General features: G+C 38.8%; 15 protein-coding genes, 4 long non-coding RNA genes and 1 pseudogene across 37 annotated transcripts; 9 read left to right on the top strand and 11 right to left on the bottom strand.

Annotated features, from left to right (window-relative positions):
* The first annotated feature begins 14,193 nt into the window (after positions 1–14,193).
* On the top strand, positions 14,194–18,728 carry LOC116201249 (protein root UVB sensitive 3). Of its 3 annotated transcripts, none has more exons than XM_031532403.1 (15): positions 14,194–14,504; positions 14,599–14,638; positions 14,810–14,869; positions 14,956–14,994; positions 15,077–15,139; positions 15,238–15,294; positions 15,522–15,585; positions 16,076–16,159; positions 16,723–16,805; positions 16,893–17,022; positions 17,279–17,371; positions 17,509–17,647; positions 17,840–17,880; positions 17,992–18,210; positions 18,343–18,728. In XM_031532403.1, the coding sequence occupies exons 1-15, from the start codon at positions 14,341–14,343 to the stop codon at positions 18,426–18,428; spliced, it is 1,362 nt and encodes a 453-aa protein (XP_031388263.1). In that variant the 5' UTR covers positions 14,194–14,340; the 3' UTR covers positions 18,429–18,728. The 3 variants fall into 3 exon arrangements, with proteins under 3 accessions (XP_031388263.1, XP_031388261.1, XP_031388262.1); XM_031532401.1 differs by having other exon boundaries at positions 14,195–14,504; positions 14,581–14,638; XM_031532402.1 differs by having other exon boundaries at positions 14,198–14,504; positions 14,581–14,638; positions 17,992–18,179.
* Positions 18,729–19,036: 308 nt separating this feature from the next.
* LOC116201250 lies at positions 19,037–21,115 on the bottom strand (annotated as a pseudogene).
* A 4,599-nt stretch (positions 21,116–25,714) lies between these two features.
* On the bottom strand, positions 25,715–27,268 carry LOC116199327. Its single transcript, XR_004155526.1, has 2 exons — positions 26,367–27,268; positions 25,715–26,241 (listed from the first exon to the last, which is right to left on the bottom strand). It is a non-coding gene; the product is annotated as an uncharacterized LOC116199327 (long non-coding RNA).
* A 1,399-nt stretch (positions 27,269–28,667) lies between these two features.
* Positions 28,668–32,021, bottom strand: LOC116199789 (ureide permease 1-like). Of its 5 annotated transcripts, none has more exons than XM_031530281.1 (7): positions 32,003–32,021; positions 30,862–31,170; positions 30,344–30,663; positions 30,135–30,172; positions 29,945–30,045; positions 29,285–29,659; positions 28,668–29,111 (listed from the first exon to the last, which is right to left on the bottom strand). In XM_031530281.1, the coding sequence occupies exons 2-7, from the start codon at positions 31,096–31,098 to the stop codon at positions 28,959–28,961; spliced, it is 1,224 nt and encodes a 407-aa protein (XP_031386141.1). In that variant the 5' UTR covers positions 31,099–31,170; positions 32,003–32,021; the 3' UTR covers positions 28,668–28,958. The 5 variants fall into 5 exon arrangements, with proteins under 5 accessions (XP_031386141.1, XP_031386137.1, XP_031386139.1 ...); XM_031530277.1 differs by lacking the exon at positions 32,003–32,021 and adding an exon at positions 31,719–31,975; XM_031530279.1 differs by lacking the exon at positions 32,003–32,021 and adding an exon at positions 31,883–31,903.
* Positions 32,022–34,001: 1,980 nt separating this feature from the next.
* Positions 34,002–37,767, bottom strand: LOC116199791 (erlin-2-B). Its single transcript, XM_031530292.1, has 9 exons — positions 37,592–37,767; positions 36,586–36,706; positions 36,420–36,487; positions 36,259–36,318; positions 36,014–36,172; positions 35,606–35,752; positions 34,697–34,911; positions 34,502–34,610; positions 34,002–34,394 (listed from the first exon to the last, which is right to left on the bottom strand). Exons 1-9 carry the CDS (start codon positions 37,715–37,717, stop codon positions 34,287–34,289), a joined length of 1,113 nt encoding a protein of 370 aa, XP_031386152.1. The 5' UTR covers positions 37,718–37,767; the 3' UTR covers positions 34,002–34,286.
* Positions 37,768–38,002: 235 nt separating this feature from the next.
* LOC116199790 (uncharacterized hydrolase YugF) lies at positions 38,003–41,457 on the top strand. 8 transcript variants are annotated; one of them, XM_031530284.1, is made up of 10 exons: positions 38,003–38,292; positions 38,719–38,813; positions 38,899–38,996; positions 39,110–39,159; positions 39,508–39,603; positions 39,736–39,825; positions 39,956–40,048; positions 40,141–40,236; positions 40,815–40,880; positions 41,012–41,457. In XM_031530284.1, exons 1-10 carry the CDS (start codon positions 38,113–38,115, stop codon positions 41,216–41,218), a joined length of 1,071 nt encoding a protein of 356 aa, XP_031386144.1. In that variant the 5' UTR covers positions 38,003–38,112; the 3' UTR covers positions 41,219–41,457. The 8 variants fall into 8 exon arrangements, with proteins under 8 accessions (XP_031386144.1, XP_031386145.1, XP_031386150.1 ...); XM_031530285.1 differs by having other exon boundaries at positions 38,732–38,778; positions 38,910–38,996; positions 39,508–39,825; XM_031530290.1 differs by having other exon boundaries at positions 38,732–38,813; positions 38,910–38,996; positions 39,508–39,825.
* A 500-nt stretch (positions 41,458–41,957) lies between these two features.
* On the bottom strand, positions 41,958–44,403 carry LOC116199792 (PLASMODESMATA CALLOSE-BINDING PROTEIN 3-like). Its single transcript, XM_031530293.1, has 5 exons — positions 44,330–44,403; positions 44,136–44,200; positions 43,395–43,634; positions 43,263–43,299; positions 41,958–42,784 (listed from the first exon to the last, which is right to left on the bottom strand). Exons 1-5 carry the CDS (start codon positions 44,401–44,403, stop codon positions 42,472–42,474), a joined length of 729 nt encoding a protein of 242 aa, XP_031386153.1. The 3' UTR covers positions 41,958–42,471.
* A 7,935-nt stretch (positions 44,404–52,338) lies between these two features.
* LOC116199788 lies at positions 52,339–54,174 on the top strand. Of its 2 annotated transcripts, none has more exons than XR_004155604.1 (2): positions 52,339–52,706; positions 52,820–54,174. It is a non-coding gene; the product is annotated as an uncharacterized LOC116199788 (long non-coding RNA). The 2 variants fall into 2 exon arrangements; XR_004155603.1 differs by having other exon boundaries at positions 52,814–54,174.
* Positions 54,175–54,300: 126 nt separating this feature from the next.
* LOC116199786 (pentatricopeptide repeat-containing protein At1g26460, mitochondrial) lies at positions 54,301–58,698 on the top strand. Of its 2 annotated transcripts, none has more exons than XM_031530275.1 (7): positions 54,301–55,041; positions 55,639–55,861; positions 55,977–56,453; positions 56,836–57,042; positions 57,419–57,556; positions 57,644–57,832; positions 58,384–58,698. In XM_031530275.1, the coding sequence occupies exons 1-6, from the start codon at positions 54,422–54,424 to the stop codon at positions 57,830–57,832; spliced, it is 1,854 nt and encodes a 617-aa protein (XP_031386135.1). In that variant the 5' UTR covers positions 54,301–54,421; the 3' UTR covers positions 58,384–58,698. The 2 variants fall into 2 exon arrangements, with proteins under 2 accessions (XP_031386135.1, XP_031386136.1); XM_031530276.1 differs by having other exon boundaries at positions 57,644–57,844.
* Positions 58,699–60,053: 1,355 nt separating this feature from the next.
* LOC116201510 lies at positions 60,054–62,132 on the top strand. The gene is made up of 6 exons (XM_031532773.1): positions 60,054–60,212; positions 60,316–60,452; positions 60,538–60,610; positions 61,340–61,391; positions 61,534–61,603; positions 61,884–62,132. The coding sequence occupies exons 2-6, from the start codon at positions 60,348–60,350 to the stop codon at positions 61,968–61,970; spliced, it is 387 nt and encodes a 128-aa protein (XP_031388633.1). The 5' UTR covers positions 60,054–60,212; positions 60,316–60,347; the 3' UTR covers positions 61,971–62,132.
* Positions 62,133–65,150: 3,018 nt separating this feature from the next.
* LOC116201509 (14-3-3-like protein GF14 iota) lies at positions 65,151–68,160 on the bottom strand. Its single transcript, XM_031532772.1, has 7 exons — positions 67,895–68,160; positions 66,851–67,157; positions 66,323–66,410; positions 66,111–66,220; positions 65,883–66,031; positions 65,601–65,647; positions 65,151–65,512 (listed from the first exon to the last, which is right to left on the bottom strand). The coding sequence occupies exons 1-7, from the start codon at positions 67,965–67,967 to the stop codon at positions 65,507–65,509; spliced, it is 780 nt and encodes a 259-aa protein (XP_031388632.1). The 5' UTR covers positions 67,968–68,160; the 3' UTR covers positions 65,151–65,506.
* A 1,531-nt stretch (positions 68,161–69,691) lies between these two features.
* On the bottom strand, positions 69,692–71,024 carry LOC116198699 (ice-structuring glycoprotein-like). Of its 2 annotated transcripts, none has more exons than XM_031528922.1 (2): positions 70,877–71,024; positions 69,692–70,464 (listed from the first exon to the last, which is right to left on the bottom strand). In XM_031528922.1, exon 2 carries the CDS (start codon positions 70,447–70,449, stop codon positions 69,847–69,849), a length of 603 nt encoding a protein of 200 aa, XP_031384782.1. In that variant the 5' UTR covers positions 70,450–70,464; positions 70,877–71,024; the 3' UTR covers positions 69,692–69,846. The 2 variants fall into 2 exon arrangements, with proteins under 2 accessions (XP_031384782.1, XP_031384783.1); XM_031528923.1 differs by lacking the exon at positions 70,877–71,024 and adding an exon at positions 70,638–70,828.
* Positions 71,025–75,511: 4,487 nt separating this feature from the next.
* Positions 75,512–76,480, top strand: LOC116200605 (putative pentatricopeptide repeat-containing protein At1g26500). The gene is made up of 2 exons (XM_031531438.1): positions 75,512–75,529; positions 75,665–76,480. Exons 1-2 carry the CDS (start codon positions 75,512–75,514, stop codon positions 76,478–76,480), a joined length of 834 nt encoding a protein of 277 aa, XP_031387298.1.
* Positions 76,481–76,856: 376 nt separating this feature from the next.
* On the bottom strand, positions 76,857–78,247 carry LOC116198655 (predicted GPI-anchored protein 23). The gene is made up of 2 exons (XM_031528853.1): positions 78,042–78,247; positions 76,857–77,639 (listed from the first exon to the last, which is right to left on the bottom strand). The coding sequence occupies exon 2, from the start codon at positions 77,622–77,624 to the stop codon at positions 77,013–77,015; it is 612 nt and encodes a 203-aa protein (XP_031384713.1). The 5' UTR covers positions 77,625–77,639; positions 78,042–78,247; the 3' UTR covers positions 76,857–77,012.
* A 2,058-nt stretch (positions 78,248–80,305) lies between these two features.
* LOC116199149 lies at positions 80,306–81,881 on the top strand. The gene is made up of 3 exons (XR_004155478.1): positions 80,306–80,584; positions 80,684–80,806; positions 81,182–81,881. It is a non-coding gene; the product is annotated as an uncharacterized LOC116199149 (long non-coding RNA).
* A 2,891-nt stretch (positions 81,882–84,772) lies between these two features.
* Positions 84,773–87,191, top strand: LOC116199147 (putative pentatricopeptide repeat-containing protein At1g26500). 2 transcript variants are annotated; one of them, XM_031529437.1, is made up of 2 exons: positions 84,773–86,525; positions 86,778–87,191. In XM_031529437.1, the coding sequence occupies exons 1-2, from the start codon at positions 84,998–85,000 to the stop codon at positions 86,876–86,878; spliced, it is 1,629 nt and encodes a 542-aa protein (XP_031385297.1). In that variant the 5' UTR covers positions 84,773–84,997; the 3' UTR covers positions 86,879–87,191. The 2 variants fall into 2 exon arrangements, 1 of the variants encoding a protein (XP_031385297.1); XR_004155477.1 differs by having other exon boundaries at positions 84,776–86,686; positions 86,778–87,177.
* Positions 87,192–87,267: 76 nt separating this feature from the next.
* On the top strand, positions 87,268–87,665 carry LOC116199150. The gene is made up of 2 exons (XR_004155479.1): positions 87,268–87,503; positions 87,599–87,665. It is a non-coding gene; the product is annotated as an uncharacterized LOC116199150 (long non-coding RNA).
* Positions 87,666–88,221: 556 nt separating this feature from the next.
* LOC116199148 (mechanosensitive ion channel protein 6-like) lies at positions 88,222–90,009 on the bottom strand. The gene has a single exon (XM_031529439.1). The coding sequence runs from the start codon at positions 89,833–89,835 to the stop codon at positions 88,222–88,224; it is 1,614 nt and encodes a 537-aa protein (XP_031385299.1). The 5' UTR covers positions 89,836–90,009.
* Positions 90,010–94,530: 4,521 nt separating this feature from the next.
* LOC116198477 (COBW domain-containing protein 1) lies at positions 94,531–97,178 on the bottom strand. Of its 2 annotated transcripts, XM_031528630.1 has the most exons (9): positions 96,906–97,178; positions 96,496–96,713; positions 96,283–96,397; positions 95,786–95,875; positions 95,534–95,704; positions 95,304–95,423; positions 95,097–95,207; positions 94,897–94,978; positions 94,531–94,790 (listed from the first exon to the last, which is right to left on the bottom strand). In XM_031528630.1, exons 1-9 carry the CDS (start codon positions 97,161–97,163, stop codon positions 94,726–94,728), a joined length of 1,230 nt encoding a protein of 409 aa, XP_031384490.1. In that variant the 5' UTR covers positions 97,164–97,178; the 3' UTR covers positions 94,531–94,725. The 2 variants fall into 2 exon arrangements, with proteins under 2 accessions (XP_031384490.1, XP_031384489.1); XM_031528629.1 differs by having other exon boundaries at positions 95,097–95,423.
* Positions 97,179–101,847: 4,669 nt separating this feature from the next.
* Positions 101,848–109,697, bottom strand: LOC116200939 (probable WRKY transcription factor 57). Its single transcript, XM_031531934.1, has 4 exons — positions 109,098–109,697; positions 107,361–107,507; positions 105,975–106,427; positions 101,848–102,105 (listed from the first exon to the last, which is right to left on the bottom strand). Exons 1-4 carry the CDS (start codon positions 109,460–109,462, stop codon positions 102,060–102,062), a joined length of 1,011 nt encoding a protein of 336 aa, XP_031387794.1. The 5' UTR covers positions 109,463–109,697; the 3' UTR covers positions 101,848–102,059.
* Between the last annotated feature and the right edge of the window lie 301 nt (positions 109,698–109,998).

Below are 109,998 nucleotides of genomic sequence, written 5' to 3'. Positions count from 1 at the left end.
GGGCAAGACTAGTATTGGGGCGATCATAAGACGCATTTTGATAAGCTGGAATGCCTTCTCCATTTCCTCCATCCACGCGAACTTTCCACCCTTCATGCAATCTATTATAGGCGCCATAATTGTACTGAAATGAAGGATGAAATGCCTATAGAAAGAAGCAAGTCCATGGAAGTTACGAACTTCAGTAATTGTCTTCGGTTGTGGCCATTACTTCACCACTTCGATCTTGGACTCATTTACTTGCAACCCTTCGCCGGAGACCACATATCCAAGGAACAAGACCTTTGATGCCATGAATACACACTTCTTAAGGGCAGTATAGAATTTCTCGCTGCGAAGCACATACAAAACCGCCCAAAGGTGCTGGAGATGCTTTGCATTGTTAGCACTATAAATCAGAATATCATCGAAATAAACAACACACTTGCCAATGAATGAACGCAAGGCCTGGTTCATCATAGGCATAAAAGTGCTTGGTGCGTTATACAATCCAAAAGGCATCACCAGCCACTCATATAGCCCTTCGCGTGTCTTGAACGCCATCTTCCACTCATCGTCAAACCTTATGCAAATTTGATGGTATCCACTCTTCAAATCCAGTCAGTGATTTGATCAAATAAATCATCCAATCGTGGAATGAGAAATTTGTACTGCACCGTAATTTTATTAATGGCTCGACTATCCACACACATGTGCCATGAGCATTTTTCTTGGGTGTAAGCAAGGCTGGAACTGCTCAAGGACTCAAGCTCTCACGGACATGTCCTTTAGCCAGTAACTCCTCAACATGCCTCCTCAACTCCTCATGCTTGCCAGGACTCATCCTGTAATGGGGTCTATTCGGCAGTGTCGCTCCTAGCTCCAAGTTAATTTGGTGCTAAATATCACGCAAAGGTGGTAAGTCGTCGGGAAGCTCATCGGAGAAGACATTAATGAACTCAGCCACTAGGGGTATGGCTGCGGTTGGGATTGTCACCTCAACGGCCACCTCTTTTCCAATTAGCACATAAACTAGCTGTGACTCTCCAACTCTTCTTCGAACCTGGCCAATGACAAGAACTTTGTTTCTCCACCCATAGATGTCGGCTTCTTCGTCTCTTTACCGGGCACTAGCACAATCTTTACATTCTTAAACACAAAACTATATGAGTTAGTTCGCCCGTCATGAATTACATGGCGGTCATATTGCCAAGGCCTCCCTAACAATAAATGACATGCATCTATCGCCACCACATCACACCAAACAACATCTTTATATTTCACGCCAATAGAGAGAGAAATCAATGCACGTTGTGATACAGTTACCTCGCCTCCCTTTTTCAACCATGCTAGTTTATAAGGCTTAGGATGCTTATCCGTTTTTAGGCCCAATTTTTGCACTGCCTCTACAAACACAATATTCTTGCAACTACCAGCATCAATAACAAAACAACAAACCTTACCGAGGACAGTGCACGTGGATTGGAAAACATTGTGTCTCAACCAATTGTCGTCAGCAACCTTAGGCGTTAAGCACGAACGCCTAACAACCAGTGCCGTTCTTGTGTCTCCAGTTACTACTTCTTCGTCGACAACCTCTACACAATCAAATATAGGATCTTCGGATTCCTCCACATCCATTTCATCGCCCTCTTCCGTATCAACGAAGAATGTCTTTTTGCTAGCGACTTTCTTGCACTCGGATTGCCCGTGACCTACATCGCCACATCCAAAGTATCTCACCCCACTACCCGTTGGTCTATTTAATTGGCCTGTGCTAGCATTATTTATGTTAGCCCCCCTTCCAGAGCGGTTCGCTCCGCTACTACTACCACCACCTCCAAAATGATTCGCACTACTACTACTCCCTACATTGGATGAATTGCCAAAATTGATGTTGCGTCGGGACTGCTTCTCAACTTATAGAGCCCTTTGATGTGGTGCCGAGACACTGATTGGATCAAACATATTAACGGTGTCTTGAATATGCATTCGCGTTCCAATTTACCTCGCCACCAATTGGTCTTCAGTCTCATGTACCTCATTATGGGCTATGAGTTGGTAAAACTCCGTAGTATACTCATTCACCGTTCGAGTTCCTTGTTATAAATTTTGCAGTCGCTGATACATCAATCTTTGAAAATTGTATGGCAAAAAATTGGCTCGTAAGTGTTTCTTCATCTTCTCTCACGTCTCAATCTTTGGCTTGCCCAATCTGCTTCTAGTTAGTTTGACATGCTGCCATCATGCCATAGCTCTGTCTCGCAATCTGGTTGCCACCAAAAGTACACGTTTATCTTCGGGTCCTTTAAATTCCAAGATCTCCTCGATTGTGGCCAACCAATTAAGAAACTCCTCGGGTTTAAAGCTGCCACGAAATTCTAGAATTTCAGTTCGCATCCCAGACTCCCAACGCCTCTTGTTATCCTCGATAGGACGCTTTTTGTTATCCTCGATAGGACTCCTTGGATGCCTATGTGGGATATCCACAAAATAATTCTCTCCCTCTAAATCCTCGCCAGATTCATCTTGATCAAGGTTAGGGTTTCCTCGATTTTGGTTCCTCATAAGTGCAGCCATCATCTGCGTTAGCTGCTCCATCATACGATCCATCATCTGATCTATGATTTGCTCCAACCTCTTTTCCAAGTGTTGTAGGTTGTCACCGTCAAGAACATCGTCCACACGCTCCCTTCTCCTAGGTGGCATGGTTGTTCAAGATCACATCGTAGGCTCTGACACCAACTGACGCAGCTTAAACGTGAACAATCTATCACGGATCCGTTGATTCCGCAGAATACTGAAACTACGACCTTCAATTTCCTATTGATTCTTCAAATTCCTAGGAAATCAGCATACAACTCAATTCGAGTCCAAGAATGGGAGAAAGAGCACGGTAGCTCCAAAACTTTATTGATGATTAAAAAAACTGTCCTTAGCCCTAGAGCTTGCAACACTTAAATAAGGTAACCGAAATTACAACGAAAGACATAAAATTCCTAAAAATTGTAAAAAAAAAGCCCAAAATAACATAAAAATTGTTCGTTTGATGCCCTAAACGATGAAATTCAGTCTAAATCTCGTCTTTTCACGGCCTAAGGCCGTGAGTTGTACCGATTACCCGCTTCTTCTACCACATCACCCATCATCTTTCTGAATAACTTCCATGGTTTAATGTCTTTTAGAACTAAACTTGAATGTTTCGCTGTGAACCTTTTTTTTTTAAGTTGTTTCGCTGTGAACCTGTTTTACTAGATAGCCCATCTTAGCTTCCAGACGTGAGCAGCAATTTGACTTCCTTTATGCAAGGAATTCCCACATCTTCCAAGTCAAGCTCTTTCCAGAGATCATCCAAGATTACGAGGACCTTTTTGTTCTAAGATTGAGATTTTTCTAACCTACTCCTCAGTTGGAATCCTCTTCCATGGACACTTTCGGCTTTGAACATTAAACCCAACATGTTCGAGATTTCTCCCTGAATTCTCTCCATGTCCGGATTACTGGATACTATCGCCATTGCTACGATATCAAATAGCTTCTCCGCCCTAACACGGTTCACAACTTGTTTCATTAGAGTGGACTTACCCACATCTCCTGGGCCATGAACTCCGACCACACTGATGTCAACATCCACAAGAGATTCCACGACAAGCTTCAAGAGAGAAGTCATCGAATCAAACACACACTACGAGAAATTTTGTATGTCGTGACAAATTCTATTGCTATGAAAGAAATTTTATTACAAGAAAAGTATATTTAGAAAGAAATTTTATTACAATTCTATTGGTTGTGCATTGTTCTACAACAAGAACATCCAGGCTCTCAAAAGTGAAGTCGACAAGCTATGTGATGCCAGAATCGGTTTTGAGCGCCGATGCAGTGTTGTTGAAAGCAATAGAGAAATTATTGAAAACGAGGTCGTGAAGTGGCTCGACAAAGTTAAGACTGTAAAGGAGAAAGCAAACAACCAGTTAAAGGACTGGGAGGTTTCAATAAAGAGATGTTTAAATGGATGGATCCCCAACCCAAAGACCCGCTACTTGATTGGTTGAAAGGCGAAGAAAATTGCACTGGCTATCCATGAACTTTGAGGAGATGGAAAGTTTGAAGTTATTTGCCATCCTGATGTGCCAGAAGGGGCTGTCGTCGACCCAACCACGAATCAGGTGTCACACCACTTCTATTTTATTGAAGCTAATTCCTCTAAATATTTACCAAAAAAATATCCATAACAATATACTATTTTGTGCTGGCTATCTAGGGACGTCGAGGAGAAAGCAGGGTTCAAGTTATTTGCCATCCTTATGTGCCAGAAGGAGCTGCCACCACAACGCCAGGCATTATAGCAGCGACAGAAGGTGAAGATGCGCCACTAATTGAATGGGATGTCATCGACCCAACCATGAAACAAGACTATGTCATAATTACAAATAAGATTTCTAGCCACGAAAATAGCAGATAACTTGTTACAAGTCTAGTCAAAATAAGCTCGTCCTAATAAGTATATCGTGACAAAATAACGTTTGGTCACAATATCTTATAACTTATGGTGAGAAACTTATTTTCGCGATGAAAACAATATATAATGTGGGGCACTAGAGCAACTAAGACGATCGAAGGATGTCTATTCAAGTCTAGAGCTGAGTTACAACAACTTAGAAGGCGACGAACTTTGAAATATGTTCCTTATCTTTTCTTTATTGGGCCAAGGACGTATATCGCTCGATATTATATTTGAACACACTATGGGTTTGGGCCTTCTTGAAGGTGTCCCCACAATGAAAAGAGAAAGAGAGAGACTAAATGTGTTGCTCCTGCTAGTTCCACGGGGCTAACAGAAGCGTAAAAGGAACAGAAATTCAAAATTTCTAACCCGTGAAACTAATTCCAAGACCTACTAGAAGAATAAGAGTAAATAAAAGCGTACCTGGAATATTTAAAATTGTCGACCGAGCGTCCCACGCGTGACGCCTCTACCGGTATCCACACCGACTTTGTCGACGAGTTTTCGAGATCGGCGGTGCTAGCGGCCAACACTCGAAAGAAACACCGATGCGACACCCGAAATTTTTAGACTAATGGACTTAATTTGAATTGAACAATTCAACTCAAATTATTTATATATATATATGCTCACAAATATAGAGCATACACATATGCACGTACACATATGTATCAGCACTTATATATATACATATATGTGTGTTTTTTTTTATATATATCTATATAAAAGTAATCTGCCCCCTTTTTATAAGCAACAGGGGAAGGAAGAAAACCAATTCTAGCCGATGTGGGACAAGGAAAATCAAGGCTCCAAGTGACATGTGTCCAAGTAAATGTCATTAAACCATTGGCCCATGTGTCACCGTATTAATCGTGCATCAATTAGGTCCATTTAATCTAATAAATCGAGTCTAATTAATCGATAAATTTAATCTCATTAAATATTCGATTAATCGGTCACACCATAAATCATCTAATCTCAATTAGACGATTTTATTATTTCAAAATATCTCGTCAATTTAGTCGTCGTGTGTGACCCTGTAGGTTCCCAATTACGTTGATAGTAATATCGAAATCTCTATTTCAATATTACAAACAGTGAGCGGCATCTAGCAATGCATCAATGTTACTCAAGTAATCGGAAAGTCATATTCTCGACGAACCTCGTGACCTACGTTACCGTGTAATATAATCCCTTTGTCCTCTATATCTCTATTGAGCCCAAGGCATGGTCGATGACATCCTTGTATGGCTCAATATCTCTTTTTCTTGGTTTACCGGGTAAGTCTATCAGAACAAATGAGCTCGATATCATTATATCGACTCATTTGGGTATGCATACACTTTTAGACTTAACCACCAAGTGGCCGTGAGATATCGCTCCCGTTTCGTAGGAGGGACAAATCCTATCTTGATCACTCACATTCCTCTCCATGCTCTGTGGTATACCCAATAACTGTCTTTATAACCATCCTGTTACAGTGGCGTTTGACAGTATCAAAGTATATGACATTACATGTAGGAATCTATGGTGACCTCAAGTCAAAGGACCATTACACTATAGTCACTTTGAGATATGCTAATGACAGTCACGTAACAACCCATGTAGCAATCTCATGGCGGATCAGTCCAATACACATTACTCTTAATGTATACATGTGATGTGATTTGATATCTCCATATCCATGACCTGTGAGACTTGGTCATCAATCAACACCCACACTAGTCTAACCGTATTATCGTTGTCCTAATTAACGATAATACTTTGACTATGGACATTTAGGAATAATGTTCGGTAATTATAGGATCTCACAATCAAGTCACACTTGATGCCTATTGAACATACTATTCCAAGGACATTATTGTATAAAATCATATTTAGCGCAATCTACACAATAACAGATATGCCTCGTTTTATAATGAAATAGATATCATATTACAAAACTGATTATAGATTGCCTCTAGGGCATACATCAATTCCCAACAGCTCCATAGACTTCAAGCTTCCTCACTTTTACAAGAAGATGACGACAATGATTATGTTCGGATTCATGACATAGTTTGTGAAGTAGCCATCACTATTGCGTCAAGAGATCGACACATATTAGTGATTAATAATGACTACAAATTGGAGGAATTGCCAAGTGAAAAAATCAAGCAGAGAGCATAATATCCATGCCTTGGGTTGATGTTCCCAAGCTTCCCACAGGAGTGCAATGTCTAGAACTGAAGATGTTTATATTTTTTGCGGAAAACAATTCTTCCAAAGTCCCATATTCAGTTTTTGAAGGTATGGTTGAACTTCGGGTTTTGGATTTCTCCAGTTTATCTTTTAGTTCGTTACCTTCATCCATGCAATTCTTAGAAAACCTTAGAATCTTGTGTCTTGATTGGTCGACCGACCTGAATGATATCACCGTCATCGGGAAACTAAAACGACTACAGGTTCTGACCTTTAGGGGTTCTGGCATTACTCGCTTACCAAAGGAAATAGTACAATTAAGTGAGCTGAGAATATTAAACTTGAGCCACTGCTCAAAGCTCGAGAAGATTGAACCCGGTGTGCTGAAAAGCTTAGCTCATTAGAAGAGTTGAAGATGGAAAATAGTTTCACCAAATGGGAGAATGAGGGAGCAACAGAACAGAGCAATGTTAGGCTTACCGAGCTAAATAATATGCCTGAACCAAGGAGTTTAGGCATTCTTATCCCCGATGCCACCTTGCTCCTGGAGGACCTGCCACTTGGAAATCGGTTCAATTACAGAATACTTGTAGGTGATGCTTGGGATTGGTCCAACAACCATAAAGAATCAAGAACTTTAAAGCTCAAGCTGGACTCACAAAAACTCTCCTAGAAAAGTGGCTTCAGGATACTCTCCCGAGGACTCATGACTTGTATTTAGATGAATTGAGAGGAATGCAGAAAAGCATTCATGAGTTGAGCCTAGAAGTGTTTCATGAGTTTAAGCATCTTCATGTGCAGAACAGTCCCTTAGACCAATATGTTATTTGCTCAACAAAATGGCTGCCATGCTCTGCTTTCCCTATATCATTAATTCTTGAGAACTTGGTTAACTTGGAAAAGATCTGTCATGGCCATCTTGCTCTCAAATCCTTCAATAAACTGAAAGTTATAAAGGTCAGAAAATGTGGAAAGCTTAAGAATTTGTTCTACCATTCCTTGATGAAGTGCTTCTCACAACTTGAAGAGATAGACATAAGCGCATGTGAAACGTCTAGGGAGATTGTTGTGGATATGAAGATGAAGCGATGGGGAATGCGAAAGTTGAGATGCCTAATTTACGCCGGTTAACACTACAGAGCCTACCAGAGATTACGAGCTTGGGCAACAATGTATATAATCCATCACTTCTATCAGCAGGGATCATTTCAGAGATTACGCCAGAGGATGATATAGGCACTTCAATGGCTCTTCCTAGTGGATGTCCCGTAAGTCGGTAAAGCTATTTATGCTTGAGCATGTTCATTTTAATTTCTATACGTTTATAATATTTTTTTTCCCAAGTCAATAAGTTGTTACATGCAAAGAAATTGTGAAGGGGATATTGGATTCTTAAGACACTTTGGGCGTAATAGATTTACATGCATCATATTTTGATGTTATGACCACACGATTTTTAAGACCAATAATTTCGAAATGATGATGATGATGATGATGATGATTATTATTATTATTATTATTAATATTATTTAATGGATTTCAGATCTCGCTCCCCTCCTTGGAGGCCTTGGAATTATCCCAACTACCCAAGTTGGATGAGATATGGTGGAGGGACACATTGCTGAAGCAAGAAAATTTACGAGCTCTGGTGCTGAAGGATTGTGGGAACCTCTCGAGCATTATCGACTCCCGTTCACTAATAAAGAGTAAGAATTTGGAAGCATTAACTATTGAAAGTTGCATGACAATGAAACAAGTTTTCGACCTGGAGGAGCTGAACCTTAATGCAAATGTCAGAATACTCCCACAGTTGCGTGAAATGGAATTAGTTGATTTGGCTGATTTGAGGTGCATGTGGAATGGCAATCCTGAGGGAGCGTTTCAACTGCAAAATTTGCATTCGCTGAAGGTCACGAAATGTAACGGCTTGAGTTATCTCTTTCCTTTGTCTGTCGGAAAAGCTCTCGAGCAGATCAAAGAAATGGAAATTGCTAAATGGGTGATGATGGAGGCCATCATTATTAAGGAGGAAATGGAAGGACAACTGATGGATACTCTCGTGTTTCAATCTTTATCCTCAGTAGTTCTTAAGAAAATGTCCTGTTTGGCAACTGTTGCACATGGAAAGTACTCAATCGGTTTTCCTCATTTGAAAAAGTTGGCGATTGAAGAATGCCCGAAAATGAGGGCATTCCCTATGCAAGAATACTCAGTGCCAAGTGAAAGGGGCGAGCATCAGAGTGAGGAGAACGTGGCAGCAGTGGCTTCTTTGTCCTTCTTTAGTCAAAAGGTGACAAAAGATGCCTGGTTGAACTGTTAATTTTGCTTAGAAAGTCTAATCCATGTTGGGGTAGAAAAGACTAGTGTATATACGGGCTGGTTGTTGATGTTGATCAGTGAGTTCTCTGCAATCTAATTTTATAATGCAGTTGAGCCCTTGCCTCTAGTGGATTTTTTCAAAATAATATGCAAAAACTTTCATTAAGTATGCTTCATAATAAATAGTGCTTACAGTACAATTTCACACTTACAGATATTAAGCATATGGAAAACATGATTTTTTTTGTGTCTCTTCTCATGTGACACAACAGGTACTGCTCCCAAGCTTGGAGGACTTGGGCTTGTTTCAATGGACAGCTTCAAAACCATATGGCACAATGAAGAATTGATTTCCGAGCCATCCTCCTTTCGCCAGCTCAGATACACGCATATCAGAGACTGCAAAAACCTGACTGTCGTTTTCCCATCAGCTTTGGTAGAGAGGTTCCAGAATAATCTGAAAACAACTGCAATACACAACTGTCCCTCAGTCGAATTAATATTTGAAACAGCTGTTGCTGCTGCTGCCAAAAAGAAGAAGTACAACCCTGCTGCGGTGATGCTCCATGAATTAGAAGACCTGCTGTTGGATGATCTGCCCAAGCTGAAACACGTGTTGGATTACGACTCCCATGCACTTGTGGGTTTTCCTAACTTGGAGAAATTTTTTTTTAAAGGATGTCACAGCCTCACTTATTTCCTACCGTTTGCCACGGCTAGAAACCTTCTGAAACTAAAGTCATTGACTTTGGGTAAGAGCAACAACATGCTGGAAGTTGTTGTCGATGGTGACAAAGGAGGTGGGCATGACACATTGGAGCCCATCTCCTTCCCACGTCTAAAAGTCTTGCAGCTGTGAAGCCTTGAAAGTCTGATTAGTTTCTCTTCAGGAAGTTGTACATTTGATTTTCCCTCCCTGGAATATCTTTATATTGATCAGTGTAATAATTTGAAGACATTTATCATGAGGCCTGCAACAACAAGCGATCATGAGTTGATGAAGTTGAATCGGAGATTTGAAGATGATTTTAGTCCAGCAGCAACTATAGGAACTCTCTCCCAACCTCTTTTTGATGAGAAGGTCTATTCTTTAATCCTTTTCCTTTCATCACAAGTTCTATTAAGAAATGATAACTTCCTTTTATCTTCCTTTTTTTTTGTGTGTGTGTAAATATCGGATTTTATAGGACTATAGGAATTAAAATTATCAATAACATGGTATTAAGACCCCATGCATCACAATTAACACGGAACCTTCTCTACTGATTGAATACTATTATGCAGTTTATGTAATTGTTAAAATAAAGATATGTTTGTTTTACTTTAATAAATTTAGATGGAATTCACACAGGTTGAATTGCCAAGATTGGAGAAAATATATCTTCAGGGTTTGGGGAATCTGCAGAAGCTGTGGGATGATAAGCTTCCTTCAGGTTCCTTTTGCAAACTGAACTCACCGAGCGTCATGGATTGTAAAGATATGCCAGCTATCTTCCAATCTAACGTCATCGGAAGCTTCCTCAGGCTGGAGACACTATAAGCGGAAGACTGTGGCCAGAGGTCTGTTGCAACTTCAGGAGATTGACATCTATGACTGCGCGGTGCTGGAGGAACTCATCACGGGAGGAGAAGTATTAGAAGAAGATGAGACTCTTCCTCTTGAGGATCAGCTCCTTTTTCCACGGCTAATCTCATTGAAATTCAGGATACTGCCAAACCTAAAGAGACTTTTCCCTATTAACTATAGTATGGAGTGGTCATTGTTGAAGAATTTATTTGCATATGAATGTTGTTGAGCGTAAAAAATCCCACACGGAAAAACTAAGAAGAATCTAATGAGTTTATAAAAGAATGGATACTATAATCTATCAGCTCAAGCTTTTGGGTTGGAGATGGACCTAATCGCTTATAGGTCCAGTAGTATTTTACATGGTATCAAAGCGGGTAATGCTTCCGCGCATGTGTGTGGGTTCACATCCGGCCATTTGAAATGTCTCTTTGTTGATGGGCAGCCGAAATGTGCCCATGTTTAGCCCGAGTGTGGAGCTCGTGGTCTCTTTGAAATCTGAGTGCGGAGAGAAACCCGCATCATCTTAGTCCAGCCCAAGCGTGGCCTTATTGTCAATTGTCATCCCCCTCCTCCCGAGCATGGAAGTCCAGTCCCGACTCTTAATTAGTTCCTGAGGGCGGGCTGTTCTAGTCCACGTGACATGTGTAGGTGAATGTCAAAGCCACACGTTGCTGCGTGAGGGTGGGTGTTGAGCGTAAAAAATCCCACACGGAAAAACTAAGAAGAATCTAATGGGTTTATAAGAGATTGGATACTATAATCTATCAGCTCGAACTTTTGGGTTGGAGATAGACTCAATCGCTTATAGGTCCAGTAGTATTTTACAAGTGTGGCCAACTGAAGATATTTGCATCTGAATTACGACCAAGAAGTGAAGAAGATGATATTGATTCTCAACAAGCCCTCTTATCCATTGAACAGGTATTGTCTGCACAGCTATGTATACTGATCTTTAATCTATAAGAAGCTGGGAAATCTAGCTAGCTAGTAAGAATGAACTAAGTCACATGATTTACCAGGGATTTGAGGCTAATGAACTCGGGTAATTCTACAACAGTGCGCAGTCGAGGCTTTTTATTTTTTTCGGTACTTATCTCATGTCACTTGGAGCTGTTCATTACTCACTCTGAATTATTGCAGGTGATCCCCAACTTGGAGTCATTAGGTTTGGGTAGTGAGGATGTTTTCACGATAATGGATAGTGATTTTCCCAATGATATCTTCCACAACCTCAATATACTTTCCTCGGCATCGATTCAGGACAGATCAGCTGGTTTTCCATCCATATTCCTTCTTGACAGGTTCCTAGATTCTACAACATGATTTACCAGGGATTTTAGGCTAATGAACTAGGGTGATTCTGCAACATTGTGCATTCGAGGCTTCTTTTTTTTTTTGGGGTACTTATCTCATGTCACTCGGAGCTGTTCATTACTCACCCTGAATTATTAAAGCTGATCCCCAACTTGGATTCCACGACAAGCTTCAAGAAAGAAGTCCTCGAATCAACCACATAGTCCTGTTTCATGGTTGGGTCGATGACATTCCCTTCAACTGGTGGCGCATCTTCACCTTCTGTCGCTGCTACAATGCCTGGTGTTGTGGTGGGAGCTGCTTCTGGCACATCAGGATGGCAAATAACTTGAACCTTGCCTTCTCCTAGACGTCCGTGGATAGCCAGCACAAAAGAGTATATCGTTCCGGATATGTTTTTAGTAAATATTTGGAGGAATCAGCTTCAATAAAATAGAAGTAATACGACACCTGATTCGTGGTTGGGTCGACGACAGCCCCTTTTGGCACATCAGGATAGCAAATAACCTCAAACTTGCCTTCTCCTAGAAGTTCCTAGATAGCCAACACAGTTTTCTTCGCCTTTCCACCAATCAAGTAGCGGGTCTTCGTGTTGGGGATCCATTAGTTGAAACATCTCTTTAGTGTGACCTCCCAATCCTTTAACTGGTTGATCGCTTTCTCCTCTTTAGCCTTAGCTTCCTCGAGCCACTTCAGGACCTCTTTGTCGACAATTTCTCCATTGCGTACAACGGCACTGCATCGGTTCTCAAAACCGATTCTGGCATCACAAAGCTTGTCGACTTCACTTTTGAGAGCCTGGATGTTCTTCTTGTAGAACAATGCATAACCAAACTGGCGTCCAACGGGCACAATCAAAGACTTTGCAATTTTGACAGCAATTGAAATAGCTGGATCCATTTTTTTCTTTTTTTGAAGGATCGAAGAAGAAACTTCAAAGAACAACAAACAATAACATCAAAAGAGCAAGAACTTGGAACACTAGTGGTGTGTTTGGTTTTAGAGTTAAGTAGAGTTGGATTTTGATTTTAATTGGGTTGTAATGATTATATTGTTAAATTATGAGAAAAAGTACGAAAAAGTAATGAATTGTTAAGAGAATTTAGTATTAAAAATTGAATTGAATGGTTAAAAAAATTGAAGAAAAAAGGTAATGATTGTGTTGTTGACTTTTATTGTGTAGTGAATAGAATTAAAATTTTACTTTAAAACCAAACAGGTTGTAAGGTTTTAGGGTATCAATGAAGCGTAAACTCTCAAGAAAGAGGAAAGGAAGGGGAAGGAAGAAGGAGCGAAGCAGGAAGCCCCACCCAACTGGTAAGACTCGACAAAAGCAAAGAGAAATAAAAAAATAAAAAATTATTCAAGGCACCGGGAAATGCATGCCTTGACTTTCAAACGAATAGACCCCACTAAAACAAACTTTGACAGCTAGCTCCCAATTAATAGGGGTGTGCACGGGCACCGGGTATATCCGGAATCGGTCAGAACCTATTCGTTAGGATAGGGTCCGGGTAGCTCGTATTGAAAATAGGGTAGGTTCCGAGTATTAAAATTAGGAACCGATGAAAATCGATTTTGGTTCTGGTTCCTGCCTACAAGGTATTCGAAACCAGTTATTTATTAAAAAAAAGATGAAAGAGTAAATTTACCATCTTCTCTAATGAATCGGAACAGAGGCACTTTGTTGTGTGAAATCGTATTATGGATGTTTAATTTTGTTGATGAATTGATGAGACATATATATATATATATATTTTTTTTTTGTGGATTAATCTAAATCTATGTTGATATTTTATTTGGCGTGATTACTGATTATATATGTGATATTTTCGATTTTATTTAGTGAAACAAAAAAATTTACAGGTTCCAACAGGATACCCGGAACCTGTAGTATAATGTAGGTTTCGGTTTCAAGATTCAACATGGTAGGGTCCGGTTCCAAAATTTTAGAACATGTCCTTTACAGGGTAGGATCTGGGTATTGTGAAAATACAGGGTATCCGGAACCAATCACCCCTACTAATTGTTAGAATAAAGTAAAGGAGCTCCTTGTTCCCAAATAAATAACTCTCCTACTGTAACGTGCTGAATTGGACATGCGCCTTACATGGGAAATGTATAAGCAGAAATTCCAGCAAATTCAAGAAATTCCAGAAATTGCAAAACCTCGGACTTCCTGAAAGTCCTTCACTTCCGAGTATTTCCTAATGCCCAAAGACGGTCAACAGACCACCAAGTGATAGTCTAACCGGTAACGGACTCCAAGAAAAGTCAACGGATCAAAATTCGATTTAAACAGGAAAAATACTTGTGTTAATAGGCCCATGTCCTGCTCTCCTCCTCCCAGCCTTATTATTCAAAAAAAAAAAAAACGATCCACAGACCCTTTTTCACTGTTGATCTCGTCCCCGTCCAGCTGAGCTGAAGGCAAGCTGCCCTGCTGAAGCTGCTCGAAGGAATCCCATCTGCCATGGCGGATTCTGCGGATAGGGAACTGATGACTGCAACCTCACCATTAGACGACAGAAATCTCGACACCGATGCCATTGTTCTCGAAGAATGGAATGGTTCCTCTCCTATGAAGCTTTCGAGAACCGCAGTCATCACGGCTTCCCCTTCTCTCTCCATTCAAAGGTCAGTTATTGGGGCACACTCGTTCACTGTGTCTTGAGATCAGTTGCTCAACTTTTCTCTGTAATCTGATTTACAGATGTGGGAATCGTTTCAGCCATGTCTGGAGTCGCGTTCTGCAAGCATTCGTTCCTGAGGTGAGGCTGTAGTTATCGATTTTTCTTGCTAAACTTTTCCAACTTTACTGAATTTCCCGTGTGGGTTTTCGTCTTGATTAATTTTCCATGGCAATCAGAGTTGAAAGTTTGATTATTTTTTTTTAGCAATTATTTGTGTTGGATTACTTCATTTTTTTTATCTCAATGTAGGGTTTTCCTAGCAGTGTAACCCCTGATTATCTCCCTTTCCAAGTGTGGGATTCATTGCAGGTAACATAAGAGTTTGTTTCTCTGTTTGGTAGAGTTAGGTAGGCATTTTCCAGTCACTCAAACTCGAATTGCTTTCTTTCTCTTAGGGCCTTTCGACATACATTAGGACCATGCTGTCTACACAGGTGACATCTCTGTTATTTGATAATTGAAGATTCAGTCAGTTGTTAAAATTCTGCAGACTGATGTTTGTTGTTGACGCTTAAGGCTCTGCTGAGTGCTATTGGGGTCGGTGAGAAATCGGCAACCGTTATTGGTGCTACATTTCAGGTAGCCACTGATTGATATCACGAGCTCTCTTAACCTTTATTATATAAACCTGTTTGCAATGTATTGGCAGTTTGACCAGAACTACATATTTTTGCCAGTGGTTTCTAAGAGATTTAACCGGCATGGTTGGAGGAATCCTCTTCACATTCTACCAGGTGCTACCCTAGTTCGTTTCTTTTCCTCCTTATAGTGAGTGATATTATGAGGTTAAAAAGAATTTTTTGCGATACTAATTGATGGGAGAGGTAAGTGAGGCAAGTAGTAAATTAGTGGCTAAGGGTGGTGAATTGAGAATATAGGTAAATTCTACATAAAAAAGTTTTGTAATTTAAGAAGCCCCAGGGGCATGTAGATTAATGCTTCATTGTGCTTCATTTCTCAGGGTTCCAGTTTAGATAGCAATGCAAAAATGTGGCGTCTAGTTGCTGACCTCATGAATGATCTTGGTATGTCTCGATAGTTTTCTTTCTTTGGAGAACTTTGGTTATGAAATATATTCTGTGAGTTGGTTCTCGAGTCTCACATGTTAGTTTGCCTTATCTTGCAATCGTGGTTAGAGAAAAGGGAAGCAGAACAGAGTTGGTGTCAAAACCACATAATTCTATATGATGATTCACGCTATTCATACTCATTCTTTTGCAGCAATCATGTCATTGAATTTGCAATCTCTAAGATTTTGGCATTGATATTTTGTGCTTAAACAACAAAGTGCTGGGTGCCGCAAGATAGTAGAAAAGCTAGACACTTATTAGCAAATATCTGCAGTAATGAGGAAAACAACTTCTCTCCGTCTTTCTGTATCAAAATAAAATCTTCACGGACCTCCAACTTGTGTTCATGTTTCATCTTTTGTTACATTTTATATCCTTAGGCATCATGACATAGTTGCATGATATAATGTTTGTGATGTGACATATTATATGTTAACGATTGCAGGGATGTTGATGGATCTTGTCTCTCCTTTGTACCCTTCAGCTTTTGTTTTCGTTGTTTGTTTAGGAAGTCTATCGAGATCCTTCAGTAAGTCTTTCACTTCCCTTATGGTCCCATGTTGTAATTGTATGTGTTTTTCCATTCTTCTCCTAGTCGTGAGCACATGCTGTCAACCTAAAAGCTTTGTATGAACATCACTTGTGTAGGTAGAACTTTGGAATGTAATGAGCTAATAGCAATATTCTTAAGGGGTCGAATATATTATGGAAAATTTTCAGAGACCCCATCTTGTTCAAATCGAGCAGGACCAATGGTGGCTAGCAGGAACATAGGTTTATTTACCAATTTTTTAGCTTAATTTGTTTACAAGAAGATATTATTTTATTTTCAAAATTGCATGATCACCTGGTGCTCAGTCTGCTGGGTGTTGACATGTGCCACTGCACTGGAAAATTCAAAGGGGATAAGTGTTATTTTTGAAATATCCAACCTACGAGAGTGCCTCTATGATATTCCCCCACTAACGAGCTTTCTTGATGTTTGCGGCCAAGTGCTTGTAGATTTGTTTGGTGAATATTCTACGCATTCGAAATGGAACCATAGTATTTTGTTAATGACTAGCATGTTTTTTTACATTGTGCCCCTATTAGCCGGTGTTGCCAGTGGAGCAACTAGAGCTGCTTTGACACAACATTTTGCCCTTCAAAATAATGCGGCTGATATATCTGCTAAGGTATAGACTTGTCCCTTTTGTGCAGCCTTCAATGATTTTATATGATTTACATATCTAGATATCCTCAGGCACATGTATATGCTGCAGGAAGGAAGTCAAGAGACAGTGGCCACTATGATTGGCATGGCCATCGGAATGCTTCTTGCTCATGTGACCATAGGCCACTCTGTATTAATCTGGCTATCATTTCTTTCTCTTACCATTTTCCATATGTATGGTAAGTGGATCTATATACACACACATAAAAATAAGATAAACAGTGTGGCAATCGCGCTCTGACATATGGAGCTTGACTACATGATATTATGAATATATGCGGTACCTCTTTGCGTACTTTATATTACATCTCAAAGGTTTGCACTTATTTGGAATTACAAAGAGTACGTGGCTGACTTGTATTTCATTTGCGATGCAATTTGATAATCTAATATTTGATTTACTGCTAATATTTTTTTTGTTTTCTTGGTTATCAGCAAACTACAAGGCTGTTCAGTGTCTTGCACTAACTTCACTAAATGCAAAGAGGAGCGCAATTCTTTTACAGCATTTTATGAAAACGGGACAAGGTGAGACTCCTAACTTTTGTTCATTTCCTTTCTGCAATATATTTAGCTATTTTTGTGGTAAAATCAATATGCCTTATTTTTAAAATTCAATTTGTCTTCTATTCAATTTTAATTTTATTAATCTGAGTTTGTTGCAGTTCTCTCCCCCACACAGGTTTCTAAAATGGAGCATATATTGCCCACTTTCATAATTTCATCAGGCCCTAAAAATCTGCAGCTTTTGCACAAATGCATAAAATTGGGCGCAAGAGTTTCTTCGCTTAACCAGCAAGAAATGTGAGTTGGATTCGTTTGGCTATTGAATTCATGTCAATGTTTTATTAGGCTACAAAATTACCTCTGCCATCTGAAAACATTTGATATCTTATCCCAACATATCTTAAGCTATCGGATTGCATCATAAGTGGCAATGTTATGCGAAGAGGTTATTTATGGTTTGCTTTTGTAACCCCAATTTCTTTTGAACAGAATGGGCCTGATGCGATCAGCCAAATCTCATCAAAAGAAAGGTGAGATTCTTCTCTGATGTTTCCTAGGATATATGTACTATATAATCTTTCAGGGAAAAAAAAATTAAAGGGTCTCTTCCTTATTCTTTTTTCTGTTTGGTCTTCTTCTAGGGAGATATCTTCTGGTAGAAAGGAACGGAAACCTAAGTATCATTGCACATAAAGATGCCACGGCTTCTGATATCTTGCAGTCATATATTCATGCGCTCGTGGAAGGGCACTTAGCAATAGATCACAGCTCCGCTCACTCAGATAGCCAATCGTGGATAGATAAGAATTACACCGAGTTTCTTCAAAAGGTACTAGGTCCACTCTTCTTCGGGAAAAAAGGTCAGCTTGATCTGTTTTCTTCGTATAGATATCAGAGCTATTGTTACTTCCGCTAACATGGTCTACGTATTTGCTGCTTAGTTTTTGGAGCATGTTCTGTCTGTTAGAAATAAAAACTAACCAACATTGCAGTTGAAGTCATCAGGTTGGAACACAGAACGCCTTCTTTCGCCTTCAGTGGTGTGGAGGGCGCATTGGAGCTTCCAGTCTCTAGATGAAAAGGTTGACTAGCTGTTCATTCACTACCAAGCTTGCTGGAGGGAAAAATCATCGATTGGGAACATCTGCTGCAAGATTTGAGACCATTGACTAACTTCTTGGAGAAAAATGTTTGAGTAGATTCAGAGCATTTACGAGGGTTCTGTTGTAACCAAGTTTGAGATAACCATGCCAGAGAGAATGGAAGTCCTGTCAGGAAACTCGAGTATGAGAGCATATCACAATATCTAGTCGAAACTCAATTGCACATTCTTGAAATAATCAAATTTGCTTCCATGTTCAACTTAAAATTAAGTTTACGTGAAGTCTAACTGAACGAGAACAAAAATCCTAATTTCGGGAAATTTGCTTCAATCTACTTGGTCCTTCTGAATTATTTACAGATTGACAATTCAAATTCCGCCTCGCAATCCATATGGAAAGAATTCTTTTGCTTCGTCTTTATCTCCAATGTTTTGAGATTTCCAGTATATCGGTTATTTATGCCAGAGAGAAGAATCCCAGTTCTAGCATACAGCTCTGAGATCATTTCCGGTGCCCTGCTGATGCGATTAGAACACCGACGGCAATAATAAACATAGAAAGCATCCCAACAAGCAATATATAGGTCCTCTTCGATGATTTCCGATACTCCCCAAAGAGTAGTATGCCCCAGAATGTGCTCACCAATGGAAATGCCTGCACAATTATCAGATTCTTAAGAGCTAAGAATCAGTGACTACTCGACTCGAAGATTGAAATACTGCTTATGGGTGTTACGCAGCTCTTGCCATATTTTCGAGGCTGCTGGCAGCCGAACAATGCTGTTCTAATGGACGACCTGAAGTACTTTTGGAACAATCTCCGAGCTATGATTTACCTGAACAGCACCAGCTGCTGCATATCCCGCAGCCCCCCAAAACATGAACTGGAGGCCATTCCCAAACCTGCAGAGAAGCCCCGCCAAGAGGGCCCACCCTCTCCCATTCCAATCGTTAAGGTAAGCCTTGAAATTCGTTTTTGGCAGGTTCTGCACTGGGCAGTAGAGGAAGCTGATGTTCAGAACGAGGGCGGCGAAGAAGCATGACACTGAGAAGTAGAAGAAAGTCGTGTAAACGGACAAGTGGGGAACCTCTTTCTTCAGAGTGTGCCACCGATCGTTTGTGGCCATGTTAAATGCATGTGAGAAGAGGGAGAAGCAGAATCCGGCAAAGAAAGTTATACCGAGCCAGATCATAGTGCTCTTCCTGAACACCTGCAAGTGAAAACTAAATGCACACTTGAATGACAACATGCTGAGGAACAATCTAAGAGTCCAGAAAGGGTCGGCTTGGTTTGAGAAAACTCAGAAATCTTCTTTTGCTTTCCATTTCCCTGATCTTCTCAAGAAATGGAGAGAAATCAACAAATACAAATTCGTCTATTGCTTCCAGGAATGAAAAAGCCGCTCTACCTGGCCATTATCATGTTGCAGGTTATGAAACAGGAATTTACGGAAGTGCTGAAAATATTTCAACATATTGCCTTCTACTCACTGACCTTGATCGCTCTCCTCTTCTCGAGTTGCACGAGAAAAAATGCAGTACCTGTTTTTGCAGTTCAATAAAATATAATGAAACACGAGAGCAATAATATATAGCATGCGTGAATCCTGATGATTTCAGACCTTCATTCACATATGCTCCGTTGAATGAAGGCACAAGCCTGTCAGAAAATCGAACGTAAAAGTCATCTTGATTAGCATCATTGGGTATAGTACAAGCAAAAGCATCTTTGCGCGTGCTTTAAGCAAATTATGCATCAGTCATTGCCATACAAAGCTCAATCTATTCTACGAAATCTCAAAAACCGAACAAGCTTTAGAGGAACCTGACATACGAGTTCCCGGCCTCAAGTTGGTTCATTTTCGAAAAGGCATTGAGCTTTGCTCGATTATCAGCTGCATTCAATACATGGACAGCAGAGCCGAGACAAAATGCTATCAAGAAGCAACCAACTCCGGGGAAGAGAGTCTCTGCTTTGTTAATTTTGTAATCAAGAAAGTAATTCAGGGTTGTTCCTATAACGACTGCAATGCTGGTCGTGATGACTTCCGTGATGGATAAACTGACAAAGGCCCGCGCGTACTGCATGGCAAGGTTCCCAAGGCTAAGGACTATCCCTCCTATCATCGTGAATCCGACTGGTGGGAAATTCTCCTGCAATAAATCAAGATATACAGATGTCCCACAATAGGCAATAAAATGGTAAGAAAATCATGGGAGTCGCAAAATGTCGTGGCGGCGACCTCACAAATGGCTTTGATCAACTAAAACCAAGCCACTCTCTCTTCTTAGGATCTCGTAATTACTATCACCCTCATATGATTGATCTACATGGACGACCTTCGAATGAGAAGGGAGGAAGCTGACCTGAGAGAGTTTCTCTAGGAAGTTGAGAGCTTCCGGGGTGCCCTTGAGGATCTGCCCGAACGTAAAAGCGATTAAAACAGCGGCCGACAGATTTGTGATTGTAAAGTCGAGGAAAGTGTGTTGAGGGGGTCTTCCCTGCCATTTGAGGAGAGTAAGAAAAGCGGGAAAAGTGCCGATTGAGGAAGAAGAGGGCCAGCAACATACATGTTATATCTCCTCCTTTGCTCTCCATTACATACATATTAAATCTCTTAGACACTAGAACAAAACAACTATCTGCTACTCCTTCGCCCAGCTCGGGAAACAGCGAAGGGACACCAAAGAGATCCTGCCTGCAAGAAACGTTTACGAGATCTGATATCGGCATTTGATGTGAACAACCGAGGCATATCCAATATAATAAACAAATTAAGAAGAATGAAGGTGATATATACATTTGAAAATGTGAATGGCGAGGGAGTACTAATTCAACGTCCCGCATTCCACATGCACTCAAAAGTTATCAACTTCCACTGAATAATAATGAACTGTGATTAATATGCCCATACTTTCCACGGGTTGGTTAAAAATTAAATTATGTTATTGCACTTTTCTAATATAAATGCATTCAGAAAATGTGATTGCGGTACAGGCCCTTTGTATATGTGTTTAGCTAGAAAACAAAGTTAAAGGAGGTCATATACATATATTTGCTTTCATTATCAACTAGTTATAGAGCCCGTGCATTACACGGGATAAAGTGTCAAATTTGTTCATTATAGATATAACAATAAATAAGAAAAATTTTTACCTCTTCGTTGTTCTGTGTTCACAACGTCTCATAAGTTGGTTACTCTAATTTTTATCTTGGATGATTTTTTTTTTCAGGTGCTAACTCTCCAGGTAATTCTATATATATATATATAAATATAAGCAAGTTATGAGGTGGGCCCGATCAAATGGCCTCAAAATGCTCTGTTTCTGAATGTAATTTTTTCGGTTTTTTGAGTTTTTAAAATTTGAAATTATTTTTTATTATAAAATTAGTAATAAAATCTTCTAAAATAATATTCCATTTAAAAAATTAAAAATACCATAAAATCTTTTGGATATTACGGTGATCTCTAATCGAAGACAATATGAATTTTCTAAATGGACTTTCTAAGTTTTTAAAAAATTTTAATTTTCTGAATTATTTTTAATAAAAATATTTTTGAAAAGATATATCATCATAAAATCTGATTTCTTTATTTCTTTATTTTTTATAATTTATCTATTATTTAATAATCTTGAATTTTTAATATGAAAGTTAATATTTCATTCTAGATGGCCTTAGAACACTCCACTTTTTAATGGAATTTTCTTGATTTTTTTATTTTTTATTTTAAATTATACTAAATTATATAATTAGAAACAAAATCTTCCAAATAATATTCCATTTGATAAAATCGAAAGTACCATAATTTTTTTTGGATAATGCGGTGATCTCCATTGAATGCAATATGAATTTTTCTAACTGGAATATTCTAGGTTTTTTTTCCAATTTTCGAAATTACAAGATATCTCATCATAAAATACGATTTCTTATTTTTTAAAATTTTTATAATCTATATGTAATTTAATAATCTTTATTTTTTAAAAAAAAATAATATTCATCACATAAATATTAACATCAAAATAAGTACATATTATTATATATTCATACTTAATATAGATATATTAAAATATGGTTATGTGGACAACTTTTAAATTTATAGATATCTATTTTTTAAGAATAGATTAGATAACATTTATAGATATATATGAAATTTTCTAGATTTTTTGAATTTTTATTTTTTGAATTATTTTTAGTAAAAAATATTTTTTTAAAGATATCTCATCATAAAATCCAATTTCTTGATTTCTTTAACTTTTATATTATAATGTATCTGAAATAAATGAGAAAATTTTATTATATGTATACATATTATTTAATAATCTTGAATTTTTTAAAATAAAAATTAATATTTCATAAATAAACATTAACATCAATATAAGTATATATATTAGTATATATTCATACATAATATAAAATATTTTAATATTTGGTTATGTGGACAACTATTAGTATATATAGTAAGAAAAAACATATATGAATTATATGTTTTTGCAGATACCTATTTTTAAAAATAGATTAGATTATATTTATAGATATATATATATATATAAATTATATTTTCTTTTTAAAAAACAAATCAGATTTGTTCACAAAAAAATAAAACAAATCAGATTACATTTTATCTATATTTTATATGATAGTTATAAATATAAATTATTACACACATAAATAAGAGTCTATTCAACTCTCAAAGAATAGCTCTACAACTAGATGCGAGCTCTCGAAACTATGCAAGTAAGCTGATTAAATTTATGCTTTATTTTTTTCTCTCATTTTTATCTAAATTTTTCATTCTTTTATTTTTCACTAATTTTTTGTTTTTTCGTATTCTTTCTCAAGATTTGTGATATAAATTTCATCTCTTGAAAAGTATTGTTACTCATATACATAAGTTCTTAGAAAGTAAGTTTTTTTACCGCCAAATGCAAAGGTTATTTGTTTATATTATTATTTTTGTTTCACTTTTAATTGTCCAAGTAATTTTTCTTTTAATTTTTAATTATAATTCTTTCTTCAAATTGGTGTAATTATCTTGTGCAACGCACGGGCTTCATGACTAGAGTCTATCAAAGCAAGATACGAGGTGGGCCAGCCCAAATGACTTCAGAACGCTCCGTTTTTTGAATAGAACTTTCTCGATTTTTTGAGTTTTTAAAATTTTAAATTATATTTGATTATAATATTACCAACAAAATCTTCTGAAATAATATTCCATTTAAAAAATCGAAAATCCTATAAAATCTTTTGGATACTGTAGTAATTTTCAATTGAATGCAATAATGGACTTTCTAGGTTTTTTTAAGATTTTTTTAGATTTCTTAATTTCTTTAATTTTTATAATTTATATATCATTTAATAGTATTGGATTTTTAATATGAAAGTTAGTATTTCATCCCAGATGGTCTTAAAACGCTCCGTTTATAGATGAAATTCTTGATTTTTTTAGTTTTTTTAAATTTTAAATTATATTCAATTTTAAAATTAGCGACAAAATCTTTTGAAATAATATTCTATTTAAAAACCAAAAATACCGTAAAATATTTTGGATAATACGGCGATCTCCATTGAATGCAATATGGATTTTCTAAATGGAACTTTCTAGGTTTTAAAATTTGTTTAATTTTCGGAATTAGTTTTAATAAAAATATTTTTTTAAAATATCTCATCATAAAATACTATTTCTTATTTTTAAATTTTTAATTTATATATGATTTAAATATCCTGAATTTTTAAAATAAAAATAATATTTCATCACATCAGTATTAACATCAAAACAAGAATATGTTCTTACATATACATACATAATATAGATATATTAACATATGGTTATATAGACAACTTTTAGTATATATAATAAGAAAAAGTATATATGAATTATATTGTTTTATAGATATCTATGTTTTTTAAAAATAGATTAGATAATATTTTATAGAGATATATGGAACTTTCTAGATTTTTGAAATATTTTTATTTTAGAAATTATTTTTAATAAAAAATATTTTTATAAATATATCTCATCATAAAATCTAATTTCTTGATTTCTTTAATTTTTATAATCTATATAACATAATGTATTTGAAATAAATGAGAAGATTTTATTATATGTATAGATATTATTTAATAATCTTGAATTTTTTTAAAAAATTAATATTAGTATATAATCATACGTAATATAAAATATGTTAATATATGGTTATGTGGACAACCTTTAGTATATATAATAAGAAAAAGTGTATATCAATTATATATTTTTGCTGATATCTATTTTTAAAAATAGATTAGATAATATTTATAGATATATATAAATTATATTTTCTTTTCAAAAAAATCATATTTGTTCATCAAAAAAATAAATCAAATTATATTTATCTATATTTTGTATGATAGTTATATGAATTATCACTCACATAATTATGAGTATATTCAGCTCTCAAAAAATACATCTACAGCTAGACGCGAACTCTCAAAATTATATATCTCTAGATGCAAGTGAGTTAATTAAATTTATACTTTGATTTTTTCTCTCATTTTTATCAAAAAATTTCATTCTTTTATTTTTCTCTAATTTTTTTTCATATTCTTTTTCAAGATTGGTGATGTCAATTTCATCTCTTGAAAGGTACTCCTATCTCTCTACACAAGCTCTCAAAAAGTAAGTTATTCTGCCACTAAATGCGAATGTTTGTTTATTTTTGTTTCATTTTTGATTCTCCAAGCAATTTTTCTTTTTTATTTTTAATTATATTTTTTCCAAATTGATGGACTATCCCATGCAACACACTAGTTATAAGAATTCCTGAAAAACAAAAATTACAAATTGATACGTAATTTTTTTATAAAAAAAGTAAGAAATATACTGAAAAATCAAATATACAAATATTGAGAATTAATTTATATCATCGCACTTTTCTATATAAATACATTAAGAAATTAAATGTGATTGCGGTACATGCCCTTCATAATATGTATTTAGCGAGAAAACAAAGTTTAAAGGAGGTCAGATACAGATATAATTGCCTCCGTTATCAATTATAAAGCAAAAGCTAACACCCGTGTTACACACGGTTTATAAGTTAATCAAAATTATATTGATAAAATCTTTTAATGAAAATGAAGCGAAATATAAAAGAAAATTAAAAAATGGAAGGTGATGGTGGAAGAATAGTGTTGTAATGCCAAAACGATATTAGAATAACGAGAAGTCGAAAAATAAACGACGTCAAATATACATGATAAAACCTTCAAGGCGAGGGAAATATTGACAAACAAAGTAGGAAATTTCACTGGATCGAAAACATGATGTTACAATAAAAATTACAATCATGTTTCTTAACCCCCGTTATAAGACTTAAACTCGAGAAGAACTTTATAATCCTCTCAATCTCACAACTCTCTTACTCTATGAACCATAAAGACTCCAAGAGAATAACTGAGAATTTCTCAAAAGGATTACACTTGATTTACATCCAACGTATCTTATTCAAGATTTCCCCTATCGTATATAGGTACAAAACTCCAAATATTCTCTAGAATATATCCAAAATATCTCTGAACCACCTAGTTGAATTCATTCTGATTTGCATCGGTCCATAAAGGAAACAGAATCACAAGAATATCTCTCACTCAACCATCCATGCCTCAACATGGAAAACTGTGCCTCAAGACTGACAATTCCGGCGCCTCAGTAAATGTGTGCCTGAGCACACTATGGACAATGCCTCTGCAGATTCCTCCTCCTCCTCTTTGATCGATCTTCGTTCTCTTTTTCGAGTTTTCGAGTTCTCACTGAATACGAGACACATCTCAACAAAGAGGAAGAGGATATGAGAGTGAAAGGGAAGTGGGTGTAAGAAGAGGAGAGAGGAGAAGATTGTAAGGAATAATGGTATGATGACTTTTACAGCTTTTACCTCTTATCTCTGGGGAACTTATGCCGTCCAGGGCCTGGACGGGTCTTGGGATGAGGGAGAATGGGTGGAGTCGATTTTATGAAAAAATTTATGAAATATTTTAGAAAAGATTATTAATATATTTAATGATAAAAAATACAAAAATAATAAAAGGTATTAATTATTTAATAAGTAAATATTATAATAATATTATCGAGTTATTACAAATTATGAATAAGTTATCACTATATATGATAACCGACATCAAATTTGTGATAACTCGTTAAAAGGGGTAACTATAATTATTGAGGTAATCACAAGGTGTAATAACCTTCGTACAAATAGTGATAATCTTTGTATATTTTGTGATAACTTATTAAGTTATCATATATTATATCTAAGTTATCATTAGGTATTATAATCTCAATATATTTTGTGATAACTGGAGAAGTTATTAGAAAATATACTGAGATTATCACTCATTATACTTAGGTTATCATACTTAATGATGACTAAGAGGTAATTTGTGATAACTTATTAGTTATAACAAAATATACTTAAGTTATCTCTAATTATACTGAGGTTATCACTTTAAGAGATAAATTATCATTGAGAATAACAATTTTTATATAACCAGTGATAACTCCAATATATTTTATGATCTTTTCTCCAAAAAAAATTTATTCGGGCCATCACATTGAATGATAGCTAAAGGATAATTCGTGATAATTAATAAGTTATCATAAAGTGTATCGCAGTTATCACAAATTACACTAAGGCTTTCACTTTTAATCTCGATATATTTTAGGGGTTTTTACTTAAAATGGTTCATGGTTTGTTTGTTTTGTCAAATCTATCATATGTTTTTTTTTGTCAAATCTATCTCACAGTTTACATTTTGCATCAAATCTATCACAGCATTATCTTTTCTGTCGACATCTAACGGCCGTGTTGACGTGGTATGTGGAGAGATAGTGGGCCACACTTGCCACGCGAGCGCCACGTCAACATGGCCGTTAGATGTCGACGGAAAAGATAACACTGGGATAGATTTGATGCAAAAAGTAAATCATGGGATAGATTTGACAAAAAAAACATATGATAGATTTGACAAAACGAACAAATCATGGGTCATTTTAGGTAAATACCCCTATATTTTATGATAACTTATCTACTTATCATAAATTATCCCTCAGGTGTCATTAGTTCTCATAATCTCGATATATTTTGTGATAACTAGTCAAGTTATCACAAAATTAACTGACAGTATCACTAACTGAACCAATGTTATCACACTAAATGATAAATTATAGCTAAAAGTAATTATGTCTTTTTAATTAATGATATCCTTAGTATATTTTATGATAACTCTCCTAATTATCAAAAAATATATTGATATTATCACAACTTATGATAACTAAAGGATAATTTATAATAATTTAACAAGCTATTACTAAGTATACTGAGATTATCACTAGTAATAATTAATCAGAAAATATATAGAGGTCATCACAAATTCTGATAACTATGTTCAATTAGTTATAGCTTGTTCAATGTAGGAGTTATCACAAAATATATTAAATTTATCACAATTTATTATAATTAATGGGTAATTTATGATAACTTGAAAAGTTATTAGTAATAATAAATTATTATATAGACTTAATAAATCATGTTGTATAATTGTTAAAATACTTTTAATGAATATATTAGATTATTTTAAATTTAATTAAAAATAAAACAATATTATCTAATTATTTTAATTGATTAAAATATTAGAATCAATTTTTATAAAATTATTTTTTAAAAATTATTTTGTAGTTTATATTATTTATATCCTATTTATTATGTGTTATTCACCCAAATATTTCAATACATAAGTTCTTTAAAGTTATAAATACTTATTTATTAAGGAGCTTGTAATTATTTTAATGAATAATTATTTGTTATGTATCAATTACATATTTTATATTTTTTTTGGCATTGTCTATTTTATATTATATTTTAAAAAAAAAGAATTATTAAAAAAAAGACAGATACTGCATAGGGCCTTCCCTTTGAAGAAGTCCTGCAGCAGCAGTTGCACCTTTGGCATTCCCGCTGATATCCTCCTTGTGCTTCCTCTTGAATTCTTGCACGAAGTGATTCACCAACCTGTTGTCGAAATCTTCACACCTCCCAAATGAGTGTCTCTGGCAGTAGTTTTGACCTCGAAGATCCCCTCCTCAATGGTTAAAAGAGAGATATCAAAGGTCCCGCCACTGACTCGAATATGAGGACGTCGGTGAGGTTAGAGAGGGAGGGAGGGAGGGAGGATCGGGGTTTGACTGAATTTGCTTCCATGTTCTACTTAAGTTTACACAATGTTTAACTGAATGAGAAAGGAAATCCGAATTCCCGGGACCCTACCGGTTGATAAAACTTCTGTCTACTTTCTTTACATTCATTTTTCCTCGGACCTTCTCCGTTATTTACAGATTGAGAATTCTAATTCAGCCATGCAATCCATACAGACATGATTCTCTCACTTTGTCTTGGTCTCCAATTTCGAGATTTTCCGGTGTTTATTTATGCCACAGAGAAGAATCCCAGTTCCAGCATACAGCTCTGAGATCATTTCCGGTGTCCTGCTGATGCCATTAGAACACCAACTGCCACAATAAACATCGAAAGCATCCCGATGAGCAATATGTAAGTTCTCTTTGATGATTTCCGATACTCCCCGAAGAGTAGTATCCCCCAGAATGTGCTCACCAATGGAAGTGCCTGCACAGTTATCAGAATTCTTAACAGATGAGAATTAAAAACAACTCAACTCAATGTTTGACGGGGTGTTATGCAGCTCTTTCTGTATTATCAAGGCTGCTCACCACCGAACAATGATGTTTAAATAGACATTTTCCAAGTACTTTTAGTGCACTTTCTGAGCATTGGTTTACCTGAACAGAATCTGCTGCTGCATATCCCGCAGCCTGCCCCCCCATGAACTGGAGCCCATTCCCAAACCCGCAGAGAAGACCCGCCAAGAGGGCCCACCCTCTCCCATTCCAATCGTTAATGTAAGCCTTGAAAGTTGTTTTCGGCAGGTTCAGCACCGGCCGGTAGAGGAAGCTGATGTTCAGAACGAGGGCAACAAAGAAGCAAGACAACGAGAAGTAGAAGAAAGCAGTGTAAACAGACAGGTGGGGGACCCCTTTCTTCAGGGTGTGCCATTGATCATTCGTGGCCAAGTTAAACGCAGGCGTGAAGAGGGAGAAGCAGAATCCGGCGAAGAAAGTTATCCCAAGCCCGATCACAGTGCTCTTCCCAAACACCTGCGAGTGAAAGCAAAACGCACATCTGAATCACGACATGCTGAAGAGCAAAATAAGAGTCTAGAATGGCTCAGTCTGGATTGAGAAAACTCAAAAATCTTCTAATCTTCAAATTTTCACTTTTTCTCTACTTGAGAGTTGGAAATATCAATGGATGTGAGCTTGCTAATCGCGCTTCCAGAAACGAAAACCACTCTATCAGTGCAAGATCATGTTGCAGGCTATGAGACAGGAACATATGAAAGTGCTGAATATATTTAAACCGATCGCCTTCTACTCACTGACCTTGATTGATCTCCTGTTCTCGAGTTGCACAAGAAAATCTGCAGTTCCTGGTTTTGCCTTCTCTTCGGGTCGACTTCCTCTCTCAACATCCTTCAATCCACCTGGACAGTTTCGGAGTTTTCCGTAATTCAATAAAACAGAATGAAGTGTGAGGGCAATAATAGCTATATAAATCGCGATATTTTCTTACCTTCGTTCACGTATGCTCCGTTGAGTGAAGGCACAAGCCTGTCAGAAAATCGACATAAAGGTCATCTTAGCATAATGCAATATAGTATGAACAAAAGCATCTATGCATCTAAGCAAATATGCGTCAGTCATTGCTACAGAAAGCTCAATGTATTTAACGATATCTCAAAAACCGAGCAAGCTCAAGAGGAAAAGGAGTGTACGGTGTACCCATTCCCAGCCTCAACTTCATTCATTTTGGAAAGGGCGTTGAGCTTTGCTCGATTATCAGCTGCATTAGATGCATGGACAGCAGAGCCTAGACAAACTGCTATCAAAAAGCAACCAACTCCAGGGAACAGAATTTCGGCTTTGTTAATTTTCCCATCAAGAAAGTAATTCACAGTTGTTCCTATAACGACTGTAATGCTGGATGTGACGACTTCTGTGACGGATAAACCAACAAAGGCCCACGCGTATTGTGTGGCTAGGTTCCCAAGGCTAAGAACTATCCCTCCTATCATTGCAAATCCAACTGATGGGAAATTATCCTGTGATAAATCAAGACATACAGATAACCTGAAATCAGCAAGTAAACGGTAAGAAAATCATGGGAGTCGCAAACTGTCTTGTGGAGAACCCTGCAACGGCTTTGATGAACTATGCCACTCACTCTTCTAAGGATCTTGAAACTACTCTCCCCGATACAATTGTTTTATATGGACCTTTGAATAAGAAGGGAAGCTCACCTGAGAGAGTTGCTCCAGAAAGTTGGGAGCTTCGTGCGTACCCTTATGGATCTGCCCGAACGTGAAAGCGATAATAACGGCTGCCAAGAGATTGGTGATCGTGTAGTCAAGGTAAGTATGTTGAGGGAGTCTTCCCCGCCGTTCGAGGCGAGTGAGAACAGCCGGCCAAGTGCCCAAGAAGAAGAGAGCCAGCAACATACATGCTATAGCTCCTCCTTTGCTCTCCACCAGATACATTTTCAAGCTCTCAAACCGCAAAAACTACTATCTGCTGCTACGCTGACCAGTTTGAGAAACAGCAAAGGGATCCTGCCGGCGAGAAGAGAAGACGTTTATGAGATCTCATATCGGCATTCAAAATCAACGGAGCCTGAGGCATATCCAATAGAATAAACAAAGAAGAAAAGTAAAGCAACCCGACTTTCAAAGATTTCAAAGTGGGGGATTCTTTTACTATGGTTGGATTAGAAAAATGAGCACGTGCTTGACTAAAACAACCAATGCCCATCATCTGGGCCACATGAAGGTTTGTGAAAAGCCAATGGATCCGCAACCGTAGATCCGTGCTCACGCAGTCACCAATATTCAATTCGTAAAAACTGAATAGACCCGATTGATTAATATAAACCGGAGACGGCAGCACGCTAAGATGTCGATGGCAGTTTGCAGGAGGAGAGGACACATCAGGCAAAGTAGCTGACATCAGACTGACACCAACACCAACCAACCAAAACAATAACAGTCCAGAAACACAGGACTCGGTAAACGACCACGAAATACGATCCAGAAACCGCATTAGAGAAACACTAAATTCGACGAAACTGGAAGTGGACAGAGTCAGAGGAGAGATCTGTTACCAATATCCCGATCAATAGCTGGATTCGAAACACTGTTCTTGGGATGACCCAACAAGAATCAAACCGGAATCTCGAACCTCAGCACCCCCCCAAACAAAGACAGAATCCCAAAGAAGATGGAATCTCTGTACCGTATTCCAATGTATGGAGATTCACTTTCCTACCTTTTCAGGTATGTACATACACAGATATGCTGAAACGAGAGTGTCTAAGTATAGAAATGGAGGGAGGGAGGGAGGGAGGGAGGGAGGGAGCGGGGACGGAATCTCTTTCAATGGCCTTGCCTTAACTGTCAGCGGCATAGAGGGGAATCTTTGAGGATTCTGTTCTTGTTCTTCAGTCTCTCCTCCCCCACGGCATTTCCCTCTGTCATTGTCGCCGCCTATCAAGGTGGGCCAAGGGCATTTCCGGCATTTCGCACGTTTAAATTATTCAGACTCGGTCAACCAATCGGGAGGAATATCATATGAGATTGTGGACAAAACGAGTCTGTAGACCGCACGGATTTGATGCAAGAGGGGCACTCTTTTCAAACGTCTGACTTTTGTCGGTTTGCAGTTCCATTTCAAACTCCTTTAATGTAGTTTCGCATTACGGGAAATTTTCAGTCAAGTGACGGATCCACTATCATTATTTTGTCTTTTTCTGATCGTATTCGCGTCATATTTCTATTTATTTGTATCGTATTTCGGCTCGTAAACCATTCAGACAGTCGATTGCATATACGTACTATCAACTACTTTGCATACTAAATTATATGATGTAACTGATAATATGCACAGGCAGTCGATTATCTAAAATTGAAACGCGACACATTTTAAAAAGACAAAATATTATTAGGGATCCACGACTTACCAAATTTAACCTCCAAATTATATGGATCATCGTATCAGCTTGAGAACGTAACTTCTAAAATCGATGCAGAGTATTAGTAAATGATATGACATATATCAGCAGAAATCTGACTCTGCCATATAGCCTATCTATGCATTACATCCTCACTCAAACTCCTAAGCTTGGATTTGGTTATCTTTCACCAGTAATGCAGCTCGGGTATTGGTTGCTGAAAATTCATGCAAACCGAAAAGATAGAGAAAACATTCAATTTGGTCCCTGAACGATGAGTTTGCCAACAATTTTGTTTCTTCAATGAATTTTACCAATAATTTGGTCATCGAATGATCAATTGGCCAACAATTTGGTAATCGAAAGATTAATTTTGTCAATAATTTGGTCCCTCAATGAATTTTGCCGACAATTTGGTCCTCAAAAATTAGTTGGCCAATAATTTGGTCCTCAAAAGGTCAGTTAGCCAATAATTTGATCTTCGAAAGATCGTTTTGCTAGACAATTTAGTCCCAACATTAACTAACCGTCATTACCATGACGATAATCTGACATGGAAGCTAATATGGCACATCCTTAACTAACGACAATTTAAAATTGATTTTTTAATCCTCAAATCAGTTATAACGTCGTTTTGGTCATCATCCCACTCTCATCTTCTACAAAAGAAAAGGGAATCTCAACTAACGTAGAATCAAGGGGTGGTCTAACCTGCACGAAACACGTGATGGAGTTGTTGATTTCGCCACTCATTCACTATGTCTTCACATTTTGCAGAGAAATTTTCGAAATTAGGGTTAAAATGAGGATAGAGAATGGCTGAATTTACAGAGCTAAGCAAGTGAAAATGTGAACGTCTTTTTGTATGGTGGGAGGATGGAACGCTATCGTTCAGTTTCAGTGGGCTTGTGGGGTTTTTTTTTTTAAGGGGGAGGAGGGACAAACGATGAAAACAATGTCATATCGAGTTTGGGGATTAAAAATACAATTTTTCACTGGCCGTTAGTTAAGGGTATGACACATCAATTTTCAGATCAGATTATCATCATGGCGTCAATGGTCTGCTAATGTCGAGACTAAATTGTCTAGCCAAGCAACCTTTTGAAGATCAAATTGTTGATCAACTGATCTTTTGAGGACCAAATTGTTGACAAAATTCATTAATGAACCAAATTATTGACAAAATTAATCTTTCATGGACCAACCAACTTATCTTTCAAGGACTAAATCGTTGGCAAAATTCATTAAGTGACCAAATTGTTTGCAAAATTAATCTTTCAAAGATCAAATTGTTAACAAAATTCATTGAGAAACTAAATTATTGGCAAATTGATCTTTCGAGAACCAAATTGAATGTTTTCTAAAAAAGATAACTGTACCTAACCGTGTTTAATGTCGGACCAACGCTTTGTGGCGGAATCCATATTGCAAAAAAGATTTGATGACATATAGTCGCATCGGATGCTTTTCCGTGTTTGTATAGATCACTGAATATCAAACATGAATATTGCAGATATGGCTTTCCCTTTCCAGCCCGAGTTGTAAAATCTCTTCATTTCATTCCTACAAGCAGCATATAGATCACTAAACAGCCAAACTCCTGCAACAACCTGAGCTTGCAAAGGATTACATGCGATCGATTCTTGTCAAGCTACAATTAAGATATGTATCAGCGTTTATATTGCGCTGATCACGTGTTTGATGGCGTACTGATCACAAAGCTCAAGAGGATTGTGACTTTCCATCTGTAGACGCCACTTCGGAGACTACCCTCGTCATATTCTGCAGGAAGCTCCCGAGCAATCTCTGATCCCAGAGCATGTTTGGCACCTGCACCAAGGAAGAAGTCATCACGAAGAAGGGGAAGAAAGCAGAGCGGGAAGAAGAGAGTTCTAAATTGGAGATTTGACCGAAGGATGCAAGAAAGTGACATGCACCTTGTTACCAAAGAAAATCTTGGTGTTTCCTGCGATGGCCTCTATGAATTTGAGCTCGAGAAACTGCGGAGTGAGCTTCAATTTGTTTGCTTCAGCCTCCTTCATCACACTGAAACCAAAACAAGCATATAACAGCAGTTACTTTAGGATTTTCACATGCCTGCACTAGGATGATCACGCATAAAGGATTCTCACCGATAGAAGTCAGCATCTGCAAGACTCTTCTCACGAGCCAAGTACATGTGATTCTCTATCTCTTGCTGCTTCCGGGAACTGTCTTTCTCCATCAACTTTTGCTCCATCAAGATCTTGCTGACATTGGCATTTTTTTCGGCTTCACTGATAGCCATCTTCTTCATTGTTTCTGCCTCTTTCTCGGCAACCTTCTGCTTCTCTATCGCAATTAAGACCTACAACGAAGCATCCACAGAATTTCATCAGTGGTTGTATATTGTTCACTTACCGGACACCCTCATCCTCTCATTTTCAATGAAAAGGACACACTGACTATAATTATTATATAAGCAGAAATCAAAGAAAAGGTAGAGGAAACAAAGAAATTGCATGGTGCATATGCATCAAATATGATCTCATCGCATGATACTCAAACTATAGAGCTGTCTTTGACATGAAAACATAACTGGTAAGCATTTTGGATTTTTTTTCCCCCGGAGGGATGGTTACATCTTATGTACTACCATGATACTTTTGGTTTTTATTCTTCTTTTCTTTTACGTTTAGAATGAATTGCATGTTTTATAATAGCTTTAGCTTGGCCCATGTTCCCATCTCTGATGAAAACATAACTTAAACTGAGAGAGAGAGAGGTATCTGGTTTTTTCAGTCAACCTAACGGGAGAAATCAAATTTAGAAATTTCAGTTTTCTTCATTTAATCCAGGTCTGTTCAATAAAAATTTAATAACAAGCTATTGATTCCATCTGCATTAAAAGCCATGAAACATCCTGAACTGTCTTGTGCCCAAGCCTTAAGATTTAACCTCATCTCACATAATAAATAAATAAATAAAAGATAAAATTGCTTATAAACATCAATACAGAAGTTGAAAAGACTATATTTCAAAAAAAGAAAAAAAGATAGTACCTTGGTCCTTTCCTCTTCCATCTGTTCAAAGTTTCTCCTAATCCTATCTGGAATATTTGGCTTCGTTACACGCACACTGAGTATCTCAATACCGGGAGCATATCGTGTGCAGTCAACTTGAAGAGCTTCCTTCATCTTCTCATCAATCTGAAACAATGACCATCACCATGATAGTATTTTCTTCAGGGGCAGCAAAACAATTGGTTGGCCAGAATTTAAATTTTGAAACCGAAGTTTCTCATTTTTAACTATAAACTTGGCCAGGAAAATCAGGTTATAGTTCACACCATTTAAGTGCCCAGAATACGTTTCTTAAGCTTTCGCTTGACGTAATCATGAGATTGAGGTATTGATATTGCAGTATCAGATTATATATGATTCAGTGTCTTAATTAATAACCTCTCTCACCTGATCAAACACATCGATGTATACTTGTTGCAGCGAGTGAGAGCTGCAGAACTGATTGATTTCATGATGAATCTTGTCATATATCCATGTGTTGTCATAGTGGACCCCATAATCAAGCAGCGTGTCATAAACATAGTCCTTGCGGAGGCGGTTCACGACCTGCACAAAACCATAAGAAAACATGAGTAGTATTGCCAATCTAACCATTACATACTTGATAGCATTCAAAGGCTTCAAAGCCCCACCTCTATCTTCTCAAAGGTAATCATAACACCTCCTTTTGTACCACAAGGAATATCCGTAACCTGCATTAAAGACAAAAATGAAATCCAAACCTAATAACATTAACATACAAAAGCATTTACAGCATCCACCAATTAAAAAGGCAAAGAGGAAGGAGCGTTACCAGATCAGTCTGAAGGGTCACTTGAACAGGCTCGTATTGAGTTATCAAAGGCAGCTTCAGATGAAAACCTAGATAACAAGAATAAATACTGTCAAGTTGCAACGGAAGTCTAGGACAAGCAAGAATAGCGCAAAAATCCATGAGAAAGAAAAGGCCGTGGACGAACCGGGATCAGTAATTGTCTTGAGGAGGGCACCACCTCTCCAATACACCCCGACATGACCTTCTGGCACTTGATGTAGAACACTTAAGCTGTTCTTGACAGTTGTTGTAGATGGAATCACGATCTGCAAACACAGGAGCCCTAAATTAATGATTCATAGTTTCAATGACATAATTATTTGTTCTATTGAGGACAAAGAGTATGTCTTCTAGAGGACAATCCGTAATTCATCACGAATCAAGCAAATGACTTAAGACTAAGCTGGAATAGTAGCTCAACAAGAACTAGAAGTTCAAGAAGTAAACCGCCAGCTTAAGAGTAGAGGCAGAAGAAGAATAAATCGGCAGTCAGCGGACCTATCAGTATCGCCAGGATCACTCAAAACGAAATTATCAGCATTTCGAATATCAAATACTTTCTCCATTTTCACTCAACTTTCCAACTACCTTTCTCTCAGAACTCATTACGATGTCAATACAAGAACGAGATCAATGCGCACCTCAGCCCCTTCATGACACTTATAGAGTGCGCTTGGTTTTAGAGTTAAAAGTAACTTTGATTTTGATTTTGGTCGTGGAAAAGAACAAATGAGATAGTATTATAAATTTAACTTGGAAAACGTGTATTTTTGTTGTGTAGTGGGTAAAGTTAGAATCAAAATAATGATTCTAAAATCAAATACTGAAATCAAACGGGCCCTAAAGTCTAATCCCAAAGCCGAACTCAAGAAAATGGAAAAGAAACGAATATCAACTATGAATTAGGAACCAATTGAGATCACCATTAACGAGCTCTGGACTGTAATGAGAGGCCAAATTTAGAAACAAGGTTATCAAAAAATTCCTCGCCATAACAGCTCATGGGGACCGTTTAGCTGATTCAGATTCATACAGCTAAGCAAATCACACCCTACGCAAACAGAGACAATCAGTTTCGAGCTCAAGTGCTAGTATGCGTAAGTCTGCTTCTGAGTTAAAGGCTGTCACAGAGAGAGAGAGAGGCTCCGTACGAACGACAGAATGGCGATGAAGAAGAGGAGGAAGGAGAGCGGTGCGGAGCTTTGAGGCGGAGGAGGCGGAGGAGGAGGCGACGGCGGACGTGGCTGTCCTCCAGCGAGTTGCTCCGATGGATCCATGGCGGTTTTTGCTTTTTCTGCGTGAGCTGAACTGAGGCGGGGAGACGAGACGATCAGGAAGTCAGGTCAGGCGTCTTCCGTGGGTTGGGCAGTCTTCGTGGGCCTACCAAGACGGAAAATGCAAAAGTACTAATAATGGGCCGAGCAGAAGCAAGCCCAACATTTCTGAGCCCGGACCTCATACCAACAGGGCCCAATGGGCCCGGGGACTGAAACCGGATAGTGGTTTGAAAACACGCGCGACATGGTCGCGTACGTTAGAGTCCTTAAAAACCCGCCAGCCATTCTGTAGGATGAGGTGCATGTCGTCCCCGCTCCTCTTCTTCTTCTCCTGGGCTCTGAACAGTGAACGGTAGAGAGAGAGCGCGAGACAGGGAGAGAGGAGAGGCTCTGAGATGGGTGCGATGGCGTTTGCCCTCTCGGTCGGCTCCATACCGGCCGCCTCCATCCGGAGAAGCTTCCGCCGTTTCAGAGTCTCAGCCGACGGCGAGTTCCCTCCCTTCCTCCCCAAGCAGGTCGAGAACATCAGGGATGGATTCGCCCGGAAGCTCGCCTCCCGGATCGAGCGACTTCCGGTGAGTTGGGAAGCAAAACCATTCTAGCAAAGTTCTCTTTTTCTCCTCTGGGTCTACCATCAGCCCAATTCCTTGGTCTACCCGGGTTTTCAGTTTTTCATCAGATAGCAGAGATGCATTGGACTTTGGATATGTAGTCTGAGCAATACCTTCTAAATATGTGAATGAAATGTGATGCTGGCACCTCTGCTGAAGTGTTCAGTGTAAAGCTAAGTCCTTTCACTTTGACGTTAAAGTCGTTGCCAATGGCCGTGTCTCGAGTATTTTTTGTTGGCAAATGTCCTTGACTAGGAAAGTAGTTGTTTCACTGTGTTATGACACCCAGCAGGGGCCAGGGCTCCAGTTTATGAGATGGATAACCCCTTTCTCTTCTTCTTTTTAAGAAACTAAGATTCGCATTTCATTTCCTTTGACTGATATCTACAGGTTGACCTATCAGGAATTCGCGTCATGGCCAGCTGTGTGAAACCACTCGTGTCGGGCAAGGCAAGTCCATTAGTACTCCTGCATGGTTTTGACAGGTACTGGCAGTATCCGAGGTGTGGTCTGCTGAAGTGCTCTCGGTTATTTCTTCATATCTTGAGTTCACTGCTTCTGATCATTCAGCTCGTGTTTAGAATGGAGATACGGTTACCCCTTGCTTGAGGAAGCTGGCCTAGAGACTTGGGCTATCGACATTCTCGGTTGGGGTTTCTCCGATCTCAGTGCGTGTGCCCCATACTCCTAAGCTATATACTGAATTATGTCTTTCAAGCAAGTTGTTCTGTTTCCGACTTTCCATTTTGACATCCTCTTTTGTTCTGTTTTCGTGCAACAGAAAGACGTCCCCCATGTAATGTGGCATCCAAACGTGAGCACCTTTATCGGGTACGTTGTTCCAAGCCTTCTACTCTCATGAGGGAACTTTAGATTCTCTCTTCGAGCTCAAGTCTTGGTAACGAAAATCTCAGAAGAAATCCTGAAGCTTTCCTACTCAAAATTTCAATGAATTCCATATGCTTATTTTAGACTGCAAATAGCGTAGAACTCATACTTTTCCCTGCAAAACTTAGTGAGATGCCTTTGGAAGCAGCGCTGTGCTGGCTAGACAATCATTTTATCCACAACTAGGGATTTAAAATAACGTCATTGTGGAAAGAGTTGGCAATATTGGGTCCCACAAAATCTTATAAATAGTTATGTTCATTAAATTGGTTTTTCTCTCGTGAACCATAGATGTGGAAAGCATACATCAAAAAGCCAATGATATTAGTTGGACCAAGCCTCGGTGCTGCAGTTGCAATTGACTTCGCAGTCGCCCATCCAGAAGCTGTAAGTGCTTCCTTTTATTTTCTCTTTGCTGGAGGGCAAGTGCTTACCAGTATTGGCACTCACATATCTGTATCCAAAAAAACCAAGATTGATACTTCAGTTGGCGTCCTAGATGGTATCTTGAATTTTCAGGTCGAAAAGCTGGTTTTAATTGATGCAAGTGTATATACAGAAGGCACAGGAAAAATGTCAAGTTTACCCAAAGCTTTGGCCTATGCCGGGGTAGGCTATCCCCTCAGACTAATCTTCTTTTAGTCTGCAGTAATTATAGTGAATCAGTCCTTTTCCTCGAATTGTTCTTCCAGTTTTTTTGCTTAAGCTACACCAACTGTAAGGATTGTTTTGTTGTCAGGTGGCCATTTTGAAGAGCTTTCCTCTCCGTTTTTATGTTAATGTTCTGGCATTCAATGGTCTACCGGTCAACACCAACATAGATTGGGCCAATGTGAGTCCTTGAACTATTTCCCATCACATGGAGCGCAAGCTATTAGATAGATGGCTCTGATCATTTCCTACTGTCCTTGAAACCCAATCTAGATTGGTCGCTTGCATTGCCGATATCCTTGGTGGGAGGATGCTACTGTTGATTTTATGCTTAGCGGTGGATATAATGTGACTGCCCAGATCGGACAGGTATGCAAAAGATCAGCTTCCTGACAACATCATCATCTCTTCGCAAGTATGGAAAAGGAAAACATCTCTATCTTGGTTACTCCTGCAAGAGATATAAAGGACTTAGTAGCCTTGTGTTTTAATTGCTATATTAAATATTGCACACCACATTGAAGATTCATCTCCCAGGTCCTCAGTATTAGGCTATTAGCAGCACGTTGATGTAGTCTTACATGTACAATGGATTGACAGTGTAGGCAAAGCATATTGAAGAAAATAATATGACACACACTAGTGCTGGCCCAACCTCATATTGCATTAAAATCAAATTGCATGCAATGGTGATGATATCAAATATGATTCTGGTACCACTGGAAAAGAATAAATTGATTATGGTAGTTTTGAGCAACCATTGGTAAACTCTTCACGTCATTAAAGTCGAGTTGTCTTTCCCCGTCTGGAAATAACACCAAATTTTCCATCTTATGTTTATTGCTTCTACATTTTTCATAATCCAGAAGTAGCATCGTTATAGCTAGCAGTCCCGTCACGCTGTTATGGTTTGTAATGAGCGGCTTATTGAGATAATATTCCACCAGGTGAAGCAGAGAACGCTCATAATATGGGGCCAGGATGATAAGATAATCGACAGCAAACTAGCTGAGGTGAGCCTTCATTGTAGTTAGTCCTGGGCTTTATTTTACTATTGCAGTTTAGAAATTCGATTGCGTCATCTGTTGGTTACGGTTCCCCACCATTAACTGCCACATAATTGTGAATTCCGGGATGAATACAGAGGCTACACTGCGAACTCCCAAGTGCGATTCTACATCAGATACCCGACTGCGGCCATATTCCTCACGTGGAGAAGCCAGGCGCTGTCGTGAAGTTGATCACTGAGTTCGTTCTTGAAGAAGATCGTAGAGAACTACTGCTTGTTTCTCAGCCCAGAGATGCATCTCAGCAAACGGACTCGCCTGACCCAGCTCCACCACTCCACTAGTACAAGTAGCCTGATTGAATGTGATCCTGGTTGAGTTCATTAGTCATGCAATTGATTGGGGTCAATCTCTACGAAACCCCTTTACACTGAGAAGCTTTCTATTGAGAAAAATTCTCGCCAAAACGGCAGAGAGAAGCATCTACTCGAGAAAAACTTTTACCAGCTCGGGAGCATATGTTCGTTGTGAAGCAATTGCCTAATTATATCAGTCGAATGAAAGTTTACATAGCTTGACATAACCCAAGCATGTTATCATCTTGTTCCGAACTCATGCATGACGCCAACATCATTCAGGGAAGGAATCATACTTTTGTCATGCGGTATAAAACCAATCAATCAGTCATGATCGATAGAATCTGAATTTAACTTTTGATATTCGACCTTGTATAAAAAAGCTGGCATGACCCGTCATGTTTCATCAGTGCAATTTGCCCATAGTTCGAGCCTCATCGTCCTGCTAGAGAGTATGTTCCCATGTGTCATGAGTCATTCCCTCCATCGTACCTCGTGTCATGTCGCTCTCCAACAGCTACCACAGCAATGCTGTTGGTTGGTGCTGATGGACAGACAGCTGAGATGTCTTGTACTCACTCTTCCCGATTGATTTACAAGTATCCAATATTTGCTATTCAGCCCTCTTACTATTGCCCTTTGCTAGAACACAAGACACAGTATCGGGCTTCTCAGGCTCCAGGATTTGAGGAGTAATAAAAAAAAAATTGCACGACGAAAACCAATATTACTAACCCGAACTCATTAGCAAACATCAATCATCCCAAACATGGGTTTGAGACGCAATGAATATAAAAGCTAGCTGGGTATCGCATGAGAAGTGCTCCATTAGAAAAAGAAAAGAAGCTGCTCTTAATATACAGAAGGGAAATGTCTTCTAACGCCTAATAAGACAGAGAGAGATGATCGATGATGATGATGATGATGATGAAGGTGCCATTACTAAGCCTCGCTGAGCCCAATCTACAACCCCATTACCAGTCATGGCGCCACTCAAAAAAGGAATCGAATTCTTCCAGCCCTTTTTCCCTCTCATGATATGATAATACTATACTGCTAAAGAAGGAGGAGAACAAAACAAAGGAAAAGAGAAGAAAAAAAAAAACATCCTAGTGGGCTCTTGTCTCTACATGATTCTTGATTCCACCACTCCCCTACATTCAATAATGATCACATACACCACGCGTGGCAGAAACATCAAGCAGCAAAGCCTCAGCCTCAGCAGGGTTAAGAGTCCTCAATCAGGCGCGGTGGAGATAGGAGAAGAGTGGGAGGAGGAGGAGGAAGGTCAAGGTGGTGGCCCAGCTGGGGGTGAAGCGGAAGGAAGAGTCCGTGAGGCCAGTCGGGCCCAGCCCGGTGCCGCTGTTGTAGATGGATGGGGTGGAGGAAGGGGTGGTTGAGGTGGTAGTGGTTGGAGTGGTGGAGGGGGTGGTGGTGCCAGTAGTCGGGGTGGTCGATGTGCCAGGAGTGCCAGGAGTGGTGGTGGGGGTGGTGGTGCCAGTGGGTGGGGTGGTGGTGCCTGTGGGTGGGGTCGTGCTGCTTCCCCCGGTCGTGCTGAAACCATAACAAAAACCACAGAGAAGAAGGAATATGAGTCATTCATTGTACATAAATGAAAGATTACTCCACAATCAGTCCTTGGATTATTATATTCGAAGCTTTTAAGGAAACATGACCAGACCCAGAAATGGGAAATGCATCTACGAAAATTAAGAAGAAAAGAGCAAATTTTGCGGTGATCTTTTAACATCACAAGACAGCGCACAAACCCATAAAAGAAATAGGACAAATTTGACATTCGTGTGCCGAAGTCCGTGCAAGAATCAGATCGAAATGTTGAATACGAGACATACTCAACAGAATCAGATCATGGAGGAAGCCCAGAAGAATTAAGAACAAGGAGGGGCAAAGTTTGAGGCGATTTTCAACATCACAGTGCTAACTTTGACACTTCGGTCACTAATCAATCTTCTGCAGAAAGTCACTTGCTCAAAGTTAAATACAAGGGGAGAAATCGAAGAGCAGAGCATACCTGGGACTTGAAGGATAGACACATGAACCTGATTGGGCTGCATCAACAGGACACATTTCATACATCAACATGAGAGGAATTTGCGAGAACTACACATGGAAGTGCCGGAACAGATTTTTTTCGAAGGCTTACAGGGAGCAGAAGCGGAGGTGGTGGCTGTTCCGGCGAAGTCACAGCTCCCGGCAGCCTCACCCTTCCGCTGGAAGTAGCTGTTCACAGCGTAGTCGCAGTGGCTCTTGACGGTGTTGGGCTGGTAGCAGGCTCCGCTCGAGAGGATGGGGCTACAGTCGGCCCCGGCCCCGCAGGCATAGTCGAGGGCTTTCTGCAGAACTTGATCACTCATCCCATCTTTGCACACACAGTACGTCGCACCTGATCAAGAAAGACAGAGCAAACGACCACAGATTGTTAGGAACAGAAGAAATGTCCCTCCTTAACTCCCATAGCTGAAGAAAGAAATTTTCTTGAAAATGGGGTTTCTTTATATTTTTCCCCCTTTCTCTGCAGAACTCGAAATATGGAGGATGACTAGTTTAGTGAAGTTCGCAAGCTGTCAAATGGTGCTATGCACAAAAAGATTAGCTGTTCTTGATGCAGAGCTCTTCAGCACCTTCGTTAACGGTGCTGTAGCAAGAAGAAGAAGAAGATGATGATGATAACAAAAACCCAAGAAGCCATGGAGGCCAGAGACCACAACAAGGAAACGAGAGAGAGAGAGAGAGAGAGAGAGAAACTATAGTAGAAAAACAGAGGAAGATCCCAAGAAAAAGAAAGAACTCAAGATCAGCTGTTTTCTTTTGATCATCAGTTCATCACTCCCAACACTCGAAGAAAGGAAGATGAAAGGGGAAGATGTGAGGAGGAGGAGCTCACTTGAAGGGCCGGTGATGGCCAAGAGGAGCAAAGACAGCAGCAGAAGAGCCATGAGAGAGAGGTTTCTGCAGGAAGGAAGGATCAGATGAGGAAAGGAAACAACCCCTTTGAGGAGGAAGGGGGAATATCAAGAATCAAGATGAAGATGATTGATAGGTTCAGAGAGAGAGAGTAGGAGAGAGTTCCAGACAGACAAGAATATGTGAATGCCGGTGTGAGTGGCTCTGTTTGGTAGTGTCGGTGTCTCATTCTTCTTTCCAAGCTCCATTTATGATTAGTTTTTCTAATTTGTTAGTTAATTAAATTAATAACTTAGTTGATAATCGATGATCTTTTTTAAGGTTTCGCAAATTTTTTTTTAAAAAAATATTTATGATCTCATTTGAGCTAAACGACATTTTTAAGGTTTCACAGAGTAAAGAATACATGCTTAAGTACATCTTAAGATTCACAATATTTGTATGTAAAGGATAATCTATCTAATGGAATAGATAAAACTTAACTCGACAGGTGCTTATTGGATACCATTTCAACCGGTCTCATGATGATTTGGGAGCCGACAGTCAAGCCTTACGAAGAACTAATTACCAATCATATCTACGTATTACGGCATGGTTTGAGTATATAACTAATTAAACTTGGTATTGGAATTTGTATTTTATCCTGATTGCAGTATACATTTATGCCTGTTTAGCATGTTCAGCGTGAAAACATGTCTTAAGAATTGTATATTCTCAATCTCTTTAATTAACTTTTTTATGGATATTTCTTTAATTAAATCGCTCCCTACTTGGGTATGATTGTCCTTTACAATATTTTGACCTTTTATGTGGATGGGAGAAAACGGATGAACAGAAAAAGGAGGAAGAAGGGGATCTGTATAAAAATTTTAAAAAAAGAAATCTCATAGAAAATCTCTTTTTTGATTCAAGGGATTCGGATCTTATTTCTCATGAATAAGATTTTAAATTCGAGTTTTATGGACATAAAAAATTTATCCTGAGTTTGAACTCGGACCTAACCCCAATTAAAAAAAAAAAGAGTTACGCCGAAAGGATTTTACCATTTAATGTGTCGATTGAATTAGACTGGATTAGGGGAATTGTTGTTTCATTTTTTATCCTCCATTTCCTTCTATACAGATAAAGGATAAACAAATCACTTTTTAATGCAACAGCTCGATAAGGATAATCCGCGAGGACGGTGACTTTAGTTGTCCTACAAATTCATTTACACATGTCCCTGACTCTATCCATAAATTTTATAAAAACTGGACCGAATTATTCACATGTACTGACTAATTAGACGTGTGATTGGAACCTTTTTTGGTTTGACAATTTGAAATAAACCAATCAGTTCTCGTTCAGAATCAACCTACATATGTTCAAACAACAGATTTAACCTGGATGGTTTGGCAATATACAGTCTTAAACACAAAATTTAAGCCCTGTCATGCAGAGAACTCATGTAATTTTTATTTTTTTTTTTGGAATCAGGGTCAGACCTATAGTGAAAGGCAATGTTATAACTTCGCAAATGACGATCATCAAAGTTATCCCACGAAAAATGGCTCGGATAGTCGCTCTTTTTAACAAGCAAACCTTTGTATGTCTCGGGTTTTAAGATATTGTGAGGCTGTATACATTTGTTTTCCAATTGTAGAGTGGTCTCTTTCGGATGATGCCATGTTGTTTTCTTCCCTTTTTCTATGTGGGTGCGTGTGTGTGTGGCACTTTATGCTCCTTCCCCATGAAAATGAGATGCTGGGAATTTTGATATGTAGTGCTGTGGTGTCCCATCTTTTATTTGCTTTTCTCGTGCATCGTTATCATTTTGGTTCCAACGGATGGAAAGGTCACCATCCTCGCCAAAATTATCATTGTCCTCGCTTTTGGTTTATGCGGTAAACAGTCGTTATTTTCCAAATAAATACCTTGAAGTCCTTTTTAAATTTAATCGAGACATCAGATCGTTGCGTTGATTTTACTAATCAAAGTACTGTGGCTAAAATATTCATTATTACGCCCTATATCCGAAAATACAAAGTGAAAAATTTTCAGTATTCTTCGCATGGATAGGCAATAGTAACAAAATTAATCACAGTGAAACCGGAGAAGATAAAATTAGAGATGCGGCTTTTCATATTGTAAGAGGTTCTTGTCCATGCAAAGTAGGCAATTATAGTGGCTTTCTTTTCACCTTTTTAAACTTTTCTTTTCTTTCTATTACAAGATTATAAAAAGTTTATAAGTTTGATATGAGAAAATAACAATTTAAATAATAATTTCATTATTGAAAATCGAATACGAAATTCTTTTTAAGATAGAAAGTATAGTTCTGCACTACATTTTTTTTGGGGGTGGGAAGTACCCCTTTTAGGTGGAGGCTATAAAGGAAGAAGAATAGGAAGTGTTCTTTGAATTTCTGGTTGCTTTTCCACGACTTTTGATCATGGTTTTGTTTGATTGGGGCTTTGAAATTCCTTCCACCTATCGCTTTGGAATATAACTTTTGAAAAAAATAAAGAAAAACCTTTTTTTTCAAAGCACGTAAAAATGAAGAAAAAGTATTGAACGGTGTGAATTGTAGCCGATATTATCAGAAGAGTCAATTACAGACAAAATTTGATAAATTTTGTATGATATTTCTGACCAGTGAAATATCTGCAGTCGATTTAATCCTTCTACTGCCAAAATTTTAGTAAAACCTGATAAAGAAAATTGTGTGTTCGCAGCTAACATGGTCCCATGCTATTGCTATCCAAGGTGAATGATTGTTTATCTTTTTTGGATCGAATCCAGTTCGAGAGTGATTGTTTAAAATAATCTCAAAGTTAAATTCCAGGAAATAATTATTTTGGTCTCGATCTCAAAGTATGGGTGAATTCTCATTCTTTTTCTTGTAATATTCACTGTAGAGCGATGAAATTTCATACAATACTACTGATTTTGTCACTTAAATTGGAATAATACCGTAGTAATATCAACTCTAGTATTGGACCACTTGGTAAGACAGGTACAAGTCAACTTTAATTGAATAACTACGATAATGCTGGTGCGATGCCGTGGTTGGAAAAAAATTTCATGAATTTGTTGATTTGTTATAGTGGTTTGGTAGTAATTAATATATTGTATAACTAAAGTTTTAAAATCTCTCATATTATGTTTGCAATATAATAGACCTGAAATGGTCCGTTAATTTTACGTGAATGAACTTTCTTGCAATAGGTGCGATATTTATTAAAAGCATATCGTGACTAAGACCAAGTTAATACCCAAACAAAAATTACTCTTAAGTTAATGTGTTAGTATAACGTTAGTTTTACAACAAGAATAAAGGACATTTCTAGCACCACATATTAAAGAGACTACTTAAATAGATGAAAAATTAAAATAATTTATCCATTTAGTGAGTTAACCTCGTTCGAATTTAGATTAATTGGACGTAGAGAACTTTTAAATATCAAGTGGTATACACCGAAAAAATCACAAATAAAAAAGACTATTTGAATTGATGACGAATTAAGATAGGATTTTATCAACATTAGTTAGTTTTAGGTGAGCTGACACTTGCTATTATTAACTAAGGTAACGGGTGCGAGTCGTTTGATTAAAGAAAATTCACGATTATGAAAGGTTTATCTTTTAGTGGATCAAGCTCACTCAAACCTAGATTAGTCGGACCACTTCTGAATATCTAGTGGTGCACAACAACAAAAATATTTATATACTTATATTTAATAAAAATCAAAAGTAAAAAAAGAAAAGAAAAGGAAAGGTTTTAATCTATTTTTAAAAAGAAAAAAAGAACGTATCCCATTCCTTTTATATATGTGAAAATTAATAATAAAGAATTTGTTGCAAATAGTAATAAAAAAGGAAAAAACATGAGAGTGACACATGGCACTACGTACAAGAGTTTTAGTTTATTAAGATATAGCCACGGTAATTCAACTAATTCAGTTGCAAAGAAAGACTTGTCTTTACAAAGGGTTAGTTGCCCAAAAATGTACAAACATTTCACTTTGTATCTTTTTAGCACAATCTTTTTTTTTGAAATTGTTAAAAAAAGCATGAATTAATGAATTTGTGTCATATCTAGCACGCGATTACTTTCCCCGTGAATTTGGACAAAAAAATCCAACGTGACAAGCTAATAGTGATTACGTGGTTAATGGTATATGAGTTGGAAATCTCACCACACTCGAGGTGAAGCTTAGTTGTGGAAAAGATATATAAATTGTAACAAAAATGGACGTTAGCATCCTAAAAAATTTCAAAAAATTGTGGTGAGATCCCACTTGGAGTGTGGTAAAGTCACCAATTTAGATGTCATTTAAATTCACGGGAGAAGCAATTGTGTGTTAAAATGCAGATACTTTGACCAATGGAAGGTTGATTGGCTATTTTGTTATAATTTCAATGAAATCACAAAATTTTCTCAGTAAAAAGATTAATCTCGTTCAGGCGCTGATATGATATTCTAATTGAACATCCTCCTTTGGCCATATATTTTAATCATTTTATTTCTTTTTGCAATTTTTCCCTTTCTTATATGCTGAATATATGTTATGTACATTATTCATTCTTGTAATGAAACACATGAATCTAGTATAATAAAATTAAAATTTTAACAATTATTAAATGAGCATGAGTAATTCTATTATCGAAATTTATAACCGTTTTATTTACAAATAAGAACGCGAATCATCACCCAGTCTTTTTCCCGGTCTTTTTATCGTTCTTTTTCATCCTTTACAGTTTCCAGAAAGCTTTCTGTTTTTGTCCGGTGGGCAAAAAGCTCTGCAGAAGAATATGTTCGCCATGTGAATTATCGCACACGTGTCCCCTTTCAGTCAAACGCCCCCAACTAAAGTAATCACAACGACAAATGGACTTTTGCCTCGTCATCTTAGAAGGGAAAAATAAAAAGATAAAGAAAAAAAAGATCACAACGATAATATATATTGAGGATAGGAACTAAAATAGTGACACAAATTACCGCTTCGAAATTAAAAAGTTCTCATGTGGAACGTTTCCTATACCACCTTGATTTATTTCGTTGATTTTATTTTATTTATTAGATTTACAGCCGTCCTTTATTCAAACCACACCCCCCCCTCACAAAAAAAAAATGTTATTATTGTGTTATATTATTATTATTACTATAGAGAAATTACACATTAGTCCACTTTTTTTATTTTTGTCCCTTTTCCAATATATTTTGTCTTTTGACCATATATTTTACATTACTTTTCTATTTTTGTCATTTTATTAACTCTTCATTTAATTTTGCCGAGTTAGATTCATATGAATGCTCCATCAATGACACATCGGCTATTCTCCGTTGGCTGCTACACGTCGACTTACACATTTTATTCAATTCATCTCTAATTTAAATCTACTTCAAATTATTAAAAAAAAAGAAAAAAAAATTGATGAAAAAAGAAAGAAGAAGATGAACAAGCGGCAGCAGGGAGGGACTTCGCTTGTTCCTCTTCTTCGCGGAGTCCAAGTAAAGCCTGAGTAAAATCATTTTTTCAAATCCAAGGGAAATCAAATTAAAACCAACTTGTAAAATTTCTAAGCTAACAAAAATCCTAAAGCAATCAAACGAATCACAAAGTTTGCTTCGATACTCTCCTTTCACTGTCATTTCTTAATTTTAAGATTTATTGTTGGCTTCGATCAATTTGGGTCTTTCTCTTTAGAGTTTCAAAGTAAATTTTCGAATTTTTTTTGTTAGATCTCAAAATCAACAATGAACTTTTTCTTTAAAACTCGACAAAGGAGAGGAATGAGAAGTATATATACTAAATTAGGAGCAGAGCATAAAATAGAAGCAACACTGAAATGAGGAATCCAACTTTACTACTTGGCTTTCCCGTTGGATTCCTATTCGTCTCCTTCTTCTTCCATTGCTTGTGTGTTCTTCGATTTTCTTTATTATTCCTTCTTTTGAGATAAATGAAATTGTAGTGAAAGATGAAATATACTTTTATAACTAGTTGAATTTTTTACCGGTTTCATTTCATCCTCTATTGCTCTTTCTTTTTTAGATAATACATAAATTTCTGACCTGTCATTTAAATTGCACCTACAAGGATCCAACTCAACATATTTAATGAAATAAATGACGGAAGGGCTAATATAAAAAAACAATGGAAGGTATAGGATGAAAATAGAAAAAAAATAAAAAGGGATGAAAATAGAAAAATTGACAAAGATGCATGACTGAAAATATAGGTTCTCTTATTACTATATCATTATTATTAATTTTAAAAGGACCATATAGCTAAAAGGGAGAAAATGAAGGAATATATATGATGCATATGTATAAAAAAGAAATGGAGGAATATATGTGTACGTAAGCTGGAAAAAAAAAGGGAATAACTCCAAGGAATTCGGTTTATGTGGTTAATGAGGAGTTCGAGTATCCGTTTAATTTTAGATTCGAAACTCCTTGTTGTCACTGGAATACTTTTGGCGTGATTATTCACTCCATGCGCCGTTGGGAATTGACGGAGTCCCGAGAATTAGTCAAATGAAGCTTCAACAGTCAACACGCAAGTTGATAGGTAATATATATATATATATATATGTGAATGCAATTTCGTTAACAAGAAACCTTTTTCTTTAATGATAAATGAAAATACTAAAAATCCATCCATAAATCCACAGATAACGAAATATGAATTTTAAAAATCGACAGACTTTTCTGCAATAATACATGATAACAGTATTTTCCGACGCTAAAGCTTAATTTTATCGATACAGAAGAACTACAGTCCACATTATATGTCTTGAGAACGCAGATTTGTATTGGGATTTTTGGTTTAATTTGTTTATCTTCATAACACACAATATATAGTAAAAAAGTTAATGATCGGATATTATTTTGCTTAATAACTAGGGGAAATTATCAACTTTGGATGAAACGATTGTCTTTATTTATTAATTAATTTATACGTGCAAGTGCATGCATGTCGGCGCCGCTTCTTTTCTTAATTTCAGCTTCAGCCTCATTAATCACTTTAAGGTTATGCTGTAAATCTACTCAACGTACACTATAATCAGTCAAAGATAGCTCCTAATTTTAGATTCATTTGTCTCGTTTTTTCGGTAGAATCAGATTCATCTCTTTATATAATATGTTTATAGTTCTTTTGAGGTAGTCTGAATTAATTCATTTTTTTTATATTACTAATCAGACAACATCGTGGATTACGAATTTACATTTGATTTTTTTTTTAAGTGGATGCTGAATGTAAGTGATTGATCTAGGGGGGTCCTCGCCATTCAACTAAATCTCTTTCTCCGATGATGATCAGTTAAATATCGAAGACAAAAAGATATTGAAGTTACCATAAAAAAATATATATATATATATATATATATATATTACTCCCCAAAAATAAAATTGAAGTTATTTTGGGCTGGACTGGGCCCAAATTGAACTCATGTTATCTATATATCGCTTGTTCAGCGACAACCTTCATTCTGCACTTACTTTTTCCATGAAAATTTTGAGAACCAGCTGGTAATCAATTTTTCCATTTAAATGTGTTGAGATACGTTATCCCACATGAAAAAATTGAGAAAGAAATCACAAGCTTATATGAGATTTGAGTCTAACAACTTATCAGCTTAGACTTTTGGATTGCAGATGGGCTCAAGTCCGTATAGGTCAAAGTGGAAATTTTTACATGATATCAAATCGGATTATACTTCCGCGTTGTCGTGTGGGCTCACACCACGCTATATTCAGTTTCGAGGCAGTCAAGAGTGCGCATCATGTTAATCGGGCCTAAGAGTGGCCTGGTCTAGTTGCAAGGTAGCTAAATGTGCACCTCTAGTTAGGCTCGAGTGTGGAGCTCAAGGCTAGTTTGATATTTGTCCCCACGAGCACGAAAGAGGATGCCTGGCTCGTGGTCAGTTGTTAAAGGCGGGTGCTTAAGGGCACGCGTTGGACCATACGTTGCCACGTGAGGGCGGATGTTGAGATACGTTATTCCACATGGAAAAATTAAGGAAAAAAACCACAAGCTTATATGAGACTTGGGTTCAGCAACCTATCAGCTTAAGTTTTTGGGTTGCAGATGAACTTAAGTCCGTATAGGTTCAAGTGAGAATTTTTATAAATTGGAAAATAGAGAAAAAAAATGTCATATATGGCATCATATTCGTGAATACATTTAGTCTGAAGCTATAGACATATATCCCATCAAGTTCATGCCCGGATAAATTATTTTCTTACGTACTTTTTTGGTCCATCCACTTCCCTTATAATCATAAAAGAGCTATGTAATGAGCACACTAATATATATGGGAAGACACTCGTATCCCACCAACCACATGCACGAAGAAATTTGCATGAGAACTCAATGGTCAGTATTAGCTTAGAGACTTCCGTTGTGGGGTCGGAGGTGGCGGGCGCGGTCTCCAGCAATAGCTAGAGTTTATTGAGGTGGCGGCGGCAGTTGCCATGGTGGTTGAGGTGGTGGGAGTGGGCCTTCTCGGCGGGGTCGAGCAGGTGCTGAGATAACAAGAACAACCATGGATAATAACAAAGGTATGAAAATATACAGATATGAAGATCACTTCCGAAATTATGAAATGGAATGTCGGTTCGAGACTGAGCATTAATGATCTTCTATTTCTCTGGAAAAATTAATCAAGGAGCAGGGAGAAGATCATACCCGGGATTTTTCGGATAGATACATCCAGGTTTCTGAGCTGAATCAATGAGTCTCATCAACATAAGTTACATAGCCCATCCAGATTGCATGCATTGCACGGCGGATGTGAAGAAGTAGACCATTATCTCGGCATTAATGAGCCAAGCTGGTATTTGCAGTGAATCCCCTGGGTATTCTTTGAGAGACTGGACGAGGAATCCTCCAGAGATCTTCTTAAGACTTACTAGGAATAGAGGTGGAGGTCGTTCTGCTTCCGGCAAAGTCGCAGCTCCCGATGGCCTGACATTTCTGCTGGAAGTAACTAACTGTTCACGGCGTAGTCGCAGTGGTTCTTGATGGTGTTTGGCTGGCAGCAGGCTCCGTTCGGGCAGATGGGGCTGCATTCTGCCCCGGCCCGACAAGCATAGCCCGGGGTTCGCATCAGAACTTGATCACTCAGCCCTTGTTTAAACATGACACAGTACGTCGCACCTAATCAAACCCAAAGCTAAGCCCAGTGATTATTAGCAAGGGAAAAAAATGGTCGTGTTTTTGCAATTTCAGGCCAGATAACAAAGACGAATTTACCCAAAGACAGCCCGGTGAGGGCCAATAGGAGCAGAGACAGCAGCAGAAGTGCCATAAGAGCTGAAAGTTTTTTCTGCAGGAAGAGAGTGTCAAGAGTTGGAAAAATCAATGCTATACCATCGAGGAATGATCTAAGGGGGAAGAAGAAAATCAATGCTATACCATCGAGGAATGATCTATTCGGGGCCACCTTGGGGTCGTAAGTGGCTCGCTCATGACGAACTGATCTTATGCTCGTAGAGGTTCCCGATTCCTAAACGCTTAACAGCTTGACTGAATAACTTTTTAGAACCGGATATATCCGGTTTAAATTTCGCTTGTTCGATAAAGATTTTTATTTTTACTGGATTGCTCTAATCTATGACTATATAAGTTTGTTTTAATATTATGTTGATCGTTAAAAGGAACAATATATATTTGAGAATGATGATATATACATAATTATATCATTATCGAACACCTCATATATACTTGTAAATTGTAATTAGTAATATTCAAGTAATCTTATTATTACCTATGCATGGCTCGAGTTTGAGGTATTATTACGAGTAATCTTAACATTAACAACCGCCCGAGTTTAATAATGGATTTATTCCAAAAAGTGGGTCAATTTTCCCATCATGAAATAAGGGTTGGGCTAGTGATTTGAAGTTATCATTAGCAATTGAAGTAGAGCGTTCTAATTATCTAAAAAATTAGGCCAAATTGACATCTGAAAAGAATTCATTTTAATTAATAAAATGATGATACTCGTGTCTGACCAAAAAAAAAAAAGAGTGTTTGGTTCTAATTAATTTTTTTTTGTATTAATTTAAGATTATTAAGATGGTAATAAATTATTATATGATTAGTAATTTGAAAATTACCAAGTTGACCTCAAGAGGATAACCCTCGTCAACCTCGCTCCTCCCACTGTCCCGACTGTGAAGCTGCAAAACCCTAAAAAATTGAGCTCTGAGCAGGCACCAGCCTCTGTGCTGAGCGGACCTTCTCACCCCCCACCACATCAAAGGCGCCTCAAATGACAATCCTCTCCAAGTCACGCCCTCTCCTCAAAGCCATAAACCCCGCCGCCGCCGCCGCCTCCTCCTCCCTTAGGACCATCACCGCCTCCCCATTTCTCTCCCAGCAGCCCCAGCTCGTCGACCCCCAGCCGGAGCCGGCGCATTCCACCCCTCTTCCCCCAAACCCGGCTTCCGGCAGCCCCCTCTACTCCTCGAACTGGCGCAACCCGATGCCCCAGAGCCTCCCGGGGGCCCAGTCCCTGATCCCCATGGGGTTCCTCAACCAGACGGCGCAGCCGAGGATCCAGTCCCTCTCCCGGACCCTAGACGTCCACTCCCTCATGAACTTGTTCGCCGACTGGATGACGTCTCAGCGATGGTTCGACATGAAGCAGCTCTTCGAGCTCTGGGTTCGGAGCTTGGACAAGAATGGAATTCCCAACAAGCCCGACGTGAACATATACAATCACTACCTCAGGGCTAACCTGATGACTGGGGCTTCCGCCGGGGAGCTGCTGGATCTGGTGTCTCAGATGCAGGACTACGCGATTGAGCCCAACACAGCGTCCTTTAACCTCGTCCTGAAAGCAATGCACCAGGGCAGAGAGACTGAAGCTGCCGAGCAGTTGCTCCAACGGTTAGAATGATCAATGTTGCTATTCATTTGCTAAAAAATGGGCTACGTTTCATCGATGGTTGCTAACTCCGGGCCTCAGTGGTTTGGGTCGGCCAGTGTTAGTTTGCCAGGGACATTGCTCTGTTTCTGCTGGTATATGGGCATGTCTTTACAGTATGCAGTTCGTGTTGGATGATGTTAGTTTGCCGTTGACATTGCTTCTGTCTCTACTGAGTAGATGGGCATGTCTTTATAATCTGCAGTTCTCACGGAGAGCGTGCCATCAGTCACCTCATTTTTGTACAGTTTGATCATAACGATACAATGTACGTTTTGTCTCTATAAAACGAGAAAAAGGATCGGTACAGAGATTTTAATCTGAATTTCAACTAAGATTCATAAAACTAATTGGGCTGATTCTAATGGCGTGTTTGTGCATGAATAGGGAAGAAATGGCATGAGAGTTTTTGTGATTCTTGCTGTTATATTGGTTCAGTTTGATCTTTTTATCTGTGTGTCAGACTCAGTTTCATTCGCTTCCTTTGTTGTCTTAAGGTGCCATAAGTAAGTTCCTTGAGAAATAGACTGCAAGGTCAAACTAATTATTGTTGTTTTCAGGATGCTGCAGACTGGAAAAGAATCTGCCCCTGATGCTGAGACATATGATTTGGTGGTCGGCATGCTCCTTTTGTCCAATAAGATTGATGCTGCCTTGAGGTATATTGACTTGATGTTGAGATCAGGTCATATGATGTCACTCAGGATTTTCACTGATTGTGTAAGAAGTTGCGTTAACAAGGGCAGATTGGATACACTGGTGTCTGTAATTGAGAGGTGTAAGGTACAGTACACCCCTCTATTTCATAGAACTCAATCATATGTCTATGTCCCGTTCTTTTCCAACTTCTCGTTTATTCTTTTCCAAGCATGAATATTTTTCGTATTGGTTGTGCTAGGCAACAGATCAGAATAAAGCCCTCTGCCCACCCTGGGGCCTTTGCAATGATATTGCTGAAATTGCAATGCAAAATGATAATAGCAAACTAGCCCTTTGTGCGTTGGAGTTCTTGGCTAAGTGGATTGCTCGAGGTGAAATTGCTAGGCCGCCTGTTCTGCTCTCTGTAGATGAAGGACTTGTTGTTGCAGCTCTTGGAACTTCTGGTAGAACATATGATTCTACTCTCCTGGATGTATCATGGGCAATCCTGAAACATTCGTTGCGCCAAACAAAGTCACCTTCTCCAGAATCTTACCTGGCAAAGATATATGCACATGCATCCTTGTCTAATCTGCAAAGGGCTTTTGGCACTCTCAACGAATTTGAGGCTACCTATGGGAATAATGAGGAAGCTGAAGATCTTTTCTCTCCATTTACCTCACTGTATCCGCTGGTTGTGGCGTGCTCAGAAAAGGGCTTCGAGTCTTTAGACCAAGTAATGCCACTCACCTTGAGTTTTTTTCTTTAGTTGTCTAGACACACTTCTTTTTCTTTCTGATAATTCTTTCCAGTTTGTTGTAGTCTACTTTGGAATCCCAGTTTATTTATTCTTTTGACTCGCTTCAGTTAACATTTATTAGATCATTCTTTGCTGCTAATTCTATCAGTACAGTACATACTGGTCTTTAATATAGCTAAATGTATTTGTTCTTTGAGCAACGTGTGGTCCCACAACTAACTTCTGCGTAATTACACCCTTTTTTCTTTCTTTTTTGGCTTGGATATATCATTCATTATGGCAGGCAAGCTTTTACAATTTTTCTTTTTGGGCTTGATAATTTAACTAATGGGCTCTAATGAACCATCCATTGTTGCAGGTTTATTACCAGCTGGAGAAGTTGAAACATGCAAATCCTCCTTACAAATCAGTTGCTGCTCTCAACTGTGTAATCCTTGGCTGTGCAAATATATGGGACCTAAACCGTGCATATGCGACATTCGAGGCAATCGATGGGGAGTTTGGGTTGACTCCTAACGTTCATTCCTTTAATTCCTTGGTACTTGCATTTGGGAAGCTAAAGAAGGTGCTAAATCGTCTTAGTTTACTGATCTGTGCATATGCTATTGCTGTGCTTAATTTTCTCCCGTGGCTTTTAGTTCGCACGTGTCATCTAACTGGCTAGGTTAAGGTTCTGTCCAAAGCGATCCCTTGTTTACACAATAGTTTGTTTCTGGAATTTATATCTGCTAACTTCTGGGAGGGGACATATGTTAAAGTATAGAAGAAATATATGGAGAGTTTATGCGAGTGGGGTCTTCAAGTCCCAAATGTATGAGCATACCATTTATAGAGTTTCGTTTGCAGCCCCGTTTTAGGTGAATCACATTATATGATCCTCTTTATATACTGATATGTTGATTTGCCACTGTTGAAGTAGTGAAAGAGCTTTTCTGTGGCAGACTTCTGAAGCTTCAAGAGTGTTCGAGCATTTACTGAGTGTGGGGGTAAAACCAAATGCAATGACATATTCGGTGCTTGTGGATGCTCATCTAATAAATAGGGATCCAAAAGCTGCACTCTCTGTGGTTGATGAGATGGTAACCATGACTAGGTTGTGTTTGGGTGAAATTTTCTATCTAAAATGTTTTTGTCTTATGTTTTTTTGGATTTTGTGCATGGGGCAGGTAACTGCTGGATTTGTTCCCACAAAAGATATGCTGAAAAAGATCAGGAGAAGGTGCACGAGACAAATGGATTATGAGAGTGATGACCGGGTGGATTCACTAGCCAGAAAATTTGACATTCGGATGGGTACCGAGACTCGAAGGGACATGCTCTTTAATCTTGACTACAGCATGGCGTACGCTGCATAGGTAAATTCTGAGGTACTGTTAGATACTTCCGATGATTCTTCTATATGTTGGCTTTATCGGAAATTGGGAAATTGTTAGATGCTCTTAGACCTTGGTTGCACTGGTGGAGCCTATGTCATTTTAGGTCAGGCATGTTCTGATAGAATAATCTCTCATGAGAGATCGATTGTAAGAGATGAACTGTGTGCTTGGAATGGTGATATGGTGAGGAAGCGTTGATCAAGTAATTTTGGGCTGTGGTCTCATTTTCCAGCATTTTATTGGTCATTCCACAATAACTTCATGTTTCAGCAAGAAACGGAAACAGTTATTCCTTGTTTTTCCTGTTTCTCGAGATCATAAGATGAAAAATGAAAAAACTGAGAATGATCTTTTGATTTCGGTTTGCTTCCAACATGGATGGCCTTGATATGCAAAAGCATCTATTCTCGTCCCATCTGCTTGCAGCAGAAATGTTGATGCGCATGATTTCGTGTTCGTCATTCATTCATTCATGGGTTTCTGTACTGGCATCGGGTTAACATGGACTTTGTCTTCCTCTGATCATGTAGGTATTATCCTAATTTCTGCTTGGGAGACCCAAGGCTGATGATGCCGCCGCGTTTGTTGGCAACAGGTCCAGCTCTGGTTTCCTGTCACGATCATCCCCTTGTACTGTATATTATTCAGTTTCTACTTGCTTTGAAACTTGATAGGATGAATTTTGAGAACGTATGGAGCAGTTTGTTTCGATTTTTTTGTAGTTTGATAGTGCCAGTTTAGTTAGATAAATAATTTTCTTTTTTCCCCTGTGATGGTTATATTTAGAATAAAAAGTGCCTAGATCACTCTTCTTTCGCGTTGCTAATTGATCTCTTTCGACTGAATCTAAGGTTTCTCAATGCTCTATGAAACTCCACTGTCTCAATTCTCGGGCAATCTTTTCTAGTCCAAGGTGATTAGTTGGGGTTTTGTTTATTTTTCGTGTCCATTGCATCGGCATTCACCTAATTACAATATACCACAGTGAACAAAAGGGAAGCACATGGACAGAATCGCGAAAATACTTATAAACCAAAATGAAGAGAGGATTGTAATCGAATAAAAGAAACACAATGAGTGATGAAGAAAGAAACATTTCACTGTCATTACCGTTCATTATTGCACCAATTATGAAATGCTTGGATTCATAAAGTTTTGGATTTGATTATACCTTTAAGCCAGGTATATGACCCCATCTTATTCTGGCTTAGTTTAACATGGGGAGGTTTGGTCGAGTGAATTCAGTTTCTATGGAGGTAATGTATGGGCTTCATGGCCAACATCAGTTTTGCAGTGTGTATTTCGGTATCCAGAATTCAATCAGCTCCGACTAATATAGTTCGAGTCGAGTCGGCCACTAAAGGATAAGAGTGTGTTTGGATTCGCAACAATTTTCAACTCAACTCAACTCCACTTTTCTTCAATTCAACATCACAATTATTACTTTTTTTTATTTTTTAAATATTTTTAACCATTCAATTCAATTTTTAATATTAAATTCTCTCAACTATTCATTACTTTTTTACAATTCAACAACACAATCATTACTTAATCATTATTTTCTCTCAATTATTTATTATTTTTTCACACTTTTTCTCATAATTCAACAATACAATCATTACAAATCAATTAAAATCAAAACTCAACTCAACTCAACTCTCAATCCAAACACACCTAAAACTCTTCCAATCAAGAATTTTCTCCATCCATAAAAACTCAAACCTTAAGACATTGTTTGAGGGAAATTATGTCGAATCGCTTGAACTAACCCTTGTTGACTAGTCAGCATTCCTTTGGCAAGCGAATTCGACTTGATTTCGGATTATTCGATATCAATTGCATTTCTGGATATTAAGTGTTACGTCAAAAAATATATGGATTTCACGAAAAATAATGATTAGGTCTCTTGATTGTAAAATTTATTCCAGTTAAAAATAGCGAGTCCTAAAATTTGAATATAGGAAATGGATTATAACGATTCATTTTGTACTAAAAATCATGTCCGATGTACTAAGAAATTTTGGATTTTATGTCAACAAATCCTCACTTTACATTCAAACACAACCAAAATTGGTGAAGAAAAAACTAAAAGTATGTTCATTTTTTGGTTGAAATTAACCATTGTATTGTTTTTTTTTCTTTTTCTAATTTTATATTTTTCAAAGATTAATTTTTAGGGGAATAAATTCTGAAAAAAGGGAAAGACTGAGGCTGATTTCCCGCGACCAGACCAGAGCCGGGTTTTGTTGGTTGTCGTTCATCGGACTATAAGAAAAGAACGAACAGAAAGTTCAGTCCTTTCCGCTACTGAAGCTTCGACTGAGTCTCTCCCTCCCTCCCTCTCTCCCGATCTCTATCGGTACTCCCTCCCTCCCTCCCTCCCTCTCGCACTGTCAGCTACGGATTTTCGGTTCTGTGATCGCTATATCCTAGCCGTTGATGCCCTAGAACCCTGCTTTCAGCTGCAAATTCGAGAAAGCAGAGCAGTATTCCCATGGAAGGCGGCAGCGGCGGCCCCAAGAAAGAGGAGGAGCAGGATGGGGTCTCGGTGCATTCTCCTTGCAAAGCTCCCCCTTCTTCTGCCTCTTCTCTCCCCAAGGTCTTAACAATCCCGTTTTCGTTCTATGGAAATAACGGGGCTGGGGTCTGTATTCTGAAATTGTGGGTTTGTGTGCATGAAACAGGAGCAATCCCAGGTTGAATTGGAGCTCAGGCTGTTACAAGCGCTTGAGATATATCCTCCCGGAAAGCTGCAAGGCAAGCATCTCGAAAGTATTTGTCGAAAAGCAGCTGTTTTTTTTTTTGTTTGGTTTATTTAGTGATTATTACATGCTCTGGAAGAGATGCGTCTGACACTCAATTGGAATTCATGAGCACCGAAACCATGCGACTTTCAATAGGATCTCGATCTCGATCTCATCATGATGTTTTATGGGACATGTCTATTGAGATGATTGGATTAATTCAATCATTCAGAATATCCCGCAATTTCATTCTATTCGGTCGACACGATGATGATGTCTTGAGCATTATTGTCCTCACCTCATCATTGTAGCTGTCACTGGAAACTCTGATGCATGCAGCACATGGCATTGCCCTTCCTCTTCGTCCTATTTTAGATTTTCATGGAGCTATCTTGATTATGAAGTTGTAGCAGTGTGTGCCTGTCTCCTTTTCGGAGAAAAGGATTAGGGCAAAGATATCATTTGCTTGATCCTGGACCGACTTGGTTGTATCTTTTATTTTATCTGTCTCTCGGTTTTATATTGAGCACGGAAGTGGCGCATGGAAGATTAGCAGTAAAAAGATGAATTGTCTTGGCCTCCCCTTTCCTGAATATGTATTTTAACTTGGGGCTGCTGTGAATTGGAAAATCTTTTCATGATTTTGCTGATAAAAGAAGGCTTCAGGAATCTTCTTTTCATGCGGTTATCCCAATTAAGACTAATGGTTCTCATTATCTGACTCGAAGCTCTTCTTACGCAGGCATCCACAGGCACTTTGTCCTGTATGGACTGATGGAATATCTGCGCAGAAGGTTCACCATGTTCCATCATTTTCATTTTTCTCCTTTTTTTTTCCCCTAAAAAAAAGTTATTTCTAGTATGTTCCTAATTCACAAAGTGAATGGTAACCATATCTCCGTTGCACACTTATAGTTTTTCGATTCATCATCTCAGCTTTGACCGGTCTTTCTCTGCGGAAGAGGTTCTCCAGTTGCTGGATCGCTTTTACAACTTAGAAATGATGGTACTATTTTCATTTCGACATGTTTCCATTCACTTCCTTCAATATAGTAGAACCATATCAAGAGTTAAGAATGATTCCAGGTCAATAACATATACGATCTGCATTAAAAATGTTAGCTGTTTATCTCTTGGAATCTTACATATATTCTTAAAATCCTAGTCCATACATTATATTGAAGAAAGGTGTAAACTCAGCGCTGTAAAACAGTTAACTGATTCGCATCAGGAATCATGTTTCCTGTCTATTGTGCCACTGACTGAATCCCCGTTCTTTCTTTCAGAAACCGGATGAGGAGGAAATGGAGATCCTGAATCAAGAAGAGGACTTCAGCTTGCCCCAAAGCTATTTCACCAAGGACGAGCAGTAGCTAAAAAAAGTCGTGTAAATAGAAAGGCTCCTTGGGAGGTCTTTGTTTCTGATTTGCTGAACATCTTCCCTATTTACTGTACATGGGCTAAATGAATAAATAGTGATTTAGTTGTCTTGAGGAGCAAAGTTTTTTTTTTTTGTGTCAGCTAGTTATGAGCTACTGTTTTCTTTCCTGTTCCGATTTTGTCAAGTGGAGCGACTGATAATCGAGAATGGTGCTTTCCTTGGTTGTGGATTCATCGAGCCGGACTTGACCTATATTTACCATGGCCTAGGCCTGACAAGACCGAATTCAACCTTCCAAAGGAATCATTTCGGCCCAACATGGCCATGGTGAGAGTAGGCAAGCTCCTTGGGAGATCTTGGCCGCATTGCAGCCGATTTTAACCTTGTTTAGGCTATGCAAAGCCCCTTAGATTTTGGCTCTGGAGGGTGCTTGGAGGAGCCACAACACAGTTACATAGGCCATGTGATTTCCCGATCGCAACCCCCAGCCTTGAACTGAAGTTGGCCAGGCCTGTCAAAGTGCTGAGCAAAGCTTTGTGTTAGCTCAAACTCCGAGGTCGGTTTGGCTTCAAAATTTTTTTAAACTCCACTATACTTAATTCCACTTATCTTCAATTTAACAACATAATTATTACTTTTTCCTTTTTCTTTAATTTTTTAATCATTCAATTCAATTTTTAATACTAAATTCTCTCAACTATTTATTATTTTTTCCACAATTCAACAACACAATCATTACTTTCTCTTAACTATTCATTACTTTTTCTCAATTTTTCTCATAATTTAATAACACAATCATTATAAATTAATTAAAATCAAAACTCAACTCTACTCGATTTTAAAATCAAACACAATTGTTTGTATCCAAAGTGGTTGAGTAATGCTTAACTAATAATTTTTCTCAAAGTAGAATGAGATAGTTTACTCATCCGAAACTCGTAGGTTCTGTTCTTTTAAATTTGTGGTTTTGTTTATGAAACTAAATCGTTATAGATTGGCATTGAGGAATATTTTACAGAAAGAAGAGGTAAATGTCGTAAGAGAGATCTCGACGTACCGATATTGAGAATGATATTGGCACTCCATCCTATTGCCTTACAGGTCCAAATGGTATCATAGAAATTATAATGGCATTCCAAAAGGAAATGAGAAATTAATGGAAGAAAAGCTATAATATTGATCAAATATACGATCGGTTTTAGAATTTCTTAATTCATGCTATTGTTAGCAATTTACACTCAAATTATTCGATACAAAATATGCTTTTGTATATAAAAAAAAAACAACATATATAGATCCTGTTATTTAGATTAAATCGATCGCGACTAGATGAAAGATTACATCAATCTAAAGTTGTAACTAATGTATTCGTTAGAGTTAATTATATAGCTATGATTGGCCGACTCCCAAAGTTGCTTCTTTGTTAGACCAAGTCTAAACAAGAATTTGATGATTAAGCAACCGAAACATATTATTTGTAAGCAATCGATATTTCTAACCCCGAACAACATTTGCAACTGATCCTTGGATTTGTCGGGTCAATAATCGGCCCATTTGCTCCGGATCCTTCACTTCGATCCATTGCGTAACATGCACGAGCTGTCGGACTGTTGGAAAGAGATGATGTTAGGGGGCAAAGAACGCCACGTGCTCGGCGCTTAACTAGAGTTGTGATGGACATGAAAGCATACATATATATATATATATATATATATAGGATCTTACGATTCTCGATCCTATGACTCTTTTCCGATTCTAAGTAGGATCACGTTCCTGGTATCCTTGTCCGATGGATTTGATGGATTTGCTATGTTATTAAGTTACGATCATCGGATCAGCATGTTTGTAGAATGGCACAAAATATACTCCTGGATATTTGAGGTCAACAAATATACTGACCTCTTTCCTGGGCAGATTTTGTCCCTGGTTGAATTCCCGGAGGAGCAATTGAAGGCCGCTGCTGTCAGCCTTCTGCTCATGCCATCGATTGATCCACTACATTGACATGAATAGACTACTCCCATATCAAAAATCATATCAAAGACAACTCAGGTGGTAAGTTGAAATGCTTCATTAATTCATAATCTTTTCAACTTGATCTATTCCTACTCAACATATGTATGGTTTTAAAAGCAGTTTAGTTCAAGAAATCATAACTTTTATTTGATTTTAAATATTTTAAAAATATCTCAAAACAAGTTTAACAATGAGATGATAAAATGCAATTAAAATCATTCTCAAGTCAAATTCAAAAAATCCTCTGACCACTAGATATGAATACAATCACTAAAGTCATCATTGAACATGAATCAATCCACATAGATTTTCATTAAGCCAAGCCCAGATAAGACTCGAGCACCAAAAGCCTAGACAAAACCAGAAACTAGGAACCTAAAAAAAAAAAAAAAACCACTAAACATCAGCGATTCAACTCCTCCTAAACCTAATCAAACCTCAATCAGAAAATATCCTCAGCTATCACCACATCATCTCAAATCAGTAACTATTAAGGGTATAAAATCTTTCTTTCCTGTTCCGATTTTGTCAAGTGGAGCGACTGATAATTGAGAATGGTGCTTTCCTTGGTTGTGGATTCATCGAGCCGGACTTAACCTATATTTACCATGGCGTAGGCCTGACAAGACTGAATTCGACCTTCCAAAGGAATCATTTCGGTCCAACATGGCCATGGCGAGAGTGGGAAAGCTCCTTGGGAGATCTTGGCCGCATCGCAGCCCATGTTAACCTTGTTTAGGCCATGCAAAGCCCCTCAGATTTAGGCTCTGGAGGGTGCTTGGAGGAGCCACTAGACAGTTACATAGGCCATGTGATTTCCTGATCGCAACCCCCAGCCGTGGATTGAGGTTGGCCAGGCTTGACAAAGTGCTGACCAAAGCTTTGTGTAAGCTCAAACTCGGTTTAAAATGTTTATACCCAAAGTGGATGAGTAATACTCGATCAATAATTTTTCTCAAAGTAGAATGAGATAGTTTACCCATTGGAAACTCGTAGGTTCTTTAAATTTGTGGTTTTGTTTATGAAACTGCATGTTATAGATTTGAATTGAGGAATATTTTACCGGAAGATGAGGTAAATGTCGTAAGAGAGATCTCAACATTCCGAAATTGAGAATGATATTGGCACTCCACTCCATTGCATTACAGCTCCATGGTATCATAGAAATTATAATGGCATTCCAAAAGCAAATGAGAAATTAATGGAAGAAAAGCTATAATACCGCATACAACGTACAGCTTATAAGATATTCTTTAGTAACAAGTTCATGGCGACAACTTAACACAAAAGATAGAGGCAAAGATGTTAAAGGGTAATAAAGAAAAACCGATAAACCGTATCAGATTTTATACTCCTGATCTGAGCACAATGAACTCTTTTAGATATTTGGATTGTCCCGACCGCTAATCCTGATCAGCTTTTGGAATGAAGAGCTTCGAAATTAAAAAATAGCCACACTCTGCAATTGTTCTCTATCGTCTAATGGCCGTTTCCTTGAGACTTGGCTCTCGATTAATGCTGCAAGGAGTTTCATGTCAAACAGTCAGCAGCCAAGCAGTAAATATTGGGTCATAGCTGTACAAAATCCCAAGACTTATGGACATACCTCGGGTTCAGCAGGTTTGGTTTCTTCGACTTTGACACCATCTTCACCTGTCAATGAGACTAAATATTTGAGAGTATTGCTCTCAAAAGTAATGAAGTTAAAAGATTCTTTAAATGCATTATTCCCATGACCATTATCCTCCAAGATGGATAAAATTATAAAGCATGCATAAACATAAATTCTATGCACAATGGCTGAATGCTCTTCAACCATTATCTAGATCCAGCATACTAAAGCGGGTTTTCCAAATGCAGGCATTAATCCAATTTTATAAAGCATTACCTCCATCCTCGGGAAGATCAGAGGTCCAGAGAGTGAGGTTATCTCTTAAGAGCTGCATGATCAGTGTGCTGTCCTTGTATGATTCCTCACTCAGAGTGTCCAACTCAGCAATTGCTTCATCAAAAGCTTGCTTTGCCAAATGGCAGGCCCTGCAAGTTCAGTTATGTCATCAAGTGTTGCCCCAACGACTGGCAGATTTTCCATAGGAACACTTATGAGAAAGAGTACCTTTCAGGGGAGTTCATTATCTCATAGTAAAAGACCGAGAAGTTGAGAGCAAGCCCAAGACGGATTGGGTGAGTCGATGGGAGATCCGTGTTGGCAGTTTTGGATGCAGCCTAAACGAATCGAATATGCAAAATATCAAGTGATAGCAGAAACTAATGAATAGAAATCGATATTCCTGACATGTGTACCGAGCAAATATCAAGTCAACATGCCTCGTAGCCCTTCAGCGACTGCTCAGCAGCCTCCTTCCTTTCTTGGTCAGTCTTGAACTCAGCAAGGTAGCGATAGTAGTCACCTTTCCTGGAATCACATAGGCAGCAATTTCCTTTAAAGGAGGCATTTCCATTTGAACTAATCGAAGATACAGAGAACACAGAGAAAACATTCCACCATATAAAACATGAATGCCATGATATATGGTTGCAGAAAAGGTCCAGGCAATGCATATGGCAAGAACAGCATTATGATAGATATCCTTCACCCTCGGATCAAAAGAAGCTTTTGAATAAAGGCCAGAATCATATACGCTTGCACTACTTGTATGACAGGATGATAAAATATTTCAATCAAATTCTTATCCAAAATCCAGTCATTCATAATCAAATGGCTTCCAGAATCTAGAACATATTCTGGGCAGACCCGACTGCGGTGCAGATGCGAAATCATGAGCCTGGAGTCATATTGTTTCACTTGAAGATCAGCTTATAACAACTGAAAAAGTTTTTCTTGAAGAACCTTACATTTTATAGTAGAAAACAGTGGCCTCTCCTGAGTTGGAGGAGGGGATCAGATGCTGGTCTATGATGGACAAAATGTCGCTGCAAATCTTGGAGAGCTCCTCCTCCACCTTCTGGCGGTAACCCTTAATCAGTTTAACGTTGTTCTCATTGCCCTTTGATTCTTCCTTCTGCTCAATCGAGGACATGATTCGCCAGGAGGCACGCCTTGCACCAATGACATTCTTGTAGCCAACAGAGAGCAGGTTCCTCTCCTCCACTGTCAGCTCCAGGTCGAGCTTGGCAACCTTTTTCATGCTTTCTACCATTTCTGAATCATAAAATTTCATCTTAGACAGAACCCCTTTCTCTATAGGATATTGAAATGAATGCAGAATTGGTGCTTATGTAAAATACAATTGTTGCCAATGTATGAGAGGTAATATCAATGGGAGAGCACTTTGATCAGAATATCACCCTCATATACCAACCATAGTCGAGGTACGGCCATTACATTTGATCACGAGATCTGACCAGGAAATAATCATAGCTAACTTCCACATTACCAGAGAACGTGATTGAGCAAAGAGTAAAACCAACAATTGAACAACCAGTATCACAAAACATGGGCAAAACTTTAATGCAACATCTTCTAACATGAGATCAAAGCAATTCTTTCCAATGACGCTATATTCACTATACTTGGTCGACTGACTCCGAGTCAATGTACGGCCAATAGTTCCACGGACCAAAGGATTTTAATATATATATATATATATACACAGAAATTGCCAGCCGTTGCTCAAGGCTCAGGAATCTCTCAATCATTTACAAGGTAAAGCATCGACATCCGGTAGATCAGGAAAAATTCCTAGGATTTGCCCTGCATTTCCTGATTTGCGCGAATGTGCATTTAATTATTCATTCTTAGTCTCTCTGCCGCCGAGAAATGCAACCTAAACTGCTCCCCAAGCTCACCGGCCCATAGATCGAGCACATGGAAAACCGAACAGCAACAAAATGTAGGGACATTACATTACACTACATAGTTAGTTAGATATGACATACCGTCATAGCGCTCGGCCTGCTCGGCGAGCTTGGCCATGTAAACGTGGGTCTCCCTTTCCTTCTCAGTCGACATTGCGGGGCTGGGGGGAGCAGGCGACACCCAAGAGAGAGATGAGATCGGCGATGATGGATCGTTCGGAGCAGTTGCGGAGAAGTCTTCTTCTTCTTCCAAGTTTTTAGCGAGAGAGAGAGAGAGAGAGATGTGAAATGAGAAAGGCAGGCAGGCAGAGGAAAGCGGAGGAGGGGAGAGGAGACGATGCGAGGGAAAAGGGGGAGGGTTTATATGCGGTGCGGAGCGACGTGTGGTTAAGGGTGGGAGAGCGAAGATCGGATCTGAACCGTCTGTTGTGGAGAATATTCGAGCTGTTTTTGAAAGTAAAGATCGAGCGCGAAATTCGTTTTCCTTTTTTTTTTTTTTCCCTTCTGTTATTATTGAATTACAAATGTAATTAACTATTTCGCTTCTGTAAAATAAAAAAAGTAAATAGATAATTACAGTTGGTAGGCTGAGTTTGATGAATAAATACTTTTTTTTTCAAATAACAACGTTATGTCGAGGTAAGATTCTTCAAGATTATCTCTTGTTTTCGAGTGTGAAAGGATGAAAATCTAATATGAATTTTGGAATTTTTAAACTATATATATTTGTTTGGGAAGCGGAGAAAGGCAAGGCAAAGTAGTGAGCCGTGGAATGTTTTAAAAAGTAGAAAATAGGGCAAACCATATTCTTACTCCTATAGCTTTACCCATTTTTCTATTTTCATTCTTTTCCTCCTTTTTTTTCTTCCTATTTTGGTCCTATTCCTTTACTCCATTTTCTATTTTAAACCTTCTATAACTTTTAATGTTAATAATAACGAGTTGTAGTGTCTTGGTTGCGCACGTCAAAGAAAGCCAATAAATAACAAACACGTGGCAATTTTTGCATTATTGTCGAACCGAACCGACTATTGATTTGATGACAATAGTCTCGGCTCGCATACCAACTATCAAACCAACTATGACCATACCAATTGTCTCTCTTCTCCTTTTCCTTCAACAATGGAAAGAGGGAAGCTCTTTCCGCTCGTGTCCTTTCTTTGCTCCTTTGTTCTTTCGGGCTTCATGGCTCTTTATCTCTTATGTTCTTTATTATCTCTTGATTTGTGTTTTGTTCTTTCCAAGATGCTATGGAGGCCGTGCCTTTTTCCCTTAGACGAATGAGGGGCAACTTAGAAACACCTAGAATCGTAGCTAGGGCATGGGTTGCTCTAATTCCGTCAACAATTCAACATCAAGCAAGAAACAAGGGCTTGATATATTGGAGAGGCCAGCTTCTCAAAACTCGTAGACAACACCACCCAATTCATGACCGAGTGAAAGAAATCAACTCAATTGTTGCCTCTAGCAACCCGGAGAAGGAATGAATAAATGCTTAAGAAATTGTAGTCTTGTTAGCTTTTGTCTATAGAATTTGAACATATGAGTGGGAGAGAAAAGTTACAGATTTGCAGAGATGGGAGGAAGAACAATTGTGTATAGTTGCAAAACTCTGTTTTTGATGCAGAGGTGTTGCAAATCGCGTGAGAGAAAGAGCTCAGTCGGAGTAATTAGTTTTCTGGACCTTTATTAGTGAATGGTAATCGGTCTGATCAATTAATCAGAACACCTGGGGAAGCATGCATGTTCATGGATTTAAACAGAATAAAAGAAAAGAAATATAGAGCCGAAATTGTTTTTCTTATGATTTAAAAAATGGAAACGTGGAATTTGTGATGAATCTATTTAGTGTTCCTCATCATAACTTCACAAATCAAGTAACAATAAAAAGTCCAAGAAATATCTGCAATTATAATTTATTCTCAAACTCGGATGACCAAATATAACTGCTGAACTCGGATCACGAACCAGCAAATTCCAAGTCCCATAAACTGATTAACACTGAAAAGTAAGGTTCTTCTTCAGCTATAGTTTTAATATTTCGCTGGATAATGCCAGCTAATTCCTCTCTCACACTTGCACCGGGGACACAGATGAGTGATTGGGCACAAAACCCCGATATACCTGCAGGACAGACAACTGGTTAAATGCAGCTGGTCGATTGCAGCCTTGGCAGCCTCAGTGGCCCCAGCCTTTGCAGCCTCGGCGGCCGTGGCGGCTGTGGCTGCCTTGGCAGCCTCAGCCTTGGCAAATGTGGCCGCGTTGGCAGCCTCGGAGGCCTTGGCATCTGTGGCGGCCCTGGCAGCCTCGGAGGCCTTGGCAGCCTCGGTGGCCCTGGCAGCCTCAGCCGTGGCAGCTGTGGCGGCCTTGGCAGCCCCAGCCTTGGCAGCCTTGGAGGCCTCGGCAGCATCGGTGGCCTCGGCAGCAGCGTTCTCCACGATCTTTTTCCCCCTCCTCCTGATGTACAGAAACAGTAATACGCCTGCAATGACGGCGACCCCGACTATTGCAGCGATAACCCATGTCGGAACTGATGATGAGGACGAGGATGATTCGTATGGATCGGCCCAGGTCGGAGGAGGGAAATAGTATGAGAACTGAGGATTCCTGTCATTCCCATTTCCATTGCTCGCCATTAGGAATGTATACGGCTGAATCACAAACAAAAACAAGATAACTTAATAATTAGCTCCCTTCATCTTTGCCTACGAAACAGTCACAGCCACCAGCAAAACGATCGAGATCACCCAGAAAACTAGTTCCCGGGAAAACAGAAAACAGAGGAATCATCAGAAAGCACCAAACTCTCCCCCCCCCCCCTCACTCTTTTTCCAGTAGTACTGCGAATCTGGAGCACCTATTTTGTTTTCCTAGAAAACGCGCAGAAACTCTGTTGCCACGAGATGCCAAATCGAGATAAGATAACAAATAAGTAAAATTTAGCAAACAATGGATTCATGTGGACAGCCCTGGACGGATGAATTACAGTAAAACATATTTTTTTTTGTTCTCGATATATCTAAAGACTCAAAAAAAGAAGAAGAAGCAGAAAGTAGTACGTACACTGGAACCAATCAGCAGTCATGAACATGCACCTCTCCACCGAGCAATCCTCACCAATTATATAACGAGATGGAGCTTTCTTTTGGTCAACTCGTCAACGATGTTAAAATGGAAAATTAATTTTAAAGAATAGTTTCCTTAATTTAAGAACATTGCGTAGTGGGGCGGCAATGTTGCAATCACTGTTGTTTACTATTTTATCTATAAAAAAAAAAACAAAGAAAACTCATGTCTTGTCGCCCGAGCACCATCCAAGCTGGTAGCCTAGTGAAACGGGCTTTGTCTTTTAAAAGGGAGATCAATAGATCGAAACTTGACTTAAATACGAAAGCGCTTGCCTTAGTAGACTCTTATCCTCAATCATATGGGAGCTGTTTTAGTCCACTATGCGCTTTGGTGAGATTATGGTGACTTAGGTGGATTGATGTCTCACCGAACCCTTTATCCATTTTGGTGAATGGAACATTCTATGGTGGCGATGGAGCTCCTCTGGTCTCCAGAGAGGAGTTGCTACGCTGGTCTCCCCCTCCTAATCTTTTGTTCAGTAAAAAAAAAAAATTATCTTGTCGCCCGGGCAGGATGACGATTGAAGATGACTGGACGAACATGAGTACAGTTGTATCCTAAACTTTATCATCCCAAGCCCATTCCCAATTCCAAACCACAGTGCGCGGCTCTACATTGACAGCCTCTCCGCTTTAGGCATCCTTTTCCTATTATTCGGTTTACGACTAACTTAGAACTCCAAAGGATTTATTGACTTTCATCAATCTCAGTTCCACACCTCAAAATCTCACTACTCATTTCCAAAATATCGTAATTGATTGTATAAAAATACATGCACGATCCGTGATATTGACATGACCATGACAATACAATAATAAAAATACTAATATAATGATAATAAAAATACTAGTTTAGAATATATTATTCACATTGATAAGTATTCAAATCCCGAAATTCAAAGAACAACGATTTCTTTTTATATTTCTCCCACTCAAATCTGTATATTCTTCTCCATTCTCAAAACTCTCCCTGTGTTGCCGTAAAAGTGAAATGGCAGAGGAATAAAAGCACCAATTATATAGGAAGACAAGGTGAGCTACACGATTAAGTTACTATCTTCATTCACTGTGCTGCTACAGTGACCTTGGGCCATCGTAATACGCGTGTCACAGCCTTATAAAAAGCACCACTTATATAGGAAGTCAAGGTGAGCTAACGTCCACTCAAACTATTATGCCGTACCGTTATCGAAAAAGATTTAGGTAAAATATGTACTATCTTCATTCGACCTTTTAAAGCACATCAACAGCAATGAATGCTCGAAAGCTTGGCGGTAGAAGCCAAGAATGACAAGTGGCCAGCGTGGAAGAAATGCATAAATTATGATTAAATGATGCTCAAGGGCAAGGACAGTTTGACACTCGGAGAGTTAAATTGAAACATATATAAAAGGAACGAGTAGAAGGTCCTGAGCCACTATCACGTTAATACCGTGATGGAACCAAATTAGCTTGTTTGTCAGGTATGATCGCAATAGATGATGATTATTAAAGTTGTTTGAAGTTGTTATATGAAAGTGGTGTTGTTTGTTAGAGTTTGATTTAATCAGTGTATGAATATTCGGTAGTCTTAAGTTAATGATCAACTCTGATATTATTATATAGTTATAAAGATAATTGATTGTTAATGAATTTAGTAAGTATTTGTATATATTGTATAACGTGTTGTGTTTTGTGAATTGAATGACCGACTGGAGTATGCTAGTATTATCTATACTTGGTTGACCGACTCCGAGTCAATATTATCTATACTTGGTTTCGCAATTGTATTTTAGAATCACAATTCTAATTTAATTCTACTCACTGCAAAACAAAATAACTCATACAAAGTCAAAGAGTGGATCCCATTTTTATCACTTTTTCCCACAACAAAACAACATAACTCATACAAAGTCAAAGGGTGGGCCCCATTTATACCACTCAAAATCAAAATCAAAATCTGATTTTAAAATCCTACTATGAAACCAAACACCACCTTAGTCTCTCTGCCATCGAGAAATGCAACCTAAACTGCTCCTCGAGCTCACCGGCCCATAGATCGAGCACATCGAAGGCTGAACAGCAACGAAATGTAGGGACATTACATTACATTGTTAGTTAGATAGATATGACATACCGTCGTAGTGCTTGGCTTGCTCGGTGAGCTTGGCCATGTAAACGTGGGTCTCCCTTTCCTTCTCAATCGACATTGCGGGGCTGGGGGAGCAGGCGACACCCAAGAGAGAGATGAGATAGACGATGATGGATCGTTCGGAGCAGTTGTGGAGAAGCCTTCTTCTTCTTCCAAGTTTATGGCGAGAGAGGAGAAAATTTTGAATGATCATATCTCATAATGATGTGGTGATGATGAACCAATAAGATTGTTTTAATTAAGAAGACTTTCCACAATTAATCGAGTGATTAACACTTATTATTTAGTTTATTACAATTTAATTGGTTCTTCCTCATCCCATGTGGTGAGATAGGATCACCTAATAATCTCTCGCAAGAGAGAGAAAGAGATGTGAAATGAGAAAGGCAAGCAGGCAGAGGAAAGCGGAGGAGGGGAGAGGAGACGATGCGAGGGAAAATGGGAAGGGTTTAGATACGGTGCGGAGCGACGTGTGGTTAAGGGTGGGAGAGCGAAGATCAGATCTGACCATTTGCTGTGGAGAATATTCGAGCTGTTTTTGAAAGTAAAGAACGAGCGCGAAATTCATTTTCCTTTTTTTTCCCTTATGTTATTATTGAATTAAAAATGTAATTGACGATTTCACTTTTGTAAAAAATAATAATAATAAATAGATAATCACAGTTGACAGGTTGAGTTTGCTGAATAAATACTTTTTTCGAACAACAATGTTATGTCGAGGTAAGATTCTTCAAGATTATATCCTGATTTCGAGTATGAAAGGATGAAAATCTAATATGAATTTTGGAATTTTTAAACTTTATATAATTGGTTGGGAAGTGGAGAAAGGCAGGGCAAAGTAGTGAGCCATGGAATGTTTATAAGTAGAAAATAGGAAAAACTATGCTCTTTAGTCCCATAGCTTTACCCATTTTTCTATTTTCATTCTTTTCCTTATTTTTTTCTATATTGGTCCTATTCCTTTACTCCATTTTCTATTTTAAACCTTCTGTAACTTTTACTGTTAATAATAACGAGTTGTAGTGTCTTGGTTGCCCACATCAAAGAAAGCCAATAAATAGCAAACACGTGGCAATTTTCGTATTATTATTAAACCGAACCGACTATTTATTTGATGACAGTAGTCTCTGCTCGTATACCAACTACCAAACCAACTATGATCATACTAGTTGTCATTCTTCTCCTTTTTCTTCAACAATGGAAAGAGGGAAGCTCTTTCCACTCGTGTCCTTTTCTCTACTCATTTGTTCTTTCGGACTTCATGGCTCTCTCTCTTATGTTCTTTATTATCTCTTGATTTGTGTTTTGTTCTTTTCAAGATGCTATGGAGGCCGTGCCTTTTTCCCTTAGACGAATGTGGGGCAACTCAGAAACACCTAGAATCGTAGCTAGGGCATGGGTTACTCTAATTCCGTCGACAATTCAACATCAAGCAAGAAACAAGGGCTTGATATATTGGAGAGGCCAGCATATTTGTACAGATCAGCATTACATAACAGAAAAGGTTATAGAAGGACAAGATGAGAATAAAAATCAGACATACGGGTCTGAAACAGAAAAGGAATGAAAATAGAAAAAACTATAAAAAAAAGATGAAAATAGAAAAAAAGGAGCAGGGCTAAAACTATACTTTTTCATACAAAACAGGGGTCCTATTAAAGATTTTTGAATAAGGTCAGTCTTTATAGCAACTTCTTAGATCGGGTCATTAAGGCATGAGAATAGTAGTATCCAATGTACCAGTGTTATCAGAACCGGACCGGATGATGAACCGGAAGGGGTACGGGGTCATGGGTTTATGGGTCCAACCGGGGGTTCGATGGGTCGGACCGCTCGTTTACTTAAAATAAAATAAATATTCATATTATTAAAAAAATTATGATAATTAAGATAAAAGTATGATGATTTTAAAGAAATATAACAATAGTATAAGAAAGTATCTATATTTAATATTTCTTACTTCAAAATAAATATTTTATTTTAATAAGTACTTAAAAGTAGAGTTAAAAGAACAAAAAAGTGGTGGTGGCTTGGTTGGTAGTATGCTAATATGAAAAGTAAGAGGTCATGAGTTCAAATCTTTACACAACCAACCAATTTTTACATTAAATAGGAAACCCATAAAAACCCATAGAACCGGCCGGTTTAATGAAATTTTGCTTAAAACCGGCCGGTTCAATGGGTCCGGCGGTTCAAAGCTGCCATTTCGGTTTTTAGGCGAACCGGACCGGACTTGGTGCCGGTTCCCGGTCCGACCGGTCGAACCGGCCGGTCCGGTCCGGTTCTGATAACAATGCAATGTACAATGTCCAATTGAGTTAAACTTGCCAAATTACAATGTATTACGGGATAGATCAAACTTCGATTTTTTCCATCGGATCATATTCAACCGTTTCCTTGCTTTTAAAATCGAAACTTATGTCCATTCTGAGTAAGGAAATGTCTACCTCGTACCGAGTAATGACCTTATTCGGTACTTAATATCGTTTCTAGTATAATTTGTACCATAACTAAAAAAAAAAGGGTATAATTTGTAACCAAAGTGGCCTCACACTTTAGTTATGTCTACACCGTACGTCCAATGATGAGCAGGGTGCTCGTCCGGCGGCTATTGAACCCGCAGCCGCGCCTCGTCCCCTTCCTCCACCCCCGACCACGGAGTCCGCCCACCCCAGCCTCCTGGCAGCCAGCTCCTCCGCCGCCGACAGAATGCAGCTCCTCCGGGTCTGCACCATCCTCTTCCAGCAGCAGCACTCCCCTGACTCTCGCCTCCACGCCAACCTCCTCTCGGCCGTCCACAGCCCTCACTCCCGTCCCCTTGCTGCCGCCGAGCTCTTCCTCCAAGTCTGCAACACCTTCCCGCTCTCATGGCGCCCCTCCTACCGCTTCTACCACTTCACCCGTACCCTCCCCGACTTTCCCCACTCCACTGTCACTCTCAACAAGATGCTCGACGTCATCGGCAAGTCCCGCAACATCGACTTCTTCTGGGATGTCCTCAACGACATGGCCCGCCGCCTCCTTGTCAATGACAAGACCTTTAATATCGCCCTCAAGACCTTGGCTCAGGTAAGGGAGCTCAACAAGTGCGTCAAGTTCTTCCACTTGATGAATGAGAACGGATGGGAGTACAAGGTCGAGACTCTGAGCAGAGTTGTTGAGACTCTCTGCCGGGCCAAGGTCGCCGATGAGGCCAAATTTCTGGTCTTCAAGCTGAAGGAATGCGTTCAGCCCAACGGAGTTATTTATGGGTGGTCGATCAAGGGGTTCTGTGATGTGGGCGATCTGATTGAGGCATGTCGGGTGTGTGGAATCTCATGGTCGATCAAGGGTTCGAACCTGATATACGTCCGATGGAATCGGTCATGGAGACCCTTTTCAAGACTAATCGATACGGCGAGGCTCTGAAGCATTTCCAGATGATGAGGGTGAGGACAATGGAGAAATATAGATAGATCCCCATTTGCTGTTGTATCGGTTTTATTTTTATTCAAACTCGTTTTCATCCACCAAACCGAAAATAATTTGCTGGGTCATAAAAGGGAGCAGAGCTCAGTCGGAGTAATTAGTTTTCTGGACCTTTATTAGTGAATGGTAATCGGTCTGATCAATTAATCAGAACACCTGGGGAAGCATGCATGTTCATGGATTTAAACAGAATAAAAAAAGAAATACAAAGCCGAAATTGTTTTTCTTATGATTTAAAAAATGGAAACGTGGAATTTATATCAGCAGATATGTGATGAATCCAATTACTGTTCCTCATCATAACTTCACAAATCAAGTAACAAAAAAAAGTCCAAGAAATATCTGCAATTACAATTTATTCTCAAACTCGGATGACCAATATAACTGCTGAACTCAGATCATGAACCAGCAAATTCCAAATCCGATAAACTGATTAACACTGAAAAGTAAGGTTCTTCTGCTACTATAGTTTTTATTTTTTCGCTGGACAAGGCCAGCTAATTCCTGTCTTACACTTGCACCAGGGACCCAGAGAAGTGATTGGGCACAAAACCCTGATATGCCTGCAGGATGGACAAATGGTTATAGGCAGCTGGTCGATTGCATCCTTGGCAGCCTGTGCAGCCTCAGTGGCCCCAGCCTTGGCAGCCTCGGCGGCCGTGGCGGCTGTGGCTGCCTTGGCAGCCTCAGCCTTGGCAAATGTGGCGGAGTTGGCAGCCTCGGAGGCCTTGGCAGCGGTGGCGGCCCTGGCAGCCTCGGAGGCCTTGGCAGCCTCGGTGGCCCTGGCAGCCTCAGCCTTGGCAGCTGTGGCGGCCTTGGCAGCCTCAGCCTTGGCAGCCTCGGAGACCTCGGCAGCCTCGGTGGCCTCAGCAGCAGCATTCTCCGCGATCTTTTTCCCCCTCCTCATGATGTACAGAAGCAGTAATACGCCTGCAATGACGACGACCACTACTATTGCAGCGATAACCCATGTCGGAACTGATGATGAGGACGAGGATGATTGGTATGGATCGGCCCAGGTCGGAGGAGGGAAATAGTATGAGAACTGAGGATTCCCGTCATTCCCATTTCCATTGCTCGCCATTAGGAATGTATTCGGCTGAATCACAAACAAAAACAAGATAACTTATTAGCTCCCTTCATCTTTGCCTACCAAAGAGTCACAGCCACCAGCAAAACGATCGAGATCACCCAGAAAACTAGTTCCCGGGAAAACAGAAAACAGAGGAATCATCAGAAAGCACCAAACTCTCCCCCCCTCACTCCTTTTCCAGTAGTACTGCGAATCTGGAGCACCTATTTTGTTTTCCTAGAAAACACGCAGAAACTCTGTTGCCACGAGATGCCAAATCGAGATAAGATAACAAATTAGTAAAATTTAGCGAACACTGGATTCATGTGGACAGCCCTGGACGGATGAATTACAGTAAAACATATTTTTTTTGTTCTCGATATATCTGAAGACTCAAAAAAAGAAGAAGAAGCAGAAAGTAGTACGTACACTGGAAACCAATCAGCAGATGAGCTTGCACCTCTCTACCAAGCAATCCTCACCAATTATATAACGAGATGGAGCTTTCTTTTGGTCAACTCGTCAACGATGTTAAAATGGAAAATTAATTTTAAAGAATAGTTTCCTTAATTTAAGGTTTTAACAAAGAAAACTCATGTCTTGTCGCCAGGGCACCATCCAAGCTGGTAGCCCAGTGGAACGGGGTTTGTCTTCCAAAAGAAGGGTGTCGAAACTCGGTTTAAATACGAAAGCGCTTTCGTTAGTAGACCCTTATCCGTAACCATATGAGAGCTGTTTTGGTCCACTGTGTACTTTGATGGGGGTAATGGTGATTTCGGTGGGCTGATGTCTCACTGAATCAATTACCCATTCGGGCGAATGGAACATTTCATGACGGCTATGGAGTTCCTCTGGTCTCTAGAGAGTAGTTGCTACGCTGGTCTCCATCTCCCAACCTTTTATTTAGCAAAAAAAAAATAATGTCTTGTCGCTCGAGCTGGATGACGATTGAAGATGACTGGACGAACATGAGTACAATTGTATCCTAAACTCTGATCATCCTAAGCCCCTTCCCAGTTCCAAAACACAGTGGCGGCCTTACATTGAAAGCCTCTCAGCTTTAGGCATCATTTTCCTATTACTCGATTTACGACTAACTCAGGTCGCCAAAGGATTTATTGACTCCCATCAATCTTAGTTTCACACCTCAAAATCTCACTACTCATTTCCAAAATATTGTAATTAATCATATAAAAATACATACACGATCCGTGATATTGACATGATCATGACAATACAATTCTAAAAATACCAATATAATGATAATAAAAATACTAATTTAGAATATATTACTCACATTGATAAGTATCCAAATCCCGAAATTCAAAGAACAACGATTCCTTTTTATTTTTTCCCCACTCAAATCTGCATGTTCCTCTCCATTCTCAAAATTCTCTCTGTGTTGCCGTAATAGTGAAATGGTGGAGGAATAAAAGCAACAATTATATAGGAAGACAAGGTGAGCTACATGATTAAGTACTATCTTCATTCACGGTGCTGCTACAGTGACCTTGGGTCACCGTAACACCCGTGTCACAGCCTTGTATGGCGGGTGAGGCTCACGTCTCCCTTACCATCCAAGGCTAGGCGGGGCAGGGTTGACCCGGGTAAAAGTGAAATGACAGAGGAATAAATGTGCGGTACCATTGTCGAAAAAGATATCGTAAAATATGTGCTATCTTCATTCAACCTTTCAAAGCGCATAAACAGAATCTACATAAAAAAGCACATCAACAGCAGTGAATGCTCGACAGATGGCACATCTCCTTCACACCTGATGAAACTTAATGTCGAGTTAGCTTGCGGTGGAAGCCAAACTTTTATTTGGATTGTAAGTTAAAAAAAATTAATTTTAATTTTAACTCAACGCACTACACAATAAAAATACATATTTTTCAAGTTAAAAATTTTAATTTTAACTTTAACTCAACACACTATACAATAAAAATACACGTTTTCCAAGTTAAATTTATACTCTGATCTCATTTGTCTTTTTCCACAATCAAAATCAAAATTACTTTAACTCTGAATCCAAACGCATCACAAGAGTCCAAATGGCCAGCGTGGAAGAAATGCATAAATTATGATTAAATATGATGCTCAAGGACCAGGAGAGTTTGACACTTGGAAAGTTAAATTGAAAAATATATAAAAGGAACGAGTAGTAGGTCCTGAGCTACTATCACGTTAATAACCTGATGGACCAAATTAGCTTCTTTGTCAGGTGTGATTGCCATAGATAATGATTATTGAAGTTGTTTGAAGTTATTCCGTAAAAATTGTATTGTTCGTTAGAGTTTGATTTAATCAGTATATGAATGTTTGGTGGTGTTGAGTTAATGATTAAGTCTAATATTATTATACAGTTATACAGATAATTTATTATTAATGAATTTAATAATTACTTGTATATATTGTATAACATGTTGTGTTTGGTGAATTAAATGACGGACTCGGGTATGCTAGAATTAGGAGTGTGCACGGATACCGGGTATACCCAAAATCGATCGGAATCAACCCGTTATGGTAGGGTCCTAATAGCTTATATTGAAAATAGAATAGGGTCCGGGTATTAAAATCAAGAACTGGTGAAAATCGATTACAGTTCCGATTCCTACTATGGTACTTAGAACCATTACCGGTTGATACTTACTAATTAAAAAAAAAAAAGAGAGTAAAGTTACAAAGTAGACCCTAGACATAGCAAATGGATGAACTCAGTCTCAAGACTCTCGACTCTGGTTGTCGCTGTTTGTCTCCCATTCTCTCTCGACCTATCCGTGGCTGTCACTCCCAGCCTCCTGCTACCTTGCATTCCTTTCCGTTGGCCGTCGCTCCCGCTGAAGCCTGTCGTGTGGCCTTGGCCCATGTCTGTCTCTTACTCAATCACTCTCTCTCGAGTCTCGGCAGTCGGCCCTATGGGCTGTGACTGTCGGTGACTAGCTCCGGCTGCTGCTCTTGGAAGAGATAAGGTGATGAGTCATCTTTCTTTTTGTGAAATTATTTTTAGTTCTTTACTTTTAGTAATATTAACAACTATGATCATTTGATATGCAAACTTGTTTCTTCAGTTGGGGGTTGCTGCCGTGAATCTAGTTGCAGGAGAAAAGCCTGCAGATGTGTACTCAGGAATAGCTTCTAAATAAGGCCAATTTCCATTCCATAAGAGATATTGAGCGAGCTCTCTTTAGTAGGTATCCTCTCCCAATAAAAATGAGCAACGAGGTGATGGAAAAAGAGCAGCAAATTAAACTTTTTTGGCAAATAAAACAGAAAAGAACGAATATATACATCTTCTCAAGCCAAATGTCTATCTAAATAAAGTATGCAACAAACGAATCTGACCTTCTTGCATGTTTTCAGGAGTTTGATGTTGTACCTCTGAATGAATTAAGAGTTTACTTTTTCTCACAGAATTTGATAATTTCACCACCGTTATGCTTCTTAGTTTTGAATGTGGCATGTTTTCCTTGTATTTACATGCATTTCATTATGAGAATGCACATTAGTCGAGCAGGAATCTAATTGGACTTTTCTCTTTTATACTTATTTGGGAAATCTTACTGCAGATTTCTAGATATAATGCGGAGCGATGCACAAAAAGATCCTGCAATTTTCCCAGATGCAGAACATGCAAAGGTGTTAGTGAATCAGATCATTTTTCACCCTCTTATGGATTAGCTGGGGAAGATTAATATCAGCCCCGTCAAATTTGGATAACTTTTAAGTTTATGAGCTGATTGATTTGAAATTTGTAATTCCCAGCATGAGGAAATTCGAGTTAATAGTTTTTGGACTATTTTTCAGGTAGATAGGAAACCAGGTCCTCGACGAGCATGACAGACCATAGACCAGCTTTGATATATTCTCACTTCTTAGTCACTTGCTTTCCTTATCTGCTCCTTTGATGGTGGCATTTAACTCTAATATTCATGTTCATGTATTTCGACAAGTACTCTAATATACATGTCTTGGACTTTTGAATTGGGAAATGTTAGCACAAGCAGAGTCGATTCTAGGTACTCTAGGTATTGGAAAAATAAAATATTTACAGGTTCCACCGAGTACTCGGAATCTGTGGTATACCACAGGTTCCAAGTAAGTTTTGGTTTCAGAATAGGGTTCGGTTTCAAAATATTGGAACCTATCCCTTACAGGGTAGGGTCCGGGTATCGTGAAAAAAAAGGATACCCAGAACTGATTACCGCTAGCTAGTATTATATATATGAACACTTAGTTGTTTAAAAATATATTTTTTATTTAATTGTAGTTCATTTTACTGTGAAATTTTATGTTCACTGAGATGCAATTCACATTCTGCATATTATATTTCCAAATGGATTAGAGATTAGCTTGGCTGAGCAGGAGAACCATTTTTAACAGCGGGAATCAACTTGGAAGACTTCCTAGATACCCTTGTTTATTTATATTTTGCAAATAATTAAACTATTATAAGAGAAGTTTGAAAGTACGTTATGGTCTGAAATATTTTTTTTTGTATAATTATTCTTTTGGTAATTAGAGATCAGGAATAATCTATTGGGATTATTAACATGATGAGAGCTTGATTACGAGTAGACAAACAAGCACTTCTACTGGAGTAGCACCATATTTGGTCAACCACACCCCAAACCAACAATTGAACAACCAGTATCACAAAACATGGGCAAAACTTTAATGCAACATCTTCTAACATAAGATCAAAGCAATTCTTTCCAATGACGACGCTATATTCACTATACTTGATCGATGGACTCCGAGTCAATGTACGGCCAATAGTTCCTCGGACCAAAGGATTTTAATATTTTTATTTTATTTTTTTTAACAGAAATTGCCGGCCGTTGCTCAAGGCTCAGGATTCTCTCAATCAATTACAAGGTAAAGCATCAACATCCGGTAGATAAGGAAAAATGCTCCCCAAGCTCACCGGCCCATAGATCGAGCACATGGAAGACCGAAAGGCAACAAAATGCTCCTCATCTATTATTTCATTCCGAATTAAGCTCTAATACACACAAATTAGCAATCTATTAGTCTAATCTACACGTAATTAAGTACATAGCAACAAAGATAGGAGCTAAGAAGCTCCATCTCGGTTCTGGACAGAGGGAAAAAGCCGGCCCCACTATATATTTTCTTACTTGTTCGGGAAGAGCAACCTTTTAATCACCCTAAGCTCGGAAATGGATGTTTCCTTACTAAATTAGGTAGGCAGTCGCGTAATTAGGAATTTTAGGGTTATTTTGGCAGAGTCTCATCACATGAGAATGATCAAAAGTACAATATACTGAAAATAACCCTCTATTTATAGGCAAATAGGAGTCGGGAATAATATATTTTGATAGCAAATCTGATAGCATTCAATTGTGAGTGGTATTCTTCTGCATGTTTCATGAGCTGACTTGAACTTGAAACCCCTCCGAGGAAGTTACGCTCCTTAACCACCAAGGAAGTCCTATTGGGTTGATGACTACACTTTTTGAGGATTTCTATGATATCATATGGAATCTAAGTTGCAAACATTGCAAAACAAGCGAAGCAGAACCTCTTTATTCGGTTAACTTTATCGTGACTCATGCTTTACCCACCCCCTACTTTATGAAAAAGTTTCATAAGATCAAATGTTGAGCGGTTCTACTTGTCTTTCGGTGCAATTATTCTCAAGAAGATGAGAACTGAACCTTTCGTAGAATAACAAATGTTCGATTGTGTTGCTAGGGTAATTTCATATGCCCCTCCAGCTCGCCTCCCCCCTCCGGAACTCACAAAATCAGCCATAAACCTAAATTTAGGACTTCGTTTTGATTTGTGTTTTGTTCTTTCCAAGATGCTATGGAGGGTGTGCCCTTTTCCCTTAGACAAATGTGGGGCAACTCAGAAACCCCTAGGATCGTAGCTAGGGCATGGGTTGCTCTTATTCTGTCAACAACTCAACATCAAGCAAGAAACAAGGACTTGATGTATTGGAGAAGCTAGCATATCTAAGCCCGTAGACAACGCCCTCCAATTCATGACCGAGTGAAAGAAATCAACCCAATTGTTTCCTTTAGCAGCCCGAAGAAGGAAGGAATAAATGCTCGAGAAATTGTAATCTTGTTGGCTTTTGTATATAGAATTTGAGCATATGATTAGGAGAGAAAAGTTACAAATTTACAGAGATGGGATGAAGAACAGTGGCGTACAGTGGCAAAACCCTGTTTTTTTATGCAGAGGAGCTGCAAATCTCGTGAGAGAAAAGGAGCTAGTCTTTAAGCAAATGACGAAGCAATTTGTAATGTTGCATAGTGGATTAAGCAAAAGACAACACACAAACACAAGCATCTTCTTTTAATCTATCCTCCTTTCTTTAGTGCTCTGCTTTATGAGTCAAATGAGCCTTCTTTTAACCGAGTTTCAAGGACTACGGCAGATTTGCAGAACAACTTATGACAACCTTAAATTAATGGATGATTATATTAGGAACAAAATGAAAATCCAATCATTTTAATACCAAGATAAAGCAATGAAGATTAGAAGATGAGTATTGTAAATTTAAAAGAATTGTTCTTTAGTTCTCCGACTTAAAAGAAGGAAGTGGAAGAGATGTATTTGAGGTTTGAAGCTGGTGGGTAAACAGGGTCTCAATCGGAATTAAATTTGATCAGCTTTGGTCTATTATGGGCCCCACATATTTGTACAGATTAGCATTACATAACAGAGAGGGAAGGACAATAATAGAATAAAAATCAATCATACATGATCGGAACAAAAAAGGAACCACAGAAATAGGACGAAAATTAAAATACAAAAAAAAGGGATGAAAATAGAAAAGTAACTAAAAGTTCAAGATTGAAAGTATACTTTTTCTCGTATAAAATAGGGGTTGTATTACAGATTTTTGAGTAAGGTCAGTCCATATAGCAACTTGTTAGGTCGTGTCGTTAAGGCATGAGAATAATAGTATCCAATGTATAACTCGTATTTTTCATTTTCCTTTTTGGTTGGCTTAGAAGCGTAAAGTTGCGTGCTGATGGTATTTAATAGCTTTCACGAGGTAGGCAAACTCATGTCGAATCCACTAAAATTACTTCTGGCTTGGATTTGATCAAACTAACTAGGCAGGCTAATCCAATCGAGTTAACCTTGCCAAATAACAATACAGTACGGGATAGACCAAACTTCGATTTCAAGCTATCGGATCATGTTCAACCGTTTCCTTGATTTTGAAATCAAAACTTATGTCGATTCCGAATTAGGAAATGTATAACTCGTACCGAGTAATGACCTTATTCGGTCCTTAATATCATTCCGACTATAATTTGTACCTCAACTAATAAAAAAGAGAGTACAATTTGTAACCAAAGTGGCCTCACACTTTAGTTATTTTATGCTTCACCGTACGTACAATGACGAGCAGAGTGCTCGTCCGGCGGCTATTGAACCCGCAGCCGCGCCTCGTCCCCTTCCTCCGCCCCCTGACCACGGAGTCCGCCCACCCCAGCCTCCCGGCAGCCGGCTCCTCCGCCGCCGACCGAACGCAGCTCCTCCGGGTCTGCACCATCCTCTTCCAGCAGCAGCACTCCCCTGACTCTCGCCTCCACGCCAAGCTCCTCTCGGCCGTCCACAGCCCTCACTCCCGTCCCCTTGCCGTCGCCGAGCTCTTCCTCCAAGTCTGCAACACCTTCCCGCTCTCATGGCGCCCCGTCTACCGCTTCTACCAGTTCACCCGTACCCTCCCCGACTTTTCCCACTCCACTGTCACTCTCAACAAGATGCTCGACGTCATCGGCAAGTCCCGAAACATCGATCTCTTCTGGGATGTCCTCAACGACATGGCCCACCGCCGCCTTGTCAATGACAAGACCTTTAATATCGCCCTCAAGACCTTGGCTCAGGTAAGGGAGCTGAACAAGTGCGTCCAGTTCTTCCACTTGATGAATGAGAACGGATGGGAGTACAAGGTGGAGACTCTGAACAGAGTTGTTGAGACTCTCTGCCGGGCCAAGCTCGCCGATGAGGCCAAATTTCTGGTCTTTAAGCTGAAGGAATGGGTTCAGCCGAACGAGGTTATTTATGGGTGGTTGATCAAGGGGTTCTGTGATGCGGGCGATCTGATTGAAGCATCTCGGGTGTGGAATCTCATGGTCGATCAAGGGTTCGAACCCGATATCCATCCGATCGAGTCGGTCATGGAGACCCTTTTCAAGACTAATCGATACGGCGAGGCTCTGAAGCTTTTCCAGATGATGAGGGTAAGGACCATGGAGAAATTGGGTCTGTCCACTTATCGGCTCGTGATCGGGTGGCTGTGCAAGGGGGGGAAGGTAGCTCAAGCTTGTGCGGTGTTTGATGAATTGCACAAGAGAGGGATCGAGGCTGACAATCTGACAATCTCATCCCTTGTTTATGGGCACCTTTCGAGGGGCCAGATTCGAGAGGCTTACAGCCTTGTGCAAAGGGTCGAGGAGCCCGACATTTCGGTTTACCATGGGCTGATCAAGGGTCTTTTGAAGCTGAAGAGAGCGAGTGAGGCGACTGAAGTCTTTCGGGAGATGGCAAGGAGAGGGTGCGAGCCTATAATGCACACATATGTAATGTTACTGCAGGGACATTTTGGGAAGAGGGGAAGGAGAGGACCGGACTCGGCTGTGAACTTTGATAGCATCTTTGTCGGAGGGTTGGTCAAGGCCGGGAAGTCTCTCGAAGCGACCAAGTTTGTGGAGCGGGTGACGAGAGGGGGAGTAGAGGTGCCTCGGTTTGATTATAACAAGTTCTTGCATCATTATTCAAACGAGGATGGCGTGGTTATGTTCGAAGAGGTGAGCCACAAGTTGAGAGATGCGGGTATGATCGACTTGGCTTATATATTCGAGAGGTACGGGCAGAAAATGGCGACTCGTGACAGGAGGAGAGACAGAGGTCTCATACCGCAAGGTCCATGACTAATGTTGTAGTAGTCCAATTCGTGAAACAAACTGTCGCATCGCTAAAGTGAATACATTTAGACGGAGTCGAAGTTAAAATTTGCGTAGTCTCTTCTCTTTGTACTATATCACGAATAGCAGCAACATGCAAAACCCAATTCAACTACCAATGTAAGAAAAATGGAACTCTTCCTCTATATTTACGCCGACCCATCCAAAAATGACCTCATTAAGAATAATACATTCTCTTATCATGTTTCAGACACTCGGCTTGAAGGTGCTGTCCAAACAGGAGGAAGCCCGGTTGAGTTTGCAGAAGGTAAAGTCCGGACATTGATATCGAGAGGTAGAAGACGGTACTGAATGTCGAGCTCTCTAAAAATCTTGGCCATCTCCTCAATAAGAATAGATCTCCTGGTCCACCTCTCCATGATGTCTTGATAGTTCATCCTGTGCAACAACCAAACGGCCATTCTCAACCTGTTGAGTTCTTCCACTTCCTTGAATATGATCATCGGCGCAGCGTACCAGTGATCCTCCTTGTTCTCGACGTAGCTGCAAAATAACATTACGTTTCGAATTGATGTTTACACAGAAGAAACAGTGGGTGGTAATGTACGAGTAAAAATTGATTGAAGTTGCGCTCACCTCAATATTCTTTGTTTGATAGCAGCAATCTTTTCTGCAGGAGTAGCTACATGGATACAGAATTCGACCGCATCTCCCATGTCGGGGCTGCGGCGGTAGTTGTGGATGGGCTTTGTTGCAAGGACGCTGTTCGGGAATATGATCTTCGTATTGTCGATCTTCAGGAACACTGTCGTTAGAATGTTCATCTCCTCCACAACCACCTGAAATTCAAAGTGATCATTATGAGCAAGCAAAACTACACACATTTCTAACAACATCCAACTCAGAAACAAGCAATCGAGTTTTCGTGTCAGTTCATTGTCTTCAAACATAAGTCATTCCTAAAGGTAGACCCGAGGTCAGGATACGGTTGGAAAGTATATTCAACTTCACAAACTGGAAACATATCTGAATCACTAGATGAAACTAAGCTGTAAGATCTGTTTTGATTAGGTACCTGAAGCGCGTCAATTTCGCATCGATCACCAACATCGAAAGGATGCATCACGAAGAGGAAAATGATGGCTTCAAAAGCTGTCTTACACGAGTTCCCAAAGATAAAGACCACCAGAAGTAGCTGGGAACTTATCAGAAGTAGAAACTTCCCCGTGGTGATACCAAGAATAAGCAACCATATGATGAAGACAATGCCGCCAACCAAAATGTTCACCATCCGATGGAGTTGGTTCACGGCCGTTTTCGTGTCATCCAGTGTCAGGGCAAGCGCCCGCCGTTCTCTAAAAGCATTGACCTGAATATTATTGAACTCATCAATAACAGATGCCGAAGGAAAAAAACATCACACAGAATAAAACAATTGCTCATACAAACACAGTTCTCCTACCACCCAGTTCTTGAGGGAGGATTTGCTGATCCTTTCGCTCTCGGATGCTCCTTCAAAGAGGCTCATCGTCTTCGAGGCTTCATCTTCTAACATGAACCGCATCAGGTCCTCCTTGTATATGTACCTAACATTGACAGCAATAATACTTACTTTGACGATAAAATTAAAAACCCTGAAATAGAAATCCAATATTTTGTAACTTCGTTTACCCGTCTCGGCTATATAAAAGGACTTACTTGGATCCTTGTCGTGCCACATTGTGGAAGATCTTCTTAGCCGCAGCCTTAGCCTCAGCCTCGCTGTTTATCTGCTTGGAGGACTCATCATTCTGATTTGAGAGCTGCTCATCTAAAGTAGTGAGATTGCCATATCGTACTAGGTTCATCAGCCTCTTCATATTCCAAGCCGAGACATTCGTCGGGCTCAGTCTATGCAATTGATCGACCGTAATCCCAATATCTCCCTGCTCCTTCCCCACCTTGGGGCTTTTCTGCATCCTCCCACTGCTGATCGCTCTCGCGCTCGTAGGGCTTTTTCTCCCACTGCCGATCACTCTTCCGCTCATACTTCGTTTAAACATGGCCTCGTTGAGGTCAGGGGGAATCGAAGCCCCAGCCTTCTGCAGGTTCTCGACTTCAATCACCATCCTCTCCTCCTCTTCTTCAGCCTTCTTCATCTCAATCAATGGCGGCCCCGAAAGGGTCTCAATCACGTACTGGTTGAAAAGCGACTCCTGGATCCGATCGAAGTAGGTGCTGACATGGAACGACGAAGCCAGGACCTTCACGACCAGAGTCTTGACCAGCCAAATTATGGTTCCCACCAGCAGACAGACCAGAACCTTAGTCACATACTGGAGGTTCCTGCTGTTCGTGGCCCTCTCGACCTTCTTATCGAACAGAAAGTGCCAAGCGATCAGAACCAAGCCTAACCACAGGCAGTTCTGGACGGCCTTCCGGAGCCCGTAGACGAAGTAAAGAACCCGTTTGCGCAACAGGAAGTTCCTCTCAATGAAGAAGACGACAATCCTAATCCCCCAGCTAGAAACCAATCTCCCACATATCAATACCAACACCATCACTACCCACTTCCACAACTGGAGCCGCCATAGCCTCTTATGCTTAAGATAAGGAACAGCAAGGCTGCAAACAAGAGCAGCAATGATCAACAGCAAGCTTACGAATTCTAGCAGAGTGAGCAGACCGAGCTTCCCTTTCTTGTACTCCTGGGGCAGATCGTCCTCCAGGAAGGGGTCATCCTCCTCCTCCTCCGGTCGCTTCCCGGGCAGCATCCCGGACTTCGGGGTCTTCTGCTCGGGCGGGTCCAGAAGCCGGGACTTGTTCTTGTTGACCTGGACATTCGACTTCCGCTTGAAGCTGGACGTGTTGCTCCGGAACGAGGCGTTCGACGTGCACCGTACTACCTGCCCGTCGTCACCCTTAGAGCTATGGACCTGCTTATTGAAGGAGACTCTGACGTCGCTCGGCGAGGACCTGGTCTTCAGCGGCGACTCGAAGACAGGGGACATGATGGTAATCTCCTCGGCGGCATTGCCCTCCTGCTTGAGCTCCTTCATCTCCAGGTCCATGTCGAGGGAGAAGTCGCCGGAGGCCTTCTGCTTGTGGAGGAACTGCCCGATCAGCTGCGAAGGCGGGTCCTCCTCCTCCTCAGGCTTCTGCTGCTGGAAACGGAACTCTCCACCTTCCTTGGCGTTGGACACCCCACTGGGGGCCTCGTCCTTCCTCCATATCTCGTAGCTGGGTTCCCTCCAGATCTGGCTGCCGTTCCCCATGTCGGCGTTCGTGTTCTTGCTCTCGTCGGGGGAACCATTCTCAGCGGGCTTCATTGCGAGATCAATGCCGGGCAGACTCCAGGGATGATAAATATGAGGTGAGGTTTCTGGTTTTGCTCTGTTCTGTTTCTTGGAGTGGTTCCGTGTAGAGCTTTCGCTGCTAGAGAGAGAGAGAGAGAGTGAGGGGTTGTGAGTTCAGTAAAATTTACACAAGCTGTCTTTTAACTCATTTACTGGACTAATCCCGACTCGAACATCAACTCAAATTTGGCCACCGCTAGTTGTGTCTAGAAATTTCCAATCAGTAAAGTTATAATTTACCGACTATAACACACCTCGTATTTAAAGTTGATATATATTTTCGATTGCTGGAAAATGGTTGTAACGGGCTGTCACAATTCGAAATCGTTAATGGAGTCAAGTAGGGTTACCTCTGGTCATTGTCCAGGACATCAAAAGGGAAAGTGCACCTCTGGGTGGGTTCGTTGAGATTTTTGTCTTGTAGTCAGTGTGTGCATTTATATATTTCACAACAATGGCAACGTCGTGCTAGTAAAGTTCTCGAGCAGTGATGTGACTGATCGGACTCGAACTATAGAGGGATGTCGACTCGTGCCTACATGTACCAAAGTTGCATATCGACCCTTAGGTTTTTGAGTCGATCTTAAGGTTTTCGAGTCGAGTCATTAGACCTAACGTTTAAAGCACGTATAGATTCGAGACATATTAATGCCTTGGAGTCGCTCGCTACACTAACGATATCGAATTCCGAGGAATGGAGGAATTAGTGGGATATTGCTGGCCTGGAGGGTTAATATGAATGTGCGGCGAAAAGGAGCGGGACGCGTGGTGTTCGTTTTGGTGATGATTACCAAATAAGATATTTGAAAATTGGGGGGGGGGGGGGGGGGGGGGGGGGGGGGGGCGGATGGGACAGAAGCAGACACGAAGAACGTGAGCAACGGGGAGAGCCGATGAAAAGGACAGCATCTGACATTTGGTTTGGTTTTAGAGTAAATGTGATATTCAATACGACTTAATTATATTCTTTCTAAATTTAATATTATAATCATTATTTTTTAATATTTTCTCTATTTTTTTAACTATTTCTATAATTAATTATATATATACATAATAATTTTTAAATAATATTTATTATCTACTTTCACGTGTATATATACATATATATATATTCACATATTAATATATTTATTAACACTTATAATTATTACACAAAATTAAATTGAATTGAATCATTATTCAGCTCTAAAACTAAACGCAAATTAAGAATTTTTTCTTTTCTTTTAACTTAATGTTAATTAATTGACATTAATTTTCGCTTTCACATTGATTTTATATGGTTTTTTTGAGGTTTTATTGGTAATCGGTATTTTACGTAGATATTTAAAGTGAGTTGTCGTGATATATTCTATTTATGGGATATTTTTAAATAATATTTGCTTTTTTTGTTTTTGAAAGACATGATTTTGTCTTTGATTTGATAAGATTAAGGTTGCCTTGGTCGGAAAGGGGTCTCCCTCACTCCACTTCACGGTCACAGCTCACCAATCACCATGCATGCATGGCAAATGCCTTCTCTTTCCGTGTTTTACATTACATACATCTCAAGGATAGACGAAAATAACATCCAGGACAATGGTCCAATCATTAATCATCAAACGCTCTATTTGAATATCACGATCGTAAGCTTTGCTCGTATCTAATTTAACTGCCGTTAATCCTTTCATTGTATGACGACAGCATTGGTGGATCACATGAAAGAGTTCTTGAGGCCTACCAATACTGCTTTCAGTCGATTAGCTAAGATCTTTGAAATGAGGCCCGACCACATGTTGGCTAATGTGAGCAGGATCTGTAAGCCATGTGTTGAAGTCTAACAGTATCAATATAGGTGTATTTACCAAAAAAAAGAAAGAGAGAAAGAAAGAAAGAAAACGTTTATGCAAAGTAAGCGGAGGTGATTTGTTGAATGACATAGTTATAACTGTTTTTTTTTTCCCTTTATATCGTCATCCATAAATAGATGAAGTACTAGGATAGAAACTTTACTTCTTACTAGCGATGGCCGGCTTGGGTGTGTACGCGATTAAATGTTCATGAACTACATTAGTCGACACGCAAACAATGCTTACTTTTCTTGCTCTTAACTGATTAGATGGAGATCCAATATAGACGGAACTCCTCAAAATCAAAATTTCATATTCGGTGAAATCAGAATATATACAGCCAACTAATTTATTGCCACAGGAGAACCCCTTACAGATATTTATTTCCTTTTTATCAAGTTTCTCGAAAGTTGGGGCAACTTCTTAAAATGGTAATATCTCGTTAGCTCCTAAAAATAACGAGTCCTCTGTTTAAGATAATATATGTTGGAATAATTAATGCTTTGTTTGATTTGTAAGTAACATTTTAAAATCAGATTTTGATTTTGAAAAAGAATGGTATAAATGGTTATGTATAAGGCTCACTCTTTGACTTTGTATGAGTGATGTGATTTTAATTTTGAAAAAGAATTGTATAAATGGGGCTCACCCTTTGACTTTATATGAGTTATTTTATTTTGTTGCAGGTATAATTTTATTTTGTTGTGGGTAGAATCAAGTTAAAGTGATATTTTAAAATTCAACTCTGAATCCAAACAGAGCATATTTTGACTATTTAACGAGCGCGAGCTAGAATTATTGGAACAAATAATTTTCTTGTTTCAATATTTTTTAAATATACAAATATAAAATTAGTTAATACCTTGAATGGAGAAATACCTGTCAATGAGAAATATTATAAGAAAAAAGAAGCTTTTATTATATCTAATCACATGTTCTTACTTTTTGCAGTGTCAATCAATATGCTTTATCAATTGAAATTAAAGAATTTCATAGTGATTAAGTCATATTTTTGACTTGATTAGAAATTGTTTTCCTCTTCAAATCTAAAATTTCCTTTCTTAGAGCATGTGCTATCATAAATTGCACCGGTTGCAACAATATGATCACGAACAATTCACAAATCACTTTGATTAGCTCTTCGTAAAAATTACGAAGCCTTCTTTATAACCGCACAATCTTGTAGAAGTCTCATAAAAAAAAAATCCAATGATCACATCCCTTCTCCTCTATCAGATTAGCAAGAGCTTCCTTGTCAGTACTTACGTCTACGATTATGTCTTCTTCTTTTTTTTTTTAAAGAATATCTATGATTATGACATAGTCTTTACATCTTTCATGCATTAGTTTAGAGAAGTAATGTGGCATTACGACACTTGCCTCTTGTCAAATTATTGTTAGCGGTCATACGAATGGTCAAGCAAGGAGAGCCCTCCTCCATCCTATATGGCATTAATAGATGCCTCGACTCGGCTTTTAATATTTATATAGATATAGATATAGAGAAAATCTCAAATATCCTCCTCCATGCAATGATATTTATTTATTTGTCATTTTGCATCACCTGACATTCGAAAGCCTAATGAGATTCGACTAATTCAAGTTCGAGTTAGATCGGCCCACTAAAAAGTAAAATTCTACTGATCATGAATTTTATACATTTCTAAAACTCGAACCTGATTTTTTTTAATAAATAAAGATGAAGTACTGAATCACTTGAATTAATTCAAATTGACATATTTTTACTATAGGGAAAAAAATATTTCTAGCCACAACTTCTTGCCTATCGGAACATGACCAATATAGATGGACTAGGTGTCTGAAGTCTTAATAGTAAATAAGGTGTCATAATGATCTGTTGTATAGGAAACGGACCACAACTAACATGACATGCTCTCACGCGCTATAATTGTCGTAGTATCTAGTATCGTACTCCATATTGGAATATTACAATACATGAATTTTCTCGAAATCACAGAGATTTATCTACCTAATACTAATATACATTGAACTCCCCTTCCGCCTCGAGATAGTCCGTTCCAATATTTCGTCTAGGGATGTAACTCATCTAAATCCCCCGCAAGACGAGGGAATTAAATCGTATGTCACTGTGAGGAGTTCGAGAATCGTCAAAAAGATACCATAAAAATAATTTCGGATTGGGAAATCGGGCATTGTCCTCTTCCATTGATTATGACGGGCATATTCCTGGGAAAGCAAACTGTCCATTTGACTTCAACACCGTTGCCCATATGCATTTGGAGCATGTGTTTCGGCGAGATTTCAGCCTCACCCGGAAAGGCAATAAAAAAAAAAGTGCGTCAATTGGAAAATCAGGCGATGTAGAGACAATTTGAATACGACTCCTTTGATGCTGACGCTAATTTGGTGCCGAAATCCCATTCGAACTACTTCTTCGCTGAAACTGAAAAGACGAATTGGATATTTGAATGAAATTTTTAAGAATCGACCGAATATCATAGGACCCAACAACATTGGTAGCTTCAATCCGGCTTTCCCCTGCCACAATCTTTTCGAACATTGATCTCTCCATTAGGTCGCTAAAAAACCGGGCACGGGCTTCCCTCGGCATTGCCTTCTGCGACCTTCATGGGATACGCACGCAGTCTTGGTTCATAGGGTCAGGGCCCAAAGTCACTTTCTAAATCTTCCAGAACCAATATTGCATCCTAGTGGGAAAAATGGCGGAGGTAAAATGCATCTCCAAGTTTGCTCGACGGTTCCAGAAAGCCGCTGCTTGACTTTCGGATTGGGACATGTGATTTGGGCGTGTCTTCATGACGCCTGTCAGCGCTGCTAGCATATTTTTTACCAAGCGAGAGAACCCTAATCGGATGCTTGAAGCACGCCGTTTTAGTCCATTAGAGCGAAAAGAAATAAAAGAAACATGCAGCTTTCTCAATGTGCAACCAAGAGAACGTGGGTATCTGTAAAGACAAGACAATGTTCTTCACTATGCATCTCATCTCTATGTAACGTCAGAATGAATTAACAATGGAGGGGAGAAAATATCAGATCATGAAGTTGACAATGCACAGCTTCTCAAGGAATCAATGAGAACTTCCTCATTCAGATTGTGGCCTGCAGTAAGAGAATCGAAAACGAAAACAACATCTTTTAGAAATATACAAATCGAACTAGGGACCAGGTAAGGCTTCAAAAGGTAAGGCAAGTTCTATAGCATTACCGATGAAAACTATCTTGTTTATCTGATCTTCTCCCTCTTTCCATTCTCGAGCTGGAACGACTTCATATATCTCCTTCACAGCCTTCAAGAGAATGATCCATGTCCAAAGACAAAAAAAAAAAAAAACAGTTATGAAACAGCTACCGAAATACGTCAAGCACTTATTCTGGGACCAATATATCATGGGAAAAGACGTGTACCTGCAATGTGTGGAGCAAGTCCGAATTTGAGACAGACAGAACTCCTTTGCAGCGATATACTTCCATCCCGTACTTCTTATCCCAGAGAATATCCTCGAGCCACAATCGGACCTGAGAAAATATTAAAAAACTCATCGAAGACTTGATAAATCCAAATGAAATAACGAAAGAACACTTCACTTGGAAAATGAACGGCCGCATTATTACCTTGTCCAGATCAACCTTCCGTGTCTCCATGATGCATAAGGTTCTCACACTGCTATCATGAGTTTTGCTGGCAGACAGAGATTGGCTTTCTTGCAGCAGAGATTCCAAGTGAGTGACATACTGGAACAAGAAAAAGAAAGAAAACAGCCTGAACAAATCAGTTCTTCAGAGGTCTGCATGAACGGTGAAAAGGGGGGAGACAACCATTTTTAGGACAATATATGACTGACCCCGGAATCATAGGCCCACCGATCCAAAATCCTGGACAAGTCGACTTGACATCGAACCGAGCGAATGATGTCAGCGATGGAGTTTATTTTATATATTTCTTTCTCCAAATCCTCCAAAGTATCAGATCCCTCAGCCGAAACCATATCAACCTTGTTAAGAATCACTACATCCTGGAACATCAAATGCAATGATTGAGGATGAGCAACAAAATCAGGAAATTGTAATAGATTTGGTGCATAGCAGAAAATTACCGCAAATGCTATCTGAAGAAATGCTTCAGGAAATGAGGAAGAATCGCGGCGCCCTTGAAGTTGCAAGCGAAGGTTTTTAGCATCTACAACCTACTCATAAGTCACATGGAAGAAGAAGAATTTATGCCTAAACACGCATTCCATGAAGCAGAAATAAGCTCAAGAGAGGGGAATGAATTAATCTGTTTCCAAAGTGAGATTTAGAATTTGTGTTTGCCATAACTTTAACAGTGTGTTTTAAAACCTATTCTACAATAACAATTTGAAAAAAAATATCACGCAATTGGATTTCAGCAACCCCCAAGAGCCAATTCACCATCTACAATAGTAGGCAACAGGTGGCCGAATATTTCATCGGTTATGTACGATTTTGTATTAGGTGGGAAATGAGTAATCTTCTGCTTCGGACCCCTAAGAAACAGGAAATTAATTCTTGTGCTTTCAGTATCAGAAATTAGAGCATGAGCTAACTTCAGATATAGCCAGTGAGTCATTACAGTGATGATCGAATCAAGCTTGACTGCAGATTCGAGCTGCTCATCCAACCAAAGAACCGATGCAAGAGGAGCAGGATTTGCCAACCCTGTTGTCTCCAGCAATATATGGTCGAGTCTACCCTACCAGAACATGATTAATCAAGTCAAAATCAATTACCCTGAAAGACAGCCAATTTCTACTGAGCGATCAAGTACTTTGAAAAGTTCAATCACCTCCGCTTCATCTGAACTAGCTGCTCGAGGGCCTGAACCAGGCTATGCTTGACCGTACAACAGACACACCCATTTGCAAGCTCCACCCATTCCTCAACCAGAGCCCCGCCTTCTCCCTCGTTTATCATCGCCCTCTCGACTCCTATCTCCTCTCCAAACTCATTCAAGATCACTGCAATTCTCTTCCCGTGTTGAGCATTCAAAATGTAATTCACCAGCTGCCGTTGATACCCCAAAATCAATCCAAGTCGAAACCAACAAGCGAACATGAAATCAGATTGACATATACAGTAAAGGTAGAAACTCCGTGATAAGAGCCCAACAACATATCAATAAAGCAAGCACACACATGATAGGAACTTCAAATTGGCATTGCAACATTGAGGTACAAAAGGGGATGAACATCTCACAGTGGATTTTCCCGCGCCAAGGTAGCCAGTGATTACGGTCACGCCGACTGAAACCCCGCCGTCTTGCGGCTGGTCCGCATCGCATATCTCGACAGCGAGCGGCGGTTCTTCTTCTCCGTCTTCCATATCCGGCCCGGAAAAATGCTTCAACTCACAGAACCCGCCGGACAGTGATGTCGAGTTTAAGCTAAGCTTTGAGTTGTTTAATTTTTCTGATTCAGCCCCAAGACTTCCTATATTTATAGACTCGTCCTTCATGTTTCTGTTTATTTCACTCGTGGTTAGATATATTTCTATCTAGAGCAGCTAGAATTGCGCAAAATGAAAAGCAAAAATATTCTGATAAAGACGTAGAGACTAAAAAAAAGGCAAGCAAAAGAAGTGCATCAATTTACAAGCTGGGGTCTTGTTTAAAAAAAAAAAAAAGGAATGACCCAACTTGTTCACCAGATTTATATCGATAAGCCCAAAAGTTCGATTATCATGGGGCAAATGAATTTTACTATTCCTTAAAGAGGAAAACGAAACAAAAAAGAAGCATTTGTGATTCTGAATTTGGTCGTCTGAGACTCTCAAATAAACGGTTGAGTGATGTCGAACGGGACGATGATATGCTTAGCGAGCTCTAGAGAAGCAGTCCTGAGACAGATATTGTGGGCTGTGAAACAAAATGATTGTGGGCCTTCAAGATGACGAATGCTGGGTCATATTTGGGCCTTCTTGTTAGTTCTCATGCAAAGCATTAACAAACCTTAATTTTTAGTGTAAAATTTGACGACACCTCATATAGTTTACAAAATGATCGGCGATACTTGTTCTTTTCAAAATTAGCCACATACCACCCTTCCTTTCGCTCATTTCTACTATTTTTTCGTAAATTGGGTCAGATTTGGTTTTAGTAAATGAACCAAGTAACATGTCAATTTGTGCAATTTTGTACATGAGATCCACGTGGTAAAGTGAATGTTCTTTTGGTACCACGTCAGCGAAAGGAGGGGTGGTGTGTGATAAATTTTTGAAAAGATGGATGTCGCTGGCAATTTCATAAATTATAAGGGGTAGCATTGAAATTTACCCTAATTTCTATAGTCCCCAACAAGATGAAGACTAGAGATAATGCCTATTGCCTACTCTAAGCACATCCGATAGCCACCGTTCCCATGCTGTGAATGCCTCTCCCATGAAAGCGTTCGCAGTCGATGTAGATAAGGACAAGCAGTCTCAATCGGGCTTTGTACCGAAACCATAAGTTATGGCTACAATGGAGTCAAGAAAAGCAGGCAACCTTCACATCGATTGGGGGGGGTGTGTGTGGTCACCTTCGGCCCCTATGTCTGCGTCACCCGAACAAGGTTGTTGGAGGAGTCTACTAATCGAACTTTTATGCTCTTAGATTTCAACGTAAATTGTCAGACAAAGATAGGAATGCTTAAGTCCGTGAAGCATTTTATCAAGAATGGATCAGTGAATTGCTATATGAAACGAAGAAAGAAAACTTAAAACGTTTGCGCAATGGGTTTTACGATGCATTCCTCTTGAATTTGCATAGGTATTTCGTATATAATACTGACCATTTTGATCTTTTCGGTCGGCAGTAGCAGCTGTACTACGTTATCATCAGTGTGATTGATTAGAGATGGAGTCCACACAGAAGCTAGTGTGGGCCTGCCCTTACCACATTCGACCACGCCGCCCTGTGGGGCCCAGTGGTAAATCCACGCGCCTGACTGCGCAGTAGCTAAGCTAGCGACTAACTAACTAACCCAACTGCCGCCGAGGGATTGGCTTGGAGCGACACGACTCTCGAATTCATCGCCGCGGAAATTCACGTGCGAGTTTTTTTTTTTTTTTCCCTTCCTTTTTTTTTTTTGAGCCTTTAGGGAGAACTGAAGGGGCGGGTAATGCGGCACCATTCATGTGGCCACCCACAATAATAGAGATGCTGTACTGGACGGCCTAAACTCATCTGCCACGTGTACGGTGATCACAGGTTGGCCCCACTGAGTCACTGACTGTGATTTCACGGATTTATTTTATTTTGCTTGCCCAAACAGATTAAATGATAAATGGAAAATCCGTGCCGATTTGCCCTTTTTCCTTCCTTAATTTGCGTTTCGGATATGAAATTTGCAAAATCTATAACACAAACCAACAGATTACAAAGAAGTTTCAAAAGTATAGTATAGGATCGTTCGACATCCGATAACCGAGACAAAATCCCACCACACAAATGATAGATGTATATGTTTCGATAGAGATGTGGCCGTGAAACTCATAATTTAACTAATTAAAATGTTTTGCTGAAACAAAGAATTGAAAAGGAGATTTATGTGTTCTAGGCATTGTGTCTTTTGGCTGAAGCCGAAGCATCATAGAATTTCACGCCCCCAAAATATATATATATATAATTTATCCAAAAAAATATATATATATATATATATATATATATATATATACTCCCCTCGGTTATATAAAAAAGGGGGTAAATTTGATGTTTGTCGGACCCTTCTCGATCATAATAGAAGTGGGTCTAACTTGGGTCCGTAAATGTTAGTGATAATCCTTGACATGCAGCAGTACTACGAATGTTAAATTGGAAAAGGTTATAATGTGTACGATGCTTTTCGTGCCATATATATTGAAATAGAAGGGTCTTTACATATTACTCTATCTTTGACTTATTCTAATCTTCATTTCTAATTTCTTACATGTACCTAGGAGCGTTAGTAGGCGTTTGGTTTCGGAGTAGAGTTATAATTTTACTCAGCTCCATCAAATGAAGATAAAATAATTTGGAGAATTTATTATTAAAAAATTGATTGTAATAATTATTGAAAAAAAAATATGTGAGAGAATTTATTATAAAATTGGAGAAATAGATAAAAAAAAGTAATGAATAGTTAAGAGAATATAGTATTAAAAATTAGTTGTGATGATGGTTGAGAAAAAATATGTTAGAAAATTTATTATTAAATTGAAAAAAAAGATAAAAAAAATAATAATTATGTTGTTAAACTAATGGAAGACAACAACACAGTGAAGTAGAGTAGAGTAAAATTTTATTTTTAAACCAAACAAATTCGATTCCGCAACACTCAAGAGTTTCTAAATGAATGTTAAATGCGGAAATACCATATAGAGTAAATCCAATCTTTAACCTACATAATATTTTTGACGGCTTCATCTTAATAGGAAATACTGCTTGATCATTTATAAATTAAACAAAAACTCGGACAAGCATGTTAGAATCTTGATTATGTAGTTGTTTACTACGCCTGCATAGAGCAAACAGATCATAATCGTGAAAGAAACTATACAAGCGTGAAAAGAGTACTAGTTAATCAATAAAATCTGCACATGACATGAGTCTGACTCGACTCTAGAGCACTATTACCTAATCCCTGATATTTCCTTAACAAACAAATGTTTTATTATTTTGATAAAAAATTGTGAAAAATATTGCTTTGAAAATTTCAGAAGATCGAATATTAAAAATTATCTTACTTCTTATCAAGTGTGCTTTTTGAGATTCAAATTTTATTATACTCTTTGTGAAAATCAAATATGATTATTACTCGGCCAACACTTTATTAATAGCTATCAAATATTCTATTTAGGGAGGCGGGTTTGCACCGAAAGCTGAGTATTTGCAACAATTCTCTTCATATCTCCAGCCAACAACGTTTATAAAGGTAAAAAATTAATTCCTCATTTAGATTCCATTGTCTCTCTCTCTCTCCATCTCTATATATACAAAAGTTTGTATCCCTTCCTTGTTTAATTCTGATTTAGGAAGAGATATTAGTGCAATGACATAAAAAGTATTCTTATTTAGGTTCCATTATCTCTCTTATGCTGATAAAACTTTTCAACCATATTGTTAGGCCAAATGTCTAATCTCTGTCATGTATCAATGCTTAGTTAGAGAGAGACCACTCAAAATCTCTTTTCCATATGTAATTGTCCCCCAATGGTTCCTCTTATAATGGACCTAACCACTCCCCCATGCAATTCATTGAATCACACTGACATTTTCATATAAATACTCTCTCTCTCTCTCTCTCTCTCTATATATATATATATATATATGCACGCACACTACTACTAGCTATGGTGCCCACTAGATCTCTCTCTCTCTCTCTATATATATATATATATATACACGCACACTACTTCTAGCTATGGTGCCCACTAGATCTCTCTCTCTCTCTCTCTCTCTCTATATATATATATATATATATATATCTCTACTCTCTAGTTGCACCAATATATGTCCCTTCAAATGGGAACAATTCTTGTAAAAGGCTGGGCTAAAAGGGCATGCACTATATACTCGAAAGTATGGCTTTAGTTATCAACCAAAAGAGAGGGAAAAAAAGAAAAAGGTAAAGAAAGATATACCTTTTGCATCTATCCTTCATCTGTGCATATACATCATCTATACACACGCATTCAGATTTAAGTTATAATCAGTAAAAATGAAGGTATCACACACTCAAATTTAACTCAACCAATTTGTTCAAGGTTCATGTAATTCATAACTAAAAAGGCGCGCGTAATTTTTTCTACATCTGATTTACTCAAGTAATTTGTGTAAATTCATGAATATACCCTAGATAGGAACAGTCGGGAAGGAGGAGCCATGCTTATTGTGCTATATCATCACAAAAGTGACCCGACTAAAAATTCTCTAGATCACTCACAAAATGATATAATGCATGATATTAATATGCAAAAAAAAAAATTATTGTTATTGTGTTATAACAATCTTTAGGAAACACCTTTTAGGGTACAAAATTAGTTTTATAAGAAAAAACACTCTTGCTAGCATGATGGTAGACCCAAGGAATTGCATGCGGGATGGCCGCTCAGAATCAAGAAAAAAAACTATTGAAAATCTTGTTGGTCTATTAAGTAATAAATATTTATTGTAAGTTACTTCTTTTTTTTTTTTTCATTTTCCGTTCAAACTCTTATCATCCAGTATGTCGTCTTACATAATTTTATTAATTACAAAATTAAGGAGGGACATGAGTCTAGTATAAATAAAAAAGTAAAAATAAAATAAAAATAAAGAGAACGAGGTAGTCCTATTAGAGAAAATCAAACTTCAAACCTCCTCTTACATTAAATTCTTTTAGCTCCCAAAGATTCTTATCCTTGGAAAGAATTCCAGCTAATTAATGTCCGCTTGTCTAACCTGCATATTTAACCAGAAAATAAAAGTGAAGTAACCATTTCTCTTCAATAATAATAATCATCATCATTTTAATGATTTCGGATAAAGGAAATAATTAAGCAAACAATGAATTAGCCTAATTACAAATTGAAACATATATTTATCTATATAATATTTAATAGCAAAACCCAAAAGGAGATTTAATGAGGCTGCACCACATGTCATCCTAAAGTTAATAAATTAGTGCCATGTGTCAAAGAGAAAAATTGGGAGTTAATCATTGTGGGTCAAACTACCTTCATAGAGTAAATGAGAAGTCATCTAATAGAGAGTTTCAGGTAATTAATTTTTTAAACACAAAAATATATAACAATTTAATGAACTTAATCAATCTTATTTGATTATGTAATTCAATTTTAACATTTCTTAGCCAATAAGCATATAATTCAAGGCCGTAAACTATATATAAAATTAAATCTGCAACAATATCAATAATTAATATTTTCAAAGAATTAATATGCCTTCCATGATTTTTCACTTAATAATTGGTATTATTTGATGAAAAACATTTACTTGAGTAAGAATTAAGTAATTACTTGAGTAAATGAAAAAAAAATATTGCAAAAGAATTTAAATTTAAAACTGTAAATACAAATTTTCAAATAAAATGCATTACTAAAATGATTAGCAAACCACAAAATTGTTGGATAATTATATTAATTAATTATGTTGATTTTGTTCAAAATAATTTTTACTTTTCAAATTTACGTTGGGAGAGCTTTACTCCTTAGATTAGTCGGGACCTAAATTATGCTTTCAATTATTAAGATTTAGTCGAATAAATACTGTAATATTTTTAAGGAATCATATTGATAATATATATATGCCTTTTAAGTGAATAAAGTTTCTTTCTCATGTATATACAGATAAAATATCAAAGAGAGCTTATCCACTATGAACAATTTAACATTGTTCTATTTATGTTTAACTTGAAAATTGTTAAAGAGTTAATTCTATAATTATAAATTAATTAATATGTTCAGAGACCCATTTGAACAATATTCTCATAAAATTTTAAAAATTCCTATTATGAGTGTCATTTCCGCGCAACGCATGGTGAAACAACTAGTATATATTTATTTGTATATAATAAACTGCTTAAATTGGCTCTTTGGAACTCAATATAATTATTCCAAATTCAAGTATGCTGACAAACTCAAAATTCACCACAGGCTTATCAAGCACATACATACAAATATGTTTGCAGAGATGGTCCCATGTATGTTAATTCCTCTGGGGACGTGTGGTGTGTGTACTTGGTACTTTGGGGGGCTCCCTGTTATATATTATCTCTGCGTGTTCCTTTGTCAGTTGGACGTTCAGCCTTTCCTGTGAAAAACACCGACCGTGTTTTCTTGCTTTGCTTCCCTTATCATCAACTATATATACTGTTCATCGTCAGGCCTTTCGATAGCAGCTTTGGTGTTTTGGAATCATTCTCTTTAATTAATGGTGATCGCGTAACCTTTGACCAGTCTCAACTCTCAGCTGCCTATGATAAGTCATCATCGATCCGGAAGAGGAAAAATGAGAGAGGCTGATCTATCTATCTATCTGTCAATATATATATATATATATATATATTATATGTATACTCACTCAATAGCTAGAAAACAACCCATAAGTATATAGCTGCTTGAGATTATATATTTATGGCTCGGTCGGAATAACCGATTTATGATTTGTTCATGGCTTATGTGCTACCATTATAAGGATCAAATCTTTCGTCGTCGTCTCTAATTGATGATTTTCAATCATAATTCTTTTCTTTTTAAATAAGCTCTTAGTAGATAGATCTAATTACCTATTTTGTAGGGATTTGAAATTCACTGGAAGTACATTCTGATCATCAAGTCCAAGTAAATTTCTGAATGAAATTAATTTCAATTAATAAGTTGAAGATATCAATGGTTTTACCCAAAAATTTTGGGAGGAGAGGAAAAGAAAATATGATGACAGGGAATCCACATTCGATCAATGAAAGTTTCAGACTTCTTGGTGAGTCTCCACTCAAACAAATACGACATCTTTTTTTAATAAAAATAAATAGATAGGAAAAGAGAAATAAATAGGGTCGGATGATTTTACTTGTGAAAATCGAACCAAGAACCTTTAAATCCTCAGATCAAGGGTGATACTGCTTCACCAAATTCAGCATCCTCTCTATTTTATTATAAGGAGGGCCAGGCCGTGGCTCTAATAGCCAGGGAAAGGAAAAGAAAAGAAAAGAATAATAATAATATGACATGATTAAGAAATCCCATTAGACAAAACCGTTCCATTCTGATTTCACGTGCGGTACTTGTGTCATTACACTAAAATAGAAAATAATAATTTTGCCCCAAAATTTTAAGCTCAATTAATTAAATTTCTTAAATAGGCATTTCTATTTAAGCACCAAGTTTTATTTAATTGGTCCTTGGCCTCTGGTTTTTTTCCATGCACAAGCAAAAAGGTCGATCAGATCCCAACAGTGTCTCAACATACAAAACAAAATTAATACAATCTGTGTTTAAAAAAATCACACGCATGCGATGCGTGTCTGATCAATTATTAGTATCTATGCTATATAATATAAATGCCATGCATAAATATAATCTTAACTTTGTGACTTGAACCATGAATTAATATTTAAATGGAAATGGACGTTTGTAAATCATTAAACCATAAAAATGGAAAAAGAAATCGAGAACTCTCTTCCTATTTGACATATAGCCATAGGTTCTACGTTTTACCAGGATTAGATAAAAACTTATAATAATTCCTTATTGTTACCTTTATAGATTCAATCACCCGGTAAGCTTTTGACTACGACGTTCCCTCAACAAATGGACATCAAGTTATAAAAAAAAAAAATCGTAGATTTGACCTACTATCTTGTTATTAAAAAGAAAAAAAAAGCAATGTAAACATTGGCAGATATATCCTTTTTTTTTTAATTCAAAAATTCTGACATCCTTCAGATTCCTAGTAGTTCCGATCTCTGCAAGATTGATCTATGATATAATTATGATATATATTTCAGTACTATAATATAATTAGATCTATGATGACTATTAATATATAACCAAAGCCAACCAGATCTTTATATAAATTTAACTATTATATTTTGAATATGCCGGTGCATTTCTATTTGATACGACGTGCAGAAGAAACACAGGCTTTTCACATGCATGCTAGCTAACTGAGAAGCTAGAGGGCATCTAATTCCACGGCATTAACTCTATCCAACCAAGACGATGCTCAATTCAATGGGGAAAAAAAAAGAAAGTAATCAGTGGGGACAAAGAATAACAGAACCATTGCAAAAATAGAGCTTTGAATTTAAATTTTAAAAAGAGAAGAAAAAAAAATAGCCACAATGTATATTCATAGGCGTGTCCATCCCACTGCCTCATGTTTTGCATTTATATAAATATGCAGAGGATGTAACGAAGTTGAGGGACTTTCCCAATTGGCAACATAATCTCTAAAGAAAGGAAGCTTTTATTTGATGAAAATATAGTTAACATCATGGTCATAACAGAATTACTAAGCGTACTCATTGGATGGACCGACACGTATGTGCAAATGGTGCGACCGGCCTACAACTTCCCAGGATGATCACCTCCCTTCGAGGAAAATGCATATCTGTATCTACCCACATGAATAAAGACCCTAAATACCCCTTGAACTATATACACAATTACATTTTCTATGTTAAATTGTTAACATGCATATGCATAATTTACTTATATATATATATATATGTATTGTTCCGAATTAAATATTAATGATTTGAATTAATTAGTGTATGGATTGTTCCATGTTTTAATTAATTACATTCTCACCTATGACGCATCCCAGAGGGCACCATATCGCCGAGCAACCCTTCATCAGTGGGAAGGTCAGGAGGGTTTGATCTTCCCAACTGTTGCTGTGCTTGGAATTCTTCAGAAGAATGAGGAGGCAGCTGCTGAGAGTCGGACCCGGATGAGGTTGCCAACGGGCGAGGGGGAAGATTAGGCGGACGGGGAGGGCTGTTAATCTCTCGGGGCGAAGGGTTAAGATTAAGTACTCTTGGCGGGTGGTACAATTGCGGGAACAATGGAGGAGCTAGCTGGGGGCCAAAAGCAGTTGCATTTTCGTTAGGGGTAAGCACTCCGCTGCCACCCCGCGGGAACCCTACAGAATGGTGGCAGTGTTGGCCTTCATAGGTTGTTATTACTACTGTGGGATCTTCGGAGGAGCGCTCCACTCGTTTCTTGACCGTACATTTGCTGTTTGTACAACGATAGTAGCTTCTGCAAAATCATTTGAAACAATCAGATATAACATTTTGTACACGAACCCCAGGGGGAAGAACAATAAGTTTCTTTAAAATTGGTAACACAACAACAATGAAACCATTGAAGCAATTTCAAGTCTTGTAATTATATGCCATGCTCTCTGTACAGAATGAACAAAATTATCCATAATTAAATAGACACTAGCAAAAAACATTTATAATCGTCATGCCATGTCTCATATATCAATTGCAAAGACTAGACACCGGCAAAAAAGCTCCGGATCTCCCCTTGCTAATCTTCATACGGTGAGCAGCCTCCTCACAATATCTAAGGATCAGTTGTGGTGTTCTCTGACTGGCATTCACACATAGGTCATTGAATGAAGTTTGGCTCTCTGACCAGCCCAATTATAAGACCTCATGAACCAAACCGTTCTAATAAATGAGGCTCAAATACTGAAATTAGAATCATCATCTCCTCCAGAAACATGGACAGACAATGGTAATCAAAATTGATATGTGTGTATATTTCGGCACATGACATACGGTTAAACATGGCCCATGTAAACCTCTGGGTCTATCACCATCAATAAGGCCCAATTAATTCTCACATGCTTTATCATCACCATCTCCATTTTGGGGACATATAAAAACACATTAAGGTAACCCTAACACACTCTCTTGAATACTCTTCAAGATACACCTCTAACTTGAGCGTCGGAGAGGCCTCTTGGGCACGGGGCGTTGGTCGGGTTCGAAGGAGGGCCCAAGGATCATTCGTGATGGGGAAAGGATTCCGACCCGAACTTTTTTCCCGCATTAAAAATCAACAAAATGATGAAAAGAATGGGAACCTAATCAACTAAAATGAGTAGAACTGATACAAACATGTACGTGCAATAGGTAGTCAAACTCATAAATTATTGGAGGAGTTACTAGCAAGATGTACCTTGGAAAGGGACTATTTTTAACAGCCTTTTGCCCATATTTCCTCCATCTGTACCCATCTTCGAGATGATCGACATCGCTCTTAGTCATAAATGCGAAGCGAGGCTGCCTTATTCGCTTCTGCCCTTTTTTCCGCACCTTATTGCTCCTACAGAGAAAATCCATCCAAAAATAATCAGCTGAACCGAAATACAAGACAGCTCAACGAACAAATTCAAATATTGACTGGGTACTTGCAATTTCTCTGAAGTTAGAATAGTATGTCGAATTGGGTAGCCGACTTGTATATGGTAGCAAGAGAACTGTTGCACACTCAACTAGCAGAAAAATTAGAATCGAGAAGCCATTCGAAACAAGCAGATCAGTTCTGTGATGGTCCCCTTCCACTGGGTATCCATTCCTTGCACCAAAGTTGACCGTGTAGTTTACTTGCCACTAATTGTAAATGGACAATCAAGAAACATATACGTGCAACCTAGATCATATATAATTTTCGTTTTCCATAACTAAAAACGATATACACTATCTCACACTCATTTTCACACGAAATCATACAAAAGGGTTTCAGCACATAGCCAGACATAAATCAAACATTTATTTTCACGAGTGTTGATTAGGGAAGAAAGATGAAAATCCAGAAAGCGCTGCCTTTAATTGCACGAGAATTCCGATGGTAATTGAAGCAAAGTTGTCTAAGAAAGCAAATACTTTCTGACTAGCTAGTGACCCCACCAGAACATGAGGCTAGTCATTGTAAGAAATGATTCATCGGTACATAAATTAATCGAAACGCACATCTACCAATTTTAATATAATGGATATCATCCCCATGCAATCGAAGACCCCTCTTAGACCCACTAGACAGACAACCATATCTACTTTGGTAACTGAGCTGTCTCTCTCCTCTCTTTCTCTAATTCTTGCAAGGGAGAATAGAACCATTTCTCGACTATCAACTCTGCCGCCAAAAGCATTCACTTGTCTTTTTTGGCTTAGAATTCTAGCCAACACCTAACATTAACAAAGGGATTTAATTTCATGCAAATGGCAAAACATAGTAATTGACGAAAAACATTTTTCAGCAAGAGAATCGCATAAGCGACAGCGAGAAACGAACCAAGAATTGAACTACACCCAACATTTTGTAGAAGGGTAATGATGATGTCACATGTGCATGTGTGGCATGTACGTACAATAGACCCATGATAATGCACCTATACAATGAGCCGCAAAGAAAATGCCAATTTTTGGAATCGTATATATGCTCTCTTTAGATGTAAAATAGCCATATAATAGTGCAATAACAATAATGTCCACGAAAGAAATATATATATATATATATATTTTCTATATATAAGAATATATCTATAAATTTAGCACGCCAATTCCGCCGCAATAATGGTGGCGGTGTCCAAAGGACGACGACCTAACGAATATTAAAGCCCTCCGCCTCCCCTTCTTCTTTATTCTAACTTGATCGAATTTGCAAACTCCCCCTCGTTTTGTGCTTAAATTACGAATATGTCCCGTAGCAAATGCCCAAATACAATACGTTTCTAGAGCCGTACGGTCATGGAATTTGCACTCTGCCCCAAAAGGAAGTTTTATGATCTATCTGGTCTATAGTGGTGTTTGCAAATTGCCCCCCATTAATTACGACTCAGGACACCACGACGACGACGACGGTGATGCAACCACAACCAACCCTAGCTAGCTTGCTAACGCAACGTCTACTCACGGTGTCTCGGCCGGCGGGTTCCCGCCGGAGCCCGTGGACTTCTCCGCCGGGTCCTCGCTCGAGTCGGATGAGACAGCGGGGTAGTTCGATGTCGACGCCTCCAGACCTCCTGCTGGAGGACCTCCACCACCGGCGCCCTCAACCTCAGCCGTCGTCGTGGTCTCCGCCGGTTCTGCAGACGTGCCGGCTGAACCTGCGCCGACGGAGCCGAGCTCCCCGGACCGGGAAGCAAGCGACGCAGGCTCGGGGAGGCTCCACCCGAATTCGCTGAGTATGCTGCTGTCCTGGTCGTCGCCGAAGAAGAAGAACTCTGGCGGGGGATCGGCGTGGGGCCGCTGGTCCCGGGGCCTCTTGTCGCCGTCCATGGCCGGGGGATCAATCAGCGGAGGATCTCCTGGGTGGAATTGGATTCTCCCGGCGGTGCATGCGGACGGGGAAGAGAATGTGGGAGAGAGAGAGAGAGTGGGGGAAGCTTTGGTTAGGGTTTTGAGGTGGAGAGTGGAAAGGACGCGTAGTTTTTCGAAACTTTGGGTTTTAGAGAGAGAGAGAGAGAGAGGATTTGAAAGCTTTGTCCTGTCAGTGTGCAGTTCGATGGGAAGAGGAGAGAGCAAGAGAGGGATAAAGTTAGAAAAATCGCCGTCAAAGTGAAACAGTACTACGAAGACACGGATTGGGAGATAGTTTGGGGGCGCATGGCGGGCGTGGTCCCCACGCGCTCTCTGGATTTTATTTTTAAATCTTATTTGCACGTTATATTTTTTTATTATAAAATAAAAATTATAATTAGTTAACAATAGAGCACCGGCTAACTCACCGCAGGTATCAAATTTGAAACTATTTGATATTGTGTGAGAACGTATATCACTGTACTAAATATGTCCGGGTAGCATTTCTTATCATA

The sequence above is a fragment of the Punica granatum genome, chromosome 3 (genome assembly GCF_007655135.1).
Source record: "Punica granatum isolate Tunisia-2019 chromosome 3, ASM765513v2, whole genome shotgun sequence".
Taxonomy (NCBI): Eukaryota; Viridiplantae; Streptophyta; class Magnoliopsida; order Myrtales; family Lythraceae; genus Punica; species Punica granatum.
Note: the sequence above shows the minus strand (reverse complement) of the source record. Positions and strands in the feature narration are given on the sequence as shown.

What these genes read in the sequence shown, in the direction of transcription:
- LOC116198655 (XM_031528853.1), bottom strand. Translation starts at nt 77,624, where the DNA reads ATGGCGAGCAATGGAAATGGGAATGACGGGAATCCTCAGTTCTCATAC.
- LOC116199147 (XM_031529437.1), top strand. Translation starts at nt 84,998, where the DNA reads ATGACGAGCAGAGTGCTCGTCCGGCGGCTATTGAACCCGCAGCCGCGC. An exon ending in CAGAGGTCTCATACCGCAAG is followed by an intron (nt 86,526 to 86,777) that starts GTCCATGACTAA and finishes ATCATGTTTCAG; the next exon opens with ACACTCGGCTTGAAGGTGCT.
- LOC116200939 (XM_031531934.1), bottom strand. Translation starts at nt 109,462, where the DNA reads ATGGACGGCGACAAGAGGCCCCGGGACCAGCGGCCCCACGCCGATCCC. An exon ending in AACCCGCCGGCCGAGACACC is followed by an intron (nt 107,508 to 109,097) that starts GTGAGTAGACGT and finishes TTTTCTCTGTAG; the next exon opens with GAGCAATAAGGTGCGGAAAA. An exon ending in CCCTCTGGGATGCGTCATAG is followed by an intron (nt 102,106 to 105,974) that starts GTGAGAATGTAA and finishes TTAAATATGCAG; the next exon opens with GTTAGACAAGCGGACATTAA.
- LOC116199148 (XM_031529439.1), bottom strand. Translation starts at nt 89,835, where the DNA reads ATGAAGCCCGCTGAGAATGGTTCCCCCGACGAGAGCAAGAACACGAAC.
- LOC116201509 (XM_031532772.1), bottom strand. Translation starts at nt 67,967, where the DNA reads ATGTCGACTGAGAAGGAAAGGGAGACCCACGTTTACATGGCCAAGCTC. An exon ending in ACTGTTTTCTACTATAAAAT is followed by an intron (nt 66,411 to 66,850) that starts GTAAGGTTCTTC and finishes ATGTGATTCCAG; the next exon opens with GAAAGGTGACTACTATCGCT. An exon ending in ATAATGAACTCCCCTGAAAG is followed by an intron (nt 66,032 to 66,110) that starts GTACTCTTTCTC and finishes CTGAACTTGCAG; the next exon opens with GGCCTGCCATTTGGCAAAGC.
- LOC116198699 (XM_031528922.1), bottom strand. Translation starts at nt 70,449, where the DNA reads ATGGCGAGCAATGGAAATGGGAATGACAGGAATCCTCAGTTCTCATAC.
- LOC116199786 (XM_031530275.1), top strand. Translation starts at nt 54,422, where the DNA reads ATGACAATCCTCTCCAAGTCACGCCCTCTCCTCAAAGCCATAAACCCC. An exon ending in CTGTAATTGAGAGGTGTAAG is followed by an intron (nt 55,862 to 55,976) that starts GTACAGTACACC and finishes TGGTTGTGCTAG; the next exon opens with GCAACAGATCAGAATAAAGC. An exon ending in GCTTCGAGTCTTTAGACCAA is followed by an intron (nt 56,454 to 56,835) that starts GTAATGCCACTC and finishes CCATTGTTGCAG; the next exon opens with GTTTATTACCAGCTGGAGAA.
- LOC116199790 (XM_031530283.1), top strand. Translation starts at nt 38,113, where the DNA reads ATGGGTGCGATGGCGTTTGCCCTCTCGGTCGGCTCCATACCGGCCGCC. An exon ending in CCAACATAGATTGGGCCAAT is followed by an intron (nt 40,049 to 40,140) that starts GTGAGTCCTTGA and finishes AACCCAATCTAG; the next exon opens with ATTGGTCGCTTGCATTGCCG. An exon ending in TGACTGCCCAGATCGGACAG is followed by an intron (nt 40,237 to 40,814) that starts GTATGCAAAAGA and finishes ATATTCCACCAG; the next exon opens with GTGAAGCAGAGAACGCTCAT.
- LOC116198477 (XM_031528629.1), bottom strand. Translation starts at nt 97,163, where the DNA reads ATGAAGGACGAGTCTATAAATATAGGAAGTCTTGGGGCTGAATCAGAA. An exon ending in TTGGCGCGGGAAAATCCACT is followed by an intron (nt 96,714 to 96,905) that starts GTGAGATGTTCA and finishes TATCAACGGCAG; the next exon opens with CTGGTGAATTACATTTTGAA. An exon ending in ACTTGCTCCACACATTGCAG is followed by an intron (nt 94,979 to 95,096) that starts GTACACGTCTTT and finishes ATTCTCTTGAAG; the next exon opens with GCTGTGAAGGAGATATATGA.
- LOC116199789 (XM_031530281.1), bottom strand. Translation starts at nt 31,098, where the DNA reads ATGTATCTGGTGGAGAGCAAAGGAGGAGCTATAGCATGTATGTTGCTG. An exon ending in CGGAGCATACGTGAACGAAG is followed by an intron (nt 30,046 to 30,134) that starts GTAAGAAAATAT and finishes GAAACTGTCCAG; the next exon opens with GTGGATTGAAGGATGTTGAG. An exon ending in CAGCAGCAGATTCTGTTCAG is followed by an intron (nt 29,112 to 29,284) that starts GTAAACCAATGC and finishes ATAACTGTGCAG; the next exon opens with GCACTTCCATTGGTGAGCAC.
- LOC116199792 (XM_031530293.1), bottom strand. Translation starts at nt 44,403, where the DNA reads ATGGAGCTTGGAAAGAAGAATGAGACACCGACACTACCAAACAGAGCC. An exon ending in CACCTCCGCTTCTGCTCCCT is followed by an intron (nt 43,300 to 43,394) that starts GTAAGCCTTCGA and finishes CTGTTGATGCAG; the next exon opens with CCCAATCAGGTTCATGTGTC. An exon ending in GTCTATCCTTCAAGTCCCAG is followed by an intron (nt 42,785 to 43,262) that starts GTATGCTCTGCT and finishes TTATGGTTTCAG; the next exon opens with CACGACCGGGGGAAGCAGCA.
- LOC116201510 (XM_031532773.1), top strand. Translation starts at nt 60,348, where the DNA reads ATGGAAGGCGGCAGCGGCGGCCCCAAGAAAGAGGAGGAGCAGGATGGG. An exon ending in CTGCCTCTTCTCTCCCCAAG is followed by an intron (nt 60,453 to 60,537) that starts GTCTTAACAATC and finishes TGCATGAAACAG; the next exon opens with GAGCAATCCCAGGTTGAATT. An exon ending in TCCTCCCGGAAAGCTGCAAG is followed by an intron (nt 60,611 to 61,339) that starts GCAAGCATCTCG and finishes CTTCTTACGCAG; the next exon opens with GCATCCACAGGCACTTTGTC.
- LOC116199791 (XM_031530292.1), bottom strand. Translation starts at nt 37,717, where the DNA reads ATGGATCCATCGGAGCAACTCGCTGGAGGACAGCCACGTCCGCCGTCG. An exon ending in GCAGATGCTGACTTCTATCG is followed by an intron (nt 34,611 to 34,696) that starts GTGAGAATCCTT and finishes TTTTGGTTTCAG; the next exon opens with TGTGATGAAGGAGGCTGAAG. An exon ending in AGATTTTCTTTGGTAACAAG is followed by an intron (nt 34,395 to 34,501) that starts GTGCATGTCACT and finishes TCCTTGGTGCAG; the next exon opens with GTGCCAAACATGCTCTGGGA.
- LOC116201249 (XM_031532401.1), top strand. Translation starts at nt 14,341, where the DNA reads ATGGCGGATTCTGCGGATAGGGAACTGATGACTGCAACCTCACCATTA. An exon ending in TTATTGGTGCTACATTTCAG is followed by an intron (nt 15,140 to 15,237) that starts GTAGCCACTGAT and finishes TATTTTTGCCAG; the next exon opens with TGGTTTCTAAGAGATTTAAC. An exon ending in TGACCTCATGAATGATCTTG is followed by an intron (nt 15,586 to 16,075) that starts GTATGTCTCGAT and finishes TAACGATTGCAG; the next exon opens with GGATGTTGATGGATCTTGTC.